The following is a 107500-nucleotide window of genomic DNA, read 5'->3' as shown; positions in this document are numbered from 1 at the left end:
ATGGCTTGAACCCCTGACCTTCCGATCAGTAACACAGCACCTTAACCACTGAGCTACCACTCCCCCCATTTATTAACCTTTAGAAATGTATGTGCCCAGGTATTAAGTTGTGTTTTCATTATTGTTGTGAAATTGCATTTATTTGTTGGTAATTTTATGTTTGTGCATGCAGGTGATGGGTTTACCTCCGACCGAATTCATCCAGACTGCATCCAGGAGGAGGTTATTTTTTGGTATGTTATTCTGTTACTGTATAGACATTGTCCCAAAGTAGCTGTGCAGACTTAAAGATTATAAATATAGATTTTATTTTTCTAAGTCTTTGTATATATAAAGTTTAATCTATATAAGTTTGTCTCTAATGAGCAAGCCAGTGGCGATAATGACAAGTAAAAACTCCCTGAGATTATACTGTGAAAAAACTGATAATTCTGGAACAACTCCTGATGCAGCAGGACTGTATCACATGTTCAATAGGTTGTTTCTTCTGTCTTTCACACAGATTCGAAAGGAAATCCACGAAATGTCACGAACAGCAAGGGGAAAAAACGCAGACCCAGCTCTAAGGACCTTGGCAGTGTACTGAAGACTAACGACCATCTGTTTTTAGACTTTATTAGACGCTGCTTTGAGTATGTACACCTGATTTTTCCTGTTGTGTTCATTATTAGATTTTATTCAGCCCTGCAAAAAATATTTGCACTATCGGCTTTAAATGTTGCAGAGAACAGAGTGTACAAGAAACTCCTGCAAATACAAAAATAAACGCCCTCAAACACCTGAGAGCGCTCTGGGTGGGTGTGGCAAAATATTCTAGCGAGCATACTTGATTGGCATCTTCCAATTGAAGACCACTTAAAGAGAACCGAACCTTTTGGCTTGAATAGGAACAATTGAGATTCGTTATACTTTGACAAGTAGTTAGGTTAGCAGGCTATACAAGCAGAGATCGTTCACTCATTTGTTGTCATTTACTGTCTGGTATAAGTAAAAGAATCACAGTTTGAATATTGTGGATGAGCAACATGAGCTTTGGGAATGACCTCTGTAAAGTTCAGTAGGTTTGCCCCAGACTTGCCCCACCCAATTTACACACATAAATATTGACAAAGCAAATATTAACATTGGCCAGTCACTCATTATTCATGCTGTTTCTTATAACCCCGAGTGCAAAAGAAGTGGGAACACTGTGAAAAATGTAAATAAAAACAGAATTTAATGATTTGCAATGATCTCATAAACACATTTAATATTCACAATAGAACATAGAAAACATATCAAAGGTTCAAACTGAGGAAATTAAAACATTTGGCGCATCATAAAACGAAAAATACAACAAAGGATACCCAGAACTGTTGAGCAGCTCGAATCCTGTGTCAGACACATATGGAAAATAATTTCTCTTCCAAAACTTCAGCAGCTGGTCTCTTCAGTTCGCAGATGAATACGGACAGAAGATGTGATGCTACACAAGTGGTAAACATGACCCTGGCCTGACTTTTTTGAGACGTGTTGCAGCCATCAAAAAATACATAATTTTTTCCTAAAATTTTATATATTCTTAATTTAAACATTTGATGTTTTTTGTTCTATTGTAACAAGAATATACATTTTACACAGTGTCCCAATTTGTTTTGAATAGAGGTTGTATCTAATAATACAATAAAAATGTTCTCAGGTTCTCACAATTAAAAGGGAAAGTAAAAGGCATCATTTTTGTTTATGTTCCTGTGTCTATTTGTGTTTTAGGTGGGACCCCGTAAAGCGCATGACTCCGGATGAGGGTATGCAGCACGAGTGGATCCACGAGGGCCGTCTTAACAGGCTCCGCCCTAAAACGAGAACAATCAGGAAACCTGGGGAGAACAATGCCAACTATGAGTTCAGCTACCGCAGGACAACCTTGAACAAGCTCGGTAAATGTCGACGTTTTTGTCTTTGTCAAGTTTTGTAAGTGAGGAACAAAATATTTGGTGGTGTGCTGTTATAAGAAAATTTTTTTTTTTTTTTTTTGTTTCCAAGCTCTACAACAGCACATCCTGAATATACCACAGGAATGTGCCAACACTAAAAGCATTATCCTGCACTTTTATATTCATTTATAGTTACATTTTATATTGTGGAAATAACCACAATAAAGCCATATTTCCTTTAAATTGGAAACATCTGAGAATATTCAGCAATAAGGTCGTTAGTAAAATGTTAGTAAAAAGCTACCGATGTACATGAGGAGGCCCAAGGGTTCAGTCAGCACCAGTTCCAGTTCATTCCAGTTCAGCAGGATTGATATCAGAGCTCTATAGCAGGAGATCTTCAAGTCCAGCCCATGTAAAGCATATCTTAATGGAGCTGACTTTGTGCACAGGGGCACTGTCTTGCTGGAACAGGTTTGGGTCCCTTAGTTCAAGTGAAGAACCGCATATGGCTGGAAAAGACAAGTGTCAGCAGAAGATCTTCCAGTCCCACAGATGTAAAGCATATCTTTGGGTCTCCTATGTCAAGTGAAGGGAAAATTGTGTGCCTTCAAATTTTTGGTAACATTTTGGAGAAGAACCTGACTGGAATATTTAAGTGTTCCAATACTTCTATTTATATAGTGTATTAATGTCCTCTTGAATATTTATAAAGGTACAAACCAAAAAACAACTGTGTCCATTTGTACATCTATGATTTGTTTTGTTTTTTATCAACCACAGCAGAAAAGTCCGGCGGAGAAGACAGACTCCTGAGAAGAGAAACCTCAGCGAAAGGAGGTAAAAGAGAGACCGCAGAGCGTCTGCGGCCAATAGGGGCTTCAGCGGAGGAAGAAACCAGCGAGGGAGTCGGCAACACTGCGGACAGCAAAGACAGCGGAGACAGCAAACCAGAGAGCCATCCACCGGCCAGCTCGGAGAGAAAATCGGGCAGCGGTGAGCGCTCCGTCGAAATCATCATCCAACATCAGTCTCAGTCGGCATCGAGCACAGACTCGGAGGATCAGGAGCCTCACATTTTACCACCTATCCTTTAACTTTATTATTTTCAGAGAATTCAGAAGTTTGGTCAGTAATACCATGCGCAGAAGGTGTGCTAAGAGCACTGGTATAAATATTAGAGACCTAGATAGGTAACAGCTATCCGCTTGGATAGATTTTTTTTCCCTGAGTAAAGACATCTTTTTTGAAGATGTATGACAGAATCAAAAGTACTAATGGTATATTTTCTGTCTTTTAAATTTGATAAGTTTCCCAGCTGAAGGCTAGTTTGTAATGAAAGATAATTAAAAGTATATAAACATATATTACATTTAAAAAAAAATCAATATATGAATATAAACACTTTCCACTCACTTCGTATGTAATGCTGAACATGTAATGACAAGTAGGTTACAGTTTGCTAGCTAGCTAGTGATTAATATATATATATATATATATATATATATATATATATATATATATATATATATATATATATATATATATATATATACCGTATTTTTTAGACTATAATACCTTTTTCCTACGTTTTAAACCCCGCGGCTTAAACAACGAAGCGGCTAATTTATGAATTTTTCCTGGGTTTTTCCCGGTTTTACAAACTTCAAGCCAAAAAAACTGAACCCCATAACATTAGACCAATAAAATTTCCGAACGGAAACGAAAAAGCGCACCTCACCTGTGTTCTGAGCTGCACGGCAACGGGAGAAAAAACGTTTTTTTTTAAACGCACGACGATGCCAAAAGATAAACCTCTCGAGAGAAATAGTTGTGAATGGAAGGAGGAAGACAGTGAACAATGACTTTCTTGGTTGGCTACTGTTTAGATACAAGCCGTTGTAGTTGAGTCTGGGTGAAGGGAGAGCTCGCTAACTCCAGTTACAACAGAAATCATATAAGCACAGACAGGTTTCCAAAACTCGTGCTTTTTTATTTTTCTTGGCAACAGCGTTACGGGTTAGTCAAAGAAACTTAGAAATAAGCATCAGAAAATAATGAGGACATAATCCTCAGTCTTGCACACATGCAGTAATAGCGGGAAAATGCAGTGGCAGGCTATTCCCAAAATACCGCTATGCTCCTAAAGGAAGCGCAACATATTTCACCTGTTACACCGTGTGTAACGTGTCTTTCGTTAAAGCCTGTGTAAAGTACATTAGTGTAGACAGGCGGCTTATAGACAGGTGCGGCTTATTTATGTTCAAAATAAAAATATTTGTAAAATTCAGTGGGTGTGGCTTATATAAGGGTGCGCTTTATAGTCTGAAAATTACGTGTGTGTGTGTGTGTGTGTGTATATATATATATATATATATATATATATATATATATATATATATATATATATATATATATATATATATATATATATAAGCCCAAAAAGCAGTGATGGAGAAATTACACCATTCCTGTACTGGAGTAAAAGTACTAATCCCCTGCTTAAATATGACTTTAGTAACAGTAAAACTCTGTTTAACTCCTTCCTACTTGTGTAAAAGCACAAAAAGTTGTCATACACAAGTACTGAATGAAAAGTAACAGTAGTGATGTATAAAAACTCTGGTTGAATAATGAATTCAGTCCAGTGTTGCATTCTCCTGCACACCAGACCTTTATAACCAGAATTTTCTATATTTACACACAGTGAAAGAACCTTTACTCCATACACACTCTCACTAGAACCGTGGGGTTACGCTTGCACTCTCAAAACAGCTTTTATGCTCTTTGTGTTTTTCCTTCGAATTTGCGAGGAAAGGGAAGTTCTTCTGAAACGTAGTGGAGTATAAAAGTAAGATATTACACATTCATATGTAAAATACATGAGATGAAAATATTACTTGAAAAACTTACTTAGGTACAGAAACGAAATAGAAACACTTTCTTCACTGTTCACCACTGCGTAATCGAATTTCACTTGGTTTTTCATATTTACGCATCCCTGATGATTTTTTTTTTTTTACAAAAATTATGTACATATGACTTTTACTGGAGTTCAAACTGAAAACCAAAGGAACTGTACAATATTGTCTGCATGGACAGTTTGTATTCTGTTTCCATTTGCCTCTTCTCTTTTTTTTTTTTTTTTTGGTTAGGTTGAGTTGTGCTTGTAGGAAAAGTAGTGCAAAAGATCACTGAGAGTTTATGAGTTATTAGGAGTTTTTGAGTTTATCAGTGGTGTGTGGTCCTTTAAACCATACCTGATTCTGTTAATCAGTGATGGGCAGAGCTGGAGCAGAGATATACCTGCTATACTATACAACAACACGTATTCTTTGTTGTGAATGTGAACGATTTGCTTAGATTTGCTGAATGAACTTAAGACATGATGATCAGGGGTGGACATATCTCTAGCCCGAGCGCTCAGGACATTCAGATTGTATTTGTTGTTATTCCATAATTGGGGTGCCATTTAGCATGCAAAAAAAATCTTTGCACAAGGTGGCATTTTGGCCCAGATATATTTTGGATAACACAGTTGTACATTTTAAAGTGGCATCATAAATATCACCAATATACCAATATAATATCATTACAAAAAAGTAAAAAGATAAAGGACTGGGAGAATTTACTTTTCTACTTATTTGATCTTCAGGAAATTCACCAACACCCAAATATTCCATTGATGTGAATCTGTGTTTGAATGCTGAAGAATTAAAATGTCAGTTTTTCCGACTTTGTGTTAGAGGACTTGCTGAAAAGGATGTTTGAAGCATTTGCATTTCAAATGGATTCAGATAAATAAAAAATTGAATTATTTTATATATTTTAAGGTAACGACAGGAGACAACGTTGCTGCATGTTGTCGATTAGTGCTATAGAAGTGCTATAGATTTCTTAATATTTGGAAAAATGATTTAGGATTCATTATTCAGAACTATGCGCCAATCACACTTTAACTAGATTTAAACTGGTTCCATTTACATTTTCCTATTAATTTACAATGTGACAGGAATGGCACCCCATGTGTGGACTCAGACATTTGCCTTCATTTTAAAAGGTTGTGGGTTTAAAATCACAGGATTGCCAAAATATTGCTGCTGGAGAAGGTTTGCATTTTATTGCACTTTGAATGTGTACATATGTTTAAACAAGACACGTCTTTGCCGCTTTATTTTTTCATGCCGAAGTTTTTTCATATAATATAAAGTCTGCTGTACTTACCAGAGTCTGCACACATCAACCAAGGATGCCTTCTGCTCATTGCTTGGAATTACTTTGACTAGTTAAATACAATTGTTTACACTGTTTGCACAAAAATCTGCCCAAAAGTTTGTGGACACTTGACCCGGAACCCATATACATGTTCCTTTTTTAAACTGTTGTTCTAACTGTTTCAAACTGGAGTGGCTGGGATTTAAACTTTTGGATCCAAAGTCCAATGATTTAACTAGTAAACAAGCACCTCTCATTATAATTTCTCTTCACTGGAACTAAGAAGCCAAAATACTGTTCCAGCATGACAATACCCCTGTTCTCTATTAAGGCATAGTATGTGAAGTTTGGAGTGGAAAAGGTCAAGTGTCCTACACACAGCCCTGACCTCCTCAACCCACTGAGCATCTCCTAATAATATTAGATACAAAACTGGAACTGGTGCCTTTATAGTATCTTCACCAACATTGCAATCTGATCTCACTCACGTTCTTGCAGCTACAAATCAGATTACAAATCCTCACTGCCACAGATCTAGTGAAAATCTTCGCTGGAAGCATGGAGCATGTTGTAACAGAAAATGGGGAATACATCTGGAATGGGATGTTCATCAAGCGCATATGGGCATCATGGTTAGGTGTCCACATAACTTGGTTAAACTAAACAGGGACAAGGCAAAACAGAGCACACGTCATAAACGTGTAAATATATCCTTTAATAGACCATTGATTGGAAATAAAAACACGACCATTAAAGACGTCTGTTTGCTTAATATTTTTCATACATTGAGACTGACTTATGTCCGCTTGTATCTTTCGAACTGATGTGATGATTTGTCCATCCCTGAATAATGATGATGATGGAAGTAATGAAACTATTAAAAATGACAAATGGTAAAGAAATGCACTGAAAATGTAAATAATTCAGTTCAACACTACAGTATTTCATTACTAATATATCAGTATATAGAACTCTTTTTTTCTTTTCTATATATAATAATACAATACTGAAAAATGTTGTACTTTGACATGCACTAGACGTGTATGTCATCAGTTTATTAATCATTAGACAAGGTTTTACTTGTTCATGTCCTGCTCGAGTATTAGGGAAGGAAAAAAAATTATGATTTGAGTGTTTTTTTTTTGTTTTGTTTGATATTTGTATCAGTGGTGGTCAAGCGTGCTTCTCTGTATTGCACTGTTGCTTTCAAAGTCGAACACTGCCATTAATGACCGTGCATTTTGCGTTATCGTACTCAAATCAGAAAGACGCCTGGTTCCACGAACGCAGACATTAGCCTAGGATGATCTTATCACCTTCAGATTTGTACACTTGCGTTTGCCTACTCGGACAGATTCTTTTTGCTTTGCAAATACGACTTGGTGTCGTTTGTGAAATATAGTCGTTTTTATTTTTATGAGGTGAATAAACATTTTATAGAGATCAAGCTTCATTTTGTTTGGGTTTTTTATTACGCGAATTTACGGTTTACATTACATTTGTCCTCCTTGGGTATATCAATCCTGAATTTAGAATATTGAAGGGTGTATCTGCTACATCAGTACCTGATTTTACTTATGCTCTTGTAATTGAATAAACACGAATCTTCACAAGCACGCTTCAAAATCTAGTGGAACATCTTCCCAGAAGAAGAAGGTGAACACCAATCATAGGCTCAGGTGTCCACAAACTTTTGTCCATATTTATAGTATGTTTGCTTTACTTTTTAAAATATTTTACCACTCTGTATTTACTTCAAATGAACTCAATGAAGACATGAGGTCTTCATAAGGTCTTTTGGATTTATTGTATTTATTTGTATCTGGTACAGTACAAGCAGCACTCATTAGGTGAAAAGACTTGCAGGACAACCTGAAAGCAGCAGCACAACCAGCAGCTTCTCTATAAAAAAACCCTTTACATTTGAAAAGGACATTGAGTCATCGCTCTAACATGCACTCGTACTTCTGCATAAACAGTTGCCATTTAGAAAGACGCAACACACAACATGTAGAAATCATTAACGTGCCTTGAAGTGTTTTATTCTTCTTAAACAAGGTGGTATCAAAAAGTTTTAAGATTAGCTCTGTTTTCAAGAAAGTGCTTTATTTATCTAATGTTTACACACTATCACATTTATAACAGTCCCCTTGCACAGTAATACAGTGCTCCCAGCGTTCCTGACACTTTTGGAACGTGTCCTCGAAGTCTTCTTTTGAAAGCATCTCCAACACTTTCTGCGATTTGCGCTGGATCTCCGTAACGGTGTCAAAACGGCGAACTTTGACCTGGATCTTCATCTTCGGAAAGAGGGCGAAGTCTGCAGGAGCCAAATCTGGCGAGAAGAGTGGGTGCAGAAGTGAGAAGCTCACGTGTGAGGAGAGCTCGGTGACAGAGTGCGACGGGGGTCAGAATAGCTGACGTGGTAACGCACGTGGTGAGAATAGCACCAGTTGCACAGTTCCCGACATACACAGGACGATATCTTTTGGCGCACTGACTTATGAAGGTCGGTGCTCCCTGTGACTGTGCGCGATGTCCTGTGCTGCCATCTGTTGGCGTGTTGGCAAAATTAGTCTCGAAACTTTTTGATACCACCTCGTACAGTATCACAACCATTTGTCATCATAACAATAAAATATAGTTTACATCTGTTTATAGTTACAATTAATTGAGTAAGATGTTAACATTTTTTTCTTCAATAACTACTAGTTATGGCATCTGGGGCTTACATTTTACAAGGTAAATAAACATTTTATAGTTGTTATTTAAAGAGCAGGAAGAGGGTACAAGTGCAGATATTCGTGTTATTTATAGTACACATATAAAGTTAATACAAACAAAATTACACGTTGCAAAGAAATGAAAATCACAACCTGAACAAGCCACTGAAGAGCGCGAGAAACGACTGCAGTCATGTACGACGAACAAGAGACGAAGACTTGTGTCATAGGTAAGACTTACTGTACATACGTGCTAATCACTAGTGACAAGGATCAGCTTCTGAGTGATTAGTGACATGCGACAGTCATGTGGTGCAGTGCATGATGGGAATTACAGTCCAGGGTTTGGTTTCGTCCTTTTGTGAATGGGAATCTGCAAAAATACGATCATTTCTTGTCTTTGAATAGTTTTAAAAATAATAATAATAAAAAATATGAAATTGAACATTGTCAAGTTATCTATTTTAATTTTTAGTTTACATTTCTTAAAGAAATTAAGTCATCCCACTAATATGCGCTCGACTTTTGAATAAAGAAAATGGTATATGTAATAGTTTATAAAGGCACATGACACACAAAATTGATCAGAGTTACTGTATCGACCAAAAAGATTTGAATTCTTCAAATAATAGTGCATCCTAAAGTGGTTTATTCTCTGTATACAGTACAATAATTTACAGCAACACATCAATAAATTGGCCATGGGGGGACATGGGGTATATCGGTGGGAGAATGCTGAGGATGGAGGAAGGTCAAGGAGAAGGTTTATGGATGTGGTGAGGGAAGACATGCAGGTAGAAAGGGTTGAAAGAGACAGATTTAGAGGAAAGGGGCAGATGATCCACTGTGGCGCCCTCCAATGGAAGAATTATGAATCTTCTTCATTTATTGTCTGTTTGCTTATATATATATATATATATATATATATATATATATATATATATATATATATATATATATATATATATATATATATATAACTCTAGTAATAGTAATATATAGTAATAGTAATATAATTCTAAATCTAATAAATTATTAAATTACTTATTTGACAACCAATTCTAACCGGTCTTTTTTGTCCCTCTGCGTTTGCCGTACTACCGTTTTGGTGAGGCTTTTTCCACTCACCCTAATTTAATAAGTCCCGCCTTCTACATTGTGATTGGCTAATTACAAGTCTGTAAGCGGGGATGTGAAAATTTAGCCAATCATAGAACTGGAATTGACGGTTGTATTGACAAATAGCAGGGAATAGGTCGGGTTTAGTCAGAATACGGGTAGGAATAATATCCTAAGTTTGGTTGACGGGGCGGAAAAATGGCGGCTCTCGTATGTGTTAGCCGTCCTGCGAGTGTCCTTCCCAGGCTTTCCAGTAAGTGTTTAATAAAAATAAAGATATATGTGTTTATGTGTAATATAGAAATAAAACGTTGACACTTTTGAATGCACAAAGAGATGTTAATGCTGAAGTCAGGAGGGTTTTTTTAAAGATAAAACTGCTGTCCTTTGCAGCTTATAACATGACCCTGCTAGCGCCGAGGCCGGTAATATTAGACAATATTGTGAGATTAGTGATAATAAATATAATCTTAAGGTACTTTTAACCAAAATAATTTAAAAAATTAGTTTTCTCATGTAGTGTTGTGATGATCTGTGTGTGTGTGTGTGTGTGTGTGTGTGTGTATATATATATATATATATATATATATATATATATATATATATATATATATATAAGCAACCCAGAATATGTTTTATATTTGAGACTTTCCAAAGTAGCTCTATTTAGCTTTAATGACAAACTCTTGGGATGTTTTGGCATGAGTTACACTGGAGAGTGAAGGAAAAGCAGCCAACAAGCACTCAACATCTCTGAGAACAACAGCTTACTGACACCTTTTGGAAAACCATATATAAAGTTAAAATACTGACCACATATTTTAGATTTAAATGTATTTGCAGATTGTTTTTTTTTTCCATTGACATGTCCATTACACATGGAAGTCATATTGATTTCGGACCTTTATAAGTCATGTCAAACATTTTGGTTGATGTCTTGTTTTTATATGTTATATATGGGCAACAGTTTGGGAGATGAGTACAGTTGAGTACCGAGATGGGTACAGTTTATTATATACTGAAGCTGGCTGGACTAGAGCAGAAGTCCCCAACCTCTGGGTCATGACCTAGTACCAGGCTGAAAACCAACTGAAAACAAACAACTGTTTGTACACCACAGATCAGTTTACAACCCGTGTACCAGAGAAGAGCGGATAACATGGCGTGTATAAGTAGTTTTGCACGCTTCTATCCATTCTGTAATCCATGCGTCGGTTTTCCTCCTGTCATCTCGTTCAGGTGTCTGCTCTCCTGCAGTGCTTGCTGCTGGCCCTGTTGCAGTCCAGCACAGGCAGATCCACCATGCTCTCCTCCCTAAAGGCAAAGGAGGTCGTTCCTCCTTCAGCGGCGTAGCGGCCACCGTCTTCGGAGCCACTGGCTTCCTGGGCCGATATGTTGTCAACCGACTGGGTGAGTGTGTATCATACGTGTAAAGATGTAACAAGCACCGAGCAGACAAAAAAACCCACACTTGTCATTCTTGCTTATGTCTTTGCAACTTGGCAAACATGATTTAAAAAAAAAAAAGCTACAGGAACCCGTTGGTAATGATCTCAGCAGGTGGAAACGGTGTTTGCTTTATGTATTCATCGTTCTATCTCTTTAAGGGCCTCACTCAAGGGCCCAACAGCGACAGCTTGGTCGTGCTGCCATTTCAGCATTCTGATCTCCCACTTTCCATATACTTTTGATATACTACACTTTCCTATAACTTTATCATACACTTTAGATGCATTACAATTTCCCATACATTTCCATTACACAAGGGTTTAGGGCCTTGCTGATGGGCCCGACAGTGACAGCTTAAACTTGAACTCTTAACCTTCTGATCAGCTTCCACTTCTGATAGACTTCACTCCCCATACACTCGATCAGGGGTCACGACCTTTTTGACAATGAGAGCTACTTCTTGGTTAACGTGAAGGGCTTCCAGTTTGATCTGAAATAACAAATTTGCTCAATTTACCTTTTATTAAATGTTATTATTAATAATTAATGATCTTCATCTATGTGAAGACACTGATCATGTTAATGATTTCTCATAATAATTATCAACAATGATCTAACAAAGTAGGAAACGGCTATTTTTTGAAAAGTCCCGCGGGCTACTCGTGTGGTCCTTGCGGGCACCATGTTGGTGACCCCTGCACTAGATACATTACACTTCCTATACTCTGAAGGATTGTAATGTAGAAATAACGTCTTACATAATTGAGACGGAACGCTCTTCACGTAAAGATGACCTCGTGCCAAAGAAAGGCGGTAACATTTCCTCTGTGGTTTGTGAACAAACTTATGTCAAATGCAAAATATGCTGAAAGTCCGTTGCAACCGGTAGCAGCAGCACCACTCATTTATTCCAGCATTTTCGACAGACACCAAGCTGAATGGGAAGAATTCTCTAAATTAAGAGATGAAAACAAACCAACAGTCTGCCGTTCAAGTGCAGCAGGTCCACATCAGATTGCAAGATGTCATTACCGGTATCATTTTCTAATTCCAAAGAATGTATGCAAAGAATAGCTTCTGCAAAGATATTTAACTGGGGAATTTATTTTTTTACATTTATTTATACCACATTGACCACTTTATTCATGGTATGCCCACTAAAATACAATGTTCCTAAACCAGATGTTTTTTTGAAATGACTAAAAAAGAGATTGTTCTTTCAGTCATGTTGTAGTTTGTGCACAATAGAAAAAATGTAAATAGCGAATCAAACATTCTGAAAATAAACGTGATCTCGCCTGGCACTAACTACAGTTACACTGCACTTCCCATACGCTTCCAAATAAACTACAGAATTACTTTATTTTCAATGTACTTCCTTTACAATACACAGATACACTACACTTCCCATACAGTTATATTCGGTTAAAACATTTTACTGGTGTGTGAGATCATGTGCTTTGTGTCCTCAGGACGGATCGGCTCTCAGATCGTGATCCCTCACCGCTGTGACCAGTACGATCTCATGTACCTCAGACCTATGGGCGATCTCGGCCAGATCATCTTCATGGTGTGTAAAAGTGGCATGCAACACGATTTTTATCCAGTCCGATAGTGTGCACCGAACAGCGACGCGATTTTATTCCTCAGTATCTTTGCGATCACCAAGGAGATTAGATTTTCTCATTTTAAAGATGTCTCCCTGTGGCTTTTCAAGAGAGTCAAGTCAAGAAGCTTTTATTGTCATTTCAACCATATATAGCTGATGCAGTACACAGTAAAATGAAACAACGTTCCTCCTGAACCCAGGTGCTACATAAAAACAAAATAAAACAGTCACAGAACAGAAGAACACAGGGCCAGGAACTAAGATCCTCGCCACATAAAGTGCATGTGTGCAACTGGTGCAAACAGTGCAAAAGACAACACAGGACAGTGCAGGACAATACACAAAATATAAAAATAAGAATAGCAATAGCTCCGCCAGTAAAACCTGTTGTGACAGAATAAGGTGCACAGTAGCAGAAAAATGTAACCAGAATTGTGCAATTCAACAATAGCAGCAATCCAAATAAACTGAACAGTGACCAAAGGATTTGGACAGAATATTGTGCAAAAAGAGCAAGTCCCAGAAGATCAGCAACAAATGGCATGTAAACATTTTGCGATAATGAAAAGTGTGAATGGTGCTGAAACCTGAGTGTGCGAAGTGTATGATGTGTGTTGAGTCCGGTTTGTACAGATCAGTCACACAGTTGAGTGTGAGTGTGCGTGTGAGAGTTCAGTTCAGATGTTTGTTGAGGAGCCTGATGGCTTGCGGGAAAAAACTGTTGCACAGTCTTGATGTGATGCCCGAGTGCTTCGGAACCGTTTTCCTGATGGTATAAGGGTGAAGAGTGTAGAAGAGTTTTCTGTTCGAACGTATGAAAAACCATGAACACAAAAACATGTCTTCAGATCCAGTGCAGCTGTTGAAGAACAGGAAATATGCCGTCCATTATAGGAGTTTGTGCAGCCGAGTTCTGCACCAACTGTAACTTGTGTAGGAGTTTATAAGGAAGACCAAAAAAACCAAAAAAGAGCATTGCAGTAGTCTGTGTGAGTTGACAAGAGTGTGAACTATAGTAGCTCATCATTGAAAGGGCCGGGCGGACGCCATAGTTAAAGTATAAACAGCTGTTTCTTTCGATATCACGCATCTTTATCAATATCCCAAGCAATTGTAATCGATCTCTGTGTGAAACATGGTGGCGTGTGCACTACAACTCCCGAACACCCAAAACCAATTGTGTAGAGATTTCATGAATATCAAACTAAATAAACCAAAGAAAAGAAAAAGATGGGTGTCTGTGCAACAGCATTCTTTTACCATTCTGTCCTTTTCATGTTTCAGGAATGGGATGCAAGAGATAAGGAATCGATCAAAAGAGCAATCTCTCACTCAGACGTCGTGATCAACTTGGTAGGACGCGAGTGGGAGACGAGGTACACAGGAGTTTGTTTGTACTCTTTATTATACACAAAGTTTCGGAGGTGAGACCGAGTTCGCTCCACGTTCTGATTTTTTTTTTTTTTTGCGCTCTGCAGCAACTATAAGTTCGAGGAGGTCTTCGTGACCATCCCTCAGCAGATCGCAAAGGCGTCACGGGAAGCCGGAGTGTCAAAGTTCATCCACCTCTCGCACCTCAACGCGGACATCCGCAGCCCGTCGAAATACCTGAGGAACAAGGTACACACTTTTATTTATTTTTTTATTATATATATATATATATATATATATATATATATATATAAAATAAATAAATAAACATAAGGGTACACACATTTAACCCAGTTTATATTCTGTATAGTGTCAAGGTTTATTTATTTATTTATTTATTTTTCCTTTTTCTTTTACTCAGACTTTAGTCTAGAATTTTTGTGCTCTTTAACCAAATCACACTTTTCTGTTGATTTCTTATTAGGCTTTATTTGTTAAACTCTGTGTAAACTAATTTTAATCATGAATAGTTGGAGGAAATGTGGTGTTATGAAAATGAAGGTCGGAAAACAATGTACATTTCGAAACCTTACAGCGACCGAATTTGTCTATATTTACATTAAAGCAGACTCCCGAATCAATATCTGAGCTTGAATATATAAAGAGATTTGGTTAGATCATTAAAAGGTAATTAATGGCTGAGTGACGATTATCAACAAATACACGTGAAGAAAATGAGTGTAAATCTGTGTGGAAATTTTGCCTTATGTGGATATTTATTATCTCAGTTTTCTTATTATTGTGGTGAGACCTGAGCTGTTGTATGGATTAGAGACATCAGCATTTAGTAAAAGACAGGAGGTGGAGCTGGAGGGAGCAGAGCTGAAGATGTTGAGATGTTCGTTGCGAGTGACGAGGATGGACAGGATTAGAAATGAGTTTATTAGAGAGACAGCGCATGTGGGACGTTTTGGAGACAAGGTGAGGGAAGTGAGATTGGGGTGGTTTGGACATGTGCAGGGGAGGGACATGGGGTATATCAGTAGGAGAATGCTGAGGATGGAGACACCAGGAAGGAGGAAAAGAGGAAGACCAAGGAGGAGGTTTATGGATGTGGTGACGGAAGACATGCAGGTAGTTGGTGTGAAAGAGGCAGATGTAGAGGACAGGGGGGGGTATGGAGACGGATCATCTGCTGTGGCGCCCCCTAATGGGAGAAGCCGAAAGAAGTGTGTATCAGAGATGCGCTGTAATATGGTGAAATTTGTTTCAAAGGTATGCAAATGGGCTACTGTTTTCTAGAAGGTTGTAACTGTGGACAATTTTTTAATTTTGTATTAATTTTTTTTTTTTTTTTTACAGCTAATACTTCAGATAACTCCATTTGTAATGGTGGGGGTAGGGGGGGATTTGTTACACTTTGTATGAGATTCTGTCTTCTGTAAGAAACTGAAAGAAACGGCAAAAATTCAGAACAGTATGGGCGAGTAAATGATGACAGAATAAAGACTTGAACTATTTACTCAATTTGGTGAACGTTCTCAATAGCACGCATTTCCTACTATCTTTTAATTTCTATGATGACCAGCAGAAACTAGCGCCCTCTCCTGGTTAGAGAATTAACATCCTAATATATAAGCAGTCTTGTTTTTGTTTTTTTTCTCTCAGCGTTTGGCCAAAATGATCGTTTGCCCATCTGTTTTACTATAAATAGACTACTAATACATTTTACTGTTAGAAATTTGTCCCTATAAGTTTCTTCTTAATGAAGGGGCCAGTGGGGATATTGGCTCTGGGGAAACTCATTGAGATGCTATGAATACAAAACATTAGAGGAACCAGACAAAAGACATCTGGATGTAGTAAGAGCAGCTTTATGCAAATGAACCAATGTTTTGTGTGTGTCTACGTACATGTACATACATACACACACAATAAATAAATAAAGCTGTGTCAAGTCAAGTCAAGTCAAGTTTATTTCTATAGCGCTTTTTACAACAGACATTGTCTCAAAGCAGCTTTACACAAATCAACAGTGATGGTGAATGGTGTGAATTTGTCCCTGATGAGCAAGCCGTGGCGACTGTGGCAAGGAAAAACTCCCTTAGATGTTATGAGGAAGAAACCTTGAGAGGAACCAGACTCAAAAAGGGAACCCATCCTCATCTGGGTGACATCAAGAGTTTGATCATAAATCTTTCAACAATAAAGAACACTGGACATGAGCACTGGAGTATAAGATTATAAGTGATGTTCTTTCTGCAGTCTTATACAGTCTATATGGTTAGTAGCTCCGAGTTTTATGAGCTCAGCATTTGTGATCACCACAGATCCAGCATCAGCTTCTCCATGCCAGAGCCTTTAAACACTCCAGGAGGTCCAATGTCAAAACTCCACACATGTAGCGGGATCCAAATGGCACTGGTACGTCTCTAGATGGTTCGGGATGTTTGTGAGTTCGGCATCTACTTCTTCAAAGGTCCGTAATCATCACGAGGTGGGAGGTGACTGGAGCTGGCCAAACCTCAGGGTGTCTCGGGATGGGGAGAGAAAGAGAAGCAGTGGAGAGGAATTAGTGTAGCTGCTGTTCATGATATTAACAGCACAAGTTGATAATGTGCATGTGATCAGATGTTCTGTGGGTGGGGAAAATGTGACAACTGTTGAGCAAATGAGTATGAATAGTAAAAAAGACTACGCCAACCGCTGCTTTTGTGATTTATATATTTTTCATTTTGATACGTAATCGTGTAACATACAATGTCAGAAACGATATAAACAAACCACACGGGTGCACTTCACTTCCTTTCAGAAAGGATGTTCATTTTAATGAAGAGCGGTAAGCAATTTCTTCCTGTGTTGACCAGGCTGTTGGAGAGGCGGCGGTGAGGGACGAGTTCCCAGATGCCGTCATCCTGAAGCCGTCCGAGTTCTTCGGAAGAGAAGATCGCTTTTTCAACCACTTTGCTAGTACGTGTCTAGTGTAATTAACCCTTATTAATAAAGACGTTTTTATTACTAGTTCTTTGACCAAGTTTTGCGAGGTAATGATAAATGATGGTTTTGTTTTTTTTTTTTTTTAATGGAATGCATCAGGGTATAGCAGTAAAGTTATATTGAGAATAATTTTATATATATATATATATATATATATATATATAATATATATATTTTTTTTTTGCCCCCATTTCTCATGAACTGAAGACTTTTGCTATGTACACAAAAGGCCCATTTCTCTCAAATATCGTTCACAAATCTGTAAATCTGTGTTAGTGAGCACTTTGCTGAGAAAATCCATCCACCTCACAGGTGTGGCAGATCCAGATGCTGATTAGACAGCATGATTATTGCACAGAGTCTCAGACTGGCCACAATAAAATGCTACTCTAAAATGTGCAAATGTAAATGTTTTAATAGTTAAAATAATTGTGTATATATAAACATATAAACATTAATATATATAAACATTAATATATGTTAATATATACATTATATATTAACCTAATATATGCATATGTGTATATATGCATACATTATGTTAATATATGTTAATATATACATCCCTTGTAATAACATTAAAATAGAAAATAAACGCATTCTACAATTTAAATATTCAACTTCCTCTATTTCAACTAAAACTTAAAACATTACTTAAATACATTTTAAACTAGATCAAATATCTATAAATAAAACGCATCCATATATGAAGTTGTATAATATAAAGATGTTTTGATGCGTGTAATTTGTTAGCAATATTTTTTTTTGTTTGTTTTTGATGTGGCCAATATAGTACAAATATTTATTCGCTGTTTGTTTCATTTATTACTTTTTGTGTTTATTTAATTTAAAATCTTTTTAAAAAATTTACATTTTAAATCTGTTTATCATAATGTTAATAATCATATTGCACAGTAATTATTGAAATAACTAATTATATGCGTAACTATTTAACATATTGATAATTATTACATTACAACGTAATTTTGCATAAATTGTTAAAGATCATTTTGCACTGTTGTAATGTGTGTCTTTGTGTGTAGACATGCGTTGGTTCGGCAAGGCCGTGCCTCTGATCGCGATGGGCAAGAAAACAGTTAAGCAGCCGTGCCATGTGAGTACAGCACACTTTCTATTTACTTTTGTGTCTTATTCTTGAGTCTGTCCTACAGAAGGTCCACCAGGTTCCTCTGGTCAGTGTTTGCACTCATGGCCTCTCTGTTCTCTCTATAGGTGGTGGACGTGGCAAAGGCCATCGTTAATGCCATTAAAGATCCCGATGCAGACGGCAAAACGTACGCGTTAGTCGGGTAAGAGGCATCGTAATTATCTAAGAGCGCCGCTTTCAGTGCTGACCTACAGGTTATTCAGAGAACGCCGTCATCCATAACGCCGACAGATACAAAGTACACAATGATGTTATATTTCTAATACACATTATATGATTAAATAATTAATAATTAATTACGTATGTAATGAATATGTAAATTAACTCCCCATAATACAGAATTCATTGAAGTTTATCGATACACAGAAAAGAAAGCTGACAAGTGCGGAAAACTGGTGTAGGCGGAAGCGGCCGTCTTGCATTAGAGCGTGAAGTGCGCTTGTGTTTTCTTTTGTGAAGCAATATGGTGTGTTTCTCAAGTACTACTTGTGCATACAATGCAAACGGTTGGTTTCTGGGTAAAATATCTTTGCGCTCTCTTTGCATGGTCTACTCTCTGTCTCGCTCTCTATCTCTCTGCCATCTTACAATTAAGACTTTCCCACTCTAGAGAAGTCTCCTGACTGTTCAAATCACTGACTCTAGAGACTCCTTTCCATATATGTTAAACATCTAAGGGGTGAAGTCGCATCACAAAGATCAAGATCAACAGGAATGTAATGGTTGTTGGTACAAAAATGCAGTGCAGTTAAACATCAACTCGTTCCTTACCATGAAGAACTGCTTTACACACTCTTGGCATGTGGGCAGTTTGTTTCTAGAAACATTCAGCAGTAATTCTTCCTGTGCCTCTCTCGTTGGAGATTTCTTTAAGATCCAGTTCATCCCAGAGCAGTTCACTAGGATTTGGGTGCGGTGACCAGCCAGGACATTCCATGATAAAGAACACTCCAGAAGACCTCTTGCTCTGTAAATAATGCTTAAAGATCCTGGACGTATGAACGCAGTCCAGACGGAGTTGCATGGCGGAATGGGCGCCATGTTGGTTCCTTTCACCCGGAATAAATCTCCAACCCTCCCTGCTTCAAAACAACCCCAAACCATCAAGCTTCCACCTCCATGTTTGACTGTGAAGACGAGGCAGTCTGATCAAATCTCTCCTGTTCTTCGTCTTGCATGCATTCCTCTGTTAGAGACACAAATCTAAAATCTTTTTTTCTACTCGTTCACAAAAAAATGTAAAGAAAAGCAACACGCCTGTGTCTCAACAACCATAAAAGACTAGGTGTTTCCACTTCTGAGAAGTTCTGTGTATTAATATAAACCAAAACCCTACATATATAATAGATATGACTTTCTGTTAAACTGGACAATCATTATTACTGCTTTTGCCTATAAAAATGGGACTATAGTTAAAACACTAGTCTTTGGTTTTGTCCTGCTGTTTATTCAGTCTTTATTAGCTGTGAAAACACCCATTGTTTGTGTTAATAAAAGTGAAATGAAAGCTGGAATTCATCAGCGGTACCTCAAACACAAACCCATGCTTAAACAATACGTTTTCTCCTGAGCACACACACGTGTAAATATGATTATTCAGAATGTAAACAAATGGTCTGCATTTTCTTGTTTGCCTTACGCTTTTTTTTTCCCTCTCTCCCAAACGGCATCTTGTACAAACCGTGTTAACGCGACGCCGTGTTCTCTCTCTCTCTCTCTCTCTCTCTCTCTCTCTCTCTCTCTCTCTCTCTCTCTCTCTCTCTCTCAGGCCTAACCGATATCTACTGCACGACCTGGTGGAGTACGTGTACGCTGTGGCCCACAGGCCGTTTGTGGCCTACCCCATGCCACGCCCTCTCTATCAGTAAGCCCTTCGCTTTGTTACGATGGATTTCGGACTGTCGTGATCTCAGATGTTCATGATTAATGTATTTATTTATTTTTTGCCCTTTTTTTTTTTTTTTTTTTTCTCTTCCCCAGTCTCGTTGCACGCTTCTTTGAGCTAAATCCCTTTGAGCCGTGGACGACACGTGACAAAGTGGACCGGGTACGTACGCTATAATCGGAGTCTGAGATTCAGCACACCTGAAGCAGAGAGAGTTAAGGACCTTGCTGAAGGGCCCAGCAGTGGTATTATAATGATTTGGATTTTAATTATTGGAACTTCAGCACCACCCAAGTTAGGACTGGTTCTCTAATGACTCAACTAGTGCTGGCAGTGGTGAGGAAAAAACGCACCGAGATGGTATGAGGGAGAAACCTTGAGAGGAACCAGACTCAATAGAGAGAAACTTGTAGACTCTAAGAAAGAAAATCGAATTTTATAACCTATTTATCTCTGTAAATCTGTCCAATTTTAAAACCACTATACAAATAAAATTAGATGAATTATATCACATTGATTTGTTGGAGGGACAGCGCATGTAGGACGTTTGAGACAAGGTGAGAGAGGTGTGATTGAGATGGTTTGGACATGTTCAGGGGAGGGACATGGGGTATATCAGTAGGAGAATGCTAAGGATGGAGACACCAGGAAGGAGGAAAAGAGGAAGATCAAGGAGGAGGTTTATGGATGTGGTGAGGGAAGACATGCAGGTAGTTGGTTTGAAAGAGGCAGATGTAGAGGACAAGGGGGAATGGAGACGGATGATCCGACTGAAGATATAATCATTAGCGGCGATAATTAATTGAACCGAAAAGAGAAGAAAATTCTCCACCATTCTAACGTCACCACCATTTCTACACCCAAAGTGTGGATTTGTCTATTGTCCAAATTGCATGTAAATCGTTTGCTACTGTTGGGTCCAGTCCTCGTGATTTCCTGAGATTTCCATACCATCTCCACACACCTGCCTTTGTCTCAGGTTTGCGTTCGTTGCCAGTAGTGCATGCTTGCTGAGGCCAAACGAGTGGCTCGTGCCAAGAAAGCAAACACCAAGCCAAAAAAACTGTGGTGTTCTCATAGCCACGCGGGATCTCTCCATGTTTTTCGGTTCTTCTGATTTACATAGGGAGTCTGCGATCAGGCCATGTTTAGTAATGATTCATTTAAGATGTGTGTAAATATTGTCGCACAATAAACTAATTCCCCTGTGGATTTACAAATATTGTTACGATATACTCTGATTTATATGCTGATCAAGCGTTTTCACAGCACAGCCGAATTTGTATTTATTTATTATCATTTTTTTCTTCAGTGTCGCTCAGACAAGGCTGAAAATGTGTTCAAGCGCAGTAAAGCAGCTCAGCCACTGCAACGCATTCGTTTTTACGGGTACAGAATAATGCTTCCGGGTTTTATACAGGGTTTCCATCGGGTCTTAAAAACGAACAAATCGAAATTTTAGGTCTTAAAAAGTCTTAAAGTCGCTGTTTTAGGTCTCAAATCATTTTAAACCAGTCGAAATTTTATGTTAATGCTCATTGAAATGCTCATGCAGCACTTTAGAATGGGTTTTTTTTTGCTCTGTATTACGACTACAAGTGAAACAAACATGCAACAGCCAATCGCTTTCTGGTATTGGTGCGAATCTTTCTTGGGTTGTACCACAGATGGAAAAAAAAAAATGGGGAAGTGCAAGTTCAGCAAATACTTCAGCGAATTTAGGGCCCAGTTAAAGCCACTTGCTATCAATGTATGTGGTGGTGTGTTGTGATGTTGTGATTATATACAGGTCTTACATTTTAGTCTTAAAAGAAAAAATGTGAATTTGACTTGGTGAACCTGCAGAAACGCTGCTATTGGGTGCCATTTATTTTGTACTAATAGAAAATCTGGTTTCATTGGTCTTAATATGTGGATTATACATAGTTAAAAAGAAATGATTTACAGCATATATATCATCTGGGGTTTAACATTAGTGTGCCGTCTTATGCATAAATTTACTCGAACGCAGAAGCTTTTCTGAAGGTGAATTAGTTTCAGCTGTACTTCTTCAAATCTAATGGCATGAAATACAAATATTGACGTTGCTCTGCATTGCTCCAGTTTCATTTAACAGACCTGAAGTACCCGGATCTGCCAGGTTTCGAGGACCTGGGCATCACGCCTTCCTCCGTAGAGCAGAAAGCCATCGAGGTCCTGCGCCGTCATCGCCGCTTCCGCTTCCTGGAGGCCGAGCTGAGCGAGACCAAGCCTGCCAAAACGGTCGCCTACTGAGCAGTCGGTCGGAGCGCAGTCATCTGCTCATCTTCACACGTGGTGTTGTCTGGTTTGACTGCATCTATGTACATAAATAAATCAAATAAATAATTAAAGACGACTCGGATGTCGGCCTGGGTTTCTGATTCGTGAGGTGAAGGTGAATTTGTTCAGTTGTTTTGCCACTTCAACATCACAGTCTGTTACACTTTTTATCAAAGATTGCTATCTGGTGTAACTGGTGTGACATAACTGGTGTAGCTGCATTGCATTCTGGAACGCTGAATCTGATGTGTGCTGTGTAAAATGTTTTATTTTTTAAACAAATGTCGAATAACTCGAGAATTTCCCAAATTTGGACGCACTCAACTGAGATGAACCAGAGCAGTGAAGGAAAAGCAGTCAACAAAAATGTTTAACAACCCAAAATATGTTTTATATTTTAGATTATCCATAGAGGTGTTGAGTGCTTGTTGGCTGCTTTTCCTTCACTGCTCTGGTTCATCTCAGTTGAGTGCATCCAAATTCTCGTAACTTTTCTTTTTGCCGCCTCTGCAAGATGTTTCAAAAATCACCACCCAGCAAAATTCCTTTAGGTTTCTGTCTTGAAAAATTTGCCCCTCCAATGTTTGATCCTGATTTCAGCTTACTGTCTGGCCTGGGTTCCACGTGTCCCCCTCGTGTTCACATTTGTGTTCTTGATGAGCATTAGTTTTCTCCTAGTATTTAAAAACATGCAGCAGGCTATCTATAAACGTGGACGTGGTAGCTTAGATAGATGTTTAGGTAGATGTTTGATTGGAAGGTTTTGAGGTCAATCCTCAGCACCACCATGCTGCCACTCCGGGCCCTTGAGCAAGGCCCTTAACACTTAATTTGCGAAAGGTGTCTGCAAAATTGCCTTTAAATATAAATGATACAGGGATGTCAAAAAATTTTGACATGAATCTTTTGTTGTTTCTTTTGCAATAAAAGCTATAAAGGATTTTGCATTCTTTAAAATGCCGTCTATTAAATGTTTTGTCCAAGAGGGGTTTTTTTTTTTTTTTTTCCTTTTTCTTCTAGTCTTTGGATTTGATCCAACAAGTCTCCGTTTTTACGAGAAGTCCATGAAGGATGTATTGTACAACATACTAAGAAGTAATGTACTTAAGTTGTTAAACATAAAGGATCACACTGCTGTTGTATTTGCACTTTTAATGTATATACATATATGAAATAAGTTAAAATAATTCATATATTTTTTGTATAACAATCTTCCAATTAATATAAGCTGTGATTTATATTGGGGTTTCTTATTTATTTTTCTTCTGTATAATAATTTTTTATTTTTTTGGGGGGGTGGGGAGACTGCTGAAGAGGCTACAGGTGAAGGTGCAGTGTAGCACCTTCACAAAGTCCAAAGTCTAAGAGATTACAAACTCCTTCACAAGGCAAATACTTTTTGTTCCAGTGCACAAGCGAATTGTTTTCATTTCTAAAAAAGTGCTTTGTTTGGGTTTTTTTCTCATTATACTACATTCCTTATTTCTCTGCTGTCCAATGTTTTCCTCTACCTTCAACCACTCCCCTCGGCTCTCTCCAAGCTCTCCAGTGCGCTTACGGGATGTACCTTCAGGTCCAAAGGCGCTCATGAGCACGTATGTTGAATGTAATATTGTATTGCAGGAGCTCAGTTCTTGTGTATGAGAATGAGAAGTCGAGGTGTCGCAAAAGCAGCGTGCTTCTTGAGCACTTCTGCACTTTTGATGTACGTCCTGCTTTTTTCGACGATCTTCTCCAGAAATCCGTCTCCAAACCTCCTTCCCAGGCTGGAGAGAGAAAATGAACACACCATCCTGGACAAGCTCGAGGGGATTGAGCGTCAGATTAACCAACTCGGTGAGTTTATTGGATTGGAAATGAGCTTTGGTTGCGTATACAACTTCTAATAAGCACGTGCACCGCGTGTTAAGTTTGTTTATAGGGTCATATATTTATATATGTATGTGTTTTGGCTAATTATGGCATGCAGTATGTCATTTAAGCACGCGCATTCGAGTCCATTATGGAATATGCACGCGCGTTTAGATTCTGTACGGCGTGTACAGTACGCGCGCGCTTTTAATTTCGGTAGGGCATATATATATATTATATATGCACGCGCATTCTGATTCAGTATGCTACAGTTTATACAGCATGCATATGCAGCATATACTGTATGCAGACGCATTTACTTTTATTATAGCATATAGGCACGCGCAATTAAATTCAGTAAGACTTGCAAGCGCGCGCACTGAAGGCTCCATATGGCGTATATGCACGCGCATGTAGACTCAGCATGTCTCATAACGTTGCATGAAATCATGTGTTACACACAGGCTTGTGCTTTTCACCCGGACAAGACTATTAATCTGAAGGTAAACTTGTGTGGAAATGCACGGTATTGTTTCACCTGTTAAAGGAGAGGAGGGATGAACATGCGCATTTTGATTTCTAGTCACAGAAACATAGATAGGAATATTACTAGTAAAGCAGTCAGCTTTATCATCATGTCTATTGCATGTCTATCAATCACAAGTAAAGCTGCAGCAAAAAAAATTGATTGATTTGTTAACAAATCAGTCTAATGAAATATTAAGTCCATGGTGCATCATCTCATGGCACCTAAATATCCATCTTTTAAATCTAATTGCTCAGATTCAAAACATGATTTTGTTTCTTTCTTCTAATATAACTTAAACACGTATCTGATCCTGCTATGTTTGCATGAGTAAGTATGATCACTTCACATGCACTCAAATATAAAGCAATAAAACACTGGTCAAGAATGAAACAAAATCTGTTGCTCTCTTTCTGATCTAACAATCCTGCTTCTATTTGATGGATCAGGCATGTAAACAAATAATGATTCCTACAAATTCCCACAGTTTTACATTCATATGTCTGTCAGTGACCCGCTGATAACCTCAACAATGATGTGACTGTGATGAATGAATATCTGGTGATGTGGATGATGAGGATGGGCTCCCTTTTGAGTCTGGATCCACTCACGGGTTCTTCCTTGAATCGTCTCAGGGAGTTTAAACCTCACCACCACTGAGTCACCACTGAGGGATAATTGATCAATTCAAAATATATATTCTGAAATCATGTATTTCTTTAAAACTGCTTTGTGGCGATGCCTGTGGTTTAAAGCGCTAAACACTTAATTTAATATTTTTGGAAAATGTTCCACTTAATCATATAATATTAGCATTAAATATCATCCCTTTTGTGTGCAAGAAGAATATATTAGATGGTATACGTGAATTTCACACTTGCACTAAAGGGTCGCATGGGAGAGCCTAAGAAGTGCTTTCAAGTTGATTTTTTCTGACTAATGAATAGTTGATTTCATCATTTTGGTCTTGGCCCAGGAATGCCGCATCAGCATGCCCCATTTTTATGAGAAGGCTCATGCTGACTGGTTTCCAACGAAATAATAATCATATTAACTGAAACTAATTATCGCTGGCTCACAATGCCAGGGTTCTGGGCTCCATCCTGAGTTCTGAGGTGACTGCAGCAAGTCACATTTTATTGCAAGGTTTTGAAAATGCTAAAAATCATATGCGAAACAATTTGTGCTGATGCAACACATTTTAATTAATGTTGGGACTAAATGTGGAAACAGATGTTGAAAAAAGTGCATACCAATCTAATGCTCAGGTGTCCACAAACTGTCCTTCATATAGTGTAAGTTAGAATGGACTGTTGTGGAAGTTTGGAAATTTTTTTTATTTATTATTAGTAGTATATTTTACAGAAAATAGATTTAACATTATTCTATTTATTGTTGGCTGACCTTTAAACAGTCGATATGTAGCTACAAAATGTTGTGAAACCAGATGTGCATGCATTTTGATCATTTAATTAGGGGGATGTTTTTTAACCTCTAATGTTTTTTTTCATTTTCTAACCCATCATTTGACAATTAAATGCTATTTCTCCATTCTGGGCTTTTTTCCCCCAGAAGTGTATAATTAAGAGTGCATCAAATCTTGCTCTTTTTTGTTTTTGAAAGCTCAGAAAAACCTTAAATATCCACCTTTAAAACCGCTATAAACGTGACCAAGATGCTCTGTGATGTTTCCTCAGCTAAAAATTTAGAGCTGAACATTCAGAAAGTCTCACAATTTGGCGAAAAGCGTCCGACGGTGACTCAGAAGCAGCGAGAGGTCAGAAAGTTGTTCCCAGACTCGGAGCTGTTCAGAACGTGGGGTGACGATCTGTCTGAGGACGAGCAGAAGCAAGCCGAGAACTTATTTCAGCTTTATGGCTACAACGTGTTTCTCAGTGACCGACTTCCTCTGAACAGGACACTACCGGACACTCGAGACCACCGGTATGAACCTGCACACATCACACCTGCTAACAGCTTACAATTTTACCAGATTACAGAGGAACTTAGAGTTTATCTCATTCACACTGAGGGTTAAGGGCCTTTATCAATGGCCCAGTAGTGACAGTTTAGCAGTGTTAGGAATTGAATTCTATATAATGATTATTATCATCATCATCATAATAATAACCAATAATAATAATAACAATAACCTTAATCCTATTATTGCAGATATTACAAAAAAATATGAATTAGGAAATATTTTGCTGAATTATTACTTAAAAATATAAAGAAACGTCGAAATCTTTCTGAGCAGTGGGCAGTAGGTTCTGTCAGGACCAGAAATTCCTTCTCTACTGGCCTGAAATTCTATCATTGACTTACATTTTGATATATTCTCCCATTTATATGTATTAAATTATTCCCAGTAGTCCATTCTTTTCATTTCATCGTGTTTATCTCGGGTTGCGCATCGCATCCGAGTGTAAGTTCAGGTTGGTGTTTCTATCCAATCAGATTTCAATGTTCACATTAAATGAACAGCGTGGACTTTTCGTAGGTTCAGATCTATGGTGCTTTGACTTTTGCTTTAAACAATCCGGCTCAAATATATTCATGTGAATTTGATACCTTTTTTTTTTTGCTTTTCATTCCACAATGGCTGGCAGAGGAGTGGAAATTAATTTGGTCAAAGATATACTTATAAAGGACATTTACAAGAAGGACTTTTCAAGTAAAGTTAAGGAAATTTCAGCCAAAACAGTTGTTAAGCTTCACAATTTATTTATACTTTTGTGTTTTCCATAGAATTTGCACAAAAACAAACCATTTGCCTTAATTTCATACCCCTAGGAAAACACATGGTTTCCCAGTTATCAAGAAAATGCTACAAATACACACAGAAAACCCGCGGTAATTTTCTGAGTTTGATATCGATGGTCCTGCTAGAGATGATGTACATGGACAGTGCAGATGTGGCTACAGTGAAAGGAGACTTACTGATTTGTGTTCATTAAATTTCTTGCTTTAGTAATGGTATTTGTTATCACTGAACAACTGAATTCACTGGTTACGCATGGCCTGTGCATAGAATTCACCCCATTATTAGCCTCATTTAACTCTTTTATGACCTTTAATGATTAGCACTCATTCAGAAGCAAAACAGATGGAAATATGGCGTTCAATTGCAATCTGTCTGGTAACACAGGATGTTGCAATGCTGGAGTTTTCACTTTATATGACGGAAACCTTTACACACACACACACACACACACACACACACAATATATATATATATATATATATATATATATATATATATATATATATATATATATATATAATTATTTTTTTATAATTTTCTCTATTAAAAATAAAGCTCATACATACAAAGCAAAAAAATTAAAGCAACATCAGTAGTTAGGGTACCAAACACAAGTGCAAATTTATTTTCCCTATTTTTGACCTTGATGCTATTTAATGCTATTGATTTAGAAATCGATATTTAAATAAATTAGACATTTTTAAACTTGACGTATTTCGTTGCCATTTTCAGGGGGTGGTGGAGGACCGGTGGGGCTTGAAAATGGGAAATGCACAAAAAGTTTGAGAAACTCTGATCTAAAGTGATGTGATTGACATAATGTGGAGTCGAAAACAAGATTCGAACATCAATTAATCAATACGAAATCTCTGCAGGTTTCTATCCAGGCTAATAATCGCTTTCCTAACGCTAGGTGTGCTTCAAAGGTGTATCCGGAGCAGCTCCCGTCACTCAGCGTTGTTCTGATCTATCTGAACGAGGCTCTGTCGATTTTAAAGCGAGCCATACACAGCATCGTCCACAGAACACCTGCTCACCTGCTCAAGGAGATCATTCTGGTGGACGATCGTAGCACGAACGGTGCGTAACTTACAATGGTGTGCAGTTGTTTTTATACAGTTTTAATGAAAGTGAGTTTTTTTTTTTTATTATTGCAAGAATAACGTTATTTTCAGGTTTTATCATTTTGTTTGGTTTTCAATTTTTGTGTTTATGTCTCATACATTTATTAATAATAGATTGAAGAATACAATTTACTTGTATCTGATCCTTTCTCCAGCTTTGTGAGAAATTCGAATCTGCTGTTTCAGGCGTTAGCTGTAGCTGCTACATTCAATTCTGCTAAATATTTATCATAACTGTTCAAGACTTGAAGTTCAAAACCCTCAAGCCATATATAAGACAAAATGGAAGTTCAATCATTGGAAATTTAGTATTGAATACATACATTTTAAAAAGAGTGCAAAATTGATAACAAATTAACCGTACACTATATAGACACAATTTTGTGGACACCTGACCATAAGATTGGTATGTGGTTTTTTTAAACATCTCATTCCACATTTAATCACAAAGTTCTCAAAATAAACTCCACTCTTCTGTTAAAATGTTCCACTGGATTTTGTGGAGAATACATACAATACCTCACCTACAAGGGTGTTAGTAAAGTCAGGTACTGAGAAGGTCTGGGGTGCAGTCAGCATTTTAATTCATCCCAAAGGTGTTCAGTAGGGTTGGAGATCTATAGCAGGAGATCTTTCACTCTAACTCATGTAATGCATATCTTCATGGAGCTACCACATTCAAAAGCATCCTATACAATTTTCAGTATCCAAATTTGTGGTAACAGTTTGAAGTAGAAGCACATATGGCTGGAAAAGTCAGGTGTCCCAATACTTTATATAGTATTCATTTTGTATATTATATTTAGTGCCATTGTGTATAATGTTGAATTTAATGTCTTAATGAACCAGATAATGAACATGGTTTATAGATACTTTATTTATGGGCATTTAGAAAATATATTTTCTACTGGAGATGCATGTTTTTATACGATCATATTTTTCATTTAAAGTCTATCAACGAATGGACGCTAATCCAATAAATTCTTCTTTTGTAATCATTGTAGAGGACCTGAAGGAAAAACTTGGTGAGTTTATTGACCAAATGAATCAACAGAGGCCTGGATTACTCAAAAAAGTGAAGCACAAACAGCGACTGGGTCTGTCGCAAGCTCGTATTTCGGGATGGAAAGCAGCTGTCGGTGATGTGGTGGCCATTTTGGATGCTCACATCGAGGTGCATAAGCATTGGTAAAAAAAAACAAAAAACACTTGTGTATCACTGTGTCTTTCAACTTTGCACAAACACCTTATAAGTCTTAAGTTAATGCTTGTCATTTTTGACCATATAATGTTACAGTTCAGTTTGAGATAAAAAAAAAAGGTTGTTACAGGACCACAGAGCTAAAAAACAACACCACAGATTGACATAAGACTACACAGACCTCTGGTATAAATAAATAAAGTGCACGGTGACGGCGTATTTCAGGGAAAACCTGCCATATAAATATCCAGGTAGCATCCTCATAGCATTGTAAACCAACCCTTCCATCTCTCTCACAATCTATTTCCTGCCAACTGACATCCAGTGTTTTGCTCGTAACTGAAAAAATAGTAACTAGTTACAGTTACTCGTTACTTCATTCAAAAAGTAACTGTTACTTTGTTGATTACTTGCACCAAAAAGTAATGCGTTACTGTTAAAAGTAACTTTTTAGTTACTTTTTTAAAGAACGTTCTTTAATGTTCCCATTAATGCCCTTTTATGTGTTATGGTCTACAAACACAAAACTCACTTAAACACAGAGTAATTTTTAAACACTATTTTATTTAAGTCAGAGCAGCACAAACTGAATATATCACAAGCATTTCTGAAATAAATAACAAAACAAGCTGAATATTATATTCAGAATCAAAAACTTAAAGTGGCTTCTGCTGTTGTGTTGAGCTCTTAAACATGTTCCTTTCACAGCTGAAGTATGAAAACTATCAACAATGTACAACAGAACACCGGGTTAGCTTCTAGCTTCTAGCATGGGGTCCTGGAGGAGCTTCAACAGATTGGAGTTGCTGTTTATCGCAGTAGATACGACCTTCGAACCAGAAAGACACAGCTTACATTTGACAAAGTTTTTGTCTTTATACTCAACTAAAGTGAAATAATGAGCATATTTCCACTTTGAGAAACTCGTCTTGCTCTCGCCTCGACTCTCCATTACTGCTGCACAGACCTGAATAAACGGAGACACGCCCACAGTGCGTCTTCTTCATGTTTACAGTGGGTAATCCACCAATCCTACAATGCGACGCTGCTGTAAGCAGGTTAGGCTGTAGGCTACACTTCAGCCCAAATTAATTCATTTAAAAAAGTAACGGGTAACGCACCATACGGTAACGGTAACGAAGTTACTTTATTTTTAAAAGTAACGCGTTACTGCCCAACACTGCTGACATCTATAAGAGGGTTTTAAAAGCATTCGCTAAACGACTAGCATACTGGATAACAGCGTATTCCTAAAGTAATAACTACACACAAGTTTTAACATATAAACAAGACCTTCTTGGCTGGTCTAAAACTGCATTTTAATACATCTTTGTCTATGAAGATGTACAAAATTATTCTCGATAGTCTATTCTCTTCATTTCATAGCATTTCTCTTGGGTGTGCGGCTACAAGGAGAGTCTGTATACGTTGGAATTTCTATCCAATATAGAAATATGTATTCAATATTTGGAATATGTATCTGCCTTGATGTCATCTAAATGACCAGTGCGGCGCTTGAAGGCTTTAACAATTCAGTTGACAGCACAGAACAGACAGCACAGTCTGTCCGTATGGTCCTGAATTCTTCACTGGCTACCTTTAGGTTGAAGAGTTTGTTTTAGTTTGAAGTGTCCCCACCCTGGAGCAGTGATGGGAAGATCATATTATTTTAGTTACTTGGATCTTTAAATCTAGTCGTTTAGTTCATTTAATCCTTATCACCTTCATAGCGTCAACGGGAGTCGGATAACAAAAGGACGAACAACTCGGATCAGAGGACTCATTAGATGAACTTCTCAATTCTGTTTCCTGTGCACTGCACTGCATGGCGTCTAGTGGAGTCACACGACTCGGACTAGAAATGAGACACCTCAAGACGACTTGTTCTTCTAAATCACATTGAAGACTCAAAATGAACGATCATGAAAGACCCAACACCACCCTAAAAAAGATTATGTTCCTTCAACCTCAAGTCATTTCTCATTCGCCAATGGTGACATTGTTCAATCATTGTAAAGAACAACATATTCTTTAGTATGAATGAAAATATTTCTCTCTGTAAAGAAGTGTAAAGTCATTAAAATGGCCTTTATTTCTCTGTACATAAATAAACATATAAAAAACGAAATATTTGAATATTTAATTGTATTGATTAAAGCCATAATGGGGGCGATTAAATTAATTGAATTTCTATTGGTTTCAGGGCAGAACCGCTGCTGGCCAGAATCCAAGAAGACAGGACGGTGGTGCTGTCTCCGGTGTTTGACCGGGTGGATTTCAACACACTTAAATTGACTCCATACGAAACAAGCGCCCATGCCTTCGACTGGCAGATGTGGTGCATGTACGAGTCCTTCAGGCCAGAGTGGTACAAACTCAATGATGAGTCCATGCCTGGGAAGTGAGTGATACCATTCAGATTTATCATAAAATAGTCATTTTATTGTATACAAGGCTCTGTTTATTTATACGCCTTCCCAAATATAATGAAGAAACACTTGGGGGTATCCTAGCTCGTTAGGAAGCTGGGGTAAAAGCCATGATGCAGCAATCCTGGACCAGAAAAGGTTAAGGGGGTGTTCATGAGCCCAACATTGGCAGCATGGCAATGCTTGGGCTTGGACCCCCAAACCTTCAATCAGAAGTCCAACATATCTATACACTTAAATGTTTAGGGCCTCAATCAATGGCCCAACAGTGGCAGCTTGACAGATGGTTTTGATTATTCTCTCACATGTTCCTCCTCTTGAAATGACAATGTAGATTGTGACACTGAGAAACTGAGAATTGAATTGAATTGAAACCAGAAAGTCACAAAAAAATCCTCATAACGGAAAGAATTGTACAGAAGCAGCTTTATAATGTTATAATAAAGCTTTATATATTTATACTTACACTTATATTGTTAATATCTTATGCAATTATGTGCAATAATAATAATTAATTGTTACATGTGCAGAAACTTATGTAACTATAATTGTAGTCTGGCTTTTTCGCCATCTGTTTCGTTGCTACTACAAATTTATTTTAACTTATTAATATATGACTTAATATGTATATTTATTGAAATGTTCTTTTTTATTTGACTTTAAACTCAAATCTTTCTGCGAGCAACTGCAACCCAACAATTTCTCAAATAATTCTGATTCTAAAGAATTACCTTCAAATGTTATAGTTGCATGCTGATTGGAGTCGGCATCTGGAAACAAAAAACAAAAAAACGTATAAAAATGCATACATTTATTTAATTTTTATGTAAAGCATCTACCATACAAATCCTGTGTAAATGCTACCATCTTAGAATCAGTCCAATCATATAAACGTGTCGTTCGTCTTACAGATGTGTTTTTTTATGCTGCTGTAATTAAAAACGCCAACACCTTCTGTCGGATCATATTTGAGAATTCATCCGTGTTATTCCTTTATTGCCAGGAGTCCTTCCGTCATGGGGATTTTTGTAGCCGATCGAGTCTTCTTGGGAGAAATTGGAGGGTTAGACAAAGGGATGGAAATTTACGGAGGCGAGAACGTCGAGCTCGGAATACGAGTAAGTTGTTTATCGCTTGTATATTTGTCGCTGTAGTATTAAGAGTATTTATATAAACCTGGTGTGTGTTTTTTTTTATTAGGTTTGGCTGTGTGGGGGAAGCGTCGAAATCATCCCTTGCTCTAAGATCGCTCACATAGAGCGAGCGCATAAGCCCTACGCTCCAGATCTAGCCGAGCCCATGAGAAGAAACGCGATAAGGGTGGCTGAAATCTGGATGGATGAATACAAGAGAAACGTTCTTGTCAGCTGGAATCTTTCACAGAAGGTTGGATGTAGTAAACTCTAATTAGCTGTTAAAGATAAAAACCACGATATAAACATGGCGTAGCATCTATTATACAGTAAAGTTTGGTTCCTAAATAAATGTATTTGCATTAAGTTAACTGAAAGCATTTTCAGTGTGAATTTGCACAGCGTCTTGGTTACGACTGGCTGTTTCTGTGACAAATCCTTTCAGACTTGTGGTGATTTAAGGTACTGTTAGTAAATGGTTCGTTCAATGTAACGAGTCATCTCAAAGAGTAATTTGTACATTTTCTGCTGGACACGCATGAGAAAAGCATCGTGAAATCTCTGTAGGTTATGTACAGGAAACAGAATCGAGTAGTTTACCTCTCGACTTTTCTAGCCCGAGTTGTTTTTTCTTGTATCATGTAATTCCCAAATACGCTATACAGCGCATTAAACAGAAAACAGAAGTGAGTAGATCATCTCATCGGTCCTCTGGTCCGAGTCGTTCGTTCTTTTTCACGTGACTCCCATAGGATCTACACCAGGGGTCACCAACGTGAAGCTGGTGTGAAAACAGAGGAGAAATCAGAGTCACATCAGCCAGTTATTTACTGAGGGAGAGTTTCTGAAGAGCTGCATGATGAAGCTGTGAGACGTCTGGTGTTTACCAGGAGATATTTTTATGAAGAGCAAAATATTTTAAGTTATTTAAAGTTGAAGATTATTATTTATAAAATGGCATAAGAGAAAAGAAATCTGATTTAGATTTGTTGTTATTTTAACGTTTACTTGAAAGCACAATTTTTTATTTTTTTTGTTTAGGTTTTTTTCGCAGCAGGTTCATATTTCTGACTTGTATAATTTTGACAGGAGATATTTTTATAGAGAGCTATTTATTTAAAGTTTAAGTTTATTTTTTCTGGAATAATATTCCTGTTTGGTTTTATTCATATTTATGTTTAAAAAAAACATCTAGTTTTAGTGTGTTCAATAAATGTTTATTCTGTTCGCCCCGCAACCTAAAGAGTGCTTTGAGTTTTAGGCCCCCTGTGCAATTGAGTTTGACACAGATAAATATCATTAATTATTAATAACAACATATAATTAAAGGTAAATTGAGCAAATTTGTTATTTCAGAAGTGTGTATCAAACTGGTAGCCTTTCACATTACTCGGTACCCAAGAAGTAGCTCTCAGTTTCAAAAATTTTGGTGACCCCTGATCTACACAGTGCAATAGATCGGGTGTTTTTGGTCTGAATTATGAATAATTATGGGAGTCATGTGACTAAAGAACTATAGATTAGAACCAGAAGATATGAGAGGAGAGCTACTAGACGTGTTGGAGATCTGCTTATTGAAAATGTGAAATTTTATATTGATTCGAAAACAAAATTCATATTTATTCATTTTGATGAAAGAGATTCAAAGAAACAAGTCACTAAAATGATCCGATTTTCCCAACACTAATGCTTTGCCTTGCATTTATTAGGAAAAAAACGTAAAAATCATTGGCTTAAAGAGCAGGACTCAGGTGGACATCATCATAGGATAACCCATGATGATACTGAGACTTAATAAATCTCGGTTTTGACACAAAACAGGTGAACGCAGTAGGAAAATCAACCGACTAGAAGCAAAAAGAAAAAAAAGGCAAACATGAGCCAAAATCATTATAATGGATTTAATGATGCTTTAAAAGGTATTCAAAGGTTGGGAATTATTATTTTTTTATTATTATTATACCCAACCCTGGATTGCCAAGTAAACCTCCCTTTGTAATGTTTCTACGTTCTTGATCATGCTGTTTGTTTGCTGTTGTGTACTGAGGTCATGGACGGCTTTATTTATATTGAGATCTTGCTAATGGGTCAACTCCATTCAGCCACTTATTTGACTTCTATTAAATTTGCCAACAAAAATTTTACCAAAAAATGACAAAGCAAACAATGAAATTATTTAGACTTTCCTCATCACAGTAATGAATTGAAATCTCTCTTCTATTGCTATTTTTCCCACTCGCCATATCTCTCTTGGTTTTCCCAAATTTCCCTTCAACAATTCAGTGTTTTAAAGTACTATAAATCCTAGTGTAGTGTAGTGTAGTGTAGTGTAGTGTAGTGTAGTGTAGTGTAGTGTAGTGTAGTGTAGTGTACCTCAACCTGCTTTTGTACCATTTCAGATGTTATAAATAAATTACAATGAGCACAAAGAAAAGCTTCGAGAGTGACATATAAAACAAAATAATCAAATCCGCTTCACATCAAACCCTTTCAGAATCATGGAATTGATATCGGAGACGTGACGGAACGAAAGAAACTGAGAGACCAACTTAAATGTAAGCCCTTCAGCTGGTATCTGAAGAACGTCTATCCTGAATTAGACACCTGGGATGATCTACTCGGCTACGGCGCAGTAAGTCCTTTTTTATGAGGTTTCTCTTAGTATAAAATTGTGAAAATATATGATTTTATTTCATTTTGGAAAATCCAGTGAATTTGATTGGTTCACTTTGCCTTTGCTTGTTCAGATACAGACAGAATTTATAGAAAATCACTGCCTTGATCAAGGTCCTGTTCCTGGCAGCGTCCCTGTCATTTATCCGTGCCATTTTCTTAACCCTCAGGTAAGTTTTTGGACTACTAGCACCAAACAAAGTTTGCATTACAGCTTCTGTGAATGTTTGCATTTGAGTAAACCAAAAAAGAGAAAGGGTGGAAGCCTGTGTTTCATCAGGAAGAAGAAAACTAAGCACTCTGAATAAAAACATGCTCCACTCAGCATTTGTACAATATTGTTCACTGTCTAAGTGCCTTTTGTGTTTCGCAGGGACGTTTCTAGTCCTTTTTTTGCACCTTAGATGAGATTCTTATTGTCCCCCGAATGGCTCCGCTGTCCCACCACAATACTCCACCCCCCACACCGTACAAATGATTCGCAACCTTCCTTAAAAAAAGGTTAAACACGTTTAATAATCACTATTGCAAAATTGCCTGAATTCAATTAAGTAAGCATATACTTCATATTAAACTTCAGGAGAAAAACAGGTAAAGAATTGAAATGCAAAAAAACCCAACAATGAATCCAACAATAAATTTGTTTTAAATCCATTTAAAAGAGGAATTATGACTCGATTGTGAGTATAACACTTGTGACTTGGCTGGAGTTTTCTATTACTTTTCCTTAATAAAATATTGCGTGATGAAATCGGTTCATTCGGTTCACATCGGTTTTTTAATTAATCCTGTATATTTATTTTTAGTTTGGGTTCCCTGGTGGTCTAGTGGTTAGGATGCGGCGCTCTCACCACTGCGGTCAGGGTTCGATCCCCGGTCAGGGAACCAACCCCAGCCACTCTTAGTGCCGGTCCCAATCCCGAATAAATGGGGAGGGTTGCGTTAGGAAGGGCATCCAGCGTAAAAAACGTGCCAAATCAAAACATGCGGATGGTCCGCTGTGGCGCCCCCTAACGGGAGAAGCCGAAAGAAAGTTTATTTATTTTTGAGTTTGAGAATTCTTTTAATTCTCTCTGCCAAAAACCATGAGAAGACTGTGAAGACGGTGCTTGGTGTGTCAGGAACCAGAACACTATAAAGAGTGATCTAATGGTTATCAAGGACTATAACTATTAATGGTAAGAAATCATCTGTTCATCTGTTTGCCCCATTTGTTTTGTATATAGTACTGCTACTATAGGAGTAGTGGGGAACTCTACATCGGAGGCATCACCTCTCACAAGTACAATAATAACCGCTGTCTGGTGGATCCTGGTGAGGGAAACACACCTTCGCTGCATAACTGTAAAATATCCAAGGAGAAAGGATTCCATATGTACTGGGACTTTAAACAGGTGATTACGTTTAGATTATGAATTGCTGCAAATTACTAATCGGCTTTGCACTGTTGTGTTTAACAGCAGGGTTTTAAAAAACAACCTGCCAAACAATATATGGACAAAAGTAATAGGACACCTGACTTTTCCAAGCATACGTAGTTTTTCCACAATCAGTTCACGAAATTGTCTTAGGATGCGGAAGCATTACATTTTCCCTTCACATGAACTACGAGACCGAAACCTGTTCCAACATGAGAATAACCCTGTGCAGAAAAAGCTGTTAAGATATGCTCTGACCTCAACCCTCTAGGAGGAATTAAAACGCCACCTCAGGCCTCCTAACCTCAGCTTCATCAGTACCGCAAAAATTACTAACAACTTTGTATCTGAATGAGCACAAATCTCGACAAAATCTAGTGGAACATCTTCCCAGAAGAGTGGAGGTTATTATAAGAGCAAATGGGGACTAAATGTTGAACTTGATGTTCAATAAGCGAACACAAATCTTATGGTCAGGTGTCCACAAACTTTTGTCTATATAGTGTGTTATACCATATGTTATACCACAGTTAAATTCTTAACCCTTATTGATCAGAAGATGTAGATTTCTGACTCATTACATTAACAGCTTTGTTTTAATGCACTAATTTACTTTTTATTCATATTCACTTCTGTATGGTGGAACAGTTTACAGATTGCCAGTCATATGATAAGATTTCATTTAGTATATTAATGGAAGGAGACTCCAGTGGCAGAAAGGTCACGACGGTTTCTGGTTTCTCAGGAATATGACAGGAATATGACATTTGGTTTTTTTAACCAAATTGTTCATTCCTAATCACACTGCTGCTTTATTTCTTAGTCAGGAATCAGTAACACAACAGCTATTTGTGTTGTATAACTCTTCATCTGTATCTTTACTCAGGGTCATGCAATAAAAAACAAAAACACCAACAGATGTCTCGAGATTGCTCAAGGAGAGGATTCGTGGTACCACCTTGTCATTCAGGCCTGCAGCGGGCAAAAATGGAGGATACAATACGTCATCAAAGAATTTTAACTACCTTATGACACCTGGGTTTAAATGACAACCAAAGGAAATGAGACATATGGAAAATTTGGGCATCGATGAACTCTAGAGTAATGAAGCGAAGATTGACTTTCAGCACGGGTGGAACATTCAAACTGGAAAGGCAAACACAAATGCCATTAGTACATCGCTGCTAGGCAACCAGGACATGTGCCGATGGAACTAGCTAAATACTAAAGTTAATGATTTAGCTACTGTGTGTGTGTGTGTGTGTGTGTGTGTGTGTGTGTGTGTGTGTGTGTGTGTGTGTGTGTGTGTGTGTTAAGCCTTTTTCCAGAAGGTGTAAACACATAGTGACTGTGGAAACAGTCAGGAAGTCAGGAATATCAACATTTACCTCAGGTGTGTGGGTACATTTTGAGGAAATGACCCTGTACATCTAAAATTACACTGTAATGAACTTAGCATCAACTGAAGACTGAGCTTTCAAGGGCTCACCCTTATTGAGGAACGTAAACAAGGCATCACAATTGGTGAAAACCTGTCAGAATCTTGTGATGCCCAAAACATAAGTAGAATTGCTCGTTCCTGTGGGAACTCTGTATAAACCTGTTGAACGATTGGCTCTTTTGAAACCGAGAATAATACCAACATCTGGATACAGTTGTCTGTGGGGGGGGGTTCACCTTTATGATTTGTATATATATTTCAAAAAAAAGTTTTTTATCTTGGTGAGCTAAAAATATATACGATGGATGATGTGAATCTGATCTCACAGCGCCACCCGCTGTTCATGGAGGACTCAGTTTGAAGACATCTAAAAACCTTAATTTTTGTGATTTTATTTTTTTTTCCCAGGAGGAATCATCCAAATGTCAGAAACATTTGCCTGTAAGAAAATTGAGTAGAAACGTTTACTACAATCCCACAGATGACTTTAGTCTCTAGTATAATAACGACTATCTATCGTTGTTGTTTTGCCAAAGAGATGCATCTCAGTTTTTTATTTATTTTTTAATCTAAGAGAAAAAAAGCATCTAGAAGGGTAAAAGTAACATTTTATAATCAGTTAAACAATTTCAGATCATCAGTGAAGGTTTTTTTATCTCATGTAAAACTGTATTATAAAAGTTTTTGATTTTGATTCCCAAAAGTGTCTTACAGTCCAAAAATAAAGACACTTTTATCAAAATATCTTCACTATAGTCAAATGTGTATAGGATTTCCTATTTTAATATATTGATAAACCAAATATATGATTCTTAAACCTACTTTTTTAGACATTTGAAGCCATTTTATTTGATTGACATATATTGCATCTGAGAAATCGGCATCAAATGATCTGAAAATATTACGTTTGAAATCATAAAAGATGTCTGAATCGATTTAATATGTAATAATCCCACACTGAAAGAATGACTCACAATTGCACACATTTTTTATTTTTCTGAGCTTAAAAAGAATCTTTTGCTGCTACTCCTTTTATCTTATGCCTTGGAAGAAAGTTTAAGGCACTTGTGGGGAAAAACATGCTTTCAAAAATAAAACAGTTTATTTTTTTATTGATGAACACAAAAATGGAGAGTAAATATACCGAATAAAATCTAATTTAAATCAGTATTTGGTGTGACCACCCTTTGTCTGCAAAACAGCATCACTTTTTTCTAGGTACACACACTAGTACAACGTTTTTGAAGGAACTTGGCAGGTAGGTTGTTCCAAACATCTCAGAGAATTACCCACGGATCTTCTGTGAATGTAGGCTGCCTAAAATCCTTCTGAGTCTTCATGTAATCCAAGACAGACTCCACGATGTTGAGAACAGCGCTCTCTAGGAGTCAAATGTTTTACTTCCATTAATCCTTGATTTGTATACTGAAAATAGGTTCTTAATGACATTGGCTGCATGTTTGGGATCGTTGTTCTGCTGCAGAATAAATTTGGGGAAAATCAAATGCCTCCCTGATGGTACTGCATGATGAAATATCTGCTTGTATTTCTCACCATTGAGGACACCAATAATCCTGACCAAATCTCCAACTCCATTTGCAGAAATGAAGCCCCAAACTTGCAGGAAACCTCCACCATGCTTCACTGTTGCCTGCAGACTCTCATTAATGTAACACTCTCCAGCACTTAAGCAAACAACTTTGTTTTTTTGCTCCAGACATATTTCAGATTTTGCCTCATCAGTCCAAAGAACCTGCTGCCATTTTTCCGTTTTTATTTATTTTAGTTTATTTTTTCATTTTTGTCCAAGAATTTTAATTGCAAAATGGGATTATTATAAAATGTAAAAGTGCAATCAAACCAATTCCAAGAATCCCAAACCAGAACAAAGGGACATATGAAGAAGGTTCAACTACACATAAAAAGAGGAAGAGAAAAAAAATATATATAATTAATTAAAAAAATTAAATAAAATGAACAAATAAAAATACAAAAACTACCCTTTGAAGTAGTAAAAGAGGGGAAAAATGATACCCCCCTCAGTCTACCTCTAGTATACGTACATCATTAAAGTAGGTAATAAATTGTTGCCATTTAAAAAAAAAACATTTTTCCTTCATCTGACATTGATTTTTTTCAAGTTATAAAAAGAAAATTAAATCTTTAAGCCATACTGATATAGAAGGAGGTTGTGGGGGAGGTCCAAGATGGTATTCCATGGCGAGCAAGCAAAGATGCAAAAGCGACTACACTACCTTAGTTATGGGTTAGAGGTTGACACTGAGATGGAACACCAAAAAATAGCAATTAGAGGGCAAATGTCTAACTTCAGAGACAATAAAAAAAAAAAAGGAGTTCCAGAACTTCTACAGTTTGGGACTAAGTGCAAACATATGACTGAAGTTACACAGTGAAAGGTCACATTTTCCACATACAGTGGTGTGAAAAAGTGTTTGCCCCATTCCTAATTTCTTATTTTTTTGCATGTTTGTCACACTTGAATGTTTCAGATCAAACTAATTTAAATATTAGTAAAATATAACACAAGTAAACACAACATGCAGATATTAAATAAAGGTTTTTTTATTATTGAGGGAAAACAAAATCCAAAACAACATGGCCCTGTGTGAAAAAGTGTTTGCCCCTAAACCTAATAACTGGTTGGGCCACCTTTTGCACCAACAACTGCAATTGCACTGTGGAGGAATTTTTTTCCACTCATCTATGCAGAATTGTTGTAATTCAGCCACATTAGGGGTTTTTTTGAGCACGAACCGCTGTTTTAAGGTCACGCCACATCATCTCAATAGGATTCAGGTCAGGACTTTGACTAGGCCACTCCAAAGTCTTCATTTTTTTTTCTTCAGCCATTCAGAGGTGGACTTGCTGGTGTGTTCTGGATCATTGTCCTGCCACAGCTTGAGGTCTCGAACAGATTGCTGGGGATTCTCCTTTAGTATTTTTGGGTAACCAGCAAATTTGATGGTTTCATTTATCACAGCAAGTCTTCCAGGTCCTAAAGCAGTTAAACAGCCCCAGACCATCACACTACCACCACCATATTTTACTGTTGGTATGATGTTCTTTTTCTGAAATGTGGTGTTACTTTTTTAAGCCAGACGTAATCGGGGACACACCTTCCAAAAAGTAAAATTTTGTCTCTTCAGTCCACAGAGTATTTTCCCAAAAGTCTTGGGAACTGAGACGAGCCTTTATGTTCTTTTGCTCAGCAGCGGTTTTCGTCTTGGAACTCATCAGACCATTTTTGCCGTCTCTTTTTCATGGTGGAGTCATGAACACTGACCTTCACTGAGGCAAGTGAGGCCTGCAGTTCTTTGGATGTTGTTGTGGGGTCTTTTGTTACCTCTTGGATGAGTCATCACTGTGCTCTATGGGTAATTTTGGTCGGCTGGAGACTCCTGGAAAGGTTCTCCACTGTTCCATGTTTTTTACATTTGTGAATAATGGCTCTCACTGTGGTTCTCTGGAGTCCCAAAGCTTTAGAAACGGCTTTATAACCTTTTCCAGACTGATAGATCTCAATTACTTTCTCATTTGTTTCTGAATTTCTTTGGATCTCGGCATGATGTATAGCTTTTGAGGATATTTTGGTCTACTTCACTTTGTCAGGCAGGTCCTATTTAAAAGTTTTCTTGATTAAGAACAGGTGGGGCAGTAATCAGGCCTGTGTGTGGTGAGAGAAATTGAACTCAGGTGTGATAAACCACAGTTTTAACAGGGGCAAACACTGATTTGATACATTAAAGTCTGACAAACATGCAAAAAAATAAGAAATCAGGAAGAGGGCAAACACCTTTTTACACCTTTTTGATCACCTTTTTGGTTAGACCATGGTCTGATGGTCTAACCACTGAATGTCAGGAACGTTGGGATATATTTTCGATAATTTTTAAATGATATAAAACTGAGTCTAGCATATGACGTGGAAGAGGGTATATTATCTAACACCCTGTCCCGTCAAAGTGTATATTTGAGAGATAACACCACTCACATTCAATCCAAACATCTTTTCCCAAGCAGATTTTGGAGGTAAAGAGGGAAACCCAGAAAACCGGGACGAGGCACAATGTCTAATTTGAGAAAGAAAAAAAACGAAAAAGGTGAGAAGGAGGTAAGTGGAATGTCAAAGATAAGGCAGAGAAGGTCATAAAAACGCTATTAATTGAAAAAGTGTTCAAAGCGTTTCAGATCCTTCTTCTCCCAGAAAGTGAATGTAGAATCTGTAAAGGAGGGGGGTGGGTTGATATATTGCATATACTGTATGTGCCATGGAAGAGGCTGAGGTCAATTTAAAATAACGCTGAAATTGATCAAATATTTGAGAGGAACGCACTACTGGATTATCAGTATAGCGTGCAGCTGAGGTGGGAAGGGACTCCATGGCAGAGTGGAGGCACGCACCCAGAACACAAGCTTATAAATATTAGCTGCCCAATAATAATGCATGAGGTTAGGTAATGCAAGGCCCCCACTTAGTCTGCATTTTTGAAAAAAGTTTTGGAAAACCTGGGTGTTTTTCCCGCCCATACAAAAGACAAGATTAAACTTTCTTTCAGCTTCTTCCATTAGAGGTCGCCACAGCGGATCATCCGCATGTTTGATTTGGCACATGTTTTTATGCTAGATGCCCTTCCTAATGCAACCCTCCCCATTTATCCGGGCTTGGGACCCGCACTAAGAGTGGCTGGGGTCGGTTCCCTGACCGGGGATCGAACCCGGGCCGCAGCAGTAAGAATGCCGCAGCCTAACCACTAGACCACCAGGAACCCTACAAGAGACAAGATTAGCTGGTCAATATTTTAGAAAAATGTTTTAGGTAAAAACAAAGGAATAGACTGAATAAGATACAGAAATATGGAAAGAATGTTCATTTGAACTGCATTTATTCTAAAAAGTGGAGACACCGCCGCCATTTTTCTTGCCTTGCCCTGCCTTGTTTCTATGTTGACGGTTTTATTGCCTGCAATACTTCCAAGACCAGTTCCGACCAGACTTGTCTAGACAGTAAATATGTGTACCTGGGTTCCACTGGTTTCCACCTGGTCTTTGTTGATGGTACTGCTGGACACCTGATGTCCAAGGACTGTAAACATAATGTGTCTTTCATTTGCTACATTCGCTTTCCTTAAATGCATTTATGGTCCTCAACATTGCCTTTTTCTTCGTGCTTTTTCAAAATAGCTTGACCAGCACATCTTGAAATTCAGTCGGCTTGATGCAGTTAGTTATTAATACAATTGACCTTGATTCACCCATGATTCATTTTTATATCTGTTGTAAAAACCCCAAAGATGTCTGATGCATTCTTCCTTGTTTTGTAATTGAAGATCTTTGCGATAAGACTGTCTAGTTTTTACTTTAGTAGCCTTATGTGATTAACTTGTAGTGTCACAGTTTCCACAGCTTTGCAGTGAATCTACTGCTTTCCAAGAATTATTGTAAATATTCACAGTCATATTAAAAAAAATTGACTTGTTAGCACACATAGTAGTGTAGTGCATGCTTTGGGTGTCCTTGAAGCTGAAATGTTATCAACAATGCTTCCCTTTATATCTTTATTGTTCACATATAAAAAGTCAAGTGTTTCAATCTATTATAATACTTTTATATTACCCATCATTCAGAACTTACAAAAGCGCTAATCTCTCTCACACTCACACACACACACCTTTTTTTACATTTTCTTCTTTTTCTTTAATTACATCTTTTATTATTATTAAAGCAAATGAGGACTAAATATGGAACTGAGATGTTCAAAAGTTACATGCGAATCTTACGGTCAGGTGTCTACAAACTTTGTCCATGTAGTTTATATTGAATTGGAAAGTGCTGCAACTCCTTTGCCTAATTACTAAAAATTTTATTCTGTTATTTACATCTCAGCATTCAACAAGCAATACAGTTGTTTATCTGATAAAATGATGCACATTTCTGTTACACTTTTGACGCCTTTAACATGTTGTCTAGTGGTTTATTGTATCGTCAGCAAAACTCTGCACAATCCAATTCATGTCTTCTCTATCTTTCACCAATAGTAATGCTATTGGAAAAAAAATGCTTTTGGAAGACCCTTTCCAGTGTGATTTAGAATAATCTGATTCATACAGCCGAGCAGATGAGAGTTAAGGCCTAACCGGTATTTGACCTCATTATCTTCTGATCAGAACTCCAGCATTTTTATCCTATCCAAAATTCATGTGTTAATGTGACAGTCCTAATTTTAACTAATTACAATTTAAATGTATTGATATGGTTTTAATTTAAAGACGCTTTACAGCCCTACTCACAAATGTTTTTGGCAGAGACCTTTATCCAGAGTGCAGTTGAGCAGGTGATGGTTAATGCTTTGCTGGTATTTGACCACACAACCTTCTGATCAGAAATCCTACTCTTAACAACTGAGCTGCCAGTTCTATTTCAATGAAGTTGAACTTCAAGTTACACATGAAGTGCCAGGAACTACTTTCTGTCTTACCACTGTATTAGTCTATAGGTTGAATACAAGGTGGAACATGGAGGTACAGTTTCAATGGTTCAGGCTGTAAAAACAAATATGCTAAAAAGTATACTACAGAAAAGTAAATGTGTTCTTTATTATTTCGATGATTTTTGCACGTCGTGGTAAGCCATTTGAGATGCTGGCTGATAAATAGAGGCACAAACTTCCGAAAAAAGGCACCACTGAACTACAGGTGGCTTTTGAAGAGCTAGAGGTTCCACTTAAAGAACATCTAGCTGGTCAAGAAACTACTTTTCAGTTTAACCCTCCAAATGCTCCACATTTTTGGAGGGACCTGTAAACGTGAAATACAATTGGTGTAAACCGAACTTCAAGTAATCTTGGGCAATCAAACAGTGACCAAACCAGTTTTAAATACAGTGCTTGTGAAACTGGAATTCTCAACTCAAAGCCACTCGGTTACGTTTCATCAGATCCCAGTCACACCAAATCTTTTGCTAATGGGTCGTCGTGATGCATCGCTCCCACAAACAAAATGGAGATGGTAACACAGCCAAATTCCAGGTTATTACAGTGAATTCATAATAAGTCATCTCTGTGATGTCACACTTATTAGGGAGAGGTGGTGCAAAGTGCACTATCATAACTGGACTACTGTCTGTTAATAACTTACTGTCAATAAATCATTTGCACATAGACAATTTCCTACGCCTTTAAGGCATTTCAAATGACTTTGTGATATTCCTTATTTATTAATCATTAAAAATAAGAGAAGGACGACGCCTTTTTTTTAAATTCATGTTGTGCTTATTCAATAAATGTTTAACTATTTGACTGTACGTGGCAAAATTTGCTTCTGATCAGAATGTGTGCACATAACCATAAAAACCCCAGACTTAACTTGTTAACAAGTGACACCCAATAACAAGTTACATCACTGATGAAAAATTTAAATTTGGGACTACTTGGTGATATTTTAGACACGTTTCTTAGTTATCATCTTTGGTCATTGGTCATTATTGGTGTGCAGTGTGTAAAAAATATGGATGTTATTAGACATACAGTCTGGAAAAAGCACATTTCAGACCCTAGATGAAGTACATGAGTGGTAGAGCGGAAAGCAATGCATCTTATGGCATAGCATACGCTGTGAAATACAAATATGTATATGACATGTAATTTATTGCCTGATGAATTGTTTAAAAGAGAAAATTGGGGATATAAAATAATAGTAAAATTGCAAATAGGAAATGTTTTTTTATCTTTTTGGATATTTATGTCTACACTTCTTCTTCTTTTGGCTGCTCCCATTAGGGGGCGCCACAGCGGATCACCCGTCTCCATACTCCCCATGTCCTCTACATCTGCCTCTTTTAAACCAACTACTTGCATGTCTTCCCTCACCACATCCATAAACCTCCTCCTTCCTGGTGGCTCCATCCTCAGCATTCTCCAACTGATATACCCCGTGTCCCTCCTCTGCACATGTCCAAACCATCTCAATCTCACCTCCCTCACCATGTCTCCAAAACGTCCTACATGCTCTGTCCCTTTAATAAACTCGTTTCTAATCTTGTCCATCGTCGTCACTCCTAACGAAAACCTCAACATCTTCAGCTCTGCTCCTCCAGCTCCACCTCCTGTCTTTTACTCAATGCCACTGTCTCTAATCCATACAACATCTCAGGTCTCACCACAGTCCTATAAACTTTCCCTTTCACTCTCACAGATACTCTTCTATCACAAATCACTCCTGCTATCACTCTTCTCCACCCACTCCACCCTGCCTGCACTCTTTTCTTCACTTCTCCAACACACGCTCCACAAACACACAATGCAACTCCTTCTGACCTTCTCTACACTTCTCCATCAACATTCTCAAAGCATGAAATCATACTGTTGCTCGCAGATGGTCACCTCTTCTCTCAGCCTGGCTTCCACTTCTCTTTCCCATAACTTCATGATGTGACTGATCAACTTTAGTCCCCTGTAGTTACTGCAGGTCTGCACATCTCCCTTATTCTTAAAGATCGGTACCAGCACACATCATCTCCATTCCTCAGGCATCCTTCTACCTTCCACAATCTTGATAAAAACTCCACTGCCATCTCTCCTAAACATCTCCATGGTTCTACCAATATGTCATCTGTTCCAACCGACTTTTTACTCTTCATCCTCTTAATCGCTGCTCCTTCTCTCTCTCTCTCTCTCTCTCTCTCTCTCTCTCTCATTTTCCTCATTCATCAGCTGCTCAAAATACTCCCTCCATCTTCTCAACACACTCTCCTCACTAGTCAACACATTTTCATCTCCATCCTTTATTGCTCTAACTTGCAGCACATCCTTCCCAGCTCGGTTCCTCTGCCTGGCCAATCAGTATAAATCCTTTTCTCCTTCCTTAGTGTTCAACTTCTCATACAGCTCCTCATATGCCTTTTCCTTCGCTTTCGCCACATCCCACTTCACCTGCTGATGCATCTCCTTGTACTCCTGCCTACTTTTCTCATCTCTCTGTTGAGTTTCTCCAACCTCTTTCTCCTTTCTTCATGACCTCCAGACTGGACTATTGTAATGCATTACTAAGTGGCTTGTGCAACCCTAAAGGCTGGATTAATTTTAAGTCTAAACTGATTCGGTATAATTCAGTGATAATTGCATCATTGTAGAAATATGATAAAGAGCTCATTTTGTGTGTAAAAGTGTAGGATTTCCAAGTTTAAACATTTGTTATGTTCTCTGTGTTCTACTGGGAATTAAATATTGGCTCATATAATTATGGTATGACGTCACAACATTTCTGGAATTTGGGTTGCATACATAACCTGTGACGTGTTAACTAATTTAACATATAACCTCTATAAATTTATGTTTCGATAACTAACTAAAGAAAGTAATCTGACTATACATTTCATTTCTATAACAAAATTAAAGATTATAAGACATATACCTAAATTTACACATGAAACAGAATATTGCTATGGTATAATTATTCTAGTAATAAATAATTCTAATGTAATTTTACGTCAAAAAAAAAGTCAGGCAGTGTGTTTATATGTGTATTATATGTTTATTAAACGCATTAAAAGGTGTGTACAGAGCAAATATGTCACTAAATAGATTATGCCGTGTTTAACAAACAAAACGAATGCTGATTAAATCGAAACTAAAATCGACAATGTATCCGTTTTTTTTAATGACCATAATTAAGCATTTTTATAAACGATAGTAACCCGACCTGTAACATTCAAACAAATAGGTTTCAGATCAGCTGCAATCAGATGCGCCACCTTTTGAGCAGAGAAGCAACACCCACCTGTATTTTACTCGTGCTGAAATCGGTATTTGTACATTTGACTCGGAAAATGAGGATCCTGAAGTTGACTTTGGCTAGAATTGTTATTTTTGCTGCCGCGTCTCTTTTTTTGATCACTTCTGTGATAAAATGGGAAAATGTTCATTCTGACAAGAAAGAGAATAAAGAAGCGCTGAAGGGAGAACATGAGAAGAAAACCTCTGTTGAAAAACTCTGTGAGTATGTGAGATTTAAACCAACTGTCCATTGTAGAAATGCATTTATTTAGCGTGAAAGAGAGCAATAAAGAGCAAAATAAAATATGCAAAATGTGACTATATATATATATATATATATATATATATATATATATATATATATATATATATATATATATATATATATATATATATATATATATATATATATATATATACACCATGCTATAGGTGGGAGATATATTTATATATATATAACTCCCACCTATAGCATGGTCATTTGCCTTTATTGACTAGTTAAAACCATCACTGTTTTTTTTACAGAATTGATGAAAATAATAGTATTAAAATAAACTAATTATTTATCTAATGCATTTATTTAGCGTGAAAAAGAGCAATAAAGAGCAAAATAAAAGATGCAAAATGTGACTATATATATATATATATATATATATATATATATATATATATATATATATATATATATATATATATATATATATAAACACCATGCTCTATATATATATATATATATATATATATATATATATATATATATATATATATATATATATATATATATATATATATATATATATATATAGCATGGTAATTTGCCTTTATTCACTAGTTAAAACCATCAGTTTTTTTTTTCCAGAATTGATGAAAATAATAGTATTAAAATAAACTAATTATTTATCTACCTTTCTCCTCTCCATCATATCAGCTATCTCTCTCCCTTTACCACTCATACTACCAACATTTAAAGTACCAACCCGAACCTCCACTCTCCTACACTTCTCTTTTCCCTGCCGTCTCTGTAAACGTCTTCCTCCTCTCCTTCTCCTCCTTCGGCCAACAGTAGCCCAATTTCCACCAGTACCCTGTTGATTAACGATACCTGTGGCGGTCGTTGGTAACCCGGGCCTCGACCGATCCGGTATGAATTTCTGATTCCTGATCCGCATATATGATTTGGCACATTTTACGCTGGATGCCTTTCATACCAAAACCCTCCATATTTATCCGGGCTTGGCACCAGCACTAAGAGGGCACTGACTTGTGCAATCCTAAAGGCTGGATTAATTTTAAGTCTACACTGATTCAGTATAATTCAGTGATAATTGCATCATTGTAGAAATATGAAAAAGAGCTCATTTTGTGTGTAAAAGTGTAAAAGATTTCCAAGTTTAAACATTTGCTGTGTTCTATTGGGAATAAAATATTGGCTCTCCACCCTGTCGTACGCTTTCTCTAAATCCACAAACACACAATGCAACACCTCTTGACTTTCTCTATACTTCTCTATCAACATTCTCAAAACAAATATTGTGTTTGTGGTGCTCTTCCTCGGCATGAAATCATACCGTTGCTCACAGATGGTCACCTCTTCTCTCAGCCTGGCTTCCACTACTCTTTCCCATAACTTCATGATGTGACTGATCAACTTAATTCAACTTAATTTTATAACAAAACCCTAAAGGCTGGATTAATTTTAAGTCTACACTGATTCGGTATAATTCAGTGATAATTGCATCATTGTAGAAATATAAAAAAGATCCATTTTGTGTGTAAAAGTGTAGGATTTCCAAGTTTAAACATTTGTTATGTTCTCTGTGTTCTACTGGGAATTAAATATTGGCTCATATAATTATGGTATGACGTCACATCATTTTGGGAATTTGGGTTGCATACATAACCTGTGACGTGTTAACTAATTTAACATATAACCTCTATAAATTTATGTTTCGATAACTAACTAAAGGAAGTAATCTGACTATACATTTCATTTCCATAAAAACATTACAGATTATAAAACATATTCTTAAATTTACACATGAAACAGAATATTGCTATGGTATAATTATTCTAGTAATATAAATAATTTTAATGTAATTTTAAGTCAATAAAAAAAAAACAAATTACTCGAGCATAAGATTGGTATTTGTTTTTTAAAAATTTGCATTTAGTGCCCTAATTAGTGCACCTATAGGGCACTAAATACATATTTTCAAAAAGCACATACCAATCTTATGCTCGAGTGATTGGTATGTGCTTTTTAAAAATTAGTGGCTGTTAGTGAAGTCAAATAGTGATGTAGGTGAGGTGATGAGACCTGGAGTGCAGTCAGCGTTCCCATTCATTCCCAAAGTTGTTCAATAGGGTTTGATGCTCTATAGCAGGAATGTAAAGCATATCTTCATGGAGCTGGCTTTGTGCACAGGTGTACTGTCCTGCTAGAACAGGTTTTGGGTCTCCTAGTTCAAGTGAAGGTAAGCTTATGCAAACACCTGCCTCCAAATTTGTGGTAACAGTTTGGGGAAGAACCACGTATGCTGTCCATATAGTGTATCTTAAAATGTTACAATGTTAAATGACCAGTAATGTCATAAATCACTGAAAATGTGGGAGGAGGATCTAATCCAATAATGACTGATTAAATCTCATATTGTTTTATTGTATATTAATTAATCAATCTCTCAATAAAAATATTTTAAAAATGCAAATAAACTAATTATCATAGGCATCCAGACATTCCACCAGCTCTGAGCTCCACCCAGTATCACACTAGATTGTGGAGATTAATTCACAAATCTAAGGCTAAATTTATACAATACATTTTTTACAGTAATATACCCCATGAGAGAACAAACAATGATCAATATAATGTTATCAAACAAGTTGTAAAAAAAAAGTATAGTATTTAAAAACATTTGAGTAACTGATTGTCATGAAAAGTCAAATGCACACAATACCAGAGGTGGTTAAATGTTTTGAGCAGGAATTATTAATCGTAATTAATGGGCAAGCAACCAAAAACAACAGCTATAAACATGCAGGTAGAACAGGTAAGGCAATAAAGTGACGGCCAAACCAGGTTATTAACAAGAAACAAATGCAAGAATGGGGAAACAAAAACTGAGACATTAAACAAAACAAAACGCCAATTGTAGAAAAACCAAACGAGGTACTTTGCCGTCGACATGGGCGCAGTAGGTTAAGAATTAACTGATCAATTTCATGCCCAAGTTCAGTTTAATTTAGTTCCCTCAGTAGACTTTTCCCCTATTCACCAGGTCCATAGGAATAATCTTTTCAGCTTGAGCAACTTAAGAATCTTCTTTTTCTTTCGGCTGCTCTCATTAGGGGTCGCCACAGCAGATCATCCGTCTCCATACCCCCCTGTCCTCTACATCTGCCTCTTTCACACCAACTACCTGCATGTCTTCCCTCACCACATCCATAAACCTCCTCCTTGGTCTTCCTCTTTTCCTCCTTCCTAGTGGCTCCATCCTCAGCATTCTCCTACTGATATACCCCATGTCCCCCCTCTGCACATGTCCAAACCATCTCAATCTCACCTCCCGCACCTTGTCACCAAAACGTCCTACATGCGCTGTCCCTCTAATAAACTCATTTCTAATCCTGTCCATCGTCGTCACTCCCAACGAACATCTCAACATCTTCAGCTCTGCTATCTCCAGCTCCACCTCCTGTCTTTTACTCAATGCCACTGTCTCTAATCCATACAACATCTCAGGTCTCACCACAGTCCTATAAACTTTCCCTTTCACTCCCACAGATACTCTTCTATCACAAATCACTCCTGCTATCACTCTTCTCCACCCACTCCACCCTGCCTGCACTCTTTTCTTTACTTCCCTAACACACTCTCCATTACTTTGCACTATTGACCCCAGGTACCTGAACTCCACCACCTTCTCCACCTCTTCGATTTGGCGCATGTTTTACGCTGGATGCCCTTCCTAACGCAACCCTCCCCATTTATCCAAACTTGGGACTGGCACTAAGAGTGCATTGGCTTGTGCCTCCCTAATAGCTGGCTTGAGCAACTTAAGAATTATGGACTTTAATTAATATAATTAGTTGGTTTTATTAAAGGAATCTGTGTGAACATTTACGCATGTATTTGACGATCACTAAATAGCACACCTTAATAATGATTGAACTGTAATTGAAAAGACATTTGGTGCCACCCAGATAGGAAAAGTTTCCCTTTTGAGTCTGGTTCCTCTGAAGGTTTCTCCCTCATACCATTTCAGGGAGTTTTCTCTAAATATTTATTTGCTCATTAGAGGTAAAATTAACTATAAAAGTCATATAAAAATAAAACTGTATATATATGTATGTGTGTATATATATATATATATATATATATATATATATATTTTTATAAAATTTAAAGTACCAACCCGAACCTCCACTCTCCTACACTTCTCTTTTTCCTGCCGTCTCTGTAAACGTCTTCCTCCTCTTCTCCTCCTTCGGCCAACAGTAGCCCAATTTCCACCAGTACCCTGTTGATTAACGATACCTGTGGCGGTCGTTGGTAACCCGGGCCTCGACCGATCCGGTATGAATTTCTGATTCCTGATCCGCATATATGATTTGGCACATTTTACGCTGGATGCCTTTCATACCAAAACCCTCCATATTTATCCGGGCTTGGCACCAGCACTAAGAGGGCACTGACTTGTGCAATCCTAAAGGCTGGATTAATTTTAAGTCTACACTGATTCTCATATGATTATGGTACGGTGGCCGAGAAGTGCAAAACACATTAACAAAGAAAGAAACAAAGTTATAAGATTTCATACTTCCTGAATATTTTGAATGACAGGTGTCTCGTCTAATGAACGGTAAGTTTCCATTCACAAACTATACCTTCCTTTACGGTTTGTCTGAATTGTCATTGTGTTTTCGGATTTGTTAATTAGTTTTTTTATTTGTTGTTTTGTTTTCGGATTTGTTAGAGTGTTTTCTATTTCTCGGCCACTGTATTATGTTATGACGTCACAACATTTCGGGAATTTGGGTTGCATACATAACCTTTGACGTGTTAACTAATTTAACATATAACCTCTATAAACTTATGTTTCGATAACTAACTAAAGAAAGTAATCTGACTATACATTTAATTTCTATTAAAAAATTACAGATTATAAGACATATTCTTAAATTTACACATGAAACAGAATATTGCTATGGTATAATTATTCTAGTAATATAAATAATTTTAATGTAATTTTAAGTCAATAAAAAAAAAAACTAATTACTCGAGCATAAGATTTGTATTTCCTTTTTAAAAATTTGCATTCAGTGCCCTAATTAGTGCACCTATAGAGCACTAAATACACATTTTCAAAAAGCACATAACAATCTTATGCTCGAGTGATTGGTATGTGCTTTTTAAAAATTAGTGGCTGTTAGTGAAGTCAAATAGTGATGTAGGTGAGGTGATGAGACCTGGAGTGCAGTCAGCGTTCCCATTCATTCCCAAAGTTGTTCAATAGGGTTTGATGCTCTATAGCAGGAGATCTTCCACTCCAACCCATGTAAAGCATATCTTCATGGAGCTGGCTTTGTGCACAGGTGTACTGTCCTGCTAGAACAGGTTTTGGGTCTCCTAGTTCAAGTGAAGGCAAGCTTATGCAAACACCTGCCTCCAAATTTGTGGTAACAGTTTGGGGAAGAACCACGTATGCTGTCCATATAGTGTATCTTAAAATGTTACAATGTTAAATGACCAGTAATGGCATAAATCACTGAAAATGTGGGAGGAGGATCTAATCCAATAATGACTGATTAAATCTCATATTGTTTTATTGTATATTAATTAATCAATCTCTCAATAAAAATATTTAAAAAATGCAAATAAACTTATTGTATTCAATAAATTTTTTTATTAAAAATAATCCATTTGTTTGAGTATGGAAACGTAGACACCTCATATCTGATCTGCAGGGTGGAACTGTGAGTTTTATTGCTCTGTACACTTAAGCATAAGTACTGTTGTGGACAGTAATATACCCCATGAGAGAACAAACAATGATCAATATAATGTTATCAAGCAAGTTGTAAAAAAAAAGGATAGTATTTAAAATCAATTCAGTAACTGATTGTCGTAAAAGTCAAATGCACACAATATCAGAGGTGGTTAAATGTTTTGAGAAGGAATTATCAATCGTAATTAATGGGCAAGCAACCAAAAACAACAGCTATAAACATGCAGGTAGAACAGGTAAGGCAATAAAGTGACGGCCAAACAGAACAAAACCGAAAACGAGGTACTTCACCGTCAACATGGGCGCAGTAGGTTAAGAATGAACTGATCAATTTCATGCCCAAGTTCAGTTTAATTTAGTTCCCTCAGTGGACTTTTCCCCCTATTTACCAGGTCCATAGGAATAATCTTTTCAGCTTGAGCAACTTAAGAATTATGGATTATAATTAATATAATTAGTCGGTTTTATTAAAGGAACCTGTGTAAACATTTACGCATTTATTTGACGATCACTAAATAGCACGCCTTAATAATGATTGAACTGTAATTAAATAGACATTTGGTGCCACCCAGATAGAAAATGTTTCCCTTTTAAGTCTGGTTTCTCTGAAGGTTTCTCCCTCATACCATTTCAGGGAGTTTTCCTTAAATATTTACTCGCTCATTAGAGGTAAAATTATAGGAACAAACTTATAGTTACTGAAATGTATCTCTGTAAAGCTGCTTTGGGACGATGTCCATTATAAAAAGTTCTATAAAAATAAAATTGTATTGAAGTGAATTGAAGTGCAAATGCAGACTTTTTTGATGAATAACCAAGAATGAAGCAAAAAATAAACTAAAAACAAGACAAATGCTGGAAACTAAGAGCGTTAAACAGCAAGGAACATATAGTAGACATCAACAAAAGCATGAGATGTACAGAAACCTAATGGCACATAGTATTGGTATCAAGGTGAAGGGCTAATTTTTATCCTTCCCTGGCACTGATGTAATCCACAAACATTATTTGTGTGTATTTCATACTTTATTTCATGTTCAATAATATTCAATGTGCCTTTGGTTTATAATTATTAAATAATCTGCTTATCCTGTTCTACTGACCTCAGTCGTTTCTCACATTGCAGATGACATGTTGATATCCTTTGATGAAAAACAGAACCGAATGCAGAAGATGCTGGAGGAGTTGCAAAAAGGTCAAAAGAAAAAGAACAGTCCAGAAGATCCTAAGTCTCTGCTTTTCCAGAATTCTCCGCTGTTTAACAACTGGGGTAAAGATCTCTCCCATGACGAGCAGCGTGAGGCGCAAGACGGCTATAAAAAATATGGATACAACGTCTATTTAAGCGACCAGCTACCGATTAACCGACCGCTACCAGACACCCGAGACCCCAGGTGAAATAATCCCAATATGCAATCATGTTTCTATCCAACTGTACATACACTCATATGCCAAAAAGTAATTGGTCAACCTGGTGTTGAACATTCCACAGTTATCCCCCCTTTTTGTACCCTATAATAAGATCCACTCTTCTGAGAAGGTTTTCTACTGGATTTTAGGTCCTCTCACACATCATCTTGGACTTTACTTTGTGCACATCATGCTGGAAAAGGGTTTGTGCTTTTTAGTTCCAGTGAAGCTAAATTGTAATAATCCAGACTTACTAACAGTCTAGTCTGCTTCTAACAGTTTGGTGTGATGATTGGGTGTGTACAAACCTTTGGCAGTATAATGTTTGCAGACTGATGTCCAATTAAATTAATTAGTAGTCAAACAGCATTAGTTATAGAGAGAGATCAGCAAGATGCCTAAGGAAGGTGATTCAAATTCTAGGAGAACATACAGTATGAACAGGCAAAATTATAAGGAAAGGGAAAAGAGTGGCAGAAAAAGTGCATGAAAACAACATGAAGCAGATGCAGGAACCTTCCTAAAAATTACCATGGTTAATTATTGGCTTGCAACATAAACTACCACCTCACCTATCGTACTACTGCAGGAGAATGGTAAGAAAAACGCAGGATGAATCCGATCCGATTCCAGGCAGGACGAGTCGTTTTGAGGGTGTCTGAAAAGAGTTAATTGAATTTGTTACAAAGCAGTCGTATGAGTCTTACGTTCTTCAAATATCGAAATAAATGCGATAGAAATCAAGAAATGCAATACAAACAGTTCCTGTAACATCTCACATTTGGATGTGGTGGTACTTTATACGCAAACATGCAAATTTATGACAAAGGAGTGGTTTTATTTATTTTCGAGATAAGATCCCTGACTTTACCCTAAATGGTAGCTTGCTGCGTGTTTGACCAGTTACGTTTCTATGCACTCAAATAAAAAGAAACGATTGGTTAAACAAGATATAGTGGTGTAAAATTTAAGATGTTTGCCTTTGATATGTAGTGGAGTTACTGTAAAAGTGTCGCAAAATAAATATACTTTAGTAAAGCACTGTAAATAAGCTACCTAAGTCCAAATTACATTTACTTCTTTACTGTACACCACTGTATAATAGTGTGTTAATAATGTGTAGTTTTGAAACTTTATCCTCTCCTTTTGGAGTGGATTTTATATGTACAGTGGAACCCGGTTATCTCGACCTCGGTTATCTCGACAACCCTATTAAGTCGACATTTTTGAAGTGGAAGCGCCAAATTCTCGCTTTTTCTAAGCATTTTTTATCGGTTATGTCGGTTTTTATGTCGCCGAACCCTAATATCTCAAGCACAAGGGGGGGAAAATTTGCCATTTAACATCGGTTAAGAACTCGCGAAAGTGGCGGAAAAATCAAGGCTTACAGCTGCTACAGGTGTTGTATTGTATACTGGTAAATCTCTGCTGTTAGTTAGTGCTAGTGTTCATAGTGTTAGTAGGGGTGCGGTGCGGCTTTGGAAGAAAAGCGCAGCCGTTGAGAGAGTGCCGGTGGAAAGACACGTACCGGGATACGCATGAGCGATAACAACAACCGCCGTGAACCAACATATAGCAACAATAACGGACAGTGAGAGTGTGGGAGTTTAAATAGGAGCTGGTGATGATGATAAACGAGCACCATATGTGCGCGATTGAAGCCGAGAGCTTCAGAGAAAGCGGCCGAGAAAACACCTGCCACGCTGAAGGGGGCTGAAGGGGGCGTGGCAGGTGGATTCCTGACAGATAAACATGTACTGTATGTATTTTTATAGCATGCCTTCATCAAACAAATCGCGGCAACGCTGTTGTGTAAAAAAAACCTTCAAAAACACGTGCATGCACATTCTCATTTATTAACGCACATCATGTACATAAAGAAATTTCAAGCACGTTAATATATTGCCGCCATTTTAATTTTCGTTTATCTCGATCATCGGTTATCTCGATGCTTTTTGGCGACCCCCTAGGACATCGACATAACCGGGTTCCACCGTATGTAAATATATATATATATATATATATATATATATATATATATATATACACACACACACACACACACACACTCACCAGCCACTTTATGAGGTACACCTGTCCAACTGCTCGTTAACGCAAATTTCTAATCAGCCAATCACATGGCAGCAACTCAATGCATTTAGGCATGTAGGCATGGTCAAGACGATCTGCTGCAGTTCAAACCGAGCGTCAGAATGGGGAGGAAAGGTGATTTAAGTGACTTTGAACATGCCATGGTTGTTGGTGCCAAACGGGCTGGTCTGAGTATTTCAGAAACTGCTGATCTACTGGGATTTTCACGCACAACCATCTCTAGGGTTTACAGAGAATGGTCTGAAAAAGAGCAGTTCTGTGGGCGCTAATGCCTTGTTGATGCCAGAGGTCAGAGGAGAATGGCCAGACTGGTTCAAGCTGATAGAAAGGCAACAGTAACTCAAATAACCACTCATTACAACCGAGGTATGCAGAAGAGCATCTCTGAAAGCACAACACGTCGAACCTTGAGGCGGATGGGCTACAGCAGCAGAAGACCACACCGGGTGCCACTCCTGACAGCTAAGAACAGGAAACTGAGGCTACAATTCGCACAGGCTCACCAAAATTGGACAATAGAAGATTGGAAAAACGTTGCCTGGTCTGATGAGTCTCGATTTCTGCTGCGACATTCGGATGGTAGGGTCAGAATTTGGCATCAACAACATGAAAGCATGGATCCATCCTGCCTTGTATCAACGGTTCAGGCTGGTGGTGGTGTAATGGTGTGGGGGATATTTTCTTGGCACACTTTGGGCATATTAGTACCAATTGAGCATCGTGTCAATGCCACAGCCTACCTAAATATTGTTGCTGACCATGTCCATCCCTTTATGACCACAGTGTACCCATCTTATAATGGCTACTTCCAGCAGGATAACACACCATGTCATAAAGCGCGAATCGTCTCAGACTGGATTCTTGAACATGACAATGAGTTTACTGTACTCAAATGGCCTCCACAGTCACCAGATCGCAATCCAATAGAGCACCTTTGGGATGTGGTGGAACGGGAGATTCGCATCATGGATGTGCAGCCGACAAATCTGCAGCAACTGCGTGATGCTATCATGCCAACATGGACCAAAATCTCTGAGGAATGTTTCCAGTACCTTATTTTCATATACGCGAAAATACGGTAGTGAGACGGCACTGTGCAGCCGCAGAAAAACTCGCGGAAGTGGTGGAAAATCAAGCCTTACAAATGCTACAGGTGTAGGCTCCTTTTTAGAGCTGAAAATGACTCGAGAATTTTTAATAAAAGTTTGTTTTGAGAATCGACGATGGTTTGTATTGTATACTGGTAAATCTCTGCTGTTAGTTGGTGCACATATGCCTTTTGGTGTAAACAAACATGTATGTACATTTTTATAGCATGCCTTCATCAAACAAATCGCGGCAACACTGTTGTGTAAAAAACCTTCAAAAACACGTGCACGTACATTCTCATTTAATAACGCACATCATGTACATAAAGAAATTTCAAACACGTTAATATATTGCCACCATATTGGTTTTCGTTTATCTCGATCATCGGTTATCTCAACGCTTTTTGGCACACCTCTACGCCGGCGACATTACCGGGTTCCACTGTATATATAAAGTTAACGTTTCAAACCTAATTACCAAAACTACCCATTATTAACACACTATTATACAGTGGTGTACAGTAAAGAAGTAAATGTAATTTGTACTTAAGTATCTTTTTTCAGTGCTTTACTAAAGTATATCTATTTTGCGACACTTTCACTGTAAATCCAATCTATATGAATTTTTAAAGGACACACAAAGAAATTTTGACTGTACTTACTGTCTGTACAAATCAGTATTAATTGAATCACACCCCATTTGTAGAATCGCCCCGCTCTACATATAATTCATTTCAGAATCAGAATCAGGTTTATTGGCAAGTGTGTTAACAAACACAAGGAATTTGCGTCCAGCCATTAGTGACTCTCAAAAGTACAGACAAAAATATCTTTCATTAGTACATTTTCTGTACCACTGCATGAATTTAAAACTCACAATAGACAGTTGAAAAGTATTTGAGCTGGAGATATTCATACAGGACATGAACAGGATATTCACAATTACAGCATGCAAACACATGTCTGTGTGTCACTGTTTATGGCAGATAGCAAGCAAAGCTTGTAGGGAATCAAAGTGTGTCTACATTCTCATTCACTTTCAGTAAACACTTGGTGGGGCTGCCGTAAATAGTGCTTACAATGTTAATCCTGGAAACACTTGAGCAACAATACACACTGAATGGAAATCTAGTCCATTTCAAAGCACCATACACACACACACACACACACACACACACACACACACACACACACACACATTTTTTAATAAAGAAAGATATAAGACATATAGTTATTTAAAATAACATACAAAATATTGTATTTTATTAAATTTTATTACTATTATTTCCATCCTTTCCAGTTAAACATCAGGGTTGGTTTTAACTTGTCAATTAAGTCAATTATTTGACTTTGATTTATAGTGAAGTTACAGTAAAAGTGCCGCCAAATGGATATAGTTCAGTAAAGTACAGAGCAAAACGACTTATGTACAAATTACATTTACTTTTTTACAGTACACCACTGTATAATAGTGTGTTAATAATGTGTAGTTTTGGTAATTAGGTTTAAAACTTTAACTTCATATTTTAATCCTCTGGAGTGTATTATATATTTTTTTTTTAACATCTCTATATGAAGTTGCTTACAATGCATATTTACAGAGACCTTGTCAAATTGGTCCAAAAACAGAATATGTAGCAATCATACTATTTTATATATAATATATATATAAATTGTAGGCAAATATTTCTGTACATTTTATTATTCAGGTGTGCCAAAAAGGTGTATCCGGAGCAGCTTCCATCTCTCAGCGTGGTTCTGATCTACCTGAACGAGGCTCTGTCGATCATGAAGCGAGCCATACACAGCATCATCCACAGGACGCCTGCTCACCTGCTCAAGGAGATCATACTGGTGGATGATCACAGCTCTAATGGTTTGTTATGTTTATCGCTTACATTTGTGATACACTAATATACTGCCTACAATATGCTTGATTATATTGAGTCAAGTCAATTCTAGAGGCTTTTATTGTCATTCCTACTATACACAGTGGTACACAGTACACAGTAAAAACGAGACAACGTTCCTCCAGAACCCTGGTGCTACATAGAGCTACAACACAAAGCTACATAAAGTGCACCGAGTGCAAACAGTGCAGACGAAAAACAGTACAGACAGACAGTGTAGACAGACAACATAAGACAAAACACATAACCCAAGATAGCGCCGACCAGTACACCTACTGTATACTCTGAATATACAGTACTGTGCAAATAGAACCGTGAAAACTATAACTGGGAGTAAATATAAACGGACACAATGCAGTGCAAAAAAAAGCAGTAGAAGCAGTCAAGAGATGCAAAAAAAACGCAGGTAAACAGTGTAAAACAGTCAAGTACAAATAATAATAAATAAATGATGGTGGAATGGATTGAGATGAGTAATTAGTGTGTGTTAAGTTCAGGTTGTACAGTTCAGTAACACACATTTGAGTGTGTGTGTGTGTGTGTGTGTGTGTGTGTGTGTGTGTGTGTGTGTGTGTGTGAGGTCCTTTTCAGTTCTGTGTATTGAGAAGCCTGATGGCTTGCAGGGAAAAACTGTTACACAGTGTGGATGTGGCGGCCCGAATGCTTGGAACCGCTATCCTGATGGCAGGAGGGTGAAGAGTGTGTGTGAGGGGTGTGTGGGGTCGTCCACAATGCTGTTTGCTTTGCGGATGCAGCGTGTGGTGTAAATGTCCATGATAGAGAGAAGAAAGACTCCGATGATCTTCTCAGGTGTCCTCACTATCCTCTGTAGGATCTTGCGATCCAAGACGGTGCAGTTTCCAAACCAGGCAGTGATGCAGTTGCTCAAGATGCTCTTAATGGTCCCTCTGTAGAACATTTTCAGGATGGGGGGGCGGGGGGGTGCTCTTGACGATCTCCACTGAGGATCCATCGATGATCAGTGGAGAATTACCACTCTGTGCTCTCCTGAAGTCCACAACCATCTCTTTGGTTTTGGCCACATTTGGAGACAGGTTGTTTGCTCCACACCAGGCTGTTAACTGTTGCACTTCCTCTCTGTATGCTGACTCGTCGTTCTTGCTGATGAGACCCACCACGTTCGTGTCAACTATGTGGTTCGAGCTGTGCATTGCTACACAGTCGTGAGTCAGCAGAGTGAACAGCAGTGGGCTGAGCACACAGCCCTGAGGGGCCCCAGTTCACAGTGTGGTGGTGCTGGAGATGCTGTTCCTGATCCGGACTAACTGAGGTCTCCAAGTCAGGAAGTCCAGGATCTAGTTACAGAGGGAGGTGTTTAGGCCCAGTAGGCTCAACTTCTCAATCAGGTGCTGAGGGATGATTGTGTTGAATGCTGAGCTGAAGTCTATGAACAGCATTCGTACATAAGAGTCCTTATTGTCCAGGATGGGTGAGGGCGAAATGGAGGGTTGTGGAGATGGCATCGTCCGTGGAGCGGTTTTTATACGATACGCAAACTGCATAGGTTCCAGGGAGGGTCGAAGCTGGGTCTAAATGTGCCTCATGACGAGCCTCTCGAAGCACTTCATCACTATAGTCATTGAGGCAGGAGACAGTAGACTTCTTCGGCATGGGAACAATGGCTGTTGTCTTGAGGCACGTAGGAACAACGTTGCTGCTCAGGGAGATGTTGAAGATGTCTATAAAGACATCCGCTAGCTGTTCTGCACATTCCCTAAACACTCTGCCAGGAATGTTGTCTGGTCCAGCAGACTTCCGTGGGTTAACTCTGCTGTGGTTAGACAGAGCACCTTATATTTGCTTTTTGAACATCTCATTCCACATTTAGTCACTATTAACTATTATAATACGCTCCACTCTTCTGGGAAGATGTTCCACTAGATTTTGGAGTGTGCTTGTAGAGATTTATGAAGATTCGTTCAGTCACAAGTGTGTTAGTAAAGTCAGGTACTGGTGTAAGTGAGGTGAGGAGGCCTGAGGTGCTGTCAGAGTTCCAATTCATCCCAGTGTTCAATAAGGTTGAGGTCCATTCCAAGGCCACATTAAGCAGATCTTTATTGAGCTGTGTGTGTGTGTGTGTGTGTGTGTGTGTGTGTGTGTGTGTGTGTGTGTGTGAGTGAGGTCCTTTTCAGGTTTGTTCAGTGGTTCATCCACCAATCCTACAATGCGTCTCTGCTGTAAACAGGTTAGACTGTAGTCTACACTTCAACCGAAATTAATTCATTTAAAAAAGTAACGGGTAACGCACCATACAGTAACGGTAACGGAGTTACTTTATTAAAAAAGTAACACGTTACAGTATTAGTTACTGTCAAAAGTAACGCGTTACAGTAACTGCCCAACACTGGTTTCAGGAAGATCCACATATGGCTGGAAAAGTCAAGTGTCATGCTATGTTTGCCCATAAAATGTATAAATATTTATGAATATAAAAATGTTATTTATTTAGTTCAATTAGACTACATGAAACTAAAATCAGTTCATGTTCTTGTACATATTTTTTATTTACAAAAAAAACATTCGAAACACTCCTTTATAGTTTATTAATATGAAAAAAGTTACTATTGGCATTTATTCATTTAATTAGATCATTGGTTTACAATTTCTCCACAAAGAGTTGGTATGGCTGAAGTAATGAGAATGTCAGTCAGAGTTTGCTGATGTCGCAATGCCTCCATCATTGTGCCACACAGAGGACCTTAAAGAGAGTCTTGACTCCTACATTGCCATCACACTGAAGGAGCATCCTCAGCTGAAAATCATTAGAGTGAGACATGATCGGCAGATGGGCCTTGCACAAGCTCGCGTCTCCGGGTGGTCTTCTGCTAGTGCCGACGTGGTCGCCATTTTGGACGCACATATAGAGGTTAATGTGCAGTGGTGAGTATGAAGTCAACAAATACACAATATTAATCAACGCTAAGATGCACTGTGGTCTCGCAGCTGCAGGGTCTGGGGTGTGATGCATGCATGTTCCATTTGTTTCTTTGCAACAAACCAGGTTTAACCAAAAATATATTTAAATGTACGGAAATTATATTTTCTTAAAAAAAATCCTCCTGTTGAATGGTGAATCCATGGTTGGGGGATTAAATACCTGTGTCTTCCCTATGTGTATGGAGTTTTTATGTAATTCCTGTGCTTCAGAGGTTTTCTTTGCCTTCATTGAAGTGCACAGTAGGTTGATTGCCAACGATTTTTGCCAACATTGTTTGTAGTGTGTGAATGAGTGTGTCTTATTGTGTCTTGTGATTGGTTGGCTACCAATCGAAGGTAGCCCTATTCTCCAACTGCTCTAGCTCCCCTGCCAACCGATGGATAAATATCAAATATATCAAATGGATGGATGAACCGAGAGCAAATGTCATCTGTTTCATTGTTGTAGTTTTTTTTATTTACATGCTTATTTTGCTTCAATGTCACCAGGGCAGAGCCGCTGCTAGCACAGATCAAGGCAGACAGAACGGTCGTTGTCTCCCCTGTGTTTGACCGAGTCAATTATTATGACCTTGAAGTTGTTAAGTACGGACCTGCTGCTCATGCCTTCGACTGGGCGCTGTGGTGTATGTATGAGCAGTTCAGACCTGAATGGTATAATCTCAAAGATGCTTCAAGTCCTGGAAAGTGAGTAGCCTGGCATTGCTAACTAATAGCTCACAACACAAACCTACTTGATAAATGAAATACACGTCGCTAATGACATATATTTGTATCCAAAGGCATTGATTGTTGTTTGACAAAATTAGGCATGTCATCCTCCAACAAAAAACGCACTTATGCCTAGCTAGACATGTGAATGCTACAAAGCGCTGACACTGGCGACTCCTTCGATAATACCACATTAACAATGACACATTTTCTTGTTTATTATTGCAGCTTTTTTAAAGTGTATATCTTTGTAAAAGATATGTTGCTATACAAGTGATATTGTATTAAAAGGAATTCAGTGTTACTTTTATAGACTTTTTGACCAATCACAGTAGAGAATTCAGCAGCTCTCTGGTGTGTGGTGATCATTGTCTCCCACCAGGTCACCTTCTGTTATGGGAATTCTGGTGGCAGACAGAGCTTTTTTGGGTGAAATCGGCAGCCTGGATGGAGGAATGAAGGTCTACGGTGGAGAAAACGTCGAGCTTGGGATTCGAGTGAGATCCGTTATGCTTCGTGTTGGTTTTTGTTACTTTGTGGCCTAAATTCACATGTAAAGTAAAATCTGATCTGCTTTGGTGTTCAGGTATGGACATGTGGAGGGAGTATTGAGATTGTGCCGTGCTCCAAGATCGCCCACATTGAGAGAGCTCATAAGCCATACATGCCTGACCTGAGCTCCGCCATGAAGAGGAACGCACTGCGGGTGGCCGACATCTGGATGGATGAGTACAAGTATCATGTGAACATAGCCTGGAGTATTCCCATAAAAGTGAGTGATTATAATGGGTACACATGCAAGCTGAAGAACTACTTACTGATCATAATGTAAATGACCTGTTTCATTATCGATCACTTTAGATTAAGTATAAAATAAATGCACCATTATAGAAAAATAATCAACCCTGAGTTGGCATGATGAAGCTGAGCAAATATGAATGTCAGGAAGTTTCTTTATTTCCTAAAAACAGCACGCTCCGTCGTGTTTCATTCCTCTTATACTTCCCCTTAATTTCATTTTTTACATTTGCGGCATTCGGCAGACACCCTTATCCAGAGCGACTTACATTTACCGCATTCATACAGCTGAGTAGCAATGGGGTTTAGGGCCTTGCTCAGAGGCCCAGACAGACACATCATACATTTTGTTCAAATATAGTTAGTTCTTGTTCTAGCAGCTATAAGCTATTGTTTTGTTTTTTTTTCATCTCCTGAAGTTAAAAAAAATTAATGCAGCTTTCCACATCACAAAAAACCTGAATGTATAAAAAAACGTATTTATCCATTGCTATAACAACTTTAAGAATAGGTTTACATGAACCTGTGAATTACATATTTGCCAAAATTACTAACAAAGTTGTTGTTAGTGAAAATTAATCCATAGCATTTGGCCAATCAGATTTTAGTATTTAACAGACAGTGTATTTACATATAAAAAAAAACAACTAATATTATTATCTATGTAAATTTCTGAGGTATCAGTCATTTTGACTGTTACAAATAATATTAAAAAAGGTATTTTGATTTTTTTTCCCTCTACAGGATCACGGAATTGATATCGGGGACACTTCAGAAAGAAAGAAACTCCGAGAGAAACTAGGCTGCAAACCATTCAAGTGGTATGTGGAGAACATTTATCCCAAACTAGACATCTGGACCAACATTTTGGGTTACGGAGGAGTAAGTGTTCTTTTTCTAAAAAAATAAATAAAAACAAACAAAAAAAATGTCTGAATATCATAACAATATTTTATTGTCTAATTAACTACATTTAATTGTATTATTCTTTTTGATTAATTAACCACAAGCCACACATCACAGAGCCAATTTCTGGTTTTCGGTTTATAGATTTCATATCTTGTACCAGATGTACAGTTGATTGCAATATTTTGCATACTGCTCAGGTGAAATGAAGAGAATAACAGTGTGATTCAGGCACTAATAAGTTCATAAAAGCGTACAAGCTCATTCACTAACACAAGCCTGAACACTCTGAAATGGTCTTAGTATATTAAAACAGCGTTTAATGATAAAATATTTAGAATTACTTTAATATTGTTTGAACAATGGAAATTGCTTAAAAATTGATCTGAAACTCTGAAATACTGAATAGGGTTTTGGAGAAACTAATTATTATAAATACATTGATTTTCTGCCAAAAAATGAGAAATGCAGCTGGATGTGTGTAAATTAGTATGACAGAAGGGCAGGCATTAAAATAGTCAGAAATTTGTTTTTGCCAGAAATAGTATTATTTACTAAAAATTTAACATTAGAACGTTGACCCAAATTATAAATTATTGTTATCCATTCGATTATAGTCATTTAATATACTTATTAATTATTAGATAATTCATCAATAATTAACCTTCTTATCTCCACAACATATAATTGTATAGTTGTATAAATATATATATATATATATATATATATATATATATATATATATATATATATATATATTAGTATAGTAGAAATTTTTACATCTAAAGTACATATTGTGCAAAATTCATTTATTCATTCATAAAAACTCATTCTGATGCATTCCCTTATAATTCTGAACATTAAACATGGCATTACGCACTCCATATATTGTGTGAATTATGCACATTAGCTATACAAACAGTTTGCTATACCCGCAAACACCTCATTAATATTATTAGATAAACAAGGATGTGGTACATTAAATATTCCTTTTTGACTGTAAATGTGGCCAAATGTTTACATTAACTACATATCTTTGCGGTTTTTTATTGTAGAAATAAACCCACAATTACACAAAGGCTTGACTGGAGGAATTATGTCTGGATATGTATTACTTTTGTGTGTGTCAGACCGTGATGGCAAAAGTAAACACATCCTTTACTTAAGTAGAAGTAAAGATACTCATGTTTTAAAAGACTCTGGTACTGAATATACATTTGTACATAAGTTAAAGAACAGAAGTTTGTGCTCTGACATGTACTTAAGTACAAAGTTGTCATTACTGCTACCTGTTTTAGTGTCATGCTGGACCTCACATCATATTACAGTTTTTTCTCAGATGCTTTGGAGCATTTCTCAGGTCAGAAATGATGATTGATGATTCGAGAAATGCTCCAAAGCGACTGAGAAAAAAATGTAATGTATTTATACAAAAAAAAACGATATTTTAGATTTTGTTGTATAATAAATGTATCCAGGCTGAACATCCACCATATAGAACACAAGCAGAGAAAAGATGATGATGATCAGGTGATCAGGAATGTATCTGTTCTCAGTTACATTCCTGATCACCTGATCACCTGACCATCATCATCTTCTCTGATGATGTATTTTTCACACACACACCAGAGGTGAGTATTAACTGTACTCAAGTAACTAAGTGTTTGTACTTTGTTACTTCGTACCTTTGGGTGTGTGTGTGTGTGTGTGTGTGTGTGTGTGTGTGTGTGTGTGTGTGTGTGTGTGTTTGCCAGCATTCACATCACTAAACTTCACTGATTTTTATGTTGAATGTTTTTTTTTATGATTTTGTTGTTACCATTTTAAGTCTAAAATGTATTTTTCCAACCCAAAAATTGCCATTTATTTAATTTATCCCTACATTTTTTTTCACTTGAAGTTGACAAATTTAGATGCACAACTGTGCTTGGATCAAGGTCCTGTACCAGGTGATGTTCCTGTCGCCTACTCATGTCACTATTATGCTCCTCAGGTAAGTGTTTGTAATGACAGCTGCACTATTTCATCACCTGTCTCACACACACACACACACACACACACACACACACACACACACACACACACACACACACCTCTGCCTACAATGACTCATCTCTCTATTTGCTTTCACAGAATACCGTTTACCGTGAGAGCGGCGAGTTTTACATCGGTGGGATCAAATCTCATAAATACAGTGACAACAGATGTCTGACGGATCCTGGCACGGGGAATGTCCCTGGTTTACACGCATGCAAAGATGCTGTGATGAGGAATATAAGCATTCACTGGGATTTTAAACAGGTTCTGTGACTCATTCATCTGAGACTGTTTTTTTTTTTTTTTTATACAATAAGAAAATAAGAATTAAATGTTTGCAAAATTAGTATGACAAAATTGGAAGCATTAAAATAGTCAGACATCTGTTTTTACCAGTGGAAAAACAAATGCTGCTATTTACTGAAAATTTTCCATTAGAAAGTTGACCAAAATGATTATTGTAATAGAGTATAGCATAATTTATATTATGCTTATTAAATATTAGTCATCAGTAGTTAACCGTCTTATAAACTATTACTCAAATATATATATATATATATATATATATATATATATATATATATATATATATATATATATATATATATATATATATATATATTTAAATAAGGCAGTGTGAAAAGTTTTCACATATATATATATATATATATATATATATATATATATATATATATATATATATATATATATATATATATATATAAAATTTTGTATATACTGTATAAACTTATGAGGACAGTTATAGGACACATATGTATATGTGTGTGTATATATATATATATATATATATATTTATTTATTTTTTATTTTATTTTGTATATACAGTATATACTTATGAGGACAGTTAAAGCTTTATACTGTATGCTCATCCTGGTCGTGTTGTCTGCAGGGTGGTGAGGTGCGCAACCAAAAGACAAACAGATGCTTGGAAATACACCATCACACCCTTCTTATTCAGGACTGCTCAGGACAGCGCTGGGAGATTAAACACATTATTCCACCCCTTTGATGGATGTTCTGTTTTGTTTGCATTTACGGTCAATTTCTCTGCTTGCACAATGTTTATGTTAAGCTCTAACGTGATGTTTTACAGTTGGCAAATATCCACAAGGATAAAGATATATAAAAAAACATTTCTCGGTGATGTATGACAGTTTTTTCTCAGTTGTTTTAAAGCGTTTCTCAGATCAGAAATGAAATTCTCAAAACTACTTGTTTAACTTCCACATCATTGAGTCATTGTGCTCATCGTAAGAACATTTCTCGTTGCTTCGATCGAATTGTGAATGCATTTAATGGATTGTGTGCAAGTGTCTGCTGTTTCTTACAATATTAGTTGTTTATGTTTATGGTACTCAAAATATATTATACTGGTTTCACTGGTTTGAATAGTTTTAATCCCCAAAACATCTCAGCAGCGAACCGATGCTGAGATGTTTTGAGGGTTAAAACTATTCAAACCAGTGAAACCGGTATCAGAACCTGAACATTTTTATTCAACTTTTTTTCGGTAAATGTGTCTTTGATAATGAATTGATGAATTGCACGAGTGAACGGCATCAGATCAACCAACGATCGACTAGTTCACTAAAACAGGTCAAAGGTAAATCTCGTGAACCTTCATTTGGAGAATACAGACAAAACACAGAATCACATTTTCTGAAAATGGATCAACAACTAAGAAACGGAAACCAGTACAGTACAGCAAAAGTGTGAATCCTGTCTGGTCTCTTATAATTAATATAAATCAACTATGCAGTCAAATAAATACATTTGTGCTGCTGAAATTACATAGATACCAAACAGAATAAATTCAACCGTATGCATTGTCAGTCACTGTGATCCAAACTGTAGTTTATATCAGGAAATACTGAAACTGTGTACCCTCATAATGACAATATGACCAAATACTTGATGACCTTGTTTGTGAACAATTACAAAAGAACCTGCTATTCTGAAGGAAATGAGATGTTCATTGACAGTAAAATATTTACTTTGAGTCCAAATTGTTTTGAGAAATGCAGTTACTGGTTTGCAAATATTGACGATGATTCGCTCCAAAGCAACTGAGAAAAACTGTAAAAGTCCTTAAAACAAGAAATATTTTAAAGTTTTTGTTTATTTATAAAGAATGTAAGAATATAATATTCAATTCAGTTTTGTTTGTATAGTTTTTTTAACAATGGATATGTAGCAATGCAGCTTTATAAAGATAAATAGTTCATAAAATATGAATTTGTACGTTTACTGCCATAAGTTTATCTCTAATGAACGAGTCAGTGGTGACTGTGAAACCTCATGAGGAGAAAAACCTCATGAACAGCAGCTACGCTAATTTCTCTCCACTGCTTCTCTTTCTCTCCCCATCCCGAGGCATCCTGTGGTTGCTCCAGCCCCAGGCACGTTCCACCTCATAAAGATTGGACCTTTAAAGAAGTAAATGTCGACCCCACAAACATCTCGAACCATCTAGAGACGTACCAGTGCCAATTGATCCCACTTCATGTGGAGTTTCGACATTGGACCTCCTTGAGTGTTTAAAGGCTTTGGCATGGAGAAGCTGGTGTTGGATCTGTGATGATCAGCAATGTTGAGCTATTTTATGAGTTGCTCCGTAGCTCCCAGTTTTATAACCACAATGACCGTAAAAGACTGTAGAAAGAACATTACTTATAATCTTATACTCCAGTACTCATGTTAGTTCTCACTCTCCAGTGTTCTGTATTGTTTAAAGACTATAATCACACTCTTGATGTCACCCAAATGAGGATGGGTTCTCCTTTTGAGTCTGGTTCCTCTCAAGGTTTCTTCCTCATAACATCTAAGGTAGTTTTTCCTTGCCACAGTCACCACGGCTGCTTATCAGGGATAAACACACACCATTCACCTTAACTGTTGATTTCTGTAAAGCTGCTTTGAGACAATGTCTGTTGTGAAAAGTGCAATAAAAATAAACTTGACTTGACCTGAGATGTTGTCTGGATTAGAGACAGTGGCATTGAGTAAAAGACAGGAGGTGGAGCTGGAGGTAGAAGAGCTGAAGATGTTGAGATGTTCGTTGGAAGTGACGACGATGGACAGGATTAGAAATGAGTTTATTAGAGGCACAGCGCATGTAGGATATTTTGGAGACACGGTGAGGGAGGTGAGATTGAGATGGTTTGGACATGTGCAGAGGAGGGACATGGGGTATATCAGTAGGAGAATGCTGAGGATGGAGACACCAGAAAGGAGAAAAAGAGGAAGACCAAGGAGGAGGTTTATGGATATGGTGAGGGAAGACATGCAGGTAGTTGGTGTGAAAGAGGCAGATGTACAAGACAAGGGGGGGGTGTCGTATGGAGACTGATAATCCGCTATGGCGCCCCCTAATGGGAGAAGCCGAAAGAAGAAGAAGAAGATAAAAAAAAACATGCAAATTGCTAAAGTTTTTGATTCCATATTGGAAAAAACTCATTACCATAAACATGTGATATGCCTTACAACTATTGTTAGAAATGCTGACCAAATAAGGGTTTTTGGATGATAATCTTTTAATATGTCAAGATATTAAAATGGATTCACTGTATTAATTGTAAGGTTTTTGCATATGTTTGTATGGTTGTATTCAATATACACTATATTTCCAAAAGTATTGGGTCACCTGGTCATAATTATATATATATGTATCTGGATTAGAGTTTAAATGTAAATTTAAATAACTGCATCGATTGACTGCGGAATCGATTCGTGAGTCGATTCCGCGTCTCTTAGCAACGGGGATTGTTTGCAGGTCGGCGTCTAGCTCGACGTTCGGACCAGAGGCAGATCCGCAAATAATCCGGTAAAAATAAAACTCATTCTTCCTTCTTTAAAAGTTGGTAAAAGTCATAATCAGGCGCAGGTGACCAACATGAAACGAGTGGAGCTCGTATCTGATCGAGTCGCAGCCGCTCGTCTGGAAACCAGGAGGAACCGGGAGCTGCAGAGACAGGAGCGCATTTTCAACTCCAAAGTCCGGACTATAGGAGTGAGTACGAGCTCAGAATTTCATCTCTTCTCTATAAAGTCCAATCTGACATGCTCGTTCTAAAGTAGTCATCTGTTTCCGTAGATCGATAAAGAAGCTCTTGAGCATCAGGTGCAGGAGAAAAGATCTCGACAAGAATCAGAATCCAGAGCACTCAGGGAATATGGTGAGGAACACTTTATTAATCCTGAAACACCTTCAGTATGATTACTCTGAATATAACGTCATCATGGTGTCAGTTCGATACTCGCCTCCTCTTTCCTTCTAAGAAAGTTGAGCTTTTGTGTCCCTATGACGTCACTCGTGGACTTTTTTTTAGATACAATTAATTATGGGCAAAAGTCAACTGACATTTTTCCAGAAATACGTGGTTCTTCCTTCCAACATTGTTCAAGGTGCACGATTGTAGAGGATGTCTTCTGGTTCCAGCACAAAGCCAGCTCCATCAAGATATGCTTCGCATATGCTGGAGTGGAAGATCTGCTATAGAGCTCAAACCCTAAACACTTTTTGGGATGAATTAGAATACTAAAACTATAATAAATGGACAATCGGTGCCTCCCCCAGATGAGGATGGGTTCTATTTTTAGTCTGGTTCCTCTCAAGGTTCCTTCCTCATACCATTGCTTGCCGCTGTTGCCAATGGCTCGCTCATTAGGAATAAACTTATGGTTAGCAAAAAAGTCAGTTCTCAAAGTTGATGTTATTGGGAAAGACTAAGAATCTGAGCCTCTTTGACAATTGACGACTGGGAAAGAGCATTCTCAAAATAGCAGGTCATTTGGAGTTGTGACCGTCTGGTCAGAAGGCTAACATCCTAACCTCTGAGCCACCACCTCCCCAAAAGTGGTCTGAAGATGGACAGTTAGTGAACCAGTGAGTAAGGTACATGAGGATCATTTATGTGTGTGAGGAGTGAAGACTCTTATTCACCCATACTGGCCTAGATGATTGTTGATGTATTTGTGGTGACACCATGACTGTTTGACATACAACTTTTATAACTCTTTGTGGACAGCAGTTACATTGTCATATGATGGGAGATGATCAATCAAAAGGACATTTAATGGAGATTAAACATTGGTCCAAAAATTAGTTTCAGTCATTTAGAGTCTCAGTAACATCAGTACACATGGAAATGTTTATCAACTTTTTTCCATTCTCCCAGCCGACGAACTCATACGCACCGACCGAACTGCTTGTCTCCTGGAGAGCAGACAAAAGCAGGATGAACGTCTTCTAGCGGAGACCATCTTGAACTTCCGCCAGCAGTTCCAGCAGCCCAGCAGCAGGCGCGAGTTCGATCTGAATGACCCTAACGTGCTGAAGAAGCAGGAAGGTGTGCGCATTTTGCCCGGGTTGGCAGGCGAGGACCCGGACAGTGCAGACAGGACACGGAGACAGCGGGAGCAGCTGAGAAACTGGAGCTTACAGCAGCAGAAGGAGCTGGACCGTGCGAAGGAGCTGCAAAGCCTGCAAGGTAAGTGTGCTTCATCAGATCTTAGTTAGTAGCTTCCTTGTGTCTCAAAAGTTGCGTCTTCTTTATCTAGAACTTGATGAATGCCACCTTTAGGAAAGGTCTATTGGAAAAGGTTCTGAGATGAGAAGATAAGAAATGAAAGTTTTAAAACTACTTTAGATCATGGAGTCATCACAAAATAATGATGTGAAGCTTAAATTTCTATTAAATGTGCAGACGAATGGTGAGTGAACAGCATCAGATCAACCAATGATCAACTAGTTCTCTAAAACAGGTCAAAGGTGAATCTTGTGAACCTTCAATTGGTGACAGACTAGATCTGAGAGAACTTTCCGTGATTCTCATACATCTGAATCTTGTTTATTCCCCATCAAAGGAACAAAAGGTCCAAAATATTGAGAGCGATCAACCCTTTTAATGAACTAAGAGTGTGTTTCTGTTCAACAGCTCAGCGGTACAATCAAAGTAGAATAACCCTGGATAACCGAGCCGTCGAGCTGCAGAAGATGGAGGAAGAGCACAAAAGAGCCACCAACATTATCATCAAGAACTTTAATCGAGCTCTGGTGAGTCAAAAGAGCTCAACTCAAGCTCGGTGCCTTGTCTCAGCTCATTTTCTCGTGCTCAGAGAAATGATGATCAGACACTGTTGGCCTTTTGGAATCGTGTCCTGATATGCGCTGATATGTTCTCTGAAGAGTTTTGTGCACGTTTTCTTCACGTTTCAGGCACTGGAATCGCGAGAGCGGAGAGAAATGGACCGTCATCAGGAAGAGAAGAGCAACTGTGCTGATATCCTGAACCAGCTGCAGGGGGAGCTGCTAAGCGAGAGCACCAGAACAGGAAGAGACAGCTTCAAGGGTATGACACCCGAGCAGATCCAAGAATTCATCAATTTTCAGAGACAGCAAGCTGAGGAGAAGAAGGTAAAACATACCTGATCGACTTTTTTTTTTTATTCACAAATATTTAATTGGTCTTCATGGGATTTCATGTAGTGAGGAGACGATTAATTAAGAATTGAAATAAGTCGTTAGTATAATAGAGGCGAATCATTAAAAGCCACGTGCTGGTTGCTTTTACGCGTGAGACTGCACGCTGCAGAGAGCGCTATGTTATATTTATTATTGATTAACTTAGATTAATATATATACATTTATTAATTATATAATTATACTTAATAATGAATATATTGATATTTAATTCCTTTAGCACATTCTCATGATTCAGTACTTTTTTTTGTTTTTTTCGCAATAAGGTTTCAGTACTATTTTACTAAAATCCACTATCAGTCGATCTCTAGTTATTAAAAGCCTAATTATTTGTTAGATTTACTGAACAACCATATGCATAAGTAAATATTTGGATTTCAGTAGCCATGAATATGAAAAAACCTCATTATGGTTGTAATAACAGTCTTTTAATAGGATTTATATCTTTATATATTTCTTTAAAAAATCTCTTTAAGTGATGCTCATTTGTCTGTACGGTGCAGAACAAAATGATAAACTAGTCTAGGATTAGAAGTCGAAATCTCCACAATAATACCGGTAGTCACTTCGGAGTGTGTAATTTATTGTTACAGACCGACCCCCCCCATTAAAGAAAAGAATTTATGTGGCCTCACAGAAAAAAATTTTGGGGACCCCCTTATAGTGAGGGTCATGGTCACACTGATGAGTTAAATGTGCAGTATGTGAAGGGCAGGGTTTTGGCAGAATTCATTACTTGTGTGCGTGTGTGTGTGTGTGTGTGTGTGTGTGTGTGTGTGTGTGTGTGTGTGTGTGTGTAGCGTGTTTGCATGGAGCAAAAGCAGAAGCAGTTGCAGGAGGACCGCCTGAATGCTGCTTTGGCTCGGGCTGCACTGCTACGGGAGAGACAGCAGGCAAGACTTTACAAGGAGCTGCGCAGCGCTGTGGATAAAACCAACATGCAGCTGGCCCAGGCTCAGCATGAACAGTCAGTACCACACACACACACACACACACACACACACACACATACATACAGTAGTGTATACTGTAGACTGTATGGCACATACAGTAACCTCCGCCCCCCAACACAGACACGCACAAACAATCTTTACAAACTAAATGATTTGTTTACAATATATTGGAGAAAAATTCACTCCCCATTAAATTCGTTCATGTGCCATGAAAAGTTGTATGTTTACCACGTGACATTGTTACCCGAACACTAATTCAGAGTCTTGAGTGGCACCATGAAGTCCAAGGTAAAGATTTGGTTGTGAGCTTTTCCCCCTCAGTCCAAAACTAATACATTTGATAAAAAATCATATGAATCACCAAATCTCACAGGACAAGGATCCAAAAGTCATATTCATCAAAGCATGTGAAGAGCAAGGTCTAGATCAGAGCGTAACAATAGCCCATATAAGGAACTTGACATCGTCATTGCTCCACAGTGGCCATTCATCAATGCATATTAGACTGCTCTTCTGGTGAACAACCACCCTCATTCGCATTACGAAACTATATAGTAAACCACTCAGTAAACCACTTTCCAAATGAAAAGGCGGAAAATTGTTCTAGATACGCTTTATATAGGAGAACTGCACATTTGCTAAACGTTATGCAATATCATGGTTAGTGCCCTCTCCTTCTCCCAAAAAAAGAGGGGTAAATACAAGAATAAATACACTACATGCAATAGCGCCACTTCCCACAATGCACTGCATATAGTGCATACCCCATTTTTTGGACCTCTGAGAACTGACAATAATTGCGATGCAGCTTCTCACAGAGTTTCTCTGTAGTTACACTTTTCTACCACTAGAGGCATCTCCAAACTCATGGTCATATTGATGATTCATTGATGATGATCATACAGCCTGATTGATGATTAATAGTTTGTGGATAACCCCTGGACACATCTGTTTGGAATTTTCCCCAAAAGCACTAACTGTACCTATAATATGTGTGTATATATAATTGGCAAGACTCTGGCGTGATGTTAAAAAGCTGTGTTCTGTCTTCATCACAGGAGGAAGAATGAGGTTTACACCAATATCCCTCATGAGAGCTTCTTCTCCCAGTTCAATAAGTGCAGCAGATGAAAGGTTCATTAACTACAATTAGCACAAATAAAATGATGTAAAAAAAAATTGACTAGGTTGGGTGATTTAAACCTTGACTGACCACTGGTTTTGAATTGATTTGTGATGTTTGTGTGTTGAGAAAGAAAATTAGATAATACCAGCTCATGAGTTGTAATGATAGAGAGACAGGCAATAGTTCACCAAGCAGAGCTTTCTTTCTTTTTATTTTTTTTTCTGTATTTACCCTGACACTTTTCTTTCCAGTTCGAATGCCCTCTCCGGCCGGCACGTCTTTCTCGTCCACTTGGTGGCGCTCTCCTCCTGGGCTAGCGTCTCGATCCTCTTTATTGGCGTCGCCAGACTGAAACAGAGCGCACTGATTAGTCTCATCAGCTTCAGGTGTTTCTTTCCACTCGTTCTGTCCTGCTTCGTCCTCCACTCGCTCACATCTGGAACAGTATAATTTACAGCAGCCATATCGAGCAGAATAAATGATTATTATGAGCACCTACTACAGGAGCTCATCTGTTCGGACCAGCCTTCGCTTCTCACAAGCATCAGTAAGCCTCATGACCCTGTCGCCGGTTCACCACTGTTCCTTCTTTGGAGCACTTTTGATAGACACTCATGACTGCAGACCAGGAACATCCCAAAGAGCTGCAGTTTTGGAGATGTTCTGACCCAGACGTCTAGACATCAAAATTTCACTCAAATCCTTACACTCGCCCCATTTTTCCTGCTTCTAACATCAACTTTGAGGATAAAATTTACTCGCTGCCTAATTAATAAATCCACCCACTAACAGGTGCCATGATGAAGATCATCAGTGTTCTTCACTTCACTGCTCATAAGGTTATAATGTCATTGTTATGTCTGGTCGGTGGACATCATGTAATAGACAGCTGTGCATTTAAGCCCAAGACCAGGTCTGATGAAGAGGCAGCATTATAGAATAATGAATTAAGTTTTTGGGCTTGTATGAATAAAAATACAAGAGGAATGAGACCGGATTTGAAACCCCTTCAGCTGTAGTAACAGATTTGGGGATTTAAACAGATATCAGTATCTTCTTAAATGTCTTTTTAGTTCAGGGTTTCAATAACACAATCCAAAGATTTTTGTCTTAAAGTGTTGAGTCTAAGGGCAGATGTTGCAGCACTTATAATCTTTGAAACTTGTTTAATTGCTCGCTCCATGGCTGAGGTGTTGGATTTTGGTTTTTGAAGGTCAGGGGGTTCAAATCCCCCCAAGTATGGGTCTTCACTTGTGTAAAATTGGGATTCTTGTAAGATGCTCTGGTAAATCGTCTTTCAATTTCTATAAATATTCAGCATATAAATCTAGTTTCCGCTGTAGGTTTCTAGATAGTCGCATTATTTAAACATGAGCTTAACATCTGGTCTTGAAGTGATTCTGTGGCAATCAGTGATTTCGTAGTACAGATGCAAAGCAACGAAACGAAGATGAAAACCTTTTGATTTAAGTTTCTATTGAATTCAGTTGCACAAACACAGGACTCAGAGAGAATCTCAGTACATTTACTGCAGATGTGTTAACATTTCTACAATGACATTGATTCTAGAGGAACTGAATGATCTCATCTTTTTAGTGTTCCTGAGAATACACTTTATCATTATAATCTGTATTTAAAAAAAGCAACACAAATACACACACACACACACACACACACACACACACACACAAATACATACAAATGCTGTGTAAGATAATAAAAAAAAGGTGGTTAAAATATTCCTCGAAATTCCATGTGCTCATAAATGCTCGATTCTGATTGGTCAGAAGGTGTAGCTAAATGTTTGATAATAGCAGGTCTGACCGTAGTGTCACAGGTTGATACAGTATTAATGCACTTCATTTCATAGGCTAGCGTTTCTATAGTTACCGTTTAATCACAGGGATTAATTCTGCTGACGTTTTCCATGAGAAAGATGTTCTTAAAGGAGTCTCCAGTGTCAGGATGTTGAAACAGTTACGGGTCAAGGTGTAACTTTTAGTCCTGATGCAGGGATTTTTTTATGTCATTACTTTCAGTAGAAAGAAGAGAAAAGAAAAGTGGAATCTATTAAAGTAACTGCTTATAGCTGCTTTAATGTAACGTTGATGTTCCACATCCTGTAACTATAAATGGATAAAAATGTGTTTTTTTAAATAAATTATTGTTGGATTGCATTGCCAGATCGCTCTAGAAGACACTTGAAAGCATGCTGTTATTGGGAAATGATCAAATACCAATAATTGTAAAAAAAAAAAAAATTTACATTATCCACTAACAATGAAATCATTCTTACTACTGAGAAATTAAAGGCTAAGGCCCTTGTTTAAGATCCCAGCATTGGCAGCTTGGTGTTACTGTGCTTTGAACTCATGATATATACAGGAAATGTTTTAATACTTTATAATTCTTGATGATGTTCTTACTATAATACCCTGAGATAAAAAAAAATTATTTATTATTATCATTAGGTCAATGAAAAATCATAGGTCAAATTCTGTTGTACACCTTTCACATGTATTATGTAAAAGTCTTGTATTTTTGTAAATGTGCATGGTCCGAGTTGCTGTTTTATCGTCAGTTTTATTACTGGCTACAGAAATTGACCTGAGGTGAAAACCTCGAGCTCTAAAACTGTACCAGAGAGTCAAATGTAGCACAGGTGGGGTGCAATAAAAGAATAACTCCAGCAGAGGGCGATCGTGGAACTTAGAAGTCTGAATAGAGCCACACGCTTGGCTCCAGATAAAGCGAATATCCAGCTGAAATAATGCAGTAGAAATAAAAAAATACATTAAATCAAAAGCATCAAATGGTCCATCCTCCAGCAAAAGCCCTGATAAATAGAAAACCCCATTTTTCTTTCTCTCCACTTTCCACTGAAGAGTTCCTGAGTTTCTCCACTGGGTCTAGAGCAAAGTCTCGGAGATGAACTTGTCCCAGTCCACTAATAAATTTGCGATGCCGTTTTTCTTCTCGGTGGGAGACAAAGAGCTGAACCTGCAAACAAAACAAAGATCTGACATTTCATCACATCGCCTGGTGAAGAACTTCAACACTTTAGATTTGAAAAAGAACCCAATATCCAGAAAAGGTTGAAATATTCAGGGGAAATAAAACATGCCACATTAAAAACGACTTGATTTCAACTTGTGTTGAATCGGAAAAGTACATTTTAATGCAATATCGTGCTAGATTTTAGAGTGTAGTTTATATATATATATATATATATATATAAATTTGATATGTATCGCTTATTAACCAGACAGTAAATTAAAACCAAAGGGTATTTTCTGAAGTCTTGGTGTGATTATTTAATTAATTTTATAAAGTATTTTATTATAAATAATATCCAGGCATGATCTATATGTTAAAATTTCTCCTAATTCACATTTTATATTAATATAAGTCAATATTAGAAATAATTTAATAGCTTTCTACACATAATTGTAAGTAATGAGGCATTTCACCGGGTTTTGAGCAGCAAAGCTGATGTTTGGCATAAAAACGTGTGGATGTATTTATACTTGAAGTACGAAAAGTGTGTGTGTGTGTGTGTGTGTGTGTGTGTGTGTGTGTGTGTGTGTGTGTGTGTGTGTGTGTGTGTGTGTGGGCAGTGCGACGTTACTTCAGAGAGTTGAACACGAGCTCTTTTAGTGTCGACAAATTCGATTTCATTCCACCGAAGCCCATGAACGCCTGGTAAAAGTCGTGTGAGAGACCGCTGGCTCCAAACAGCGCTGGGTCATCAGAGCTGATCACAATGGGAAAACCCTCTGCCATCAGTCCAGCTGCAGGATGGTTTCGCAGATCTGAGACCAGCTTCAGGACCTGAGCAATAAAACACAACACAAATCATGTATCGAGATTGAACACCACTGAGTACATCAAATACCTGATTCACCAGTTACAGGGAATAACTTTCTAACTGCAGGTAGTGGATGGAAGGATGGATGGATGGATGGATGGATGGATGGATGGATGGATGGATGGATGGAAGGATGGAAGGATGGATGGATGGAAGGAAGGATGGATGGATGGATGGATAGATGCATGGATAATTGGATAGATGGATGGATGAATGGATGGATGGATGGATGGATGGATGGATGGATGGATGGATGGAAGAAATGTATGCATGTTACAGAGAATAGGGAAGGGGATAAATTGAAGAATGAAAAAACGATTGGATGAATGAAAGAAAAGATGATGGTTGGATGGCTGGATGGAGAAATGAATGGCTGGATGGATGGACAGATAGATGAATGGATGGCTGGAACTAGGTAAGAGATGGATGGATGCATGGATGGACGGATAGATAGATAGATGGATGGATGCATGGGAGAAATGTATGCATAAAACAAAAGAGAATGGACTGACGAATGGAAAAATTATATATTATTATTATTATTATGGATGGATGGATGGATGGATGGATGGATGGATGGATGGATAGGCAGGAAAAATGAATGCATGAAACAAGTTAAGTGATGTATGGATGCATGGATGAAAAGTTTGATGGAAAGAGAGAGGAATGGTCGGATAAATGGATAGTTAGATGGAGGGAGTGAACATATGGAGATGTGGATGGAGAGATGAGTGGAAGGGATGGATGGAATAAGGGGGGGGGGGGCATAAATTGATAAAAGAAGGGATAAAGGGATAGACAGAAGAGTGGAGGAAGAGAGGGTCATTTTTTCTATGAAAATAAACCGTGCCCAGACGTACCAAATAAAATAAAAGTGTACGAAAGCAGATGAATTGATGAGGACAGTGGAGGTCTTTAGTGCTGATGAAGTGGCGATGTCAAATATCACACTAATTTTATATTTATATTTATCCCGACTTGCATTTCAGGAGGACGTTAGCATGTTGTCATGACGCCACAAAACTCCACGTTCTAAAACCGCGGGGAAAAATCTCATGCGTTTGAGACACAGCCATGAGATAAACAAGTGAACCGGGAAGCTACCTGATTAGAGATGGGGCAAACCTCCACTGCTACATCCATCTTCCTGGCGAGCTCTTTGACTACGGGGTGATGTGCCAACGCGTAGCCGTGTCCGATCCGAGACGAGTTGAAGAGCAGGGCGTCCATCATGTTCTGGTCCACTGCTGTGCCCAGGAAATCTACACAGGAAGTTGAATGTAGACACAGAAGAAACGACAGAAGAAATTTAGTTTACGGATGTCTGGGGTGTGTGTGTGTGTGTGTGTGTGTGTGTGTGTGTGTGTATGCTGTACTTGTCTCTCCTGCATGGAAGAAGTAGGGCAGATCGACGCTGCGCTTCTCTGGCAGCCCCAAAGCCTCTCTGAAGTACCACAGAGGATTTCCTTTGTCTTCACGACCCACCTGAATAAAAAAAGAAGGAAAAAAAGACCTTGTGTAAGTAGTGATGAATGAGAAACTGTGATTCATGGATGCAGTTTAGGATTCCTGCATGTCAGACCTTTACACTGAGAGAGATTTCCACAGTAACACACACAGTGAAAGCAGCCACACTCCACACACACACACACACTCTCACGAGAACCACAACTTCTCATTTAATGCTCTTTATGTTTTCACTTCAACGTGATGCTGTTTTTCTGACATGCAGTAGAGTCAAGAGTAACAAATTACACAATATAGTGAAAGAAAAGTTTCCCGAAAGCTAAATATATAAACTACAGATTTGTTTCAGCTCAGTGTTGTACACGAGGTGAAATCAAACTCAGGTCACATGCTCTCTTGTTTCAGAGGTTAATAACGTTCATGTTTCCTCTCTAATTTAATCTGAGCTCAAGTATTTCAGTTCAGCGTGTGACTGGGAAATTCTAAGGAGTGGAGAATGCGACCAAAAACAGATGCGATTTTAGATAGAAAAACTAAAACATCAGAAATGCGTTAGTTTTCATTTTCCGATTACTTTTTTTTTCTGACCAGCTTCCGTTTTATTTGCTCTGCTCATAAGCCAAAATGTCCTGAGACCTGGCAACCCTGCACAACACCATAAATCAGCTTACATGGCCCAGCATTTTTATTGCACAGCTTTCATTTTCCTTTTCAAAAGAGTTGTTAAATCCAATACAGGGTTCCTACACATTATTCCATTGAAAGTACCGTGTTTTACGGACTATAAGCCGCTACTTTTTCCCCATGCTTTGAACCCTGTGGCTTAAACAATGAAGCGGCTAATTTATGGATTTTTCCTGGGTTTTTCCCGGTTTCACAAGATTCGAGCCAAAAAACTGAACCCCATAACATAAGACCAATGAAATTGCGGAACGGGTTCAGGTGAACCAATGAAACTCTTTATATTAAATCAGATGCGCTCCCACTGAATCGGACCGCACCACATCATAAATATGGATGATGTTCCTCTGACGTTTGACCTGCCGCTCACTCGGACTGTCTACAGGAAATGTGAATCATTCGTCACGCTGAAAACAACGGGGCATGAAAACACACTTCACCTGTGTTCTGAGCTGCACGGCATCGGGAGAAAAGATTCACCGATGGTGATTTTTAAAAGCACGACGATGCCAAAAGATAAACTCTAGAGAGAAATAGTTGTGAAAGGAAGGAGGAAGACAGTGAACAATGACTTTCTTGGTAGGCTACTGTTTAGATACAAGCCGTGTAACAGACACTGTCTTTCATTAAAGCCTGTGTAAAGTTCATTAGTTTTAGTGTAGACACCTGCGGCTTATAGACAGGTGCGGCATATTTATGTTCAAAATAAACATCTTTGTCAAATTCAGTGGGTGCGGCTTATATTTGGGTGTGCTTAATAGTCCGGAAATTACTGTACGTATTTTTCTCTCCGTTTTGGACTTCAGTCTACACTGAGACTTTGTTTTCAGTCGACGAAAACGTAGGTTTTTTGAAAAACGCTCCTCGAAGAGGAGACTTTCGGGAAACGACGCATTTGAATTCGTTGCTGCGACGTTTCAAGTAAATAAACGGCAGGTGGAAACGACGCAGGTTGAAGTGTTTCCCGTTTTGCTCGAGCGCGGTACGGGAACGCAATCGTCTCCAGACGTGCGGATGAGCAATGTTTGGGAAACGTATATCAGTTCATCCTTTTGTTCATCCCATTAATTGTGTTATACTCACAAAGTCAAAGCCTGCCATGACTTCTGGAAACTTCTTGTGCAGCCTCATGGCCTCGTCGATTATCTGTACAGCTTGGGTCGAATTTAAGCCTCTAACACACACACACACACACACACACACACACACACACACACACACACACACACACACACATAATAAACCAATTTTTGCCACTCCAATACCCTTGCATACCCATAAAAACACTTGACTCGGTAATAAAGACCAACCTGTGGACGGTGAAAATGATTCGAGCTCCAAAGAAGCCTGGATGGTGTGCCTTGAAGCATTTGATCACCTCCGAACAAGCATTCAAGCTCCATTCCCTAGTGTTCGTTCTGCCGTCCAGCTCGTACGTCTTAAAGATGAGCGAAATCAAACACTTTCATGACGTTCTTCTTTCACAATGCGACAAAAGAGAAGAACAAATCCACATACCGGCGGCAGAAGAGCTCGGATCTCCACGTACATGATGTTGTCCTCGTAGAACTGTGCGAGACCTTTGTAAAGGTATTCCTTGAAGACCGGAGCGTACGTGACGAGCCCGTAGGCCACCAAGAAGGCTTGTTCGAACCTCTTCCAGACGACGTCCTGGTTGGGGTACTCGCTGTCTGGGTCCTCAGTAACCAGCGTGAGGTTTCGAATGAAGCTGCAAATGCAAGAGCAGAATAATTGGTTTTGTTTTCGTGTCAACCTCTTCAACAACATTTAGTTTTTAGTGGGTTTTTTTTCCTTCACCTGTTATCCAGCTCGGTGGAGTTGAGTTTCTCCCTCAAGGTTTTGAGTAATGTCCATGTGGAGCAGTGAGGCAGCGCTTTGGGCTGCACAGACGAGAAGACAAAGCGAACAGAGTTCTCGTCGTTGAAGCACACGTAACAGTTCTCCCTGTAGGTCACGTTCTTCACCAGCCACTCCACTCCCACCATGGCAAAGTCATGCACATGTAGAGCTGCACCTGAGACAGACAAACAGACAGTTCTATAATACTTATATGCTGTAAAGCTTTAAAAAGCGCTATAGTGGAAACGTAGCTGATAGGAAGAAGGTGCCATTTGCCCTCTTCCACATACCTGAGCTAATAAACACACACGATTGGCTAATGTCCCCTCAATAGATGGACAAAAACCTCTTTTTGGAAATCTTATTCCACATTTAGTCTCCATTTGCTCTTAAAATAACCTCCACTCCTCTGGGAGGATGTTCCATTAGATTTTCTGAAGATTAGTTTGCGACTCATTCATGTAGGAGACCTGAGATCATCATCCCAAAGGTGTTCAATAGAGTTAGAGCTCTATAGCAGATCTTTAAAGCTCTTTCTAATTGTTTTTTTCTGAAGACACTACAGGAACTTGATTCCGTTCCCAATTAATGGCGGTCGTGTGACACTTGGATGTCTCAAGAGGACGTTATTATTACAAGTGTATGTCTGAGGGACAAAACGAAGGAATCTTTTGCTCTGGAATGCAGTGAAAGCAAAAATGAATCCTGATTCCTGAATAAAAAAAATTTAGTAGAAATAAACATTAGCGCACCCTTGGGCATCTTCCGTAGGAAGCTGAAGACTGGACTGGCATCGATCAGTGGTTTGGCTTTAAAGAAGTGCATGGCAGGTGGGAAGTCCGGCGCTTCCATTTCCTGCAGTTTCATCTGCTGCAGCTTTTTATCCACCAACTTTTCTTTCTCGTTCAGCACCACACCTCCGCCGGTCGCTCGCCTCGCCTCCATCTCTATCAGAGCCTGGCGTTGGTGTGGGTCGGGTTTCGAGCTGCACCGTGGCGTGAAGCTCAGCGACCACAGCAAGCACGTCAAAACCAGCAAAGTCGTCCTACACGGCACATGCATGACTCACAGTGAGGAACCCTGCCGAGATACACACAGGGGTTAGAAAAGGTAGATTAGTGGGTAAGAAGTAGGTCTTCTGCTCAGAAGGTCATGAGTTTGAATCCCAGCACTATAGTGCCACTGCCATGGTTCAGTTCTTTAAATCAGATACACAATTTTTTAAACAAACCACATACTTTAACAGATCATACACACACACACGCAAACCAGAAATGAAACATGCCACCTGCTTGCACTTCTCTTTCTATTATTATTGAGTTTCTGTCACATTGCTGCTGATTTCAACCCCAAACTGTACATTCGCCTCCACCCGCAGGCTGCACAGATGGAAAATCTCACAGCTGGGTTTCTGTCGTTACCTTTCTAAACAGAAATCTTTACTTTTTTCCCTCAATTCATCTTCACACAACTCCTCTTCAGATTTAGCGAATATCTGTGAGTGTTTGAGCTTCAGAACGTCAATCTGCTTTCCTCATTTTGATCTGCTGTATGTTTGTTTTTATTCATCACAGCAGATTGTAGTCTGGCACAAGACTACTTTTCCAGCCATAAGTGGTTCTTCTCCAAACTTTTATCAAAAACTTAAAGACACACAATGTGGGGGTGAAAACATCTTCATTTTGTGGAGATTTTGTGCTCATTCTTCTACAAGGTGTGTTAGTAAAGTCAGGTACTGATTTACATGAGAAGGTAAGGAGGCCTGGGGTGCAGTCAATGTTCACATTCATCTCAAAGCTGTTCAAAAGGTTTTGAGCTCTATAGCAGGAGATCTTTCACTCCAAACCCATGTAAAGCAGATCTTCATGGAGCTGGATTTATGCACAGGGCACTGTCATGCTGGAAGTTTGGGTCTTCTGGTTCAAATGAAGGGAAAATTTCATCCAAAGATGGCCAAAAATTGTGTCTTAAAGTTTTTAATAAAAGTTTGGGAAAGAACCACATATAAGTACCTGCCTTTACACAAATGTTCACAAGCACACTGTATAATCTAGTGGAACATCTTGCCAGAAGAGTGGATGGAATTAGTACCGCAAATTGGGACTAAATGTGGAATGCGACGCTCAAAAATCACATAACGAACTTATGAGCAGGTGTCCGCAAACTTTTGGCAATATTGTGTACATGTTTCGGATGTCCCACATAATCGAAGCTTCAACAATAACATGCTGTTGGTATTTACCAAAAAAATAATAATAATTTGTGATGTTATAAAAAGTTTTTCAATAGAGGAAAGTCATCCGTATAGAAGGAACTATTACAGCTGCTATAGTGTAAGTGATAACCAGAACTTGTTTAGTGAATAAGCTCAGTAGATAAGATGTTGGACTTCTAATTTTAAAGTTGGAAGCACAAATCCCAGCAACACCAAGCTGCCACTCAGGGCCCTTGAGCAAGGCCCTTAGCTGTAATGCTGTCAATGTGTCTATAAAAGGATACAACACAATGGATGTGTCACTTTATAATATATCTTTCAGTGTTTTTTCTTTCAGTTCAGTTTTTTTCAACATTGTACATTATGGAATTATGTAGTAAAAAAATACCAAAATAAACGTGTTAAACAACCCAGAATACAGTGGATATAAAAGATCTACACGCCTTTATAAAATTGCAGCTTTTTAAAATAAAAATAAATTAAATAGCATACATGTGCCATCAGTTACAGTGATTTTAACTAAAACCAGATAAAACACAGCTGTTGCTGTAGGATTTATAAAAGAATAGAATATAGAATAGCCTTTATATGTCACATATACATTAAAGCACAGTGAAATTCGTTCTTTATTATATATCCCTACTTGTTCAGAAGCTGGGGTCAGAGCGCAGGGTCGGCCATGATACGGCGCCCCTGGAGCACAGAGGGTTAAGGGCCTTGCTCAAGGGCCCAAGAGTGGCAGCTCAACAAAGAGTTGCTGATGAATCTGTGAAATTTAAGTGTTGAAAGGAACCAATCAGGAGAGAGATCTAAAAAAATTTCAAAAGGCACTGTATGTACCATGGAACACTGTCAAAGTGGCACCACAGAGATGTTACAAAGATCAAGACGTGTAGGATGGAAAGACAGAAGATGTATTTCTTACAGAAGAGAATATGCAAACCCTCCTGAATGATGCCAAACTACTTATTCTGTCACACCAAATCATGTGGGAAAATGTGTTACGGTCTGTAGTATTGACTAATGTAGTAGTGTTGTAGCTATTGTTTCTGCACTCACCCTTTCCTCTGCACAAGACAACTGATCTTGTAAAGTACATTAAGAAGGCAAGAAATGTCACTAATGAACTCATGACAAATCACACCTATGAACTGAAAACCATTCCAGATGACTGTCTCATGAACCGAATGCCATGAGTGTGCCAAGCTTTCATCAAAACTTCATGTATCTAATAGAAGCAATCTAAAATCTGGAACATATTATGGGTTTTTGTTTACTACGTTCTTCAGTATAAATGACAATCACAGTGGGACACTTTAATCTGTACCTCTGTCAATATCAGTCATATACATAATTCATATATATATATATATATATATATATATATATATATATATATATATACTATTTTTCTAGTGTGTATACATTTATTATATTATTCTTAACCCAATGTTCACACTTTATAGATATACTTATCTTTGTTATCTACTTTATATTTTATTTTTTTACCTCTTTTACTTCATTTTATTGTTATATTCTCTTTCTATGTTCACGTTTTACACGTTGTACAGTCGTAGAAATCGTTTCACTACATGTTCTACTCTGTATGAATGTGTATGTGACCAATATCATTTAAATTTAAATGCACAATAGAAACAATTTGCTGTAAATAAAAACAAAACAAAAAAAACAGTAACAATAACAGAAGCAGCTGCTGCCAGTGGCAGTTTTTAATGTGTTTTGGAAGCAAACAGCTGGATATGATCATGTGAGCAGGTCGAGAAAAACAATACAAGGTATAAAATCTCACCATTTATTAGAGTCTTACCTTTAGGAAATTACAGCTGAAGGTCCGGATTATTGTCTGTAATATTAAAGATTAAATCGTAAACAAACAACCGACTGCTGAAACCACACTGTCTGTTAGCCCTGTTGTGGTTGCCAGATTGTGACTTTTATATCCCTTTGTATGGATTAGAATGCACCTTATTTTTGCTAATGTAAAGACTTATAAATGAGTTTCAGGCTATATTTAATTTCTGAAGGCTATACTATGTTTTATATTCACACATTTTGTGTTTAAAGTTACAAACTTTAAACCTAAATTGTTTTTCGCTTGTTTTGTTGTTTTTGGTTTTTTTTGTAGTGGAAGTCGGTCTTGGTTATACATATACATTTTAAGTTCCTGGACACTTGATTTAATGTGTAAATTATTTTTTAATAAAAACAGACAAATTACCATAAAAAACATTTTCCCAGGTCGAAATAATAATAATAATAAAACAAAAATCACGTTTTAAGGAGTTATTGATAATATGGCAACCCTAGGCCTATACGGCTCTATTTATTCACGTTGAACTGTACGTCATTTCCCGGAAGTCTTTGATTTTGTGGCACTGTAGATTTTTTGATGTTTCTGGCTGTATTTTGATTTTTTTTATATTATATATAAACAAAAATATAGTATAAGTATATTAGTATAATATAGTAAAGTAAAACTAAAGGAAATGATTCAAACATGTAATTCATTTACATAAATTAATTAAAAACCTACCTAAAAACAAATATATAATTATACATATAATAAATCCTATAAACATCTTTTACAATCAACAAACAAAAACAAATCGTTCAGATTTGTTCATTTTAATACGTTGTTTTGGCACATCTTTCAGTCCATACGCACTTTAGCTCAAAATAAAACCATCAAATCCCTCAAAAGCCTCATTTTTATATCAATACGTGAATGTATTTTACATCTTTTGCACAAAACATGCTTTTCCAAGAGTCATGGCTTATACTTTTTAGTAATGAAATCATATTATTCGTACTTTAGTCACAAACTTTGCAAGAGGTTACATCATTCAGACATCCTAACGATCCTGAAGAATAAAACGTCTCTCTGGCTTTTTTCTTTATTTTGAAACATATTTTGATATTGGCTGAAGATGTCGCTTTATTAAAGTGCAATCATTTTACCCAAATTGTATTAATAAAACTAAATGACTCACGTGAAATCGGAATTTCCTGAAGAGAAAGTGAAAGGAGAACGGTGCAAAAATCGTCAACGGATACCGTCTGTTGTCTGTGTAAAGAGGAAGACGGGATTCTCCTCAGAAAGACGAGCATTTCGATATGTCACACGTCCATGTTTAGTGCTATTTTGTAAAAAAAGGGCAGGGCCAGTGACGCCACCTCACGTCACTACCCAGCAATTACTAACTCTTCTCACTGTGCTGGGTGTTTTTTCACTTCTCTGTGTTGCTGGAGTTTTTAAATATGGCATATTTTGTTGGTTTACGTCAAAGTGACGACTCGTGTCGTCAATATGGTACACGGATGGCGACTGTCCAGACTGCGCCGAGCGTTCGATACGTCACACGTCCACGTTTGTGACTCGAGACGTCACTTCATTGCCCTGAAATGAACTGAATCGCGTCACCGTGCTTGCTGTTGTCACATCTGTGTTGCTGGAGTTTTGAAATACTCTCCCAAAGTGATATTTTGTGGCTTCAATATGGTATTCACCCGGATTCTTTTTTGTATTAATCTGTATTAACCCCCACTCTCTCAATCACTCACACACACACACAAGATTGAGATCCCAAATAAGAGCAACATTTTTGTTTGATTTTTGTTTTATTCTAAGAAATGTACAGAGTATAGAAAACACTTGTCCATTTCCAAAAAAATAAGAACCTGTAAACTTCACATCAAAATATAACATACAAAAGTCGTTCTGATGCCGTTGTGCTACTGAGGTATCAACAACTGTTTATATATATATAAAAAAGATTAAAGAGAAATCACACGTATAAAAACGAGGCCAAAATAATGTACAAAATGTAAATAAATATGATTTATATTTAATCTAGATGTTTCACTAGTGTAGACAGAAATACAGACAGCAAAGATGAACAGGAATCAGTAGGTGTGTATCAGTCCTAACTCACAAAAAAAAAAAAACACCTCACAGCTTTCAGGTTCTTTCCGTTTCACACAAAAGGCTGCAAAAGGAAATGTTTAATAAAATAAAGGTCATCGATTATAGAAATCAAGTTGAAAAACAAAACAAAAAAAAACATCAACAATAACAGAAGCAGCTGCTGCCAGTGGCAGTTTTTAATGTGTTTTGGAAGCAAACAGCTGGATATGATCATGTGAGCAGGTCGAGAAAACAATACAAGGTATAAAATCTCACCATTTATTAGAGTCTTACCTTTAGGAAATTACAGCTGAAGGTCCGGATTATTGTCTGTAATATTAAAGATTAAATCGTAAACAAACAACCGACTGCTGAAACCACACTGTCTGTTAGCCCTGTTGTGGTTGCCAGATTGTGACTTTTATATCCCTTTGTATGGATTAGAATGCACCTTATTTTGCTAATGTAAAGACTTATAAATGAGTTTCAGGCTATATTTAATTTCTGAAGGCTATACTATGTTTTATATTCACACATTTTGTGTTTGAAGTTACAAACTTTAAACCTAAATTGTTTTTCGCTTGTATTGTTGTTTTTGGTTTTTTTTGTAGTGGAAGTCGGTCTTGGTTATACATATACATTTTAAGTTCCTGGACACTTGATTTAATGTGTAAATTATTTTTTAATAAAAACAGACAAATTACCATAAAAAACATTTTCCCAGGTCGAAATAATAATAATAAAACAAAAATCACGTTTTAAGGAGTTATTGATAATATGGCAACCCTAGGCCTATACGGCTCTATTTATTCACGTTGAACTGTACGTCATTTCCCGGAAGTCTTTGATTTTGTGGCACTGTAGATTTTTTGATGTTTCTGGCTGTATTTTGATTTTTTTTATATTATATATAAACAAAAATATAGTATAAGTATATTAGTATAATATAGTAAAGTAAAACTAAAGGAAATGATTCAAACATGTAATTCATTTACATAAATTAATTAAAAACCTACCTAAAAACAAATATATAATTATACATATAATAAATCCTATAAACATCTTTTACAATCAACAAACAAAAACAAATCGTTCAGATTTGTTCATTTTAATGTACGTTGTTTTGGCACATCTTTCAGTCCATACGCACTTTAGCTCAAAATAAAACCATCAAATCCCTCAAAAGCCTCATTTTTATATCAATACGTGAATGTATTTTACATCTTTTGCACAAAACATGCTTTTCCAAGAGTCATGGCTTATACTTTTAGTAATGAAATCATATTATTCGTACTTTAGTCACAAACTTTGCAAGAGGTTACATCATTCAGACATCCTAACGATCCTGAAGAATAAAACGTCTCTCTGGCTTTTTTCTTTATTTTGAAACATATTTTGATATTGGCTGAAGATGTCGCTTTATTAAAGTGCAATCATTTTACCCAAATTGTATTAATAAAACTAAATGACTCACGTGAAATCGAATTTCCTGAAGAGAAAGTGAAAGGAGAACGGTGCAAAAATCGTCAACGGATACCGTCTGTTGTCTGTGTAAAGAGGAAGACGGGATTCTCCTCAGAAAGACGAGCATTTCGATATGTCACACGTCCATGTTTAGTGCTATTTTGTAAAAAAAGGGCAGGGCCAGTGACGCCACCTCACGTCACTACCCAGCAATTACTAACTCTTCTCACTGTGCTGGGTGTTTTTCACTTCTCTGTGTTGCTGGAGTTTTGAAATACTCTCCCAAAGTGATATTTTGTGGCTTCAATATGGTATTCACCGGATTCTTTTTGTATTAATCTGTATTAACCCCACTCTCTCAATCACTCACACACACACACACACACACACACACACACACACACACACACACACACACACACACACACACACACACACAAGATTGAGATCCCAAATAAGAGCAACATTTTTTGTTTGATTTTTGTTTTTATTCTAAGAAATGTACAGAGTATAGAAAACACTTCGGTCCATTTCCAAAAAAAAAAAAGAACCTGTAAACTTCACATCAAAATATAACATACAAAAGTCGTTCTGATGCCGTTGTGCTACTGAGGTATCAACAACTGTTTATATATATATAAAAAAAAAGATTAAAGAGAAATCACACGTATAAAAACGAGGCCAAAATAATGTACAAAATGTAAATAAATATGATTTATATTTAATCTAGATGTTTCACTAGTGTAGACAGAAATACAGACAGCAAAGATGAACAGGAATCAGTAGGTGTGTATCAGTCCCTAACTCACAAAAAAAAAAAAAAAACCTGTACAGGGGGAAATAAAATAATTCACATCCTTACAGTCCATAAAAACTATCTGGGGCTCGTATAATGGGAGATCAGAGAGCAGACAAACAGAGAGCAGAACTAATACTAAAATATATTCTATCTATTTTTTTTTATATATATAAAAAGCAATGCAGACTTCAGGTCAGCTTGTCGCTAGTGATTTCTCCTGCTCCTATTATTTTTTCCCCACACGTGCAACTGAAAAGAGAAATAAAACATCACCTGCACACACCCTCCATGCCATAAGGGGCTGGAGACCGTGCACACGCCATTACAGCAGGCTTTATCTAGGAAACGCCATGTATTGGGCTGGAAATCAGTGGGGGTGGGGGTGGGGAGACAAAACAAAAACCCCAAGAAATGGTGTGTGTACTCTTAAAAAAAATAAAAATAAAATCATGCTGAGATTTTCCAGGAAGTTTTTAATAGATGTTAAATGTGGTCCTGATGTTGTTATAATAAATTAAGGCTTATTTAGTCACAGGTCTAGCTGTGTGTGTGTGTGTGTGTGTGTGTGTGTGTGTGTGTGTGTGTGTGTGTGTGTGTGTGGTGCCAGACTCCAGCTTCATGAGGTAGATAGGTGTTTGGATATCAGCACAGATCCAGCGGTCAATTGTACATACTACAGCTAAAAATTAATAAAAAGTGGGGCTGAGTAATTCAAACACACACACACACATACACTCACACACACACACACACACACACACACACACAATCCATGAAATCCTGAAAATGTCAATGTAAAGAATATCCAAACGTTTCCTTCCAGTCTGCTCTGTTGGTGGGTAAAGAAGGAAAAGAAAGGGGAAAAAAAACAAAACAAAAAAAAAAAAAACACCTCACAGCTTTCAGGTTCTTTCCGTTTCACACAAAAGGCTGCAAAAGGAAATGTTTAATAAAATAAAGGTCATTGATTATAGAAATCAAGTTGAAAAACAAAACAAAAAAAGAATCACTGGCTTTACATTAGCTGAGGTGGAGTAATCATCACAGTTCCAGTCGTAGTCCCATTTTCGTCAATTCCCCTTTGAAAAGTTGATTCGTTTATACCCGTATTAAAAGCGCGACACCCTGAGGACGAATAGAGTGAAAGAGGAAGCACCAAAATATAATACAAAAAAACAAAAAAACCTAACATTTCTGATTTAAAGTGATCTAAGAATTGTCTCGTACTTTCACAGTTGTAAAGATCGATGCTGTTTTCCGACAAAAACCGTAAGAATTATATACATGAAAAAAGGAAGAGTGGGACAGTTTACATGTCTCCCCCTGTTGGCTGGGTGTGATATATAAACTAGCATACAAGGGGGGAAAAAAAACAAACAAACAAACAAACTCTCATTGATATACACAGTAGCACACGTCTACATCCAAGGCCACTAAATTCCAGTAATAATGACTATCTCTAGTGCATAAAAGAGGTGCGACAAAGCGCTCTGAGTCTGAACACATTCTATAAGCTGAGACAGGGTTTAAAGATTGCGAGAGCCCACGTTCACATCAGCTTGTCGATTGGGGGGGGGTGTTCAATTAAGACACACCCACTTTTGTTAAAAATTTGTTTACATTTGTATTTGCTTTATATGTTAGATGTTCGCTGGCAGTTTTGGGAATTGGGTGCATTAGTTTTGTATACAACAATGCATGTATCCGTTATGCATTTGAAAGGAAACTGAAGAAACAGACCATGTGACCAGTCTGATGAATCATTTTGATGTCAATTTACCGCACCGATTTAGAATGCGGCCGTCATTAAGTCGTATGAACTTGCAGAACTAACGAATGATCGCTTGCTAGTGTGAACGTGAGCTAACATATTGCAGGATTAAGTGGAAAAAAGTCTGAATGAGGACAGTCAGCTGATCCACTCGCCATACTGGACTTTTACATTAGCGTCAGTTCATACACACACACACACACACACACACACACACGACATTCAACGATAATGCAAACGCAAAAGGCAGCGGTTTCCAGTGTGTCCGTAAGGAAAATGGAGACGCATCCAAGTACCTTCTCTTTTTTTTTCCCCCCCAAGCACCTGAGTTTAACTTCGGAAAGGAACGAATCCATGCGAATCCGCAAACCCTCCTTTGATGTCCTTCCTTTTTCGCTGTGCATGCAGAGGATACTGTGAGCTGGACTTCCTACCGGGTTGGAGGGTCAGTACTCGCCACCAAAGTGCAGAAGCTCTCAGATTTTGAAAGCATATATACATTGAGGGCAAGTGGCGGTCCTGACAACGTCTCGGCACTGATGAGCGTCAGCAAAGTTTGGCGGTCCCTGTAGCGCTCATCTTTACGCAGTCCAGAGGAAGATTTACATTTCGATCAAGTCCAAAAAAAAAAAAAAAAAAAAACCACAGAAACACATGCGCCTAGACATGTGAGTTTTCCGTTTTGTGATTGTTTTGTCCGTATTGTCCTTCACCTGCATGCATAGGGAAAAGTGAAAAACGATTTAAAACGTTGCAACAAACATTGTACACTATATTGCCAAAAGTTTGTGGACACCTATGTCATTACTACGGTATGTGCTTTTTGAACATCACAATCCACAATTTAATCCTAATTTGCTCCTATAATTCTTTCCACTCTTATGAAAAGATGTTCCAATAGATTTTGGAGTGTGCTTGTGGACATTTGTGTTCATCAGACACAAGGGTGTTAGTAAAGTCAGGTACTGATGTAGGTGAGGTGAGGAGACATGGGGTGCAGTGAATGTTCACATTCATCCCAAAGGTGTTCAATTGGGTTGAGGGTCAGAATTCTTAAGCAGATGAGATCTTCCACTCTGACCAATGGAAAAGCAGCTCTTCATGGTGCTGGCTTTGTCATGCTGGAACAGGTTTGAGTCTCCTAGTTTAAGTAAATGATACCGCATATAAAGACGCCCTATACAATTGTGTTCCTTCAACTCTGTGTTTGGGAACAGTTAGGGGGAAAAAAACCCCACATGGCTGGAAAAGTCAGATGTCTCAATACTTTTGTGCATATAATGTACATTTACAAAAATAAAAAAAATTGTGTCCAAATCCTACCTTTCACACTCCCTGCTTACTGCTAGGACCAGGGGGAACTGGCGCACCCATCAGGTGTTGCCTATCGCACAAGACACGATGTAGTTACATGTAAATCCATTATATTAGAGTGCATATTTCAAAACTAAAAGCCAAAATGAAAAAGAGAACATTCCAGTTTTAAATCACTATTCTAAATCACAAACAACATACCGTGGATGAAACATTCGATCGGGTACCATGCTTCTCTGAGGAAACATCATGTCTTGGAAGTGGCCTGCGGCATGCGGGTGCCTGTACATAGTCTGCCCTTGCGTGTAGGGCAGGTGCTGGGGCCTCTGCAGTGCCTCCATCAAGTGCGGGTGAAGACTGTGAGGACCAAAATGCCCGCTTGGGTTTTGAGGCCTTGAATATGGTCCACCTTGTACGCTATGAATTGGGGGAGCTCCGCCCTGCTGCACGCTGGGATGCATGGCCCGAGGATCATAGGGGTAGTTGTGCTGAGGCTGAGCCGAGGTGCGTCTGTGAGCTGCCGCATTGTGGCTGTCTAAATCCAGTATCTCTTTCGGGCTTTCGGGCAGATCCGAGTTCTCCTCTGTCCTGGCCTGTTTTGCCGGCGTGGCGCCTTCCCGATTCTCAGTGCCTTGGGATACATCGGGGACAAGATTTGGCGATACAATGGAACCATCCAAACCGAGAGGAGACATGGTGTTGTCCTTCTGCCGACTACTGATGCCAGGACCTGCAGGAGGTAAGTAAGCATTGGGCATCATGGAGGGATGAGTCTGAAACTGGGGTCTAGGCCATTCTCTTGCAGAGAAACCAGGTCTGGTGTTTTGCTGGTGCTGAGGATAGTACTGCTGTTGCTGCTGGTACGAAGCGTGCATGTTGGGATGCACCTGAGGGTGCTGTGGGCCCATGTGATACTGATACACTGCACCTTGCTGATATGAAGAGCAATGAACAGGATTGTGAGGGCTCATAGACTGAGACTGTGTTGCTTGGTTTGGGTACGGTGGACGGCCAGAAGGGGGCACTGGTCTGCCTATGTATTTGCTGTAATGCAGATTGGACATGCCATACTGAGCCACAGAGTTGCTTTCAGGACCGTGAGGGTGGTTTGGTGGTGTCTGACTATGGGCTGTGGACTGTTCTGGCCTGTTTAGCTGGGTTTGTTCCTCTGTTTGTTTGTTATGTCTGCTAGCATTGTTATTTTTTATACTGGGACCACCAGAGCTCCCCTCGGGGTCCCGAGTAGGCTCACTAGGTCTCTGGTCAGCACGCTCCCCAGGCGAGGGCTGAGCAAGTGGTTGGGAAACAGGGTGGCTAGGGGGCAGTGAAGTAAAAGTGGCAGGGTGTTGAGCACCAGGTTTTGAGCCCTGAAGAACAGACTGAGGCATGCCATGGAGAGGCCCTGGCTGCTCACCTCGAGCAGATCCGTTTTGGGGTATCTGCTGGTGTGGAGCATTGGAAGACGTGTGTAGTGATCCCCCTGGAGGGACCAGCTGAGCGTGGCTCTGCAACATTCTTTGGGGAATATCCTGTAAACCATTTTGAGAGAACCCTGGAGAAATAGTGGAAGACATTTGTTCAGAGATATCCGAGGTTTTCTGAGTGATATTCACAGTACCGTTATTAGTAGGGTGCATAGAGGAACCATGACTTTGAGTTTCAGACTGTGGTTGATTTTGAGAAACAGGACTGTTTTGGGGTGGGAGTAGATTTTCCTTTGTGTTGCTCTCTCCTTTCAGTTGTGGCCCGTCTTTTTTTGGTGTGGATAGCAAGGTTTGTGCAATCTCTACTGATGTCTTGTGTGGTGAGCCACCCCACAGTGATGCACTAGAGCTCGGTTGGGTACAATTGGGGGGTTTGGGGACTTTAGCTGGACCAGGATGAGATGAGCAATTGGACTCCTCGCTCTGTGGTTTATTTGCCAGGTCTACCGCCAAACCTGTTAAAATGAATACACTTTCTTCATTAAGGCATCACATAAACAATGATTAATCATTCACAACACTTTACCTTGTATTGATACTAGAAGATAAGCATTGTTGCCATAAGCAAGGGACAATTTATTTATATATTAAAGAAACCTCCTACCTTTGGACACACCGTCATCACTTTGGTTATCTCCAACAGAGTTCTGGTTTTCAGGAGATGCTGCAACACTAGCATTCCTAGCTGGAGGTGGTGGGTAACCGACGTTAAGACAGGACGATGATGCGGACAGCTGCTGCAGGGCAATCATCTCCGGGCTGTCCATCATTGATCCCACATGTAGCCTGGGCTCTTGAGGGGTCATCTGAGGTCTCTGGGCCATGGGTCCCTGGGAGCTAACTGCTGCTGGCATCCTGTATTGACCATTGGAAGGGGGAAATCCGGCACTGTGTGGGGGACGCATCATACCATGAGTGTATGGACCATGCTGTCCACCACCCATAGCCTGCTCCTGCATCATTGGTTGTCTAGGCTGCTGCTGGGTTGAGCCTGGCCAAGAACTGTATGGAGCAGGTGGAGGACCATAAGGTGCGAAGGAGTTGTGTAAGGGTCGAGGGTAGCTATTTCCCATCGGGTGCATAGGCTGCCCATCTGGGTTATGGTGAGGTCGAAACATGTCACCCTCGGATGGAGTGGTACACAATCCTCCAGACTGAAGAGCGACTGGTCTTGGGCCCAGTGATGGGCCATGAGTGGGGCCGATGTAGGAATGCTGTTGGTGTTGAGGCTGAAGGTGGCGAGAATCTGGCCCCATTGGGTATCTTGGACCAAAGTGTGGACCGTTGGTAGGTGGACCCTGAGGAGCAGAAAGATGATGTGGCAAATATTCAATAAAACCTCATATTTTGTACTCAAAAGAACATAATCTACAAAATACATACATACATACATGCATTCATACCTTTAGTAAGTATTTTGTAAGCAACAAGGATAATAATTACATGTGCTATGACTATTTTTTATTGTTCTTGAGCTAAGTCTATTCATCCATGTCTATTCATATACTCTATACAGTGGTACCTCAACATACGAGTTCCCTAACATACGAGTTTTTTGAGATACGAGCGGTCACTTGGTTAATTTTTTGCTTTGATACGCGAGCAAAAACTTGAGATACGTGCTCGAGACACCGCTGCTAGATGGCGAATCGAAGCCAGAAAGCGAAGATTTTGACGAAAATTAACATAAGCAAAGAAGAAAAAGTAAAAATTTTAAAGTTTAGGGATACGTAGTGTGCAGGAGTTATAGTAAAAAAACGAGTTTTCCCTCCACCTCCGCTTATCGCCTCTACCACCCCACCCCCTCCGTACCCCTCTCTCTCTCTCTCTCTCTCTCTCTCTCTCTCTCTCTCTCTCACACACACACACACACACACACACACACACACACACACACACACACACACACACACACACAGGCATTTTCGTTAGCTCAAGTCGTCTCATCTCCAAGGAAAATACACTGAATAAAACCTTATTATATTTTTACATTCTCTTTTATTATGTTTTTATACAATATTTCTCATTTATAAATAAGTTTTTCTCATTCAAAAACACGTAACAAAAACACCTGGGGTGGCATTTTGGGGGCTGGAACGGATTAATGGCATTTCAATTTAATTCAATGGGGAAATTTGCTTCGAAATACGAGCAATTTGACATACGAGCAAGGTTACGGAATGAATTAAACTCGTATGTCGAGGTACCACTGTATTTCCAAAAGTATTGGCTCACCTGACCTTTCCTGACGTCTATGGATGCGGTATAATAACAACATTTTGCATTCACTTGAACTTGGAAACCAAAACCTGTCCCAGCATTGGAATGCCTCTGTGCACAAAGTGAGCTCCATAAAGACAATTTGCATGGTTTGAGAGGAAGATCTTAAGCGGCCTACTATAGATCTCTGATCTCAACCCTACTGATCACCTTTGGGATTAATGTGAACACTGAAAATAACAAAAATTCTTACTGTACACAAAAAAAGCCTTATGCCTTTACCTGAGCAAATGGACATTAAATGATTTGTATCAACCTTCAAACGTTTTTTTCTTGCTTTCTAGTGATCATGATTTAATTTTCAGTCTCCCAGAATTACCGAAATTTATTTGAAAATGTACAATGATGACCCGTCAATCTGGAACCTGTAATTATTCACTACAAAAAAGGTTATAGAGGAGTAATACTAAAATCTGCTGAACACCACAGTGATTATTATAACCCAGGCACTGACTACAAGCTCATTCGGAATGTCAAATGTTAATGCTAATATTAAAGCCCTCATACCTGCATAGGATAATGAGCCATGTGTTGGGGGCCGTGCTCTCCGGGACCCCTACCCATGAAAGATCTCTGTCCTGGGTATTGATATCGGGGGTCCATCATCATACCCTGGCCATACATCCCTGGACCTGGAGGTCCTGGGTGCCGCTGGAGCTGGTGCTTTGAAAAAAAGTTTAAATAACTTATGGTTTATAAGGGCAAATTTATTACAAAATTATTCTCTACCACCTGACAGAAGGTACATAAGCATCCATCACCAGTTCTGTCCCTGAGACAATCAGATTACTAAACACCTGCTGCCTCCCAAAGCTCAGTTAACCCTTAACCCAGTATGACTTAATATCACAGCTCCTCTTCCTCTACTAAAGAGAGGACAAACAAACTATCAAGCTGCTTTGGGACAATGTCCATTGTTAAGAACGCTCTACAAATAAAAATGAAACCTAAAAGCATTGGATGAAGCGTAGCCTTACCTGCTGTGAAGGATGGTACATGCCGTGCGCTGGATCGTTCCCAGAGCGAGGCTGTCCCGGGTTTAGGTTGGGAGGGTACCCGGGTAGATTGGTAAACTGGAAACCAGGGGGTCCGGGGGCGGATTTGGAGCCATTCTCCTGGGGATGGTTGACTCCTTTAATCCCGCCGGATGTTTTACGTTTCTGCACTTGTTCCGTGGCCCGGATCAGGCTCTCGGGCCCCGACTGGCGACCGCCCTTGCTCTTCTTCTTGTCCTTGCGCTCACGGTCACGGTCCTCCTTGCTTAAATGGAACTCCTCGTCGGTGTCGCCTTCCTCGGAGGGGAAGTGTTTCAGAAGGGCTCGGCTGAAACAGCGCTCCAGGGACTCCGCCATTATTGTGTACTCTGAGAAACGCAAAAATCACACCTTGTCCGTTTAGAGCAATCAAAACACACACGCACGCAAAAACACACAAACACACACAGGCTTCCTTCTCTGAGTTGGTCCCCTGACCAGGTCATGGAGCCACAGTTGACCTTTGCCCCTTCAGCCCCTCCCAGGGAGGGGGGGAGCATTCTGACAGATGGATGGCTCCAGAGAGAGAGAGGCCGCAGGGATGGAATGTCTGTGGCACTGCAGGACTCAGTGCACCGGAGAACAGCTCAATCACTCACCATTAATCACTGTCAGAGGCTCGACACACACCACACACTCACACACACACACACACACACACACACACACACACACACACACACACACACACACACACACACACACACACACACAACAAGCAATCACAATAAAAACTAGTTTTTCTCGCTAATATTTACTAAAAGTCTATTTACCGCTCTCCTCTCCGTTGTACTCGAGGCAGTTCTTGAACATGAGCTTCACGTCAGCAATGAACTCATCCTTCGCAACGTACTCTCCTTCATTCAACTTTCGCTCGATGGTGGACAGATCCATGGGAGTCTTCGCCAAAAGAAATATTAATCAGATAGGAAAATTTACACTCATGCTGAATATAACTGCAGGGTACAACGGCATTTTTAAAAAAAATTTTAAATACAAGATTACGAGAATAAAGTCGAAATATTTTGACAAATTGAAATCGCGGAAATGAATTCGAAATATTTTGAGAATAAAGTGGAAATATTTCTTAAAATAAATTCGAAATTACGAGGAAAATATTTAGACTTTATTCTCGTATATTTACTTCTTCCCTAAAAATATATGTAATTTGTAGCTTTTTTGCGTATCTGTACTTTACTGAATTATTTTCCTTCGGGTGACTTTTACAGTAACTTCACTACATTTCAAAGTCAAATATTTTCCACTGACTACTTTTTGCAAAATGAGTCGTTCCTTTTTATTTATGAGGATAAAAACGTAACTGGTCAAACACGCACCGAGTCGTCAATCATTATAAATGTGTGAGTTCTGATTGGTGCTTGGTGTATCTACTGATCAACATACAGTTCAGCATCAGTTCAACAGCGAGCAGAACATTTAGAGAGGAATAAATGATGAAGAAACTTCAGACTCGACTTATTTGCGTAGTTACAAAAGAAGGTTTTAAGCTCATTATTACTTTAATAATAAAATAAAATCGTTGTTTGACTTATTAATATAATAATAATAATAAACATTCAAGTCTTTTCACATAAACTGAGTTGAAGCTGTAATAAAATCATAGTACTTTGGACACTTAAGTACATTCGAGGGCAAATACTTTTGCACTTTTACTCAAATGAAAGTGTAAATGGAGCCGGTTTTCACCTCCTGGTGTTCATTTCGACACTTGTTGTGAAACCTGAGAGTGTAAACATCGAGATGGTGAGAAGCTAACCTGGATGATCTCGTGATAGTTAGGGGCGTACGATTCGTCCACAGGCTCCAGGAAGGGCCAAGCGTCTTTGTGAGCCTTCAGAGACTCCAGCACTGAGGAGAAAAGCCAGGAAAAACAAAAGGGCACAGGTTTAAAGCACAAGAAGCAGTGCTGCTGAGAAATGAGGAAACGTGAGTGAGGTTGTGCTGCTGCTGGTGCCGGCTTTCTACACCGCTACCCACCTTTATAGAGGGCGGCGTAGTCGTCATCGATATCGTAGCTGAAAGAGAAAAAGAGAACTGGAAGTTAGCGAGGGGGAACAGAAGCACAGGATAGAGAGGAATAAAACAACGGTGCAGCTGTCATGTCAGTACAATTCCACATGTACACACTGAGGCCGGGTCTTTGATCGTGACTGAAAAGGAATAATATAATAGACGAAACCGACTTCTAAACAAGAATAGATTTAGACAAACAAACGGAAAGGTAGAATTTCAAGTCAAGTCACGAGGTACCAATACGCAAAGCATAAACACGTGGAATCATAGTTATAATTTTGTTACATAAGAAATTCAATGCGGTTAAACCAAAAACAATCAGTATCAGGGGAAATGTGATGCCACCAAACATGACGTAATTCACCAAACCCTAACCAAAAACCTAATAAAAAAAACTTGCCTCGATGCTTTAAATCAATACGTAGCTACATTGAACGTTGTAAAATGTCTGGAATCCCGAGGCTTTAGAAGCTTTAGAAGAGAGAATTATACATTATTTTTTTATGTCCCGCACTAAATTGGTTTAATTTTCACAGAAATCCTTGTGTGCAATTTCAGCCAAAAAAAAGGACCAAATGACGTTCATTTTAAGAGACCCGTCTTTATTTCTCTTGTTATTATATATTATATATTTTAATATATAGTATTGCTCTAAAATAATCCATAGCTGCAGCCCTACAGCAGATATACAAATTTGTTCCCCCACCAGCTCTCATTTTTTGTCTTCATGGGGACTTTTTGGGGGAAACACATGGAACACGTTGGTAAATTTTCACCGATTCAGCAAAAAACAAAAACCTAAATAGTTCCCTTTTGTTGCCTACGGACAGACAGACGACTTTATTCATCCCAATGGAAAATTTACAATTTACAAATTTTCTTCTCTTGTAATTATTAAAAAATAAAAATACCATTTCCATTGTAAGAGAAACTACAAACAACTTCATTCTAATCACTTTAATTAGCGACAAATTGCTAACACTGGAGACTCCTTCCATCAGTGTGATTTCTTTCTAAAAATCAAATCAACCCCGATCTTCCCAACGCTCAGGTTTTTAATCGTTAAAAAAACAATGTTAGAGATTGTAATGGTGTAGGAGAAGCTGTCTGAGATCTCAGCGCATGAGTAATAAAATAAACTCTTACAGCTCGTTGGTACGGCGTGTGCGGCGGACGGGCGAGTGTGGTTCCAGGTGGAGCAGCTCAGCCGGCAGGTCCTTCCCCTGAGAGAGCAGCCACACCCTCTCCTCGCGCTGCTTTCTTCGCCGAGATCGTTCTGAACACAGGGATGCCATCGTGATCACGTGCACGTCTACACCCGTTCATCGGTTCAAATGATGACAGACTTTTTTTTTTTAATTGTTCGTTCTCCTTTAAAGCACCTGTTACTCGAACAAACCAGTTCTGCTTAGTCTTGTTAATTCAGGGCACGAGAGGGAAACCAAATGAGTGACTCAGCGAGCAGCTTTAGAAGGCAAACTAGATCAAAAGGCTTGTGTGAGATAAAGAACCGAGCTGGTTTCTGTGCTGATATGAAAGGCTGTGTCAGGCACACCCTGCTGTGAGGATTAAAGAGGTTCGGGAATGGAGCCACTGGTGAGCTCCTGAGGCTACAACCTTCATTCATTATACATTAACAAGCAGAGCAGCCCAGTGCCACAATCAGGAGATAAATAACTCTGGTGCAGATATAGGAGGAGAAACCTGAGGGAGATTGGGGTGATAAATGAGCTTTACAGAGGTGTGTTGTGCCGTCCAAGAAGGTTTTTTTTTTAAAGCAAAAGTTGTTCCGTGTATAGAAAAAAATTAAGTTGGTACCTTCGGCTGCTTTGGCCCGCTCCAGCTCCTCTCGCTCTCGTTCTTCTTGCTGGAATAGCTCTTCTTCTCGCCGATGTTCGGCGAGTAAAGCCTGCCTTTCCATGTCCTCCTCTCTCTGTTTCAGGTCCACCTCAGAAACAGCCTACACAAGACAAACGGCATTTATATATCTATATCTACGAGGGGCGTTCAAGTCAAACCGGGACGTTTGAGTTTTTAAAATAAAATAACTAATTTCAAGGAGTGGAAACTGCATTTTATTTTTTCAACGTTCTTCCCCCTGGTACAGTTATACACCTCATCCCATTTTTTTAATAACTAACGCCTGGAAAGATTTAGTATCCGTGGCCTTCGTTCGCACGAAACGTCATCATCACATGCTGTTCCATGCACCAACACTGTTGTCTGCCATCTTGATTAACTGTCTCTGGACCAGCACACGACATGTGCGCCACCTATCGCTAATACGACAAACTAGCCACTTACTAAAGGGCTGCATTGGGAATGGGGTCCCATGGGACCCGACGCAAATCTAGCGGGAGCGGGCATTTTTTAACTTTGCCATGGGCGGGAGGTCAAACAAATACAACACGAGTCCCGCCCTCCTGCAGATCCCAAGTTATAATGTTTTGTTTGAAAAATTTTTTAACGTCAATACATTTCTTCTTTATAAAAATCCGAAGGAGTTTGTCACGTGTGGCGCTTTACTTTAGCATTGCTTATTTTACCATTATCAGTTTAATGATATGTTATAATTGTGTAAGTTAATCATAGCCCTAATGTTTGTGTACACAATCTTTAGAAGCTGCGACAGAACTTTTGGGAGAGCAGACGGGAGTGGACACACAAAAAATACAAATAAAACCGCGGGAGCAGGCAGGAGCTGAAGGTATATCTCAACACTTCACCAAACAAAAATACATGACACATTTCAGGCAATTTAAAAAAAAAAAAAAGATTAAAAGGGAGAACATAAAGGACTCATACCTCCTCCTTATTCACGACATGCTTGTCTGGAAGTCTGAAAAGAGAATTCCGTGCAGGAGGATTCATCAGTTTCTGTAGCTGTTCTTTCTCCTGAGAAGTGAGAAGTAAGGGTGTCAGAGGAGGTCACCTAAGGTCAAGTCGTGCTCTTATCCTTCGCTTCACATTTGGCAGGCGCTTTAACGTAAACAAGTAGATTTGCAAAAACTGAAAGCTGAAATATATGACGAAGCCAAAGAGGTGACAATGGGGGTGAAGTCATGGTTTATTACGTAAGAGCCTCATGGTGGCGTAAAAAACCTCGGAGTGTATTATTACAGCGCACTTAAATTTGTCAGAGAGAGATGAGCCATTAAGAGGTCACCCACCCCTACAACGCTGCAGGCTGTCAGTCACCAGCTCCTGGCTGTCTGAAGGTGAGAGCCTGCCTCCTTTCAGGGCCTACATAAAGATCATATCTGACAGGGTTCCTTAGTGTAGTGTGTCAAGTTGATGAAAGATTCTTCATGCTTTGTTCCATCTGAGGTCAATGTGCATTTTAGCTCTGCAAGTACGACTGACGGGTAAAAGAAAAAATGTAGCAGGGCAGATGTAGGGAAATGTTGTAAACCTGTACTTAAACATTTAAAGTTTTAAGTGTGAGCTTTGGCCTCCTCTAATCAGGTTTAGACCAATAGTCTCTTCATTTCATTACTTTTCTCTCGATTGCTCTGTGTCCAGTAGTGTATATTCATGTTAGAGATTCTATCCGATCATATTTCAGCCATCACGTGTTGCCAGGTGTCAAAGAAATCCTCCTTGAGGCCTTCAGAATCAGTAGTGTGTAGTTTTAAATAGACAAAAAATAAAAAGGGTGGCTTTAACCAATCAGATTTCCAGTTGG

General features: G+C 38.4%; 7 protein-coding genes across 12 annotated transcripts in view; 5 read left to right on the top strand and 2 right to left on the bottom strand.

Moving 5' to 3' along the window:
- dyrk4 (dual-specificity tyrosine-(Y)-phosphorylation regulated kinase 4) overlaps positions 1-3434 on the top strand; it is a 31790-nt gene extending 28356 nt beyond the window's left edge. For both annotated transcript variants that reach the window (XM_046850514.1, XM_046850515.1), the window contains exons 11-14: positions 173-233; positions 503-632; positions 1750-1916; positions 2697-3434. In XM_046850514.1, the coding sequence (XP_046706470.1) occupies positions 173-233; positions 503-632; positions 1750-1916; positions 2697-3010 (672 nt within the window). In that variant the 3' untranslated portion in view covers positions 3011-3434. The remainder of the gene's footprint in view (positions 1-172; positions 234-502; positions 633-1749; positions 1917-2696) is intronic.
- A 6668-nt stretch (positions 3435-10102) lies between these two features.
- On the top strand, positions 10103-22826 carry ndufa9a (NADH:ubiquinone oxidoreductase subunit A9a). Its single transcript, XM_046850338.1, has 11 exons — positions 10103-10223; positions 11210-11380; positions 12892-12989; positions 14313-14404; positions 14507-14648; positions 17267-17369; positions 18440-18510; positions 18630-18706; positions 20333-20428; positions 20545-20611; positions 22553-22826. The coding sequence occupies exons 1-11, from the start codon at positions 10169-10171 to the stop codon at positions 22721-22723; spliced, it is 1143 nt and encodes a 380-aa protein (XP_046706294.1). The 5' UTR covers positions 10103-10168; the 3' UTR covers positions 22724-22826.
- A 1254-nt stretch (positions 22827-24080) lies between these two features.
- On the top strand, positions 24081-40477 carry LOC124385595 (probable polypeptide N-acetylgalactosaminyltransferase 8). Its single transcript, XM_046848748.1, has 11 exons — positions 24081-24586; positions 26825-27071; positions 28805-28971; positions 30020-30203; positions 32420-32617; positions 33649-33763; positions 33846-34031; positions 36273-36410; positions 36526-36621; positions 37678-37845; positions 38756-40477. Exons 1-11 carry the CDS (start codon positions 24391-24393, stop codon positions 38888-38890), a joined length of 1830 nt encoding a protein of 609 aa, XP_046704704.1. The 5' UTR covers positions 24081-24390; the 3' UTR covers positions 38891-40477.
- Positions 40478-49086: 8609 nt separating this feature from the next.
- Positions 49087-70203, top strand: LOC124386622 (probable polypeptide N-acetylgalactosaminyltransferase 8). 2 transcript variants are annotated; one of them, XM_046850583.1, is made up of 11 exons: positions 49087-49319; positions 56235-56502; positions 61428-61594; positions 64343-64529; positions 65076-65273; positions 65680-65794; positions 65884-66069; positions 66840-66977; positions 68902-68994; positions 69135-69302; positions 69949-70203. In XM_046850583.1, exons 1-11 carry the CDS (start codon positions 49154-49156, stop codon positions 70066-70068), a joined length of 1806 nt encoding a protein of 601 aa, XP_046706539.1. In that variant the 5' UTR covers positions 49087-49153; the 3' UTR covers positions 70069-70203. The 2 variants fall into 2 exon arrangements, with proteins under 2 accessions (XP_046706539.1, XP_046706541.1); XM_046850585.1 differs by having other exon boundaries at positions 49144-49323.
- A 2474-nt stretch (positions 70204-72677) lies between these two features.
- Positions 72678-78253, top strand: ribc2 (RIB43A domain with coiled-coils 2). 2 transcript variants are annotated; one of them, XM_046849902.1, is made up of 8 exons: positions 72678-73068; positions 73153-73234; positions 74237-74548; positions 74996-75114; positions 75277-75474; positions 76341-76507; positions 77552-77627; positions 77871-78253. In XM_046849902.1, the coding sequence occupies exons 1-7, from the start codon at positions 72952-72954 to the stop codon at positions 77622-77624; spliced, it is 1068 nt and encodes a 355-aa protein (XP_046705858.1). In that variant the 5' UTR covers positions 72678-72951; the 3' UTR covers positions 77625-77627; positions 77871-78253. The 2 variants fall into 2 exon arrangements, with proteins under 2 accessions (XP_046705858.1, XP_046705857.1); XM_046849901.1 differs by lacking the exon at positions 77871-78253 and having other exon boundaries at positions 77552-77675.
- An 870-nt stretch (positions 78254-79123) lies between these two features.
- ada2a (adenosine deaminase 2a) lies at positions 79124-92033 on the bottom strand. Of its 2 annotated transcripts, none has more exons than XM_046849249.1 (10): positions 91930-92033; positions 86248-86575; positions 85454-85670; positions 85154-85364; positions 84946-85073; positions 84719-84809; positions 82864-82972; positions 82592-82749; positions 81248-81450; positions 79124-80619 (listed from the first exon to the last, which is right to left on the bottom strand). In XM_046849249.1, exons 2-10 carry the CDS (start codon positions 86555-86557, stop codon positions 80529-80531), a joined length of 1518 nt encoding a protein of 505 aa, XP_046705205.1. In that variant the 5' UTR covers positions 86558-86575; positions 91930-92033; the 3' UTR covers positions 79124-80528. The 2 variants fall into 2 exon arrangements, with proteins under 2 accessions (XP_046705205.1, XP_046705206.1); XM_046849250.1 differs by lacking the exon at positions 91930-92033 and adding an exon at positions 89539-89662.
- A 2765-nt stretch (positions 92034-94798) lies between these two features.
- The window catches only part of LOC124385847 (cat eye syndrome critical region protein 2), a 46060-nt gene continuing 33358 nt past the window's right edge, over positions 94799-107500 (bottom strand). Inside the window, exons 8-19 of one of the 2 annotated variants that reach the window (XM_046849247.1) lie at positions 106621-106710; positions 105634-105775; positions 104962-105091; positions 103780-103817; positions 103559-103650; positions 102555-102681; positions 101725-102110; positions 101255-101410; positions 99072-99765; positions 97185-98922; positions 96993-97053; positions 94799-96382 (exon numbers count right to left, since the gene is read on the bottom strand). In XM_046849247.1, the coding sequence (XP_046705203.1) occupies positions 96996-97053; positions 97185-98922; positions 99072-99765; positions 101255-101410; positions 101725-102110; positions 102555-102681; positions 103559-103650; positions 103780-103817; positions 104962-105091; positions 105634-105775; positions 106621-106710 (3651 nt within the window). In that variant the 3' untranslated portion in view covers positions 94799-96382; positions 96993-96995. Of the gene's footprint in view, positions 96383-96707; positions 96871-96992; positions 97054-97184; positions 98923-99071; positions 99766-101254; positions 101411-101724; positions 102111-102554; positions 102682-103558; positions 103651-103779; positions 103818-104961; positions 105092-105633; positions 105776-106620; positions 106711-107500 lie in introns of those variants that run through there. The other variant, XM_046849248.1, reaches the window with a different exon arrangement.

The sequence above is a fragment of the Silurus meridionalis genome, chromosome 5 (genome assembly GCF_014805685.1).
Source record: "Silurus meridionalis isolate SWU-2019-XX chromosome 5, ASM1480568v1, whole genome shotgun sequence".
NCBI lineage: Eukaryota > Metazoa > Chordata > Actinopteri > Siluriformes > Siluridae > Silurus > Silurus meridionalis.
Note: the sequence above shows the minus strand (reverse complement) of the source record. Positions and strands in the feature narration are given on the sequence as shown.

Coding starts and splice junctions, on each gene's coding strand:
- ndufa9a (XM_046850338.1), top strand. CDS start 10,169: ATGGCGGCTCTCGTATGTGTTAGCCGTCCTGCGAGTGTCCTTCCCAGG. Junction 11,381..12,891: donor ATATGTTGTCAACCGACTGG/GTGAGTGTGTAT, acceptor TTGTGTCCTCAG/GACGGATCGGCTCTCAGATC. Junction 20,429..20,544: donor ATGCCACGCCCTCTCTATCA/GTAAGCCCTTCG, acceptor TCTCTTCCCCAG/TCTCGTTGCACGCTTCTTTG.
- LOC124385595 (XM_046848748.1), top strand. CDS start 24,391: ATGAGAATGAGAAGTCGAGGTGTCGCAAAAGCAGCGTGCTTCTTGAGC. Junction 24,587..26,824: donor GCGTCAGATTAACCAACTCG/GTGAGTTTATTG, acceptor ATGTTTCCTCAG/CTAAAAATTTAGAGCTGAAC. Junction 32,618..33,648: donor GATGAGTCCATGCCTGGGAA/GTGAGTGATACC, acceptor CTTTATTGCCAG/GAGTCCTTCCGTCATGGGGA.
- LOC124386622 (XM_046850583.1), top strand. CDS start 49,154: ATGAGGATCCTGAAGTTGACTTTGGCTAGAATTGTTATTTTTGCTGCC. Junction 61,595..64,342: donor GGATGATCACAGCTCTAATG/GTTTGTTATGTT, acceptor TGTGCCACACAG/AGGACCTTAAAGAGAGTCTT. Junction 65,795..65,883: donor ACGTCGAGCTTGGGATTCGA/GTGAGATCCGTT, acceptor TTTGGTGTTCAG/GTATGGACATGTGGAGGGAG.
- ribc2 (XM_046849902.1), top strand. CDS start 72,952: ATGAAACGAGTGGAGCTCGTATCTGATCGAGTCGCAGCCGCTCGTCTG. Junction 73,069..73,152: donor CCAAAGTCCGGACTATAGGA/GTGAGTACGAGC, acceptor CTGTTTCCGTAG/ATCGATAAAGAAGCTCTTGA. Junction 74,549..74,995: donor GGAGCTGCAAAGCCTGCAAG/GTAAGTGTGCTT, acceptor TCTGTTCAACAG/CTCAGCGGTACAATCAAAGT.
- ada2a (XM_046849249.1), bottom strand. CDS start 86,557: ATGCATGTGCCGTGTAGGACGACTTTGCTGGTTTTGACGTGCTTGCTG. Junction 84,810..84,945: donor ATCATTTTCACCGTCCACAG/GTTGGTCTTTAT, acceptor TGTGTGTGTTAG/AGGCTTAAATTCGACCCAAG. Junction 81,451..82,591: donor TTTGCCCCATCTCTAATCAG/GTAGCTTCCCGG, acceptor TTTATTGCTCAG/GTCCTGAAGCTGGTCTCAGA.